Source organism: Pseudochaenichthys georgianus, chromosome 7 (assembly GCF_902827115.2).
Source record: "Pseudochaenichthys georgianus chromosome 7, fPseGeo1.2, whole genome shotgun sequence".
Lineage (NCBI taxonomy): Eukaryota > Metazoa > Chordata > Actinopteri > Perciformes > Channichthyidae > Pseudochaenichthys > Pseudochaenichthys georgianus.
In genome coordinates this window covers 43,482,403-43,626,581 of record NC_047509.1, presented here as the reverse complement: position 1 = coordinate 43,626,581, position 144,179 = coordinate 43,482,403, and the positions used below count along the sequence as shown (strand labels likewise).

At 42.9% G+C, this 144,179-nt stretch overlaps 3 protein-coding genes and 1 long non-coding RNA gene across 6 annotated transcripts in view; all 4 read right to left on the bottom strand.

Annotated features, from left to right (window-relative positions):
* The window catches only part of LOC117448944 (ovochymase-2-like), a 4,158-nt gene extending 1,577 nt beyond the window's left edge, over positions 1 to 2,581 (bottom strand). Inside the window, exons 1-2 of the mRNA XM_034086235.1 lie at positions 2,483 to 2,581; positions 2,276 to 2,373 (exon numbers count right to left, since the gene is read on the bottom strand). Coding sequence (XP_033942126.1) covers positions 2,276 to 2,373; positions 2,483 to 2,561 — 177 coding nt within the window. The 5' untranslated portion in view covers positions 2,562 to 2,581. The remainder of the gene's footprint in view (positions 1 to 2,275; positions 2,374 to 2,482) is intronic.
* Positions 2,582 to 12,828: 10,247 nt separating this feature from the next.
* On the bottom strand, positions 12,829 to 14,732 carry LOC139434142 (uncharacterized). Its single transcript, XR_011643575.1, has 3 exons — positions 14,459 to 14,732; positions 13,676 to 13,755; positions 12,829 to 13,106 (listed from the first exon to the last, which is right to left on the bottom strand). It is a non-coding gene; the product is annotated as an uncharacterized lncRNA (long non-coding RNA).
* An 11,851-nt stretch (positions 14,733 to 26,583) lies between these two features.
* LOC117449127 (fatty acyl-CoA reductase 1-like) lies at positions 26,584 to 84,538 on the bottom strand. 2 transcript variants are annotated; one of them, XM_034086537.2, is made up of 13 exons: positions 84,412 to 84,538; positions 49,077 to 49,191; positions 47,784 to 47,900; positions 45,650 to 45,825; positions 44,096 to 44,275; positions 40,682 to 40,859; positions 38,209 to 38,253; positions 35,300 to 35,427; positions 35,121 to 35,188; positions 32,823 to 32,994; positions 30,211 to 30,340; positions 29,021 to 29,148; positions 26,584 to 28,699 (listed from the first exon to the last, which is right to left on the bottom strand). In XM_034086537.2, exons 1-13 carry the CDS (start codon positions 84,516 to 84,518, stop codon positions 28,540 to 28,542), a joined length of 1,704 nt encoding a protein of 567 aa, XP_033942428.1. In that variant the 5' UTR covers positions 84,519 to 84,538; the 3' UTR covers positions 26,584 to 28,539. The 2 variants fall into 2 exon arrangements, with proteins under 2 accessions (XP_033942428.1, XP_033942429.1); XM_034086538.2 differs by lacking the exon at positions 84,412 to 84,538 and adding an exon at positions 68,858 to 68,982.
* Positions 84,539 to 99,892: 15,354 nt separating this feature from the next.
* dkk3b (dickkopf WNT signaling pathway inhibitor 3b) lies at positions 99,893 to 126,913 on the bottom strand. Of its 2 annotated transcripts, XM_034086234.2 has the most exons (7): positions 126,715 to 126,913; positions 123,257 to 123,382; positions 122,970 to 123,050; positions 120,974 to 121,066; positions 120,319 to 120,463; positions 100,268 to 100,418; positions 99,893 to 100,063 (listed from the first exon to the last, which is right to left on the bottom strand). In XM_034086234.2, exons 1-7 carry the CDS (start codon positions 126,892 to 126,894, stop codon positions 100,039 to 100,041), a joined length of 801 nt encoding a protein of 266 aa, XP_033942125.2. In that variant the 5' UTR covers positions 126,895 to 126,913; the 3' UTR covers positions 99,893 to 100,038. The 2 variants fall into 2 exon arrangements, with proteins under 2 accessions (XP_033942125.2, XP_071059749.1); XM_071203648.1 differs by lacking the exon at positions 122,970 to 123,050.
* Between the last annotated feature and the right edge of the window lie 17,266 nt (positions 126,914 to 144,179).

Here is a 144,179-nt window from a genome sequence, read left to right as displayed (position 1 = left end):
TTAGCTTTGATATGCAGAGTTTCTGATGTCCTGATGGCGATGGGGAGCTCTACCTGGGTCCCACTCACAGAGATGTAGTAGCAGCTGATTGGCTGACGCCAGGTGTAGTGCACGTGCTGGAGTGTATGGTTTAACCCAGGCCTGGATGAGGAAGGGGCTGGTCCCTGATACACACATCTTAACGCCTGATGCAAGAACAGTATCTGTTTGGAAGCAGTTCATTCTTCAGCAGCAGAGTACGATGTATGAAGACCTCTTCAGCTTCTTGTTCTCCTCACACTAAATATAACACCATACACACACATTCTGAGGCCCTGAGACGCATGGCAGACCTTTGGGGGGTTTCTATCTGTAACAGAGGTTTCACTGAGTGGTTGCTGTGGTAATACTCATTCTCCACTAACTAACATTAACTCACCTGTTCCTACACCCTCAAGACAGGAGTAACAACTTCTAAAATGATCAACCAGAATTATTTGTTCTAAATCTCAGGGCTCTCTCTCTCTCTCTCTCTCTCTCTCTCTCTCTCTCTCTCTCTCTCTCTCTCTCTCTCTCTCTCTCTCTCTCTCTCTCTCTCTCTCTCTGATGTAAATAATTACAGAACTGTCTTTGTACCTTTTTTCCCTTTAAATGCTTGAGCATGCTTTCTTCAGTCTACTCTCTACATGCCCCCCCTCTACCTACTTGACTTGGCCCAATCAGAGCCATTAATGAAGCCACAGGCCAGAGGAGATGTTGGCTGACATTACTCTTTTGCTTCATTTGGTCTCAAAAACCTTGACAAGACTGAACTGCTTTTCCTTCCGGGAAAAGATTGTCCCACTCTTGACCTGACTATCAACATCGGCACCTCTGTTGTTTCCCCGACCCTGACTGCAAGGAATCTGGGTGTGATCCTGGATAACAACCTGTCCTTCACTGCAAACATCGCTGCTACAACCCGCTGCTGCAGATACACGCTTTACAACATCAGGAGGATGCATCCCCAGCTGACCCAGAAAGCCACGCAGGTTCTGGTCCAGGCTCTCGTCACCTCACGCCTAGACTACTGCAACTCCCTCCTGGCTGGTCTACCTGCATGTGCCATCCGACCTCTGCAGCTCATCCAGAATGCAGCGGCTCGTCTGGTCTTCAACCTTCCTGAATGTTCCCACACCACGCCGCTCCTCCGCTCCCTCCACTGGCTTCCGGTAACTGCTAGAATCCACTTCAAGACACTGGTGCTTGCGTACCATGCTGCGAATGGATCTGGCCCTTCCTACATCCAGGACATGGTTAAACCGTACACCCCAGCGCGTGCTCTACGCTCTGCATCAGCCAAACGACTCGCTGCACCCTCGCTGCGAGGGGGACCCAAGTTCCCATCAGCAAAAACACGTGGGTTTGCTATCCTGGCTCCAAAATGGTGGAATGAGCTCCCATTGACATCAGGACGGCAGAAAGCTCACACACCTTCCAGACTGAAAACTCATCTCTTTCGACTCCACCTCGAGCGATAGAATTACTAACAAAGAACTGCTAACAGAGCACTTATATGCTAATAAAGGACTGGCTTATCTAAAGCCAGTTGAGTAGCACTTGAAATGCTTGGCTCTATGAAACCTGATGTACTTTATGATTCTGTTTTCTTCAAGTTGTGTCTTCCTGGTCGAATGTACTTATTGTAAGTCGCTTTGGATAAAAGCGTCAGCTAAATGCAATGTAATGTAATGTAATGTAATGTAAAAAATATACAAAGATCTGTAGATATGATTGCAAAAACTCATCATTAGAATCATGAACAAACACGTCATTGTGTCCGGAGCGTTGAAAGCATGTCTCATGTAAAGGTGAGGGGACAATAAAACATAAAAATAAAAATATTTGCTTACAATGTGAAAATATTGGTTTCATGGCGTTTTACATCATATTATCCGTGCAGCCTGACTGTCTGAGGGAAGCAACTATGTAATACACATTTTAAATGTTAAAAGTACAGAACTTCATATTACAGTAGAAAAAGGAATGATAATACAGTTAGGAGGTGAACCACAAACTCTGTTCTTTAGGAAGTAGCAGATACTAGCGGTCAGTATGCATGAGTAATGCCATCCGGGCAGAGCAGACTGAGAAACCAAAACCTCAACAGCAGAAAATGCAAAGAAAAAAACATTATTTAACATTATTTTTAAAATAATTTAAAAACATTATTTAACATGAACAACACACCATAGCCAATAATTGCACAGCAAAAGAGAAACTAAAAAAGTGCAAAGAAGAAGAAGCGGATACTGACCAGCCATGGATGTGATCCGTATGTAGCCTGGGCCCCTCCAACCACCCTGAGGGAGGGCCCCACCCGGCTCCCAGGAGCAGGAACCCCACACTGTGAACCTGACACACAGGAGGAAATCTGTTCAGGCCTCATACGGTCAGTCCAGAGTCCTGGGGCAGGAAGGATCCTTAAAGATCTGCTCCCCTGTTCAGTATCTGTGCCACTCACCAGCCGCATTGATGCCAGTGTTTAGCCAGAGCCAGAGAGAAAGCAGAGAGGCCGGGCTCCTCATCTCCAACAGACACATCTGAGAGCCCCACTGCAGACACCCTGCTTGTGTGTGATACTGATTAACAAGCCGTAAACTCCTGCAGTGGGCGTGGTGTTCGAACGTCACAACAAAATGACCTGCAGTAATACTCAGTCAAAGTGTTGACACTCTCAAGGTCGACTGTGGGGGGGCGGCTGCCTGCTACTGTTGCATACGTGAACACATGCTGACGGAGAAGAAAAGCATGAGGAATAACAGTGATGGCTAAAATGTCAGCTTAACGAGGAAACACTTTTTTTGATTTCCATTTGAGAGAATAGACCATTGTTTAGCTTTGTGTGTGAGCTTTACAGAGGTCACTGGCTCTGAGTGTGAAAGGCAGCTTTACAGGAAACAGAGCCTTCACCACATTCACTTTATGGGCTGTGTCAGATTTTAGAAAATGTGACATTGTGCTAAAAATAAAATGTAGGGAATAATAACAAGGAGGCATGTGGCGCAATTGGTTGTGTGTTGGTGTTGGGATCAGGGGGTCACAGGTTCAAACCCCACTGCAGTCAGCGTGTCGTTGTGTCCCTGAGACACCCCAAAGTGCTCCTGTGGGGATCGTCCACAGTATTGAGTATGTGAGTCGCTTTGGATAAAAGCGTCTAACAGGTGACATGTCATGTAATGTAACTGATTGCTCTGGACACTTGATGGTACAAAAAGCTACAACACCGACGTGTGTTCACCATTGGAAGTTGTGACAAACTTCTTCAAAACATGTGCTTGTTTCCAGAGAGAGAGAATGTACTCAGATCCAGTGTTTCCCACCGTATCAAAGCGCTTGATTGGTCAGATGTCGATTCACTGCAACGGTGTCGGGTTATAGACGTGCTCCCCTTGTCACCTCTCACTGGGGGGGCAGCCAGATGCTGCAGAGGAACACTGAGAGATTCATGTCAGCATCAGGTGACCCTCATACTGAAAATAAACATGGAGAGGCATCCAATCAGAAGTCACTGCATTGGTTAGTCTGTGTAAAGCTGCAGAAGAAGAACAAGGATCTGTTGGGAACTCACGCCATGGGACTCCATCTCCCAGGGCCTTATGGATGTCCTCACCCTCCATCACTTCCTGCAACCTGGTGTCACCAAGAGGAACAGTTTGTAGATGTCATTTATAGAATGTTAAACTCAAATTAAACAGTTTTGTGTTTTCCACAAAGAGTATTTTTGTACGTCTTCAAAACTGTCTAAACAATAAGTACATCTTTATTTATACTGCATTCATTTATTTTTATTTTGTTTCTACTGAACTTGTTTTATCAACTTTTTTTGATGAATGTTCTGTTTTTATAGAGCTTTCTTGTATTCAATAGATCCAATGATAGACGGCAGAATATGAAACGAGCTGTGTTCTGCAGCTGCGCTGAGAATAGGCTGCTGAAGCAACCAGAGGCAAGCGATCGAGCACAGAGGCATCATGTGAACCTGTATCATGGACGCCATTTTGATAACAAACTACATCAAACATGAATATGAAAATGTGCCCCTAAGAAGAGGGACAGCTGTGCCGTGCAGAACAAGAAGGGGCATTACATCTTAATGCTGATCCACCAGTCCTTCACTCAGTGTGTGAAGTGAGGGCATATGGCATGCTGCACAGACCTCAGGTCAGCTGCAGACTCGGCTGCATCCTGCCCTCATTACGCTGGAGTATACAACTCAAAAGTTTAGAATCAGGTGGATTAAAACACAGTTTATGACTTATGTTTGGTTTACAAACAAAAGAGCACCTATTGATTCAACTGTATTTTTTTGTTTCACATTACACGACTGGCAAAAACATCTGAGAGTGGACAGCGACCAGCAGCTCAGAGCTGTTACAATGAACACATGTAAGAAAGAAAGTAGACACAGCGCAGTCTGAATGCAGTTGCATGTTCAGAAAGCACAGCTGGAGCATCTGTACACAATGCTGTGTAGACACCCCTTCAAAATATAACCCCTATAGATTTCCTTACAGGAAGTGCTGGAAGAGGGATGTTTTTTTCAAAAATAAAAGCCCTAGAATATCACTGTATCCCAACAAGATGCACAGGATAAGGATTTCCGCCCCAAATAAAAGCATTGAAGTGGGCGGAGCTGGAAGGTGATGTCATATTGTGAACATTTCAAACAGAGATCTGATACTTGATGCCAGGGTCAATTACATGTGACTCGGCACACATGCCGGATGCTGCAGGTTTCTGTTCATCTCAGAGATCATCACTATGGGATGTCTTCTTCACAACTTAAGGAGCAGTTTCACCTTAGTGTAATACACTCACTCTTTCCTGCCAAAAGTTAGAAGAGAAAAACCAATACCTTTCATTTCTGTACAATAAATGTGTCGCTGCAGAAAATAAACACTTTGGCTCTGTCCAAATACATAAAAATACGACTCGTCAGCACATCCGTATAACGCTTACTAACTGACATGTTGCATCTCCTTGTGAACAGGACGTTGCAGTGGGGGATCTGAGCAGGTTTAGCGTTGCTGATAGGAACATCTGATTCATTATGATAGAGCCAGGCTAGCAGTTAAAGCTCACCAATTATGCTCTATTTTAACAATATATTATAGGGCCATATCTATACAAAACATGTCTATAAAGCGTTTTGCTCAAAACACAAAACAGATCACCCATTGTAGCATGCCTGATACCCCTCTATTTCAGCCCTGTTACTAAAGTGCTGATTCTGGGTCAGAAGCTACGGGGCCACACCCCTTTGGAGCACACATGCAGAGAGAAGCAGATTCTCAGCTAAACGCTGGCGTGATTAAACGCCATATTATGTTCCAAAGCACATAGAGCATTATTTCTTTAACAGTATGGAGCTCAAACGCTTTCTCTATCGCGGGTTTACCACAAGGTCAGTCGGCCTACCTTTTATATCCTGCTTCTTTACACATGCTCTCTCCAATACAGCGTTAGCGATGCGAAACACGCCACACATTGTTTCTGATACAGAAACGTTTCTGATAGGGCCGTGGGCATAAAGCCAGCCCTTATTTTAGTAATGTCGTCATGACGCAGCAGATCTGGATCAGCTCCGTTGTTCCCCCGTTTTTACACATGGTGATGTAGAGAAGACATCACTCTGTGAGTCTCCTGACACACCGGGGACACATGGTGCAGCATCTGATATTTAAGAAGTGTGTTACATTTGAAATGGCAGGAAGTCTTGTTGCAATTTCCAGATATTAAAAGAGGTCCCTTGAGTTCCTCTGGTAATTATCAAATAGTAGCAGTTAAGTGAATACTGTTCAAACAATACCTGTGTTTGTGTTTTATATTGATTTATCTGTTTTATCCTTTCATAAATGTGAGGACTAAGGAAATATTTGTATGTATTCATGCAAACTATGAAGAAGCTTAAAAGGGGAAAATGATTTGTGTAGAAAACTGTGAGCTGGTTTTGGGCCTGTTAACATGTGGTTTTTTGAGGACAAAGGAAGAAGGGGGAAGGTGAGGAGTTAACATACAGTCAACTCAGATCTAGGAGATAATGAAGCTGAGCTACTGGGATTGGGGAAACTTAAGATGTGAGGTGTTGATGATATTTGGGCAGCCAATCACGGAAGTCTGGAAGGGAGGCGCAGATAACTCCTCCTCTTGTAAGCCGGGTATTTAGACAGGAACCAGGCTGTGTGCTCTCTCTCTTTCCTCTGGCTGGCTCACGTGAGTATCAGGTAAATGTGGGATCCCACAGATCTGTATTTATTTTGTACTATATTTGATTGTATTGCATTGTCATATTACCATTAAAGTGGATTATTGTTAAACGGTTAATTGTATGCTCTGGATTCCTTCCTGTAAGAATAACCAGCTTGTTTAGGGACGCGCGGAGATTTGAAAAAGCGGACCAGTTGTCCATTCAAATTCCTAACAATGGTGATGTAGAGAAGACATCACTATGTGAGTCTCCTGACACACCGGGGACACATGGTGATGTAGAGAAGACATCACTATGTGAGTCTCCTGACACACCGGGGACACATGGTGATGTAGAGAAGACATCACTATGTGAGTCTCCTGACACACCGGGGACACATGGTGATGTCGAGAAGACATCACTATGTGAGTCTCCTGACACCCCGGGGACACATGGTGATGTCGAGAAGACATCACTATGTGAGTCTCCTGACACACCGAGGAGGAGGACACATATTTATGTATAAAATACATCAGACAATGCATTTTGCATGATAGGGGACCTTTAACTCAGTTTTCACGTCTTACGCTAAGCTCCACAGCTGCTGATGCCAACTCTCAGCAAAAAGACAAAACGTGCATTTTCCAAAACATGAAATTATTCATTTAACTTTGATTATTGCACATTCAGACTTGAATATTTCATGTTTTACATATTTAACATTCTTTCTGGAGGTTTCAATAAGTTCAATATTGGAGCATTGTGAAGAGTTGCGTGGATTGATCAGAGCATAGGGCTCTGATTGAGCAACAGAACACTGCTAGGATCTCCTAACATTGAAAGGTGGAACAGCAAGAGGCCCTGGGCGTCACTCTCAGTCCTCCATAAGATGAAGCTTGAATAAAAAACAAAAGCCCCCCCCCCCCTCCCCCAACAACTCTAAACAAGCATAGTAGCCATTCAGCATCACAGTAACAAGAACATGGAGGAACAGAGAAAATGTATCACATGACCCTCGAAGAAGAGACACTCAATATTCAGAATACAGTGTTTGTGGTTCAGGAGCATAGACTGTATGGACGTAGGGTCCGTGACGTCACCCATAGGATTCTGCAGAGTTGCCGTGAAGCCCTTAGTAGGCGGAGTCGGCCACTAACGGCTCGACAGTGACGTCAGAGTTCAACTCCCGCCTGTTCCAGCCTGCTCCAAATAGAGAGGCGAAGTCCCTCCCCTTCCGGGAGCCTCCATGGGACCCCGGAAGCATACAATTATACATTGAAGTCAATGGAGAGAGAAAGCTTATCTTTTGATCCCGTTTGAATTGTGCCACGAATGACACATATGATGTTTGTCAATTTTAAAGAATATTTTGCAAGTCAAAAAACTGTGAAGTTACACATTTTTTTGTGTGAAACCGCTGAGTGAACTACAGGTCTCTGGTCTCGCACAATACGCGTCACCATCACAAAGACGGCCGTCACGTTAGCAAATTTCACCTGTTTCTTTCAGATTGAGAATAAAAGTATAAAACGAGGTGAACATCACTACAAGTCTGGACACGTTGAGAGCTGTACATACACGAAAGGGGAGTTAGTCGGTTCTGTAAGAGCAGCGGGACCGGCTTTACAAGGTTTCGGTGAGTAATATGAGTGCAATGTGTAACGTTAATGTCAGCTAGCTAACATTAGCTAACAAGGTACACTAACGTGTTTTGTTTCAGTAACTAGTTTTCTCCTTAAGAACTTCGTGGTCTCTGCGTATGCTGTGGATAACATTAGTGTTCACAAGAACAAGGTAAACTCCCGTGTTTTGTTTTAGTTGCTCTTCAGATTGAAGCGGCCAGTTTTATATCGACTATACAGTATGTGTGATCTCCTTTTACATCTCGTTGTGTCATTTGAGTTTATTTGCTGTGTGTAGATTCAAGGGTTTTGGTTATCTTGTCAATTTGTTTGGTTATCTAGGCACAGCTGTGTGTGACTCCCTCGGGTACACTGGTATGTGTTTTCCTAATGTAGAGAGTATTGATTAATTAATAAACTACACACTGAGTCTAGATCCTGACCAAGTCCTTTTTTATTGTTGATCAAATGTTTTTCAAAAATATATTCATACACATTTAGACAATGCTTGCCTCAATGCGACTGAGCAGAGACCAGCAAGCTGCCATCCAGACAGCCACCGGAGGACAGCGGACAAATCCTCAGTGGCAGTTACACAGGCGGGGCAGGTTGACAGCCAGCAAGTTTGGTGCTGTGCTGCGGTCGGGACTTTCATCCACTCCATGCGCGTCCCTCATGAAGAGGGTGCTTGGGGGGTACAACTTGGATGGAGTCATGGCTGTCAACTGGGGGGTTGTAAACGAGGCCGAAGGGGTGAAGGCTTTTGTGCAGGCCTATCAGGTGACAGTGTTCGAGTCTGGTCTCTTTGTGAGTGAGTCGGTGTTTTGGGAGCATCCCCCGATGGACTTGTGCAGCCATCTGCCCTGCTGGAGGTGAAGTGTCCACCATCATTATACATGATGGTGTATATAGGATATATATATATATTTGTATACATATCTGTAAATTGTATAATTGTATTTGATTTAAAAGTATTTTTGATCTCTCTGTCTATAAACACAAACTGAGTAAGATTGACAATAAAGAATATATATATTCTTTATGAAAATAGTTGACTGTTGGAGAAATGAATCCAAATGAAACGTTGGACTGAACTACAACTATGCCTTTAAATCTCTACGGACTGTTTTTCAGTGGGATGGCAAGTTCCTATCTTTCTACATTTATTAGTTTTTTCTCAGAACAGATTTGATTTTCTGAAGTTAATTTAACTTTGGCGACCATGTAAGGTCATTATTAAAAAGGTACAATCAATTTGTTTCGGGTTGACTCAAATAATGATAAACATTTCATTTGGATAATTTACTGACAGAATAAGAAACTCAATAATGCTCTACTCACCTGTTCCTTTTTATAAAGTGAAACAGTTGAAACGATAGATTTTAGTAAACTTAAAAACAACCTTCTCCAAAAGCTATCAAGGAATATACCGAATACTTATTTTAGAACTTTATTACATATTATTTGTATATAGTTTGAATGATCCATAATTGACAGAAGCTTGTGTTTACACTGACCTGTTACTCATATATTAATGTCTTTGTAACTTCTGTAAACCACTACCTCACTCATTTCTTTCATTCATCACGGTTCAGTAAACTAAGTGACACATGAACCAGTTTAATCATTATAATAACGTAGGATTGCAACTCTTTGAAACTGTAGGTGGCTCTTAAAAGAGCCGTCGTGTTTGGGTGTGCTGGTCTCAGGTCAGTCTAAGCCCTCTCTCCGCGGATGCGGCGGGCCAGCTGGATGTCCTTGGGCATGATGGTAACCCTCTTTGCTTGGTTCATCTTACTGGGGGGCAGCTACATGGATGTCGGTGCAGTCCACAGTCATTGCGCAGTTGAAGGCAGAATGAATTTATTATTGACTCCGAATGAAGCACAACTTCATGTCATACAATACATTGACTTTATTTGTAATTGTGTACAAAAATAAAGCATTGATTAGCAAGCAGGACCTGCAGGAACAGAGCATGGTGATGGATGGTGCTGGGAAGAGAGAAGAATAAAGAAAACAGATCAACTTTATTATCGGATATTAAAAATTCTATTTCAAAACAAGTTGCCGCTCCTACAGTTTTCTAGTGTGTAAAGATAATTTCACTTGACCTATGCAAAATATCACACTCAATACATGTGTGTCTCTGGGGGGTGCATTGTGCCTTTGATGTATATAAATAATATACCATAACCAAATACTATTACGTACAGTGGAAATCAGGTTGCCAGGGCAGGTCAGTGTGCATGTTCCTCAGGGTCTCAGCAGTTACAGGTGAGGGAAAGGAAATAAAAGAGAAAAAGGTCAGTAACAACACTTTAAAGTAACAACACTTTGAATAATTATCTCTTCTAATAATTTTCTCTCAGTAATCACTCAACTACCGTCTTTCCAACAAACAGATTGACTCACCCTTACTGTCATCACAATGAAACACGTCCAGAAGAATGTCATGCAAAGCTCCCTGCCTGCCTTCGACTCCCTGACTGCTTCCTTAGCACCCGGTGGATGGCGCAGTAGGCTACTCTTCAAATGTTTCACGAAATACTTACCATCATGACTACTCTTACTGTTTAAAATGTTGGTTTTTGTAGGAGCAGACACAGTTGTGGTGGCTTAAAGCCCAGCTCTGCTCCGCGCCGTCCATTAGATGAGCCTGGTCAGATTAATAAGAGAAGGAGTTCAAAACACCGGCATAAAAGTTATAACAATAATCTGATTTTAATGGTAAAAAGACACAATACGAAAATACAGAGTGCCCTGTAACAGAGCACTCCGGGCTCCCCGCTCCACTGCCGTGCGATACAGGTATCGGGACCAGCCAGTCAGCAACAGGGGGCCCCGTGCATGAATAAACAACAGTATATATGGACATTTTTGGGGCGGAGAGTGTCTGCTTATCTTCCACTGGATTCTACTCCTTTAATTTCCCAGGGAAGGTTTCACACAAACTATTCTTTCTCAAACAATCAAACATTGTACACAGATATATTAGTATCAAACATTGTACACAGATATATCAGTACTTGAGATTATATTGGCCCCAAAAAGAACCTTGAAAAGGACATGTGTGTGTGTTTGGTAAGGTGAAGTGTATGTGTGTGTGTGTGTGTGTGTGTTGATATCTTGGTCAGGGAGTGTATTGTGTGTGTGTGTCAGGGTGTCTGGGAAAGTGTATGTAAGAAGGTTTATATATATAGGATTACTTTAAAACAGTCCCAAATAATACATGTTCACTTCAATACAGTTCAAGATAATACCTGTTTACTTTAATACAGTTTAGAACAATATCTGTTTGCTTTAGTTTACTTCATGTAATAAAATAATAACTTCATGGTAAGGCTACTAAAAGTGACAAGGCTAAGTAATGTAATGCTATTTAATGTAACGTGCTCGCTACTCATCGCTACTAGCTAGGTAGCTAACTTGACTGTGTTCCATGCACAACATGTATATTACCTGATATGTCTGATTAAGCGACTCCTGGTCCTTTCATCAGACGGGAATCGATAAAACGAGCAAGTGGTATGATCACTTATGTGATTACAACCTGGTACAAAGCACACAGGCATCTTGTAAAAGTGAATTTATTTTTAGCAATCTCTTATTTATTGGAGGGAATAAATCAGTTATGAGATCTTCTTCTTCGCTTTAATTACGAGTTGCAACCACTTGGAGCATTATCGCCTGTGACATCACTTACGCGAGCCAGAATGGGATTTGGGATTTGTAGTCTTTGTAGTCGCGTCTTTTTCATAGTCTTATATTTCAACAGTTTTACGACAAAATATGACTTTTTTGACATGGAACTTATTGTTTAAGATTGACAAACATCATATGTGTAGTTCGTGGCACAATTCAAACGGGATCAAAAGATACGTTTTCTCTCTCCATTGAATTCAATGTAAATGTTTCGCTTCCGGGGTCCCATGGGCCGGAAGTAGATGGGCGTGACTTCGCCTCTCTATAAGGGCAAAGAGGCGGAGCCGAGGCGGGACCTGCTGCCACCGAGCTGGAAGTTCCAGAGCTAGCTGAAGCTACCAAGCTAAGCTAACATGCTCCCCATCTGCACACTGCCGTCGCATTTTACGTTTCTAAGGTAAGCGGAAATGAAACTATTCAGCAAAACTATAAATAATAATCTAAGTTATTGAGTTTTTAGCATAATACTTCAGAATCTTAAAACCCCGTAATGTTTGTATGCAATTGTGCTAAATTAAACATTGGAATCAAGCAAATATTAATATGTTTGCATGACATTAGTTATTTGTATTTTGATATCACTTAACTACACGTTTAATACATTTAAGTCAAGCTAAGGTACATGTGATGGTAGCTAGTTAGTGCTCTTACCTGTGAGGCCTCCTCCAAACAGCAGAATAACCAGACTGTATCATTAAAACTAAGTACCAGTTCTAGATCCTTTACTTTAGACAAACAATTCAAAAGACAAAATGTATTTAAAGACCAATCTTTATTTGAATGTGCCTCTTAACCTGATATATTAGTTATACAGTAATCGTATTGACAATCTAAAAAAACTGAGCAACTCAACAGTCAACTTTATATTTCTTATTGTCTAAAGCATTTATTATTTTCATTTTCCCCCTCTCATATTCAGTGTGGACGGATTGAGACAGCGTGGTGTCCAGAGAGCTGCAGAAACTTCAGGGAGAAACCTCCGTGTGATGGACGTCCTGTCTGTTGGTTTGGAGAGGACTGAGGGTCTTTCCTCAGCGAGGAGGACCAGGCCTGATGGTGGAGCCCATGCTGGGCAAAGCTGATACCAACTGCACAGGCCTAGTCTGTCACTTTATTTGACTAAATGTGTTTACTTATACATTTAATAGGTTTACACCTTCTGTCCATATGTGCTTTTTATTTAAAAACATTTGATTAACTTTTGGTTCACATTTCAATAAATTGTATTTGTATTTGCACTCCTTTCGTCCATTATTCTTACTGAAAATGTTAGATTACACATTCACATCTGACTGAAGATTGGTCCCATTTATTTGTGATGTTGCAAACTCTGCGGTACAAGGCACAAGCAATGTGAAGCTCATAAAGTGAGGCAAATAGAAATAATCAGCTGATGGAGTGTAGATGTGGAAATAGGTGCATTCGATCAGCTGACTGTTTTTACAATAAAAGTAGTTTCTTAGTGTACTGGTCTTAAAATCTCATAACATCAGCTTTTAATGTTCCTCTTGGATGTTCTTCTTGACCCTCAGAGAAGGAGAAAATGTCGTGTCTTTCAGGCATGTCCTTTCCTAACAAAAATGACAGGAAATATAAAACATATTATTGCAGAACAAGTGTGTTATTTATGAAAGCAGTGTGTTTGTGTGTTTAGGGGCTGTAGATATCATTATTTTGTAATTGTAATGTTTTTGTTTTATTTCAACAGTGAGCTACAAAGACAATCAGAGAATGAACAGTATGAAGTTCATCAACATTGAAATATATGTTATTATCAAAATAATATGTAACTGTTATCAAAACGTAGTGCAACTGTAGAAGCTTGCTCTGTTGTCTCAATGAAAGAATCACTTTTACCACGTTTTTTCAGACAATATTGAGAGATAAATAGTAGCAGTTCTCACTGTGTGTTAAATATATTTGCCTTCAATGCATTAAATTAGAAAGCGCTTGTGCTTGTTAACATCTAAATGTAACTTTTTGCATGGAAAAAACCCTCAACTTAACTGATGTGTCGGTGATCTAGTATTTAGTATTGTTTAATGGAACGTATATCAGTGTATTAAAGTCAATACTTCATTCCTTTAAACCAATATCTTTCTTGATTCTTTGTACAGTATGAACAAAAGAGTCTTTGTACCTGTGCTGAAGTTCACTGCTGTGAGGAGTCCAGTTTTGTCTCTCACTCTCTGGTCCAGCCTGTCTGCATCACCTGGACACCTTAAACAAAAAGATATATGTATATATGTAAAGTACCATGTGTACAAACAATATAACTGATTATCTGCTGTTGAACATGTTGTATTGTCCGAGTCAGGGTCCTTTTTATTTTACTGTAACTTTGGAAGTTGTGTTACCAATGCTTACTGTTTATTTGATAATCATTTGGTAATGCAATTAATAAAAACAACAAGGTTTGGGTTCGTTCTTCAGATGACTGTGACGTTAACGTGTAAGCTCGATAATGAACTCCAGCTCAACCAACCATATTGTAATATCTAAGTAATCATCTTGAAATATGACATTAATAATTGTAATATACACATCTTATTGTGAGGTTGATTTCACATACACTAGTTCGACGTTAGCTTGTCTACATACTTGAGCATAGCCAATTTAAATTAACCTTAGATGCATACAGTTCCTACCTACATAGGCTAATAATATATCTCTACGTTACAAGGATGACCTTATTTTATCAACCTCAAACAGAAGCCTTTTGTTCAACAGTATTATCCCACTTAACGTCTATTTAGTTTTAACCTTTATATATACAGTCTATTAATTTAACTTGGAGGCTACGATTAGCATGGTTACCACCGATGTAGCTACCACTCGCTACACGCTAACCCAAGCCTTAACATTCAGTACGTAGCTGATTAAAATCATTAACACATAAATAAAGCACTCGAATTTCACTTACCGAAAAAACCACATTAATGCACCGTCTGTTTTAACCGCAGAGCGAGTGACAATAGTCCGATATATAAGCATGAAGAGCAAACAACCACGGCCGGTGTTCCGGTTTAACTGGTTCCCCGATCAACTGGTTGACAGATGTGGAGGCGTGGCCTTCGACTGAAATACACATTTCGATCGCTTCTTCTGTCGTTTACATAAATCTTTTGGTATATTTGGCTGGATAGGAACACTTTGATGCACATTCAGTACCAGTGTGTGAGGTTGTGGTTACGATGGCGATATCCGGACGCGAACAGCGAGGACTACAAAAAGACTGGGGATGTCTGTTCAAAACATTGCGAGCTCCAATAAATCATTTAAACCAGCTATTGTTGGCAGAATTATTACTGAATATCGTTCTTAATGTGATACCAAGTCCATCTGAGACCTGAGTGTGTACTACACCTTCAGACAGCCTCCAAGTGAAGCACACGTTCTTTACTCACAGTTTGAAAGCAGCGTGGAGAAGTTTTCAGCTGTGTTAAACTGTGATCCTCTCGGGTAAACTGTGATTCTATGGGGGTTATTCCCTATCTTTATTCAAGAGCGTGGTATTTAAATTTGAGAGCATACTTTATGTATTTATTTCCCTCAAACTCTGTCCTCGCACTCAAATAGTGCCTGCTTGCACTTAGATTTGCTCTGCTTGTGCTCAAACTGTACGCTTGCACTCAGATATATTGCTGCTCAGAATTATTCTGTGCGCGCTCGAAACATTTTCTGCTCTCAGAATTGCGCGCTCGAAACTTTTGTGCAACAATCCTGTCAAAATCCCTCAACCAATAGGAGGCCAGGTGTCCTTGCGGGTGCGTTCACTTTACTTATTACAGCGTCCCGTAAGGGCGGTTACTCTTTGGTTTATAAACTCCAGCCCTCCACGGCTTTATAACATGTACTTCACTTGTTTGATTTACAACTTCTTTCTGGGGGGTGGGGGAGGAAGCACAGTTAGTATATATATATATATATATATATATATATACCAGCACCTTACATAATAGCTACGTTCAGTGGCGTACTGGGACTAAAAATCAGCCCGGGAATCTCGACCGGCCCTCGTTATCGCTAGTAAATTGTCAACGGGAGGAGGGGGCAGCGCCATATAGAGAGCTCTGGGAGGGGGGATTGCTAGTGAATTTTCCGACCGGCCCACTTCTTCCTCCAGACTGTTGTTCTGCTCCAGCACTGTTGTGCTACGGCGTGGTTCGGCCCGACGCGAAGCGGAGTGTCGACAACCATATTGTATAGATATTCGTATATCACAGCCTGAAGTGAGCTATTGCATTTATAAAACGGTGACCACGTGTGGCTGGCAATGTGAAAGAAAAATACACACTCCAATTTAAATAGTTTGTATTATTAAATAATGATGTTCAAAATAAAATAGTCCCTCCGTTGCCTTCTGCACAAAACATAGTGCGAGGTGGTTGCTATGCAACAACAATAACAGCTAGAGAACATAATAGACAGACAGCATTGTCGTCGTTTAGGTGCTTTTTTTTTTCTGGAGATAGGCACTTCTCAATCCACTCCTCCATAGTAAGGCCACCCCGGAGGTCGAAGTTAACCTTAAATGTTTCCATTTTAAGCTTTGTTAGTTAGTTAGTTAGTTTCGTGACGAACGTAATGTAACAGTTGTAACCATATGGTTGTAACGGTTCTCAGACGCGGAGGGATACTGACTTGTGAAAAGTAACTACAATTATACCGGGATATACACTCATTATTTCACGACTAAGAAACATCAGATTGCTTGATTTGAATTGTCCGTTTTATAAACATGTACTAACTGTGCTTACACCCCCCCCCCCCCCCAAAAAAAGTTGTACAGCGAAATGATGTACATGTTATGTTATAAAGCCGTGGAGGGCGGGAGTTGATAAACCAAAGAGTAACCGCCCTTACGGGACGCTGTAATAAGTCAAGCGAACGCACCCGCAAGGACACCTGGCCTCCTATTGGTTGAGGGATTTTGACAGGATTGTTGCACAAAAGTTTCGAGCGCGCACAGAATAATTCTGAGCAGCAATATATCTGAGTGCAAGCGTACAGTTTGAGCAGAAGCAGAACAAATCTAAGTGCAAGCAGGCACTATTTGAGTGCGAGGACAGGGTTTGAGGGAAATAAATACATAAAGTATGCTCTCAAATTTAAATACCACGCTCTTGAATAAAGATAGGGAATAACTATGGAGTCAGATTTGGGTCAATATTCTAGCGCGTAAAACAAGCTACTCACGAGCGGAAAATGTGCTTTTACACGCACATAAAATGACCCTCGTGCGCAGATTAAACCCCCGCGAGCGGCTCTGCGCTCGCTCGCGAGAGAGATAGCCCTCTTGCTTGCTCGCGGGAGTGTCAGCCTCGCGGAGTCTGTCTACGCGCGCGTGAAAAGTTTCTTGCACTTTGGGGCGGAGCCACTAGACTTTGATTGACAGCTGCAAGGAAACCCGGAGTTGCCAGGTTTGATAAATGCCTGAACTACCAAGAGCCGAGGAGTGACGGCAGCAAAATCAGTTGGACAAGATCGAATAGTACAGTTGTCCATATGTGTATAATTGTTGCATTTAAGTGATATATTTGTTGTAAAAATTGTTTTTTTAATTGCTTGATACAAAAGGACATTCTTTATAACCAATTGCTTTACTATCACGCATTTGTAATATTTGTATGCAAGAACTTTTTGTATTCTTTTTGAAAAATAAAAAATAAATAGCTCACTTGTCATTCATTTTAATCCTTAATTATCCATCCAACACTGAACAGGTGGTCCTTGTGAAGAGTCTCATCACTATATTCCCTCAGCTGAAAGTCATTTACAACAATAGTTTGCTGAAGATGAAGTTTGTTTTAACCAAGGTATAAGGTTTTTTTAGGTGTGATTTTATGAATTATCTATTCTGTCAACATTTGATGAATTAGACAAATATTAATGTTTTTAAATGTTAACAATTATTTTGTGCTAATAAAATCCTTGTAAATAAATGTCCAATGAATGTATTCTTGCATTCGATTTTTTGAATAAAAACCATATCCACCACCTGGTACTTCCAGTAATCGTCATTGACACACAATGTGCAGATATAACACAATCAAATGTTAATTCTGGTTAAAGAAATATAACACAAAATGTGCAGAAATAACAAATGAGTGTGTTCATCTTGGTTACACATTTATGACACACAATGTGTAAAATGTGCACATTGTGTGTTAGGGGCATGTAACACATTTTGTGTGTAAAAATAATTTACACATAAGTAAACACAACACGTGTTGTCCCTGAGCACACTCTGGAGGTGTGTTGAAATTCAACCCGTGTTGTGTCATATTTGACACATCCCTTCTAAGAGTGTACAGCAGACAGTAGCTAGCAATTTTCGACAGATACAGCCCACTCAAAAATATATTGTTTTATATAAAATAAAATTATATATGCAATTTTCGACAGATACAGCCCACTCAAAAATACATTGTTTTATATAAAATAATTTTATATATATATATATATTAGCTGTACACTTTACGAATATAATAGTTTTTTATGGACAATTTTACCATTCAATCTCGTCCAATTGATTTTTCTGCCGTCATTCCTCGGCTCTTGGTAGTGCAGGCATTTATCAAACCTGGCAACTCCGGGTTTCCTTGCAGCTGTCAATCAAAATCCAGTGGCTCCGCTCCAAAATCCCAGAAACTTTTCACGCGCGCGTAGCCAGTCTCCGCGAGGCTAACACTCCCGCGAGCGAGCAAGAAGGCTGTGGGGGTATAATCTGCGCGCGAGGGTCATTTTATGCGCGTGTAAAAGCACATTTTCCGCTCGTGAGTAGCTTGTTTTACGCGCTAGAATATTGACCCAAATCTGACTCCATAATAACCCCCATATGATTCGCCCATGGGAAAATGGGATCCGCCCAGATTAAACTGTTTTACATCTTCTGTGGCTATCTTCCAGCGATCATGTTGAATATGAAAGACACACACATACATCCCTTATAAAAACGGCATTCTGCAGCACTCATCCAGATAACATGTGACTGTTAACTCGTTTTGCAAAGACAGCAGCAGAAATGTCATTGCTGCATGTGCAGGGATATTTAGACTTTAAAATACTGATGGGTCATTAATCTTGGTCTCGGCAAACAATATTAGGAATCCTCTATTCAAACTACATAATATTCAGTGTCCATCGACATGAAAATAACAAAAAAGTTCATGCTGGACTCAAACCCGAGTTCCTCCTAACAGCAAAAGTCACTCCAGCCCTGCACGTTATGAGTGCGCCACGGATCAACACGACATATTGAACGACCACACTACAATATTTCAGATTAACCTTGTTAAAAAGTGCTGCATGTAATCAGCAACTGACTGCCAATCAAATAAAGAAAGTACAATTCATAAACAACAATATGTATTGTCAATTAACAATACTTAAATACTGTGGATATGTGTAATGTTCCTCTCGGGCTGTCGGGAGACAATAAATGAAATAGCTTTTGAAAATATGTGCATCTCAAAAGTGCTTAATTTTAGATAAATAAAATAAAGTGTCGCAGCAGCTTGAGTTTCCATTTTTCTTTGTTAACCGTTTCACATCATGACTTAGCAGTTTCAGCCGATTATAGAACAATATCAGTCTTTACACATCATAACAATTGAACAGTTTTAAAGTTTCTCTTTCTTTCCCTCTTATATTGCAGTCCCTCACTCACTTTTTTTAAATTCAGTGTGAGAATTGAGCTCGAGCTTGTCCTGCCAGGAGTTTGTAAATCTGGGCTGACATGGAGTCAGGGCCATTCTCACACACATGCAGGTGCTCATTGGTTACAGTGATGAAACACAGGTATGGTGAAAAAAGAGAGATCTATTCGAAGCAGAAAAAAACCAGCGTAATATACCATCTGACAAAGTCCTGTGCTATAATGCTCCAATTAACTGGCTATTCTTTATAATATACTCAGATCAATAGGAGACAGAGATGTTAAGTTAAAAATCAAGGGTTTTTATTATTATTTACAGCAGGGGTGAGGAACCTTTTTCCTTTCAATTTTTACAACATCCTCCGAGGGTCGTACAAATTATTGAACTCAACCTCTGCTTAAAAAAAGTAAAATCACAGCCCATTAATTTGGCCTTTCTTTCATGCTGTGCAAAGAAAAAGCAACCAATCCAGATATCTCACCATGACTCACGCATGCATGCATGTGCACGGTGTGGCATGACCACCAAAACAGAAAGATATGGACACAAGATGTGTGCAAATGTATTTAGTATCCTATCCATGTGAACATGATTTAAGTGGGAGGGGGGACTTAACCTCCTCTAGGGGGGTCCGGGGCATGCTCCCCCGGGAAGATTTTTTTTTTTTTTTTTTTACATATTAAAGTTAAATGCATCAATCTGGTACACTTTGAGAGCAACATTAAGAGATCTATGGATACATCTCTCAACACCCATATGAAACAGAACTGTAAGCAGATTTTTCTTTTTGGATATTTTACAAATCACATCCCTTTTAAACTATATTCTTGTTATTTTTAACAACTTTTTTGTTACTGTCATATAGTATTTTATACCTGTTTTTCATTTAGTCTCATTAATAACTATAATGATCATATCAAGGTGTGCCTTAACCTCACTGAGCTGAGGTTATTTGAGCCTCAGGAGAGAGCTCTCTTCCACCTGGTTGTAGAAAAGCTCTTTAAATGTGTTAGCATAGCTAGCTAACCAGATGCTAATAACAACAGATCGCCACTGTGCTTACAACTAAAGACACAGCCACGCAAACACTGCGGCATGTGTACGGCTCCTTATGGGTATTGCAATATTTGAAGAGCTGGAGCGGCGTTCCGGTGCTCTCTGTCAGCACTCCTTTCAGACGAGACATATACCACATGAAGACACGTTACGCTCGTGTTGTGTTCAAGGAACCTGTACTTGGCCAGGAAAAACAGGTACTCGCTTGTTTAATTTTTTTTTGCGGTCTAGATTTCTTCTTCTTTTTTGAAGTGAGAAGTTGTCCGTCAGTCGGACTGACGGACGGACTCCCCCCACCCCAAAACGAAAACTCTTCGATTCTCCACGAATTACACAAGTCACCCATATCAGCATTAAAAAAGCGGGAGGCTTCGAAAAATCCCCTATTAATGTTTTGATTATAGCGCCGGGTCCGTATAGGTCGGCGTCTGGGTCCGGATCCGGACCGCGGTCCGCCTGTTGCCGACCCCTGGTCTACAGTGTGTGCCTATTGAGCTGCTTAGAGCCATGTGGGACAAAACCTGATCCTGCCCCTCCCTCTGACTGTCTAAGTGAACGGTGACTGCAAAAACTACACTGCGCATGCTCAGAGTATTTTCCTATTTAATGTGTGTGGCAAAAAATAATGACCATAGGGGCAAAGTGCTGCCATCCCCACCATACGTCATCTCACATAATTCAGAGCTGATTGGCTGTAAGTACGTGTGCCGTGAAAAGTGTGGTGTGTGAAGAGGAGGAGAGAGAGCTGCAGTGAGGCGTCCTAAAACCCGGAAGTAAGCTGCGCATGGCTTCCCTCCACAAAAAAGCAACGAGATTTCTCCATAGGATTTTAGAAAATAGCTCAAAATAAGATCTGTGGGAAACGTAGCTGTTAGATAAATGCACGTTTTGTTCAGCCGGATAATATCCACATGTCTACCCTACTTTTATCATTTTCGAATCAAACATCTATTGATTAGATTAGATTTATGATAGACTTTTGAAACTACAAGAAGATAAGGAGGACTTTTACAAAAAAGTAAGATATTTTTATCCAGAAGGATAGGCAAATGGACTTAATCTTCAAGTCAAGCTAAGACTGCAATTTTATTGAAAATGGGATCTTACTAAGAGAGAACAATTCAATATTTAAATGATAAAATTACATTTTTTTGGGTATCCTTCTGTTGAACTGTCTGTTTAAAAGTAATTGAAGCATCAGACAAAAAAAGCTTTTGAAAATAATATTATATTTTGATTTAATATATTTATAAACCTGAAGAGTCAGTGCCAGTGCCTCACCAGCCATGAACCTCTCTGCAGAAGCTTATATATAGACATCTGAGTTTTTTGTGCCCCACCACTTTTGTACATATAGAAACGCCACTGGATATATGATACACAGAGACGTGCACACATATGCGGCTTTCACACCAGCGCTTTTCAGTTTCTAGCTCCGAGCGGGAGCTTTTCTGGTTCAGCTCCGGTTTCCCTTTTCAGCTCCCGCTCTGTGCACACCGCCCACTGGCGCTCCAGAGCTGCCCTTGCTGCGTCATGACGTCAACGTTTACATCGCTGATTTGCCCCCCAACGGCACTCACAACAACAACAACAACAGCGTCGGGTCGATGATCGTGTTGCTTTTAATCACACAAAGCCAGAATAAATTGAATAACGACTTCTCCAACCTTATACTTTTCTCCAGAGTGCCGTGGTTCATTGTTTATTAATGTGTTTCTGCAGCATTTACCGACCGCTGCAGTGCTGCTCTTCCACGGGACTTTATTCTCCCGTTAGCTCCCGGTTAGCTCACACTGCAGCGGCCGCTCTAAAGTATTCACTGTCCGACTCACACAAGCAGCTGATGCATATCCCCAGTTCCCCTTAGCCTAAGTGAATGTGTGTCAGTCTGAATTGACACTGTTTGGTATCACAACGCTGTTATGAAAGTTTCTCTGGTATAAAACGGGTGATGTTGGCATAGCAACCGAAGCTAAACTGACTACTTGCATCCGATAGCTGCAATAATACAAAACAACACGTCTGCCTCTCTCCACAATGATCGATAACAGTGAACGGATGGTCAAAGTAAGGCACAAATAAACAGAACCACACGCAGCCTGGTTAGTGTTGCCTGACTTTATAAAGTGTGTTTATAGGCACTACTGCTTGTAGGCAGGCTGACAGTCGACCCATGGGAGGTGGGTTTAGTTTCCTGCACGCCTCGACGTAAGAGAGACGTAAGCGACGTCACCTCTTAGCTCCAAAGCTCTTGCCTCTGGACCGACAATTTTTTGGAGCTGGAAATGAAGCGGATTCCGGAGCTAAGAGCCGGCGCAGCTCCGGTGTGAACTGGAAAACCCGGCGCTTTTCAGGCTCTAGCTCCGAGCCGGAGCTGAAAAGGCGCTGGTGTGAAAGGGCAGATAGACTCTAGTTAGTGCTTGAGCACCTGCCCGTTTTGCCCTCTGGACAGCAATGTGCCCTTTTGAAAGTTCGTTTTTTACAGTTTTTTATTTTATTTTTTTACAGTGTACTGTATGTGGCTCATGGTAACATCGATCAATTCTGGATTAAAAGCTTCTAATATATACAGCAATGCCCCAAATGCGCGTTGTAATTGTGTCAGACATCCCCACACGTGCCCCGCGGCACTCCCGTACGTGCCCTGGCTGCAGCCCCTCCCTTCCCTGCTCTCAACGTGAACGCGCAGCGCGCAGAGTCAGTCAGTCAGACAGGCCACGGCGGGTGTGTGGTGCAGCAGCACGCAGCAGCACGATTACAAGTGCCCTAGTGACAACCAAGTAAGTAACCACCAGGTAACAAATACAACGAGTGTATTGTTTAGTCCCCTAAATCAGATGCCAAACTAAACTATAACTTCACTTCTTTTCTTGCATCCATCCGATCCATTTAGTCTCGTTGTGCACTTTTGAAAATAGCAGATCTACGCTCACAATGCGTCATTATGCTAGGGCTGAAGTGATTACATGTGTGTTTTGTAATAATCTTAATCAAAATCTACATAGTAACTAACTAAAGTTTTCAAATAATTGTAGTGGAGTAAAAGTAGAATATTTGCATCTGAGATGTAGTGGAGTAGTACATGTATTGACAATGGGAAATACTCAAGTAAAGTAAAAATGCCTCAAAAAGTACAATATAAGTAGTAGCCTAGTAACCTTATAGGTTGACATTAATGCTGCTGTTAAATGTTTCTAGGAGATTAACCCTTAATTATCATGCACAGCAGAGCAGTACATTGATTTAGCTCATTTGCATTTACCACTTGTAGAATAATGCCAAGAAGAGACAGGATAAGAAAAGAAAAACAAAGAGAGCTCCAGCAAGCAGCCGGGGGAAGCAGCTCTCTGCTCTCCTGGGTAAAGCAGCCTGAGCCTACCAGCAAGGAAGATGAGGATGCAGATGTGCCTGATGAACCCTTACCCATCATCAATGATGAAGATGAAGAAGAAAGGCCAGAGTCATGTTAAGGGACAAACTGTTTGTCTAGAGCCCTTTCCCTTTCATGCTCAGATTTGAACTGTGATAATAATAGTAGTAATAATAATAATAATAAATAATAATATACTTTTATTGAGAGGCCCACAATTTATTGTAACCACACTAAGTGCCTTGGTGATACTACATCAGACATGAAGCTACTTGCCAAATGACAAAAAAACAACAACTAGTGGTAGGGTGTTGAATTTTGGCCATGACAGTTAAAGTCTGGTGAGTCTTAATGTTGTCATGCATTGCATTGCCTTACCCAAATAATTGAAATAAACATCATATTCTATATTGTTTGTATTCTAGGCAGCTACAGCAGGCTCAGGGAAGCAGCCCCCTGCTGTCCTGCAATAGTCCATCTAAGATGAGGGAGACAAATCCATAGAAAATATCTCTGAGTCAGACACAGATGAAGCAGAAATGTCAGAGTCCAGAGCAGCACCATGTTCAGAAACAGTGCTCTCTGACGATGACCAAAACGAGGGAGAGATGGAAGGAGTAACCAAAAACCGAAAATAAACTAACAAAATCCGCCATTATCCGGCAAATTTTGGCGCACAATTTTGGCGCACGCACGCTTCGCACGCGGGCGACCGCCAGACCGCCACGACGACTCAGAAGGTGCCCTTTTCTTTTCTCTTGAGCACCTGCCCCTATAAATGTCTGTGCACGCCACTGATGATACAAATGTAAGACTGACAACAAGAATAGTTTGTAAAGGATTTATTGACGTTAGAATTATTAACAAAGCACTTATATACTAATAAAGGAATGGCTTATCTATAGCCAGTTGAGTAGCACTTGAAATGTTTTGGCTCTATGAAACCTGATGTACTTTATGATTCTGTTTTCTTCAAGTTTGTATCTTCTTGGTCTTATGCACTTATTGTAAGTCACTTTAGATAAACGTGTCAGGTAATGTAATTGACGTGAGTGTTTTGAATACTGTTATTTTATTTTTGATTCTCTGGGAGGTATCGTGTTGATCCGTGGCACACTCATAAAGTGCAGGGCTTGAGTGACTTTTGCTGTTGGGAGGGACTCGGGTTTGAGTCCAGCATGAACTATTTTCATGTCGATGGACACCAGGGCCGGACTGGGACAATAAGTCAGGCCGGGTATTATACACCCAGCCAGGCCACTACCAGTTTTTTGTGCCATTTTGCTGGATTTATTTGTCAATTTTTACAGCGTCGCTGCCCATAATGATAGCGCTCTAAATCTACTACCCCAAAATAAATATGGACATGGGTTACTATTTAAAAAAAAATGCAAATCTATTTAGGAACCTATGTGAACATATTTTAAGCGGGGGTGGACCTCAAATCCTATAGGGGAGTCCGGGGGCATCCCCCGGTAAGATTTTTTTTTTAATGTTGGACTTAAATGCATCAATCTGGTGCATTTTGAGGGGGAAATAAAGAGACTACACCCATATGAAACATAACTGTATACATTTAAATAATCATAAAATCATAATAACAACTGCTCTCATCGCAACGCGATGTTTACAGTGAGAACAGCTGTGAGGTCCTGCAGAAAGCAGAGCAGTGTGTAAAATGTATCACTCATAACAGGCCTACATTATTCTCTTTATTTGCTTTTGTTTAGTAGATATATACAAACAGAGTCGATATTTTTCGAAAACCATTTAGTGCTTCACATAATAAAATACACAACGGCTGTAGCCTGATTATGCTTTAGGAGCTGTAGGTGTGTGTGGTACAGTGTGTAGGTGTGTGTGTGGTACAGTGTGTAGGTGTGTGTGTGGTACAGTATGTAGGTGTGTGTGTGGTACAGTGTGTAGGTGTGTCCAGTGTGTAGGTGTGTGTGTGTGGTACAGTGTGTGCGCAGATGCGGCGGACAGACAGGTCTTAGTTGGTTTGGTGTCCTCTGCTTACTTTTAATACTTGCAAATACAACTTTTGGCCCGTAATTTCAATTCCCCATTTCAGAGACCAGAGAGGGGGGGGGGGGGGATATATCCAGTCTCTGATTGTGTTACGTTATTATGAGAGTGCTCTCATACTTTAAATTGCATATAGTTATGTGTGTGTCCCCGCATCTGTAGCCTGTTATTGTCTCATTATACCGCACTCTCAATGAATTCAAGGTAAATATGTGGGGGAACAATGTTCAGCTGATCTAACAGATTATAAAATATGACAAAACACTGGACAGCTGATGCTGCTGTTGCCACGTAATAATGAACGGACGTCGCTTTAATATGACCGCTCAGAGGAGAGGAGTTCTCATTTCTTTAAACGTCTGCTGCTTCCCCTCCTCTCTCCTCGGTCCTCCGCTCGCATCTCCTGTGGGCGGGACTAAGTCTCGAGGAGGGGAGTCGAGGAGGGGAAATGTGAGTATTGAGAAGCCTCTCCAGTCCCTGTAGCTAGCTTCACGGAGCAGCTAGCAGAGACAAGAAGCTAACAGCGGCAGGCACTTGACAGAGCCGTCACTCAATGTGACCACGCCCTAATTTAGGCAAAAACGTTAAGACCTAATATAAATAAAAGGGTCGCGTTAGAAAACAATTCACTCAGAGATCCATAATCATGAAGGTGGAATCTAACTATATCGATAATAAAAATGTATGGAGCCAGGGAGAGAAACATGTTTTTTTCTGCTGTAAAGTTGGGCATTTTAACATGGGGGTCTATGGAAATTGCTCCTTTCTGCAGCCATCGCTTATCGGCCAATATATGAACTGCAGTGTGTGACACTTCCGTATTGGCTTCCCGGCTCTTCCCCAGAGTTTGCTTGTTCAGGAGTCAGTGTGTGCAAACAGGTCAGGCTGTTATTCTGTTACATTCAGAGACAATGAGAGTACATGAACATACAGCACAGTTACAAGCAACCTTTAATATTTCAATTCAGCTCTACACATACTGCACTCATATTTACATCAGCTAAAGTTGGATCCATAAGCTTCTCGTCAGTAAAATATCCACGCATGTCATCAGCATAAAAATACATCTGTAATTTGAAGTCTACCTAAATAGAGCTGTACATCAAATAATTAGAAAACGGATCTAATTTCACATTGTTAGAATATTTAAAAAAGTTCAGGCACAATTCACACATCTTTCCAAAAGGGTGCATCCTTCCACCAGGTCACATGATCCTTTGTCAAATGGTTCATGCTGTGAAGGTGAGAAATACCACATGTAGGCGTTTGGAGCTACTATGGCGAAGACATTTTGAGACACATGCAAACAACCAGAGAGGAGGGCACGGCCCCCCCTGCTGTTCAGACCCCCCTGCCTGCTCCAGACCCCGGAGACAGTGTACACCTCAGGTGGGTCAGAGACTCTATGGCAATGATGATGTATTCATAGAAAACCCAGAGAAACAAGACAATCATTCATCTGAACAAAAACAAGCTAATTTCTTAGGCAACAAGACGGGATGAAGAAGGCAACAGAACGGTCCCGGAGTATAACAGCAGGTTATAAATAGCATAAGCAAATCCTGCATACTTACAGTTACAGAACTAATATAGAAAATTAACTAGTAACATGACGAATGATGACCCAGACAAAGGACTTAGACACAGAGTGTGAGCTACCTGAAAGGTAGTGTAAAGCAATGCATAACAGTCACCCCCCCACTGTGTATCCATGATCAAAATGGCTACCAGAACTAAATGAAAGAAGCCTTAAATGAACGTATGTCTCCTCTCGACTACACCCCCCCCATCCTATGAGCTGGTAGAGGTACTTTGGCAAAAAGAGCTTTAAGATGAATGACAAAGGAAACCTGTAGAAGAAGAAGCTTCTTTAAAGTACAATCAGTGTGTAGGCACAGGGGAAAGCCGCCATGTACAATCCATAGTGTACGGATTATGGAACTAGCCAGAGATATACAGGGGGGGGGGGTTGTTGTCAGCGTGTTTGCCAAGCAGGAAGATTAAAGATAACTCTGAGTGCTGCACAGCCCCCCCCCCCACCCTACTAAAGCCCCTGCAATGGAAACATTGTCTTCACAGAGCTGCCAACACTCCACTGGAATCGGGCTTCTGAGGTGGAGCAGTATCAGCAATCCCTCTCCCTAAACAAGCCTTCGCTGAGTCAGTACAGACTCTTCCTTTAGCTGCCTCAAACCCCCAGAAGCTGACCGCTACCTATTCTTCTTCACAAACAGTCCTGTTTGTAGACATTTCAATAGGCCTAACTAGGAACAAGAAATGACAAAAAACAATCACAAATACCACGGTAGAAAATAAATTGAGATGTTTTCAGGTGACAGAGAAATATAACTTACACTGCAGCTTGACTGCTTATCTTGCAATCAAAGGTTACATAGGAAGGACAAGGAGAGGGGGAAGAGGAAGACTGGAAGGACTGAAACAGACGGAGGGGTTCTGCAGCGAAGCTTCATCCAATGCATAGCTTAGTTTCAGGCGAGCAGGCAGACCAGGTGGAGTGAGTTGGATGCGTTGGAGCTCAAAGACTGCAGCAGTGCAGCCGGCACCGGGGAGGGGGGCGGGGCTAACGGAAACCAACCGGAACAGGGCTTGTGCTCCTGCTTCTCTAACTCGTCCAACAGTTGTTAATCTGAGCGTTGTACAAGTGAGATAGATCCGTGCCCTCTGTTTTATGAAATGCTAGAGATCAACATTCAGACGGCTGTGGCCTCCGGTGGTTCTGTCTGTGTCCTGGGTCCATCTGATCCTCCAGGCAAAGCGGGCCAGAGACAGACAGCGAGGGCCTTGAGCTCAGGAACCGGTCGTCATCCACAGCCAGTGTCTCTTCATTGATGCGTCCCCCCACCCACCACCCACCCGTCGCCTGGATCCTTATCTCATGCTGGAGGATGCTCTGAAGTAGGAGAGGAACTTGAAGCAGAGGCTCACCACAAAGTACCAGATGTTCCTGGCCATCTGGGACCGGGCGATGAAGACGCGCCAGAAGAGCACAACCAGGACGGTGTTGAAGGTGTAGCGGATGTTCCTCAGCCTGGGGAGGAAACACAATTCAGACGATGTATGGACTTCAAACAGGAGGACTCCTATTTGAGGCTTGCTATGGTACAGATAGGACGTGTCTAAAGTCGCTCAGACAAGAATCATATCCACAGTTCATGTACACAGATATTTAGCTTCTTTTAATTCATTGCCAGTCTGCATGCTGAACTATCCACTCTGCACTCCAAAGGATCCCCTGAACAACTGTCTGACTGAGGAGACATCAGCTGTTATGGAAAGATGCAGGAGAATGTAAATAATGGAGTGCACTGTGAGCTAGACGAGCGCTCAGTGGGTCTCGTGTCCGTCTTACTTGTTGAGGTGTTTGCGTGCAGCAGGCAGGCCCGACAGCTCTTCGTTGAGGACGTACTTCTTGGTGCCCATGCAGTAGCTCTCCATGTACTCTGCCCAGTGCAGCTGACGCACATCAAAATTGAAAACCTACAAAAATCAAAACGCAAGAAACATTCAGTTAAAATCAAAACGTTGCAGTGACTGACAAAAGATGCAGTCTCCAACCATAAGCACATCATCCGCAGATGGAGTTCATCACCACATATTCTTGATTGTGTATTTTGGCTGGTACTTTAAATATTTGACGTTTTTTACAGTGTAGAAAACAAAAACGAGAGACACTCAGGGATCGGAGCCTCTGCAGAGCATTTCCATGTCCACAAACCTATAGCACACACTACGGGAAAGGAAACGACCCACAAGCTAATCAGGGCCTCTTTAAATATACACCACAGATGTACCGAGATGACTCGGCTCTGTGGAGCTACACTTAGGAATAGCATTGATTAGCATTAGTGCTAATGTTAGCGTTCCAACAGTCTCACAGTGACAGCTCCATCACGCTGACGCTTAGCACGTATCATCATGTTTACTGACAGCATGACCCATTCTACCTTTCCACCTGTAACAATGGTTCAGAACACATTTGAAGACACTACTGGTCCTATTCTATTCAACTTATACCGACATTTAAGGTAACAAACGTACATATCAAAAGAGGGAAAGGGAAGAGTTGCATATGTTAGTGTTGACGGCTGCAGCACTGAACTCCAGCCGTCTAACCCAACCCCCCGTGGTCTCCCCACGCAGCCACACGGAATCAGTAGCTCAGAGGAGAGCAGCGCATCGACACTGTCAACACTATTGTGGAATTACTAATGAAATAAACTATTTTATAGTATTTTTTCATCAGATATGCTTCCGTCACGATAATTACTGTGAGTGTGTCTTCGTGCAGGAACAATACGTCTAATGTGTGAAAGTGGCAGCACATCAACATCCCCTCCACACACACATTCCTGCAGACAGCCCTCTAAAGCCCCTCTGTTCCCCGCACTGACGTCAGCACTGGATGAATGCCTCTCTTGCAGCCGGCCCACTGTCAGACTGTGGCACACCGAGGGGTGAATCTCCCCAGTGTTCCAGCCCTGTGTGGCGCAGCGCACATGGCAACAGATACACACAAGCCCATCCTCTGTGTCCTCCCACCTTCTTATCCTCTTGGCTCATTTGGCCAATCAGCATGGTGACGTTCTCGTTGCTCCACACCCAGGAGTGACTGGTGAAATACTCCAGGACCATCATGGCTTTGTGGAGGCGCGTGATTGTCTTCATCATCCTATGATAGACCAGCGGGGAAAGCAAGACAGACAAAAAGGAAAGAAGCAATAATATGGAGGAAGGTGAAACAGATATGAAGGGATAAAGGTGGTTGTAGTGCACAGAGAAGCAGCAAGGAGAGGGAAAGGATATAAAGAGAGGTGGTGGGGTGAGGGAGCATGGGAGGAGGGGAGGAGTCAGGAATGGAGAGCCGGATGGGGGCCATGGTGTTGGAGGAGAGAGCAGAGGCAGCAGGTTAGCAAAACGACAACGATGAACACCAGGTGGAGTGATACAAAAGTACATTTGTGGCAAAGTTATTTTACACAAAACAAGTTTGAATTCAGTCTGAAGTGGATTATTTGACACCCTGAGACGTGCACAGATGTTTCACAAGGCGTGAACAAATGACACACATCTAGTAACCTGTAATATATCCAGGTGGTATATGAGCTGTACCGTGCCAAGTGTCTGTGCCCCTCTTCACCTTAATGATTTAACTTAGCTACACAACTATGTAGTGCAACAGTTTGTTTTACAGTTATGGTTTAGAAATGTTCAAAACACATCATGATTCTCTTTACACATTGTCAACACGGTCAAGAGGGGTACACACATTGTGAGTGAGAGCCTGATCACTAACTGGATTCACTCTGCAGGTCACGAGGACACGGGACACCGTTACATGGGCCAATCAACATGTTTCAGGTCAGATGGATTCAATATGGATGAAATGGGATTTGGTCCCGAGGGGCAGACGGAGCCCTGCTCTGAATCCAGTTAACGTCTCAGTTCATGTTAGTTGGATGTTAGTGATGATTATTCAAACTAGTAAACAGCTTTCTAGTAACCAGGGTGACATGTGAAACCGCAGTGCCCATTAGGGTTAGGGTTAGAGGAGGGGCTCTGGGTCTCAAACTGCGCAGCTTTTGTAATGAATTCAAACGTAAAAGTTCTCCAAGTCTACATTTGACCAGAAAGTAAATTGCATGGTTGCAACTATTTAAATGTATCATGAATAAAAAGGCCCTTATCCAATAGGCCCGTCATTCTGAACGAACATGCACGGTAACGCAGGCGGGTTGAGACTCAGATCCCTCCTGTCCTCACTCTGAGGACGAACATGCACGGCTGGTCAGCACACAGAGGCAGAGGCAACACTGACAGAACAGCTGTTGGCATTCCCAATCACATCGCAGCCGAGTAATGTGAGTTAGCTACGAAGCCAGATGAGTTTCAGACAGCCGGACACTAGGTGAGAGCTGATCCACGCGCTCACTGCAGTGACTGCTTGGCTCGCATCGACTGTCTGAAATACCTGTGGCTTGTAGTGAAGAAAGAACACACATGTGGACATCGATCGGTTAACATGCATCGGGGTTGTGTTCCGCGGGACATGATGTGTCCCATGATGCCTCAGGATTTCCATGATTGGGTAAGACGTGGGGGATGGTAATAATGGATGTCATGTTCCCAGCATGGCGTGTTTACAACAAGTCTTACAAAATAATTCCCAACAACAGAGCAAAGCTGAAAACATGCTCTGATAGAAGCCACATCTTGTTGTCATGACAACCCGTCTTCACATACAAGTGCAGCTGATGCCAGGGGGTCACTTAAAGACAGAGCCAAAGTGTGTCCCTGCTGCTTGGACCCTTCCCCGTTCCCTCCATCCCACAGAACCAGTCAGTAAAGAAAACAGACAAACAGTAAGGGAGGGGGGGGTGCTGACTGGCAGGTGGGAATGTGCAGGGTGGGGGTGCCGTTGCAACCTTACCGGGGCTTGCGGCCGGTCAGCCTGAGACAGCAGTCATAGAGCAGGGCGGGCAGCGTGTGGCTGAGCGCCGTCCAGCACTGATTAGTAAAGGGGTTGGAGCGCAGATTGACATTGGGCCTTCTGAAGGCCTGCTCTAAGGGATTGGTCTTGAAGTTCATGTTTATACAGTACTCTGTAGAGAGAGACATAGGACAGGACAGAGAGCACGAGATGAAGGTAAGGCTTGTGTCCTCCTCTTCTGATAAAGGCACAAAGCAGCCTGCAGTGAGGGCTTGACCCCTGCTGTCATTGGAACAGAATGATGTCTGAATGGCTCCAGACATTTACATATCTGGATGTTAACATTATTTTGAAAATGGCAACTTGGGTTGGGTTCCCAAAAGCATGGTCATTCTGAAGTCCAACATAGTCCATGATGAGCTGGACTAAGACGCCCTCAGTGCTGACCGTTTGGGAACCCACCTGAGGATATCCACATTGTAAACAGCACGCTGTGAGAGTGCAGAACCCAGCAGTGACTCTGGTGAGAGCAGCTGGGGTATACACTCTTCAACTGCCAACACAACTGCACACAAGCACCATGTAACACGTTGGCATTGCAGTTAGGCTACTACACTACAGGAAAGTGACAGACTAAAGCAGCAGAGGTGTGTGGGCGTGTGAGGGGCGTTTGGCGTTAAACAGCAGAGGCGAGACACGTCCAAGTCGGCGATGATGAGGTTACCTGGGCTCTCGTCCAATCAGCCTGAGGTACAGATCATAGAGGAAGGCCGGAGCCTTGTGGCTCACGGCGATCCAGTACTGATTGATAAGGTGATTGGATGTTAGATTAACATTGGGCCGACGGAAGGCCTGCTCAAGGGGGTTCCTCTTGAATGTGGATATTACATGGTACTCTAAGAAACACAGGGTGGTTCAACACATCATCAAATCAGCAGTTACACACATGGTTATATGCCTGACTGGAAGCTTCAGCACTGCTTCCCCAGTCATTACATAGCTCACATCTGATACGCTTAAGTTCGACTCTACAGATAACCCACATGCTAGCTATCATGACCGTCATTGTGTGGTTCACAGGACGTCAACTAAATAAACAGTAATCCAATATAACACCACCAGATTTAACAAACTATTAAATGCATCTAATACTCCTCTGACGCTGCGCACATATAGTACTTGAGGTTCACAAAGGTATTCATCATTGGCAAAACAATTCCACCGACTGATGACATGTGTTCAGCAGACGGGGTCCAGGGTCATGTAGTGCAGCTTAGTCAGCTACTGTACCCGTGGTGCTCAGGCAGACCTGCTGTGGGATGTGAGGGTAACCTCCTGAGCAGCTACTCAGATTGACCTTGTGGTCAACTATCGTTTATTCCATTTCTTCCAACCACTGAAGTTAACAGTGTATATAAAAAGCGATGTGCCCATCTGTAGGCTGAAGCAACACATCTGTAGGCTGAAGCAACACATCTGTAGGCTGAAGGAACACATCTGTAGGCTGAAGGAACACATCTGTAGGCTGAAGGAACACAGCAGACTGTGTCGGCAGTAGTGCTGGAGCGACGCGTCGACTTCAAAATATCGTCGACGACATATTTCCGCGTCGACGCGTCGCTACACACACGTGGGTGTGTAAACAAAGCAACAAGCAGTTCGCAATCGCACTTCAAACACAATGGAGACTGAAACGGCTACCACCTCCTCACAGGATTGCGCACGAAGCCCTCAAACGAAAACATCTCGCCCTAGGTCTTCAAAAGCATGGGAATATTTTAAAGTTAGTCCAAAACGCAAAGATATTGTCATTTGCAGTCTTTGCCAAATGGAGTTGGCATATCACACAAGCACAACGGCTCTGTTGGAACATTTAAAGCGCCAGCTAGCTGTGGTGGCTACCATTAGCAGCTAGCATTTGCTCTCCGATTTTTACATTAAAATGGAATTATGGATTATAAATTCAATAATTTTTTTATACATAGACGTTAAAAACCTATGGATTAACCGATTCAGCCGCGTTTTTTCTCATTTTAATGCCATTGAACACGTCTTTTGATCAGATTGACAGCTACGGTGGTGAGACGATCTCCCTAAACTCTGTAAAGGTACGTGTTGTGATGACTGTATTTGCTTCCCCTGTCGCGAGTCCGGATCACTCAGTGATGATACTATATACCTACATAATCTGTGGAGTCTCAGCTTTAATCGGATATCTTGTATGTGCTGCTACGATGAGTAATAAGGGTACTTTTATCTTGAGTTCTGTGCCAATGTCCGTTAGCATTTTTCGCTCATGGGTCATTTAGATGCTTCTTATGAGACTTGTGTTTTGGTAAACATGGTTTGTATCGTCAGTTAGCTGAGATTATTTCCGTTAATCTGGTATAACACATTAATAGTTTGTTAAATATTAAGATCCCCTGAGACACAGTATTGTGAACATTTTTTTTTTTACATTACGTTTTTTATGAATTGAACAACAGAAAAATAATCGTTAGATTAGTCGACTAATCGATCAAATAATCGCCCGATTAATCGTTTTCGAAATAATCGTTTCCCCCCAGCACTAGTCGGCAGTAGTTATGCACTTCTCAGACAGAACGTGTTCTCATCCTGAACCAACATATCTCTCAGACTTTAACTCTTCCTGTAGCCACTCCGAAGGATGCACCCATTCATGCGTATCCTAAGTGAGGTAAACACAACATCACCGTGTACACGGCTGAACGAGAGAAGTTATGGCTGCAGTTTATAGCAAACCCTAAAACTAAAAGATAAATAAACTCAGTTCAGGTGTGATTATCAAATCTATGAATGTAGAATGACCAAAGGGCATTGTGAACATCACCTACGATGTGTTTCTTCTGTGGCAGCTATAAAGCAGGACCCGTAGGGTGCGACTGAACCAAAGCTCTCCTCTGGGTGTGCCAGACAGTGGGTCGTATTACAACCAGAGTATGTCGTTACCAGTAAGGCCTTTACAGATGCTGTGTTGAGCAGAGAGAAAGAGAACTCATACCAACTTCCCCCCAGCGGAACGGGTTGATGCCTCCGGTGGTGCAGTTGTACACCATGATGCTTTTAGACCTGTGATATGGAGGTAATAGTTCAGGGAATAGTTGCATTTTACCGTTAAAAGCACATTAACATTTCATTCCAACTTATCCAGAAGATGTGTGAGACACGTGTCTCTCCAACCTTTTGAGTGTCTGAGATCCAGAGTACCAGGCAGCAGCCAGCGTGGCGTTGATGACCACGTCCACCGGCACCAGGTCCGCCACCGCATCGTTGGACGCTCTCATGGTACGCAGGATCCCCTTACCAGCCTGCAGTCATGGAACAGACATCTAGCATCATGATCGCAGGGCTCTCCAAACCTACCCTACCCAGTTGAATTATGTGAGCCAGCAAACAGCAGCATTAAACAGGCCCACTAGACCTCTGTCACTGTTAAAACAGGTGTGTCTGTTAATAGGCGCGTTCACACCGGAGTACTTTTACCCGTACTTTTCTCGTTTAGTTCCGTTAGTGCCTGGAATTTTGCGTTCACACCAAAAAGAGTACTTGGTTCAGAGAACTTTTACCCCCATTTTCAGTCCCGGCTAGAGAGGTGGTACTATGCTGGGGAAAAAAAGTACCAATTTCTATTGGCTGGGCGAATTGCAAACCACGCCCCGTAAAACTCTGAAAAGTGTTGTGAAGCAGCCATTGTATTTGCTGGCATTAGCATTAGCATTAGCCCCGCGCACCAACGGAGAGAGAATAACTTATGGCAACACAAAAGAAAACATGGGAGCGGTGGAGTGATTTACTCTGAAGGCTTCAAGCTGCTGGGAGTCCCAGCAGCTTCTACTGAAGCCAGTCCCCAACTCCGGGGACTTTGGGCGGCAGTATACGCCGTGAAGTTGTTTGCGGCCTGCCAGTAAACCCAAAGCAGAAGAAGACGAAGTGACGTCAGCGGCTTCATTTGCCTAATCTTCCCTCAGGGAATTTATTCCGGTGTGAACGCGATCTGTACTTAGTGCCATGGGGGAACTAAGTGCTGGCACTAATGGCGCATTTCCACTACAGGGGGTGTTTCTCAATGTCGAGTACGCTTGCTTGGTAGCACATGTCTTCCGAGTCACTTGCTTCAGAAGCGAGGCAAGAATACTTCCTGGCATTCGGAAAATGAAGAGTGGAACAGGCGGGCAAGTGTGCAGGTATGCGTCATATGAGAGGCACCATCTTACATTTTCCGCCACAGATTTGGGGAAATTGGTCCGTGCGCAAAGCATTGTGGGGATTTTAAGACCGCGGAGTCTACACATGTGCAGCCTCGAAACGAAGTACGCCGGGCTCGGTAGAATTCAAAGTATGCTGGACATTGGAACAGTCCTTCTGCGGCACTTGATGACGTAGTATGCTTGAAATAGTGGCTCTGGAGCAGCTTTACTCGACATTGAGAAACACCCAGGGCCTCGCTCGGTATGGCTAGGCCTCATTAGGCCTTGTTAGGACTGGCTCACTTCATGCTGCGTTTCCATTACAGTTTAGGAACTGGGGCAGTAACTATAGTAACGCAGTGTAGGCGGAGCCGTGACGTCATCTTCAATGAGAACCCCAGAAAAACAACATCAGCCGTTAGCTCTTAGCACTCAGAGCTCACAGCTCCTCATATCTGTTCAGAAACTAGACAGAAGTTAAACAAGTACAAACCACAGACTGCCTGTGTCATGGAGAATACAGTCGCTGCTTTATTTATGTCTGGAGGCCGTTGTTGTGAGTGTGGACGGTCGGAGCATATACTGCGTTAGCTTAGCCAAGCTCCATTTAGACAACACGCATTTTAAAAGGTTCTTCCGCCTGCCGTCTGTCTGCAGACTTGTCAAAGCATTAATTCTACTTTTACTAACCAGTATCAGTATGTCGTTACTTCGGCATTGTTTTGAAACGTGTATTACAATTAAATCACGGTCAAATATGTTCATTTTGTTGGAGTTGTAGCTCCCTTGCCAGCGATTCTCTCTCTAGTTTAGCATACTCAGCCCGACTCAGCCTGGTTGTTGGCCCGGAAAGAACCTCGATTGTATGGGGCCAGAAAAACTGTGAAAAAGTACCCGCTAGCCGGTACTATGCCTAGTGGAAACGCAACCAAAAACGGGCTGGGCAAGGCACGCTTAAAGCGAGCTCCGCGCTGTTGTGGAAATGCACCATAAGTGCTGGGCACTAAGTACGGCAAAATACTCATAGCCGCGGGAAGTCATTTTGCTCAGGGGGTACTGCCAAAAGTGGGGAGGAGGCCGCTTAAAAAAAAAAAAAGGCGGTGCCCGGCTGTCAGCGATACGAGCCGCATAAATTGTTTGTTAAAGGCGAGACACGGCAGGCAAAAACATCGTTTTTCAAGTACTGGTCAATTTTGAGATGTTGTGCTATTTTGATTCTATAACATGTTTCTTTCAGGCTTTTGGAAGGAAAACGTACAAAATGTAAGTGTTTATTTTACTATAGTTTGTCTATTTGCGTCTGTAGATTTCTCCTAAATTGCTGCAGCACCCCCAGCACCCCTACTTCGCGCGGCTATGAAAATACTTGGTGTGAAAGCGGCTAATACCGTCAAGAAATTCTGACAGTGGAACATCTGAAGCACGTTAATCAGTCATTAAGACAGGTTCAGGCTGCAGTAGATATTTTAGGATTTAATCCTAAGTAGGTAAGGCAGCTGCATTTGTACATCATCTTTCCTGGTGCAACTTTGTGTCATAAACAACCTTTGACCTAATACTTATATATAGTTGTGATTCTCAGGAGGACAAACATCTGACCTGACAGACTGCTTCAAAGTTATACACACTAACATATGTAACTCTCTTGATTGATGTTCCATTTCAAATCAGTAACAACTGTCATCAGGGCAACTTAAAAGACAGCGACCCCACCCCCCCCCCCATCAAACTGCACGTTTTCACATCCATGTGGTTCCTTTCAGTGAGTTGATGCAAGGAATTATGTGTCTGTTTATCATTATTTCTTTCTTTTCAGTGGAGCTAGGCTACCATGCTTTACTGAAACAATTCATCTTTCTATAAATCGATAAAAACAATGATACGGTTTCTGTCAATACTTACGGCAATGAAGATTCCACTAGGTCCGTTGAAGTTATCAATCCAACCCTGAGAGAGCAGTCAGAGCAGAGGAGCTTCACATTAGAACTGAAACCATCAGCTGTTTAATCAACAGGAATTCATCTGGACATTTTTTGTTTTTTTAGTTACCAAATTACTTACTAATACTAGGGATGTAACGATATACCGAATATCGCGGTAAATAAACGTCCCAATACCGTCGTGAGATTGACAAAATGAACCGCGATTTTTTTATTAATTCTTTTTTAAACACTTTTTTTTGTTTTAAACCTTTATTTAACCAGGTGGTCCCATTGAGATCATCGATCTCTTTTTCAAGAGTGACCTGTCCAACATGGCAGCAAGTAGGTTACAACATGAACATAAAACAACAGAACACAAAAGGACATGGTATTTACAGGGCTACATGTACACAGTACACACCTAGAGACATTGACAAGTACCAACAGTATATTTATATCTCTGTCAATAAGCCTCACCTTCTTGGCGAACACGGTATTGTTTTTGAAGTGGTGGAGAGATAATGCACAGTTTGACCCACTGCTGTCCCCCATGGCCAAAGCATATCTCTCCGTCCCACTGAGGTGGAGTTCGACTTTTTCGCTGTCCGTCATTTTGACAGACAGGATCGTAAAATATCCGTCATAATCCCTTATTACCCGTCGGGTCTGAACAGAGAGAGAGAGCACGCTCGTGAACTGTCAGCGGGGGGGGGGGGGCGGTGTTATGTCGTGTGTGCATGCACCTCGTGGGAGCGCGCACAGCGTAAAGCAAAACCTCCCAGACATGTGTTGATCTATACGGCAAAGTACGGTTTGGAAACTATATCATTTCCTTTTGGAGGGCATAACACGGCAGAACACCAGAGCCTCGCTGCGGGGACACGTTGGCGCTGTTCCGAGTTTGTTCTAATCTGTCAAAATGACAGACTGCTTTCAGATTTTTCCGTCATTGTTAAATAAAATATTTGGTTAACGCGACCACTGCTGTCCCAGCAACATCAGTACCAAGCGAGAGAGTTGTTTCCAGAGCAGGGGGTATTGTAAACGCCCAAACATCCCAGCTTCTAAATACCTGCAAATGTGGACATTCTCATATTCCTAAAAACCTGTCTGATGATGCCGAGTGAGTGACTCGTGAGTTTGAGTTGAGTTACTTGAAAAACTAAAGTGAAACTTGATTTATTTTATTGCAGGGTCTGATTATTAAATGTCCTTGTTTATTTGTGAGATGCAGTGGCACAAAGAAAATGCCTACTTTGTTTGGCACAAAAACACTGGTTTTCTTGTTCCAGTCTTTTACTGTCACTTTGTTTTTGACACTTTAAAATACTGCTATCCTACTAACATGCTGTACAAATCAGATGTATTATGTAATAAAGAAAACATTTGAGTAAAAAATGTTTTTATTGAAAAAAAATAAAAATAATTGTTCTCCTTTATTATTCAATATCGCGATAAATACCGTACCGTGGACTTGTTATCGCGATATTATCGTACCGTGAGTTTTTGGTATCGTTACATCCCTAACTAATACTACTAAAAAAAATTGCAATTTGACATATTTTGCTGCATTTGCTGGCTAAACCGTCTTATATGCAAGGAATTGCTTGATTTATTTACGGTATGTTTTCTCAAACTCTCCTAAACCAGAAATGCAACAGGCCCTCCACAGTGATTAGTCAGGAGCTAAAGGTGTACAGAGCTTCTTGTCTGCACATGCCTCACTCCTTTCTGTGTTTGCAGCATTAAAGAGGGAGTGCTTTAAGAGAAGAGAAACAGCTGGAAATGGACATACAAAAATGGACAATGTTATGTTGTGTGTTCAATACACACAATAAAACAGGGCCACTTTTGTGCTACCTCTGTTAAAGTAATTGTATTTTCTTCACCATTGTGAAGTGGATAAATCATTGTTTCAAACTACCTATACCATGTGACGCTGAGCCCTGTCAACATGACCTTGTGCTAAGCTAATATTACATTACATTAAGCTGACGCTTTTATCCAAAGCGACTTACAATAAGTGCGCTCGACCAACAAGATACAAACTTGAATAAAACAGAATCATAAAGTACATCAGGTTTCACAGAGCTAAAACATTTCAAGTGCTACTCAACTGGCTTTAGATAAGCCAGCCCTTTATTAGTATATAAGTGCTTTGTTAGTAATTCTATCGCTCGAAGTGGAGTCGAAAAAATACAAAACCTTAACACCTTTAAATGAACACAATCCTACTGCAATATTCAGGAGATTTTGAAAACACAGAAAATGGCCAGAGCCCTAAAGTTGGTAGAAGTATTATGGTTTTCCCTTCCTTAGTACATTTGAATATCAGAACCTGAAGTTAATCTGTGGTGTAGTGGAACATTTCATTCAACAGTAACTCTCTCCCTGACTCCAGGTGAATCACATCCTGACACAGCAACACAACACCAGCAGGCTGGGTGACTCACAGGGAAGGGCTCCTTCCAGCTGGCCCCCACGATGGAGGGTCTGACGATGGCCACGTTCAGGTCTCCGGCCTCCTGCTGCACCATGTATTCAGCCAAGGCTTTGGTGAAGGTGTAGGTGTTGGGACGCTCCCCGATGAGTTTGGGAGTCAGAGCAGACACCAGCTCATCATCCATCCAGCTGGACAAAGTGAACAATAAATAAAGTTATTTATTAAACCAAATACAGTTTTAATATGGAGCAATACAAATGTGTCTTTAATCGCCGGAAAGAAATGAAAAAATAATATGGTGATTGTACTGCCAAGCTTAAAGGTGGGGTATGTCATTTTGGAGAAAGCAGCTCGAATGCGCCAACATTTGAAAATACACAACCGGAAAAAATCTGCCTCTTCCTTCAGACTTCCTCACAGAGCCCCTCCTCCAACACACACGAACGTGCACATGACCAATGAGGGCACGAGATAAGTGTGTGCACAGATGGAAGGCTGACAGGCAGGTAGGCCACCCAGTTACTTTAGCCGGGCCGGCTCAGATGATTGGTCGTGCTTTTTACAGTACGGCTTCCACAGATGACATTTTTTTATGGATTTATTGTCAAAGCACTTAAGATATTCATTGCTATCGGGATGTTCAGAGCATTCCATGGAATATAACAAAAAGTGTTTCTGAAATAAATTACACACCCCACCTTTAAAGGCACTCCGAGGAAGAGATAACAATTTATCTGGATTTCAGGCACAATCTATACAAAACTCAAAACCTCAAATGTCTAACTAAGTAGAAGCCATTATCGTTGAACCATGAACACTAGTACAAAATGTGGTCCAAAAATGTCACAGTGATAATTCAGGGGATTATCAAGGCCATTGCCAACTTGCATGCAATGACTAAATAATAATGATCACGCCACCAAATGCAAATTAAAACTAAAGTAACGAATCTGTTTTGAAAATGTAAGTAGAAGAAAGTAAAGGTATTTGTGTTAAAAATGTAAATAGTAAAAGTAAAGTCGTCAGAAAAATAAATAGTGGAGTAAAGTACTGATACCAGAAAAATGTACTTAAAGGTGGGGTAGGTAAGTTTGAGAAACTGGCTCGAGATACACTTTTTGTTATATTCCATGGAATGCTCTTAACATCCAGATAGCAATGAATATCTGAAGTGCTTTGACAAAATATCCATTAAAAAAATGTCACCTGTGGAAGCCGTAATACTGTAAAAAGCACGACCAATCATCTGAGCCGGCCCGGCTAAAATAACTGGATGGCCTACCTGCCTGTCAGCCTTCCATCCTCCGGACGGATGCCGCTGAAAGATGTTGAGTCCATAAAGGTTAACGTTACCTTTCTTAAAGTTCTTATTTGTGTTTTTAAAAATAGTTCAGGAGAAATCATTGAAGTTTCTGAAAGAGATATAACACCCACCCACACAGGACCGGCCCTCAGCATAGGCAGTATAGGCGAATGCTAAGGGCGCATCAACCCATAGGGGGCGCCGAAAATTGGGGGGGAAAAAGAAGACAAAAAAGTTAGAAATAATAAAAAAAACAACACAATTTCCCGATTTTGGATCAACAAAGTACATCTTATTATCTTATACTAACAGAACTACGACTATATTGCGTACAGCGCCCATAAACTATGGCACACACCCCCCCCAAAATCAAGTTGAACTGCCCCAGCCCCAGTAAAAACCAGAGGTTTATGTGAAATTGTTCTTTTTTTTTTTAATAATGGTAGTGTGCAATTATAGGTTTTAATGTTGTATTTGTGTTAATTTAAAATAAATCAAACTCCCAAAAAACGTACACAGCTTCTGTGTGCTTTTATTAACATTTTAATTTACTGTGTAAGCGGCCGCGGGGGGAGAGCTTTAGAGAGCTCTCTCCTGAAAGACTGCGAGGCTCTGATAACCTCAGCTCAGTGAGGTAAAGGCACACCTTTATATGATCATTATAGTTATAAAAATAAGAGAAAAACAGGTATAAAATACTATATGACAGTACAAAAAAGTTGTTATTAATAAACAAGAATACAGTTTGAAAGGGGAGTGATTTGTAAAATATCCATAAAAAAAAAGAAAATCTGTTTACAGTTCTGTTTCATTTGGGTGTTGAGAGATGTATCCATAGATCTCCTAATGTTGCTCTCAAAGTGCACCAGATTGATGCTTTTAACTTCAATATTAAAAAAAAAAGTCTTCCCTGGGGTGCATGCCCCCGGACCCCCCTATAGGAGGTGAGGTCCCCCACCCACACTTAAAATCATGTTCAAATGGATAGGAAACTAAATGCAGTTGCACACATCTTGTGTCCATATCTTTCTGTTTTGGTGGTCACGCCACAACACGCACGAGTCATAGTAAGTGTAAGTGTCTGCATTTGGGGGGGGGGGCAGCAAATTGGTCAGGGCCACACACACACACACACACACACACACACACACACACACACACACACACACACACACACACACACACACACACACACACACACACACACACACACACACACACACACACACACACACACACACACACACACACACACACACACACACACACACACACACACACACACACACACACACACACACACACACACACACACACACACACACACACACACACACACACACACACACACACACACACACACACACACACACACACACACACCTCCTGTAATCACTCTGACTGACCCTTGGATCACAATGTCTAAAAGTGACATGTTATTGAACAGGTAACAGAGCAAACAGTGTGTGTTTACATTCAGTGTGTGCCAGTTTGCTAAGATGTCTCTTTAACGTCATCAACACGAGATGTAAGGTCTTTAATAAATCGTTTAATGGCATATCAGATATTTAACCACGGAGTTGGCAAATGTTTAATGAGCTGAATTAATGTTAAAATGGATTACTAATTAAAACATTAGTGAAAACCTTTTCCACTCCACGCAAAGAAAGGCATCACATTCCAGTCTATGAGTATGAGGTCTTACTTAAAAGCACTCTGCATCAGACGGGAATACATCTCACTGCTAAAGGTCCATTTTGTTTAATTCATTCCACAGTAAAACTCAGTATGTTTGCACATATATATCCAGGCTACCTTTCTATACATACATCGCTCAGAAACCTCGCACTAATCTGCAGGCTTCTAATGCTTTACTAATGCCTGGCAGCCTGAACAACATCAGTGCTACTAAAGCAGCCTTTACTCTCCAGCCCTGCTACGCTGGCATGATCAGTGTATCAGCGACACTAATCTTTATGGTGCATTCTTACTGGCTTTGTATGCATCCAAAGAGGAAATGTAGACCATAAACCCAATCTACTGTGAACTGAGGACACAACAGAGCACGAACACATCTGTGTGGAGAAACAAGCATCACCACAGCTGATCAGACCAACTTACTCCAGAGAATCGATGAGTCTGCGGTAGTCTACGGGGGGGGTGTACACGACCTCCTCAATGAGCTCTCGGTCACAGTTGGCGTAGGCTGTGGAGACATGAAGGAAGACCTCCAGTTGCTTCATCCTGTGGGCCAGGGCCAGCATCTTCTGAGTGGCCAGCACATTCAGCTGCATCGCATCTCTGAGAGAGGGGGGGGGGGGGACGGGGGGACAGTTACGTTTAATCTAACTGACCCAACAGTACGTCTGGGGGGTTAAAGACAAACATTTTGGAGTCTGTTCAATCTCATTTCTCTAGCTAGGATGTTGTTAGCCTAGCTTAGCATCAACAAGTGAAACATCTACCAGAAGCTCTAGAGCGTACTAGCTACCACATTATATCTAATTTGTTATACAACAATTAAAAAACAGCAATAATGTCAAAGTCACAAAGTGGATCCATTTCATGAACAATAGTCAGAGTCCCAAAGTCTTGTCGCAGTGAGATTGCCAGCTTTGTTCATGCCTTTCCAGAGATCAGCCCAACACTGAGTGAATGAGCGCTGGAGCTACAGACGCTGCACAAAGGGACTGTTGCTTGTTACGCAATAGTTCCAGCATTTACTCTAACCCCACCTTAAACCACGCTCTCTTAATGTGTGTACAGTTTAAACAAACGAGATAAAACATGTAAAAACTCCTTCCAAAGTAATTGAGTTGCTTTCCAAACACAATCATACATGTCTCAAAGGTTAACACTGTGAGTGTTTGGTTCACAGTAATAAAGAACATTTCTGTGTAATTCTAACTTAAAGGTCACATGTCATGCTTTTCCGGTTATTACCGTACGCTTGTGTTATGAAGGTTTTTATGCATGTAAACGGTGTGCAGAGTCAAAACCCTCAAAGTACACCCTGTAGCGAGTAACACTCTAACACAGAGAAGAACTCCCCAAAACGCCTCGTTGGTGAAACGTCATCATCCATTTGATTCTTCCGGGGACATCAGGACGTCATGTTGTAACCGGAACGACATGGACCAATCCGTGGAGCCGTTACGTTAAGCCCCCGCTGATTGGTCCAAATTGACCAATCCACGGACTTCCTCACACACACACGCAGCTCAGCTGATGTCTCCTCCGGGCTGCTGCTGATAACAGACAGTTGGGATCGCGGCGAAATTCTTAGTGGAGAGAGTGAATACACGTAGTTTACAGAGATGCTGTATGCCAAACAATGTGAGTTTGGAAAATTGCACAGTATTTTTCTATTGTTATATCCCTCAACAATGGTGTTATGATCAGTAGAAAGGACCATGACATGTGACCTTTAAGAGAGAACGATCTCTTGAAACCATGTTGTTGTCTCACTGCTAAGTCAAGCAAACACTCATCAGTTCTTCATTTGACTGCAAAAACACAACAGATAATGAACTATGAACAACTGTACCAAATGTATAAGTGGAGAAAGAAACACATTGATAAAGACCTGCTTAACCATCTGGGAGAAATAGCCATATCCAAAGATATGTATTGAAAGATAGGTACAGGAAAGTGAGCAACATGAATAGGGCTCACTTGAGCGGCTCGTTGAAGCGGATGGTGGCGGCGCAGTGGAACACGATGTTGACGCGGTCGGCCAGGACGCTCTGGTCCTCTTCGCTCAGGTCCATCCCGGGCCGGATCAGGTCGCTGCTCACGGCTGTGATCTTCTCTGAGAAGCCTGGCTGCTCGTCCTGCAGTCTTTCAAACAACTGAATGGGGAAATGATGAAATCAAAAACACTGCTTATATATGTACAGTTATAAATTGTAAAGTATAAATTGGCATTTGAATAATGTGGCATTTGTGGTATTCAGCAGTTATTTAGAGTGCAGTGCAACGTTTTCAAAGTTCAATTTGTCTGCCAACTATTTGTAGTCTCAGTGTTGAACAGCTGATTGCAGAATGCACTACTGTTCACTAAACTGATCTCAGATCTGTACGTATATTTCTCCTGTTCTCTAGAAACTGACAATGTTAGCAAACCTACAGCACACTGTAACCAATGTGAATAAACCAACATACATTACACATGGTTTTTCCTCACATATTATTCAACATTCATTTAAATGTCCGCTGTTGTGCTTGATATTTTTCAGTAAGGCTAGAATGGAAAAAGGAAAACTTAGATTTTGGGGAAAGGTTTATGCAGGACACCCAAACTGTGAAACACAGGGCATTTTACATTACATTACATAGCATTTAGCTGACGCTTTTATCCAAAGCGACTTACAATAAGTGCGTTCGACCAACAAAATACAAACTTGAAGAAAACAGAATCATATAAGTACATCAGGCTTCATAGAGCAAAAACATTTCAAGTGCTACTCAACTGGCTTTAGATAAGCCAGCCCTTTATTAGTATACAAGTGCTTTGTTAATAGTTCTATCGCTCGAAGTGGAGTCGAAAGAGATGAGTTTTCAGTCTGGAAGGTGTGTAAGCTTTCTGCTGTCCTGATGTCAATGGGGAGCTCATTCCACCATCTTGGAGCCAGGATAGCAAACCCACGTGTTTTTGCTGATGGGAACTTGGGTCCCCCTCGCAGTGAGGGTGCAGCGAGCCGTTTTGTCGATGGAGAGCGGAGTGCACGTGCTGGAGTGTACGGTTTAACCATGTCCTGGATGTCGGAAGGGCCAGATCCATTCGCAGCATGGTACGCAAGTACCATTGTCTTGAAGTGGATTCTAGCAGTTACCGGAAGCCAGTGGAGGGAGCGGAGGAGCGGCGTGGTGTGGGAATATTTAGGAAGGTTGAAGACCAGACGAGCCGCTGCATTCTGGATGAGCTGCAGAGGTCGGATGGCACATGCAGGTAGACCAGCCAGGAGGGAGTTGCAGTAGTCTAGGCGTGAGGTGACGAGAGCCTGGACCAGAACCTGCGTGGCTTTCTGGGTCAGCTGGGGACGCATCCTCCTGATGTTGTAAAGCGTGTATCTGCAGTAACGGGTTGTAGCAACGATGTTTGCAGTGAAGGACAGGTTGTTATCTAGGGTCACACCCAGATTCCTTGCAGTCTGAGTCGGGGAAACAACAGAGGTGCCGATGTTGATTGTCAGGTCAAGAGTGGGACAATCTTTTCCCGGAAGGAAAAGCACTTCAGTCTTGTCAAGGTTGAGCTTGAGGTGGTGAGCAGACATCCACTGAGAGATGTCAGCTAGACAAGCAGAGATGCGTGCGACGACCTGGGTCTCTGAGCGGGGAAAGGACAGAATTAATTGGGTGTCATCAGCGTAGCAGTGGTATGAAAAACCATGCAGGCTAATGACTGATCCGAGCGAGTTTGTGTACAAGGAGAAGAGGAGGGGACCAAGAACAGAGCCCTGAGGGACCCCTGTAGTTAATTGACAAGGGTCGGACTCCGACCCTCTCCAAGTAACCCTGTAGGTGCGGTCTTTGAGGTATGAGGTGATGAGGGAAAGTGCAGAGCCTGAAACTCCAATTTCTCATCTTAAGCACATGCTTCATACACACAGGAACACTGATTGAATGGAAGTAACTGTGCAGCACAACACTGAGGGTCAGTGTGGATGTAGATCAAATGTTGAAGATCATTTCCTTCCACCACAGGCAACCACACATCTGCTGAGGGGAGTGGTACGTTTGAAGTGGCGTCTGAACAATGTTGCAGATGCCACTTCAAGGCCCCCCCCCTCCCCCTCTCACCACTCACCTTGCAGTTGATCATGTCAGCGATGCGGGCCTGGGGACTCTGACCAGCTTTGGACCGGACCAACACAAACACACTTTTGACTTCAGGGCAGGACCGCAGCAGCTTCTCCAGCAGAACCTGAACCAAGAAGTGAGAACTCCATCAGGAACTCTTAGCTCCTCCTTCAGAATCAACTTTATTGCCAGGAATTTGCTTTAGTGTATGATGGTGCAAATATTTAAAACCTCTAAGCCAGATTTCAATTGCATTAACATTGTGTAAAATAACGTTTCCACAATAACTTAGTACCCTCAGTGCCTCAGAAAAGGTCACACTGAATATTTAACCGGAATTTCTCTCGTTCTTTTGTGACACTGAAATATTCCGGGACACACTGCCCAGCATACATTTTTTCCTGAAGGACACCCTGACACAATAGGCGCATTCACACTGCGGTACTTTTCCCACAAAGGTTCATGCGAACTTAGTTCATGATCACGTTCACACCAAAAAGAGCCGGTAATAAAAGTAGTTCATGCGAACCTTTTTACCCCCTCGAAAGTCCCTGCTAGAGAGCAGGGACTTTCGAGCGGCTCTTTTGTGAGAAAAGAGCTATATTTCTGATTGGCTGGGCGGATTGCAAACCACGCCCCGTAAAACTCCCAAAAAGTTTTGTGAAGCCGCCATTTTATTATCCTCGCATTAGCATTATTAGCATTAGCATTAGCCCAGCGCAGAAACGCAGAGAGACTAACTTATGGCAACACCAAATAAAACATGGGAGCGGTGGAGATGAGGAGGTGTTGGCGTTCTGGCGATTTACTCGGAAGGCTTCAGTAGAAGCTGCTGGGACTCCCAGCAGCTTCTACTGAAGCCAGTCCCCAACTCCGGGGACTTCCGGCCGGGGACTTTGGGCGGCAGTATACGCCGTGAAGTGGTTTGCGGCCTGCCAGTAAACCCAAAGCAGAAGAAGAAGAAGTGACGTCAGCGGCTTCATTTGCCAAATCCACCCCAGGGACTTTTTCCGGTGTGAACGTGATCTGTACTTAGTTCATGTGAACTAAAGGGTTTGCATGAACTAAGTTCGCATGAACCTTTGTGGGAAAAGTACCGCAGTGTGAATGCGCCTAATGGCTGCTGTGTTTGGTGTGTTTGAGTTGGGCAGTAAAAGGACATTTGAATGATATGCAAAATGTATCAGTTAGCAACAAGAAGATAACTGATGTTAACTGTACATGTCTTCACACAGCTTCCTCTCATCTCCCTCAGCAGGTCATGTTGTTGGCTTTGGTCCTTTCTGATTGGCTACTGTACCTTGCCCATGAAGCCTGTTGCTCCAGATATCAGCACCGTCTTCCCTGCAAAGTATTCTGGGATGTTCACCATGATGTCTGTTGGTCTGTACAGTGAGCCCCTCGCACCACAGCACCTGCAGACAGGACAGAAACAAAGAGAGGATACAAAGTGAGCAACGTGCAGCATGAGGAGGTGGATCCAACATGAACTTCAGTGACATTACCAATGTAAGAGGATGTTCCCATAGTAGTAGGGGAAAAAAGGCAGACAGGTTAAGGGGGTGGGGGGGGGGAAGTAGCGGAAAAAATAAACCTATTAAACTAACTATACAGTGGGGAAAGCCTTGGTAAAAAGGTGCGTTTTGAGGGCTTTTTTGAAAATGTCCAGGGTTGGGGCGCTGCGGATTTCGGTGGGGAGAGAGTTCCAGAGGGTGGGGGATGCCACACTGAAGGCTCTGTCACCAAAAGTCCGCAAATAACTCTGTTACCTCTAATCATTATGTTTGTATAATGTAGTTAGCTCCGTGTGTTGCTGCTAGCATACATAACACCTGACGTGGAAACGTTACTCGTGGATGGGGCTACAGAGCTACTAGAAAGACAGTCGAACCCGGTGCATTCCTCCGTCTGGATGTGGAGCACTTTTGCTAAATGTTTAGACAAATAGCTCGTGTTACCGCCCTTACATGCTAAACTCTTATTCCACTTTTGGTAACGAGCATTGTCCACATCGAGACGGGTAAAGTTTAACCACCTCGGAGCGCGTTCTCTCCGCCATCTCCCACGTGTGTGTGTTGCTGCATGTTGCAGCTGCCCGTGTGTAAACTGCCCCGCCCCCTCGCAAGCAGGCGGGGGAGAGAAAGATCGAAAATACATCAGACGCATTTGTTTGTCTTTTTGCATATTAGAAACGAGTTGGCGACACTAAGACTGCAATATAATGTCTTTGTAGCAATAATACATAACATATATTTTTTAAATGTCTCCAGTACCGATACAAAGACCAATAAAGTTAGAGCTTAACGGGGCGTAAAACACACGTGATGACGTCACCAACGAATCGACGACTGAATTAGTTGGCAACTAATTTGGTAATCGATTTTAATCGATTAAGTCGATTAGTTGTTGCACCCCTAGTTGGGAGGGTTACTTTGTAAATGTAATCAGTTACTGATTACTGATTACATGGCTCTAAAAGTAATCCGAATACAGTTACGTGTCTTAAAAAAGACACGTAATCAGATTAGTTTTAGATTACTTTCTTTTTCCATCACAGATGTATGTTTTGGTGAACAGGAGACACAAAAAGCAAAAGAAAACTGAACGTGTTTTACTGTTCTAATGGTTTATCAAGAGCACAACTGAAACATCACATCTAACGATGTACCAACATAATACACGTTTTGGGGATGCAGCTTGGGATGTGAGAAGTGAGGGACACGGCTTAGAACGGGCGTGTCGCCTTCTGTCCTGCCAGTGTTGGCAGGACATGAATTAAAATGTCGAACTCGGACTTCATTTTAAGGACATGTCGGCCAGGGATTTAGAGCTATATTTGTTTAAGCACCGGATTGGCAAAACAGGAGAGTGTGTGCACCAGTCTGCCTTGATCTATGAATTCATGTCCGTGACACTCACAGTATCTGCTGCCCACAGCTGTTTTATAGAAGGAACACCTCCTTCACTTCATGACCTCTCTGCAGCGCCAGGAGGCAGCGGGAGGGTTAACTCAGCCTCTGAGAAGACGAGCGCGCCGCGCAGTGCCTTTCACGCACCGCCTTTCACGCACCGCCTTTCACGCACCGCCTTTCACGCACCGCCTTTCACGCACCGCCTTTCACGCACCGCCTTTCACGCACCGCCTTTCACGCACCGCCTTTCACGCACCGCCTTCACTGTGTTTACCTTCAGAAATAATCATTAGTAAGGCTAAAGAGCGACCGCAGGCTGATGTGTTTTAACCACACACACACACACACACACACACACACGTGATTTAAACGCAGACTTTTGTTCCTCCATGTTTTGTTGTTATTGTTTCACTGAGCGAGCGGATTTTCTTTCAAACGCTTTTTTGGCCCATCTGCGGCGGTAATAGGTTTTGTGCGCTGTGATGATTCGGCTGTACCTTTAGTAATGAATATTAAATGTTGAGAGGAAATCTTTCCACCAATAATTCCAATAAGTAATCCAAAATGTATTCACTTCAGGTTTACGAAAGTAACTGTAATCAGATTACTCGTTTTTCAAATGTAACGCGAGCTGAATACAGTTACTTGATTTTTGTATTCTGATTACGTAACGCCGTTACATGTATTCCGTTACAACCCAACCCTGTATATATATTTATATTATTCTAAACATCACTCTGCACTTTGTTATTTTTCACTTCTAGTTATAACTGAATGTTGGTGTCCTACTCTGTGCAAAGACAATAAAGTTGAATCGAATCTAATCTGACCGTTTGCTTTAAAAAAAAAAAGGGAAACATTTATTTTCTGTTGATGAACTAACCATTATTCTAAATATCTGTAGTCCCCGAGTGAGGCATGCATTTCAGCAGACCACGAGATGTGTTGCTGTTTGCACTAGCAGCTCTGTATCAGCCGTATCAGTTCAAGGATGCAGGTTTAGAAGTACGACACTTTGAGCTGATAACAGGCCATTCAGGAGATAACTCATCAGATCATTCCCTGAAGGACTTTCTTTCATCATATGATCATTTTCAAAATGACAACATTACTAAGACATATTTGCAACGGTTTTAAATACAACACACATGTCTAGATTTTGTGAGCATGTGCAGATGTCTTCTTCACTTTGCGTTGGAAATAATGATCAGGAAACTCTTGCCCCATTTCTCTGCACGACAGGAATACTGGTGTGGTCAGGTAGGGTTGAATTACAGTTGACATGATTTGTGAATAAAACAATGATGGGCTGGACGAAAAGCTAAAACAGGTTTGGCATTTCTTTTGAAACCTTGAGGATAAAAGAGCAGCATACTGCCTGCAGACTGTGCAGCATACTGCCTGCAGACTGTACAGCATACTGCCTGCAGACTGTGCAGCATACTGCCTGCAGACTGTGCAGCATACTGCCTGCAGACTGTGCAGCATACTGCCTGCAGACTGTGCAGCATACTGCCTGCAGACTGTGCAGCATACTGCCTGCAGACTGTGCAGCATACTGCCTGCAGACTGTGCAGCATACTGCCTGCAGACTGTGCAGCATACTGCCTGCAGACTGTGCAGCATACTGACTGCAGACTGTGCATCATGCCTGCAGACTGTGCAGCATACTGCCTGCAGACTGTGCAGCATACTGCCTGCAGACTGTGCAGCATACTGACTGCAGACTGTGCAGCATACTGCCTGCAGACTGTGCAGCATACTGACTGCAGACTGTGCAGCATACTGACTGCAGACTGTGCAGCATACTGCCTGCAGACTGTGCAGCATACTGCCTGCAGACTGTGCAGCATACTGCCTGCAGACTGTGCAGCATACTGCCTGCAGACTGTGCAGCATACTGCCTGCAGACTGTGCAGCATACTGCCTGCAGACTGTGCAGCATACTGCCTGCAGACTGTGCAGCATACTCCCTGCAGACTGTACAGCATACTACCTGCAGACTGTACAGCATACTGACTGCAGACTGTGCAGCAGACTGCCTGCAGACTGTACAGCAGACTGCCTGCAGACTGTACAGCATACTGCCTGCAGACTGTGCAGCATACTGCCTGCAGACTGTACAGCAGACTGCCTGCAGACTGTACAGCAGACTGCCTGCAGACTGTACAGCATACTGCCTGCAGACTGTGCAGCATACTGCCTGCAGACTGTGCAGCATACTGCCTGCAGACTGTACAGCATACTGCCTGCAGACTGTGCAGCATACTGCTTACAGACTGAACAGCATACTGCCTGCAGACTGTGCAGCATACTGCCTGCAGACTGTGCAGCATACTGACTGCAGACTGTACAGCACTCCCTAAAGTTAAATTAATAATCTTCTGTTATTCTTTGCCCGAGCAGTGGCAGAAACAAAGCTCATGCACATCACAGTTAAACCTGTTATTCAGCTCTCACACCGACATACTGCATGTGTAAAGCTCCTCAGCACACACTCCAGGTTCAGTCAGTGGGTGTTTCTCAATGTCGAGTACGCTTGCTTGGTAGCACATGTCTTCCGAGTCACTTGCTTCAGAAGCGAGGCAAGAATACTTCCTGGCATTCGGAAAACGAAGAGTGGAACAGGCTAGCAGGTGTGCGTCATATGAGAGGCCCCGCCTTACATTTTCCGCCACAGATTTGGGGAAATTGGTCCGTGCGCAAAGCATTGTGGGGATTGTAAGACCGCGGAGTCTACACATGTGCAGCCTCAAAATGTCTCGCTACGAAGTACGCCGGGCTCGGTAGAATTTCAAGTATGCTGGACATTGGAACAGTCCTTCTGCGGCACTCGATGACGTAGCATGCTTGAAATAGTGGCTCTGGAGCAGCTTTACTCGAGATTGACTAAGCCAGTGGCTAAGGAGATACAGTGGGGAAAAAAAGTATTTAGTCAGCCACCAATTGTGCAAGTTCTCCCACTTAAAAAGATGAGAGGCCTGTCATTTTCATCCTAGGTATACCTCAACTATGAGAGACAAAATGAGGGAAAACAAATCCAGAACATCACATTGTCTGATTTTTAAAGAATTGATTTGCAAATTATGGTGGAAAATAAGTATTTGGTCAATAACAAAAGTTCATCTCAATACTTAAGCAATAGCTCACGACAGGCCGTGGTATATGCTCATTATATCACAGCTAAGGGGCGTCCCTTAGCTGTGATATAATGAGCATATATCATTAGTTTTTATTAGTAAATAATGATGTTCAAAATAAAATAGTCCCTCCGTTGCCTTCTGCGCGAAACATAGTGCGAGGTGGTTGCAATGCAACAACACTAACAGCTAGCAAACATATTAGACAGAGAGCGTTGATCCATTATTTGGCTATTTATTTACATTCATTTGTATGTTGCCGTTTATTGTGCAGCCATTGAAAACCTGTCCAGCATCAGTAGCATGGCTTACGTGGTTACTTGTATAGGCTGAGGTTGTTCTAGGCTGTTGCTTGGCGTGGTGAGAATATTGCTCCACTTTCTCCGGTCCCCGAGATTGGGCTTACAGTAGCTCTAGAGAGAGCTTTCGCACCTGTGGCCACTAACGGTCATCATGTCTCCGCTTTGTTTCAAGACCCGCATCAAAAAGCTTTTGAATGGTGGTACTTTTCCCGTTGGTCTACGTGCTCTTCACGTAGCTCTGCATGTCGTCGTTTAGGTGCTTTTTTTTCTGGAGATAGGCACTGCTCAATCCACTCCTCCATAGTAAGACCCCCCGGAGGTCGAAGTTAATCTTAAATGTTTCCATCTTATGCTTTGTAAGTTTGTTCCGTAACGGAAGAAATGTAAACATATTTATAAAACTGACAAGTCAAATCAAGCAATCTGATTGGCCGATAGTATTTTTGCGGACCTCTTTGATTACAGATTTGAAAACATTGTTGCTTGCTTTAAAAGTAGCACAATTCATTATGTCAAACCTTGGAAAGTATCTAGGGCAGGCAGTTTGCTTTTCAGCCCAACGGTATACTGTTTTTCTCAGACGCGGAGGGATACTGACTTGTTACTTAGAATTCTACCCGTGGTATACGCTCAGTATATCACGGCTAAGAACCAATCAGATTGCTTGATTTGACTTGTCCGTTTTATAATTTATTATATACCCTTTGTTGGCAATGACAGAGGTCAAACGTTTTCTGTAAGTCTTCACAAGGTTTTCACATTCCTCCATGCAGATCTCCTCTAGAGCAGTGATGTTTTGGGGCTGTCGCTGGGCAACACGGACTTTCAACTCCCTCCAAAGATTTTCTATGGGGTTGAGATCTGGAGACTGGCTAGGCCACTCCAGGACCTTGAAATGCTTCTTACGAAGCCACTCCTTTGTTGCCCGGGCGGTGTGTTTGGGATCATTGTCATGCTGAAAGACCCAGCCACGTTTCATCTTCAATGCCCTTGCTGATGGAAGGAGGTTGTCACTCAAAATCTCACGATACATGGCCCCATTCATTCTTTCCTTTACACGGATCAGTCGTCCTGGTCCCTTTGCAGAAAACCAGCCCCAAAGCATGATGTTTCCACCCCCATGTTTCACAGTAGGTATGGTGTTCTTTGGATGCAACTCAGCATTCTTTCTCCTCCAAACACGTCTAGTTGAGTTTTTACCAAAAAGTTCTATTTTGGTTTCATCTGACATTCTCCCAATCCTCTTCTGGATCATCTAAATGCTCTCTAGCAAACTTCAGACGGGCCTGGACATGTACTGGCTTAAGCAGGGGACACGTCTGGCACTGCAGGATTTGAGTCCCTGGCGGCGTAGTGTGTTACTGATGGTAGCCTTTGTTACTTTGGTCGCAGCTCTCTGCAGGTCATGGACTAGGTCCCCCCGTGTGGTTCTGGGATCTTTGCTCACCGTTCTTGTGATCACTTTGACCCCACGGGGTGAGATCTTGCGTGGAGCCCCAGATCGAGGGAGATTATCAGTGGTCTTGAATGTCTTCCATTTTCTAATAATTGCTCCCACAGTTGATTTCTTCACACCAAGCTGCTCACCTATTGCAGATTCAGTCTTCCCAGCCTGGTGCAGGTCTACCATTTTGTTTCTGGTGTCCTTTGACAGCTCTTTGGTCTTGGCCATAGTGGAGTTTGGAGTGTGACTGTTTGAGGTTGTGGACAGGTGTCTTTTATACTGATAACGAGTTCAAACAGGTGCCATTAATACAGTTAACGAGTGGAGGACAGAGGAGGCTCTTAAAGAAGAAGTTACAGGTCTGTGAGAGCCAGACATCTTGTTTGTTTGTCGGTGACCAAATACTTATTTTCCGAGGAATTTACCAATTAATTCATTAAAAATCCTACAATGTGATTTCCTGGATTGTTTCCCCCCATGCTGTCTCTCATAGTTGAAGTGTACCTAGGATGAAAATTACAGGCCTCTCTCATCTTTTTAAGTGGGAGAACTTGCACAATTGGTGGATGACTAAATGCTTTTTTGCCCCACTGTATGTCTGAGAAAGGAACAATAATAATTCATAATTAAGCCCCGTGTTTTGTTATGAAGCTGGCATTCAGGAAGATGGATGATCTTGTTTACAGTAACTGCAGATTGATCAACAAAGTAACCTTTAGTTAACTAAACCAGATTCCTACTGACGGGTAGTTTGACTTCTTCCAGTGTGATGTTATTAAAGTAGCTTCCCCAACACTGTATGATAAACATGTCCTTTTCTGAATATAATAACTTGATATGTTTATGTTACATTTGAATTACAAACTGTACATGGTGGAACAGTTCAATGACAACCAGGCTACATGACACAACATTTTCACATGATTACATTCAAAACCGTACCCTGTGCTCCATGGGGGCTCCTGGTACATTTCTCCATATGTTCTGGGAATGCCCGCCTGTTGCTCGCTTTTGGAACGGGGTCTCCTCTAAGTTGCACGACATATTTTCTTTGACTGTACCTGTATCTGTGTCTCTTTTAAATGACTTATCTCAGCTGCCGGCTACTGGGTACCAGAAAAGACCTCTCTATGCTGGCCTTACGGCTGCCAAGAAATTGGTTGCTATGAGGTGGAAACAACCCGACAAGCTCTCAGTGACCTGCTGGTTACTGACGTTTCTTGACGTAGTCTACATGGAACTGTCCACTGCACGCGTGATTGGAGTTAAGGAGTCCAATATCGGTTTATGGGTGTCGACAGCTGAAAAATGTAAGGAGCGGATCCAGCTATCTTCACTGATATAGTTGTTTGACGTCATTGGTCGTGAGAGGTCCTGGGATTGGGGGTGGGAGGGTTTTCTTTCCTTAGTTTTGTCCTCTTGTCTGATTGTTGTTATTGTTTGTTTTTTCTGTATTTTGTGTAATTTGTGTTGTGATTGTACATTGCATTTTACTAAATTTGTGTGAATAAAAACATTTGATCAACAACAAAAAAATGATTACATTCAAAACCGTTTCCAATCTGTATAAATAATAAAGAAGAACTTTAGCCTTCCTTTATCAAAACTGCTTTTAATATTTAGCATGTTTTTACATAGGATTAGGGGTGTAACGGTATCCGTATTCGTCCCGTACCGTCACGGTTCGGACGTCACGGTTCGGCACATGCAGTCACACGGCGAATACGCCTTTTTTTTAACGAGTGAGAAAAAAGTCTGTCCTTCAGGGCAGTATCCACTACACTATTTATAATCCAGGGGGCGGTATTGTGCCTAAAAGCTGTTTGCCAGCCGCCCTTAAACAACAAATGAAGAACAAGAAGAAACACAACAACAAAACGAACTAAATACAAGAAGAAGACAAGTTAGAATGGTGAGTTCAGATAACACACAGGAGCTAGAACCCACCTGCTTCTTTTAAATCAGCTGTGTGGGAACATTTCGGGTTCCCTGTGGACTACAATAACGATGAAGTGTGCGAGTGGTGGATCCGACGAGAACGGTGTGTCGGCGTTGTTCGATAGCGGTGCGGTATGCTAATGGGACACACGCCAAACATGCTAAATCATATCAGAAGGGATCACCCAGATTTGCCAATCACCGGAGCCCGGCAAAAGACAACAGCAGTTCAACAGCTGATCCCCGCTGTTTTTAAGAAGCCAATAGACGTGAGAGCTGTGAAACCAAAATAAATAACGGAAGATTTTGGCATATGTTTTTCAACGACTTTGCACTCTTGAAACACTTTCTTATTATTTATGATGTAAGACATTCTTTTTAGTTTTACAGCTTGATGAAACCTTTTTGTTTGACATCAGCCATTATAGATAATATGGCCATCTGAGTGTGTGTGGTACTCTTTATGGTTTGTTTTTAACTGTTTAATACAGTTAATTATTCAAAATGTCAGAGTTCCTTATTTTGAGACTGAAACTTGCACTACTGTTCAAAAATAAATAACAACAAACCTGGAATTATGCATTTGGGACTTTTTTTTGCTTTTTCTTGTTGTACAGAACCGTGACCTCCAAACCGAGGTACGAACCGAACCGTGACTTCTGTGAACCGTTACACCCCTACATGGGATACATCACATAAAGTGATATATTTCAATCAAGCTTAGCTCGCCGGCTGAGAGCACACCAATATTAAACAGTAGTGTAGAATGAGATTGATTAGCAAGAATCCATTGCAAAACCTAGATTAGAGTGGTACAAGAATGAGTCCATAACCCAGAAATGAGTCAGCTTGAACATGTGTTTGGTTAGAAGCCTGACATAAGGTCTGTGTTTAAGTAGACTAAAGGCTGAAGACATTTTAACATTTGGTCCTACGACATAAAATACGCCAAAAAATTCCCCACACAAATGTCTGAAGCCTCGATGTGTCAGGTGAATCATGGAACTTCACTACAATTGACTTCATTTCTGGTATTGTGACTTTCGCTGCACAGTGCACTGTGAGTGGACACCTGCTCAGGCTGCTGCATATATCTGAGCCAAGGGGCCGCCCAGCTGTACACCATCACTCCCCCACCCAGGCTGTACACCATCACACCCCCACCCAGGCTGTACACCATCACTCCCCCACCCAGGCTGTACACCATCACACCCCCACCCAGGCTGTACACCATCACTCCCCCACCCAGGCTGTACACCATCACTCCCCCACCCAGGCTGTACACCATCACACCCCCACCCAGGCTGTACACCATCACTCCCCCACCCAGGCTGTACACCATCACTCCCCCACCCAGGCTGTACACCATCACTCCCCCACCCAGGCTGTACACCATCACTCCCCCACCCAGGCTGTACACCATCACACCCCCACCCAGGCTGTACACCATCACTCCCCCACCCAGGCTGTACACCATCACTCCCCCACCCAGGCTGTACACCATCACTCCCCCACCCAGGCTGTACACCATCACTCCCCCACCCAGGCTGTACACCATCACTCCCCCACCCAGGCTGTACACCATCACTCCCCCACCCAGGCTGTACACCATCACTCCCCCACCCAGGCTGTACACCATCACTCCCCCACCCAGGCTGTACCCATCACTCCCCCACCCAGGCTGTACACCATCACTCCCCCACCCAGGCTATACACCATCACTCCCCCACCCAGGCTGTACACCATCACACCCCCACCCAGGCTGTACACCATCACTCCCTCACCCAGGCTGTACACCATCACACCCCCACCCAGGCTGTACACTATCACTCCCCCACCCAGGCTGTACACCATCGCTATCTGTCACCATCGCTACATCGCTGCATGACTGCAGGCAGCTTTGAATGCACTCACAAGGTGGGGGAAATAATAAGTCACAGATAAATCTAGCCCAGTGAGGGAAGCTTTTGGACAATATGTCTGCAGACCCTTAATAGTCCTGATGTATATATAATGGTGAATTAAAGGCTTGTTGTGTGCATTTATCTGGTCATTTATCTAATTGTATACAATGCTGTGATGAGCTGAACATATGCTGCACACTGTGCGTTGTGATTGGAAGCCATTGGTATAGAAGTTTGTAGTGATGTGTCGGTCGCGAACGAGCCGGTGCAAAGAGCCGGCTCTTTTAAGTGAACGACGGTAATACAAGTAATACAAGACAGAATGATATGATGATCTCCGCGCTACGGGTGCTCCGTGCATGCATGTAATATCCAAGGATTAGAGACTGTTGGATGCTGCTGTTTGGAGCATTGCAATATATTTATTTTCACTATGTTATTTATGATTATCTTTAGGCTCAGCTGTTGCTGTCTTTTTTTCTTTAGTTAATACTGAAATAGAGCCCTGCTGTTTTGTTAAGGTTTTTTTCTTTAAATATCATTTTAAAATGTCGATAGAGTAGCTGTCCTTTTTCTAAATGTCTATGCTTAAGTTTTTATAGGTGTTGCCATCTGCTTTGTGTGGCGTGGTTCTACAAGCAAGTCAGTGCATGCACTGGGTGGTCTCAGAGGGTCTGTAAATGCAATGAAAACATTTGGCCACAGCAAATCATTTATATTAAACATGTCATTTTTACTTTTGAATACTTCAGTACAAAGGATGTCTTGAATAATGTAAGTGATATATGTGTACACATATAAATCATTAGTCAAAACAGGGCTACATTTGATTGAATTAAAAAGGTATAATATGTGGTAAACTGAAGAGCCGTTTGGGAGCCGAAAGAGCCGGCTCTTCTTGGTGAGCCGAGCCAAATGATCCGGCTCGTTTGGCGAAGGACCGGAAACCCAGAGTTTTCCCTGAAGTTAGCTCGCTAAGTGAAAATCCGGCTTTGTAGTACAGGCCTCTGGTGTCTCATGTTATTGTGTTCTTCAATGCAAGCAGCAGCCAGATAAAGCTGAAGTCAGGGCGTGTGTTGTCCTGCACAACCTGATATTGACACACCGTCAGTACAAACATGTGACCACAGTCCTCGACATGTGCTGCTCAATTACTGGGTTTTACAGAGATGCAACAAATACCTCGGACAGGATGAGACCAACCCAAATGAAACTAATCAGGATTATTTCAACTTCTTTTTGTTGGCCGTCATCTCTGTAAGCACAGCACTCACAATGATAATGAGAGCATCAAGTAGACAACGTTTGTATGTCAGAAATGTATACTGTACATTAGGGGTGTAACGGTATCCGTATTCGTCCCGTACCGTCACGGTTCGGACGTCGCGGTTCGGCACATGCAGTCACACGGCGAATACGCCTTTTTTTACAAGTGGGAAAAAAGTCTGTAACTCAGGGCAGTATTACACTATATATAATCCAGGGGGCGGTATTGCACCTAAAAGCCAGCCGCCCGTAAATAACAAATGAAGAACAAGAACAAAACACAACAAAACGAACACAATACATGAAGAAGAAAAGTTAGTAGCTACGGCGAGTTCACACAACACTCAGGAGCTAGAAGACCCACCTGCTTCTTTTAAATCAGCTGTGTGGGAACATTTCGGGTTCCCTGTGGACTACAACAATGATGGGGTGCGAGTTGTGGATCGGACGAGGATGGTGTGTCGGCGTTGTTCGACAGCGGTGCGGTATGCTCGTGGTAACACGTCAAACATGCTCAATCACATCCGAGTCAGTCTCAGTCCCCAGCGAGAGGGTTTTCTCGACGGCAGGTGACATAGTTACCGCCAACAGATCTGCCCTCACTGCTGACAACGTAGACTAACTCATCTTTCTGAAGAACAACTTGAAAATAGAGTAAAGCTTGAGTACCTTTATTTATGCATAATGGCCTCACACACTCACAAGTTAATTGCACATGTTAGACATTGCTCCTAAAGGTAAAGATTTTATTTTGTTTTATATTTATCATTGTATTTATTTTATATTTTGACATCAGGAGATGTTATACAGTTCTGTATTGCCTTTTATTGATTGTGATTGAAACACTTTATTATTATTTATTTTAATATTATAATATTATATATTTAATATTATATTAATATTTTCTTTTTAGTTGTACAGCTTATTTAACCTTTTGGTTTGACATCAGCCATTATACATAATATGGCCATCTGTGTGTTACTGTTTGTGGTTTGTTTTTAACTGTGTAATACAGTTAATGATTCCAAATGTTAGAGTTCCTTATTTCCATACCAAAACTTGCACGACTGTTACAAATAAATAACAGCAAAAGAATATTATGCATTTGGGACTTTTTTTTGCTTTTCCTTGTTGTACCGAACCCGTACCGAACCGTGACCCCCAAACCGAGGTCTGAACCGAACCGTGACTTCTGTGAACCGTTACACCCCTACTGTACATGTTAATAAACTTAACATGTATTCATTTGGATTAAGAATAAGTGCCAGTTGTTAAGGTAATGTCACATTAAGTGGCAGGACTACACCAGGGCTCAGATTTCCTCCTGCTGCCTTGTCTACGAACTCAGTGTCCATGTTTGAGAAAACAAACTCAATTTGGTCATGAACTAACTGAAGAGGGAATCTTTTGGATTTGGTTTTAATTGTGTAAGTAATTCTTACAAAATGTTGTAAATAAATCTTAAATAAGATAAATTATGTAATGATCATACATCTTGATACACAAAGCTGGGGTCCTGTGTATGTCACTGCAGTTGTGTTTATGTGAACCAATGCAGAACTGGGACAGGTCAAATCTGTTTCTGAACGTCTCTGACAGATGACATTAACCCTCTGGAGTCGGTGGACGCGCCGGCGCGTCCAGGTGCGCATCATTTTACGTAATTAATCATATATTTTCGATTATAAGGAGTAGAAACATGATTCAGATATCCGCGGAATCGCTGGAAGGGTAGCTTTCCAGCGGTATCTCCTGTGAGACTGTAACCAGGGCACAGCAGCCAATATGGCCGCTCAAAGCAGCTTGACTTTACACTGTGTGGTAGGGCTGTGCAATTTAATCGATCTTGCGATATATATCGATATTTAGTTTTCCGAGAAAGTATCGATATTTCAGCCGCGGGTATCGATACATTAAGTCTGATAACTGTGTTCGTTATACTCGCGTCCAGGAGAGAAGCTTTAACAAGGAGACTGATTGAGTCTCTGAGAATGTTCAAATGTATACTTTAATTAATAAAAAGTGCAGTAATGTTACAAGCAGAAGATGGTTCAGTCAGAAAAACAGCTGTGTTCTGGCTCTCGTGAGCGAAGGGAAGAGAGCGAGCTCCACCTTTCCAGCTGTTAAATATCCTCTGCTGAATCCTCCCTGTGGGCCGGTTGGCGCTGCTGGGGATCGGCCCTCCACGTCTCCAATGTTCGTTGTTGCGCATTACAGAGGATTCAGACATTGCACATTAAATATATAACTAAACACGCCTTTTCTCCTCCTTATCTCTTTCATGACTTTTCATTTAAAACGCTGTAATCAATACTCCAAAAATACCTCACGGCTGGTATCATTTCCGGTAGTTCCGAATGTTGTCTCATGCTACCCACGTCTGTAAACAAACTTATTCAAATAAACTGTACCTTCATTTAATATTCAGCAATAATAATATCTCGACGTCTATACAGTAGTTGTAGTGTTGAAATCAGTAGGTTTCGGTGTGCAACACTCCGTGTCATATCGCTACTAAATTCACCTCTATAGGAAATTGTATATTAGCCACATGCTAAATGCTAACCGGAGATGAAGGATTTTCAGAATAAAAGCTCAACAACTGGTTGTGCACAACAACTTCTGGTTTTTCAGTATAAAACATCATTTAAACTGACGGTATGTTTAAGGTACTTTATGCCATCAAAACATTGATTTTAATTTCTAACAAGTCCCATTCAAATCCCCCGTGTTCCGCCACCTGCTGCACCTTTTCATTCTCCATTGTCCATTGTGATACTGCACTTTACAGCTAGAGTTTGCACTGTTTCAATAAATGAAATTAATTTTCTCACCACATCTTTTGATTCATTTTGTCCAGCATTTGCAAGCTGGAGACTCTCTGTCAGAGCCATATATTGTATAATTGATGCTTTCAGTTTTCAGTTGAATTAATTCAATCCAAGTCAATGGAACACTCACAAGATGTCACCAAAATCCCACTGTCCCTTTAAAATCTTTCAGAAAATGATATAAGTGTATCGAATTATATCGAATCGTATCGAATCGTATCGTTGGCTGAATATCGTGATATATATCGTATCGTTGGCTGAATATCGTGTATCGTATCGTATCGTGAGATTAGTGTATCGCCACAGCCCTACTGTGTGGGATTGGTGGATTCGTGTGTCCGTCAAGGAAATCTCAGCCGGCAGCCATCATGGTCTGAAATGACCAATGGACATCGAGAAATCACTAAGGGCCTACCCACCAAGTAAACAAAACATAAACCACGTGTCTCCCATCAGTTTACGTCTGTGAGGAAAGAGAGAGAGAGAGACAGAGAAAATGGCTAAAAAAAACTTTACAGTTGCCGACTTCGCTAGAGATTGTTTTCGCTAGCAGCAGTGAAGATAGAGCCTCAGATGTTCAGAACCTGAAGTCTTCGACTCTTCTGAAGAAGAAGAACACAAAGACAACAACAAGGATCCATTTGGACATGGGTAAGTGTAAATATTACAGTAATAGTGTACTGGCAATGTGTGGGGAATACCGCGAAAATGAACAATAGGTTTATTGATATATATTTTTTATCGATAGTCATGAACTTTTTCTTGGGACAAAATAGACTCCATTAGCAAACGTTTAGTCTGTGTTAACGTTATTTTGGTGTGTAAAAGTGAGATTACATGTGTAGATGATTAAATTAATCATTTATTCGTCCCACAACGGAGACATTTACAGTGACATGTTTTTGTCATCGATTGTTTTATCATACTGTTCTGTACAGATGAGACTGTCATAGATTTATTTATGTGTGCCTGTTATTATTTTACCGTCCTGTACAGATGAGACTTTGTAATCAGATGTAGCCTATGTATATGTGTGTCTGTGATTTTATACTGAATGTAAAGTAACTGGAAATACCTGTGTGTGTGTGTGTGTGTGTGTGTGTGTGTGTGTGTGTGTGTGTGTGTGTGTGTGTGTGTGTGTGTGTGAGAGAGAGATCGAGAAAGACTCCTTCTGCAACCTCCCAAACTTTCTTTTTATGTGTGCATTGTTATTTGTGCTTGAGCAACATTTTACTTGAACTTTATTTCAATGAAATTAGTTGTAATTGTTGTCCTACATTTGTATTTGTTTTACAGAGATGTTTCACAACTGTCTGGGCCTAGTGGCCCAGAGGCGGCGTTTATCCAGCAGCCACAACATCCATCTGTGCCGGCCCCCAGGTCAAGATCTACTGTGGCTCAAGGGCCTTCACCAGAGCCATCACCACCAAGGACCAGCAGACCAGCATCACTACAGCAGCCTCCACCTCCATCTGCGGCTGCCACCAGGTCAAGATGCACCTCAGCACAAAGGCTCCACCACAGCCATCACCTTCAACCCAGCCAGCAAGGAGGTCTTGTGGAGGTCTCGTATAGCACTTGTACACCCCACCTACACAGCAGCCCATGCACCATCACCCCCACCTACATAGCAGCCAGACCCACTGTCTTGGAAGACAGACAAAGACCTTGACACTGTCTTGACATTTATAATGAATAGTTGGTTGAAAGTTCTGATGTTCAATATTGTAAATAGTTAGATTTTCCAGTTTCTTATATTTATATAAATAGTTGGTTGGAAAAAAAAGGTTGAATGCTCAATTTGTATTTGTACACATCACATGAACCTTGGTATGTAATATGAAGTCATTATTCAGTCCTGATGTATCTCAGTCCCTGCTGTGGTGAAAGTAGAGTGATAAACACCTGTTTTACTCAAAATTCGAATTACTTTTTTTTCATTTTAGACATGAATTACACATTTATATACAGTGTAATTCAAATAGTTCACTGCTTTTGTGATCCTAAGACTTTGGTAACCAAATCTAAAACACCAAAACATTTCGATCACATGAGTAAATGTGTGTTTTCACAAGAGTTTTGAAGATTTTCCGAAAATCGGATTTCACATTTTAAGCTTTTGAGCTACTTATCTCATCAAACAGTGCTCTAAGGTGAGTAATTTGCATATATAGCAAGACCAGACATTGTCCTGAACATTTTGATATTTATCACATGGGGTGCCATGTTAGAAGAAATACATTTAAAAGGGGATTTAAGAAAACGTCAAAAATTCGAGAAAATACCCTTAGACTCCAGAGGGTTAAAGCATATCAGCAAGGACTAAGAGGTACGTTCTCATTTGGTTTCCATGGTATCAAACTGGAGGATCTGTAATCTTAAGCCTGAGCCGGGACCTGCCTTGGCCTTCATCCACTGTATCCTCCATTAGCTGTCTCTGAAGAGCTACTGCATCTCTCAGGCAGTCAGGACAGGCAGCACTTGATCCCTGATGCAACATATTCACTTTAAATAATTAATCTGACGGATTAGAATGCTTAAATTGAGCACATGTGGCTGAGATTAAACGGCCTGCAGAAAGAGTCTCACAAGAGCAATCCTTTCCGAAGAGCGTGAATACCCAACGACAAGCAAAGGGCAAGAAATGTGACATTTCCTTAAATCTCTACATCAAAACTAAATGTAGAGCAGGGAGATGCAAACCATTTGAATAAGTATCCATTTGCGATGTCATCTAACACAGAAAAAAAGATGTACTAGCAGAAAACATTAGAAATTCAAATTTCAAAATTCACAATGTCAGACCATGGCGATGGATGTATTCTCCAGGAACACCGAGAACACGATTCCAGTAAGAAATGCCAGCTGCCTGCTTATAGTGAAGTCACAATGCACCATCTCTGGTATGGGCATGTCTTCCAGGTCAAACCACACACACAAGTCAAACAGTACAAGAGGAATGTCATGGGACACCAACAGTAGCAACAACTGGAGTCTGAGTACTGAGACCTCAGAGAAGAGACTCAATCTGTTTTGTGTGTGGATCTGACAGTGGAGAAATTAACCCCTGAGGGGTTAACAATTATTTGTAGGCAGGAAAAAGCTTCTTAAATCTCTTACACTTTACAATAAATCAGAAATATATGTGTAACATGTTAATAGAATACATATATATATATATATATATATATCCTATTTAACTATTAATTTAGCACCTAAACCGGATGATGGCACCATTTCCCCCCCAGAACTGCCGTGTATTGCTGCAACATACATCACGCACTCATCTGCTCACCTGATGGAGTTGTTACATTAAGTATGAGACCCCCCCCCCCCCCCAACACTGTAACAGATTACTGTGAAGCTCGGCAGCACATCCAAAGAAAGACCGTCAGCAGCCTCGTCCTGAATGATCAGATAATGCTTACTCATAGGCGGCGCGTGAGGCTCAGGTTTGGCTAAATAACTTTCTATTACCTGACGCTGCCCGCCTCCGGCGTCTATAGAAAAGAGATCAACTCAGTGAAAGCACCGCCTGCTGACCAATCAGAGCTCAGTGTGCGGAGTTTAAATCTATCAAGTCATATTACAGGATAAAGGAAATACAGTTTAAACTGCCGTTGCAGAGAAGACACCGACGTGTCGCACTTATCATTCATATCACACTGATGTCACATCATCAATCAGATCATCGATCATATAATATCACAATATTTCCTTATCTGAGTCAGCTGAGCCGTATCTGGCCGTGCAACACTTACAGTGCCACATACTGTATGCAGAAGTATTATTTTAAGCAACACATTAAGTTGACGAAACACTCAACTCAAATGTAATTAAAGTCAGGTCCACTCGTGTCTTATGGGGCAGTATCATAAGACTGTTACGCTTTCAAACACTCGGTGGTTTATTTATTTTTTAACCAGTTGTTCTGTATTCACCTTGCAGGTGCAACTCTGTGGCTTGTATCCTGGATTATATGTGTAAATCATGGATGTTTAAAGTTCATATTTGTCTAATATTAGTTTACTTTTCATTAATGAAGTATGACTCTGCACTTGTCCCTGTTTGTGATTGGTCAAATGTTGCTAACCCCGCCCCTTTCACATGAACGCGCTCTCAGCTGGAGAGAGAACCCTGGCTAGATTTACCGAGTTGATAACCAGTGTCGTAGGAGCCGCTCGTTTGTTAGGGTTAGTTAAGATAACTCAAACATATCCAGGGTCTGTTGAACTGGCTCTCGTAGTACAGTTTACTGGTGGCTGCATAGCAGCGCTAATGTCAAAGACACAAACATTATATTATTATGTTACCAGGATGCAGTGACACACATATTTGGGAAGGCTTACGGCGGGTCCACACACATGGACATGAAAAAAATGTTGATACTGGGCGTGTCTGAAGCTTGGCGATTTTTTGCGAGCAACGCGACCAACAACCAATCACATGAATCTCCCACCACCGACATACAAAGCAATAGCAATGTTAAAACGAAGTAAACTGGATATAAACTCCCCAAACAGGCGAAACACCTACCAGTATCACCCACTGTCTCTGCCACCTCCCTCCGGTTTGTATCCCGGTAAATAGTTCTGGTCGTAAAGAACCGGGTGATTTGCTACCGTAATTTCTCGTTTGGAATATGAGGAAATGAACTGCGGTCTGGCTCTCCCAGCTTGCACGCGGTTTGATTGGCTAGCGCTTGTACTGGCGGGATTTGCATAAACGGGATTTGATTGGCTGATGCCAGCTTCGAAAGCATCGGGAGCATCAAAAGTTGAACATTGCTCAACTTGTGATGCTCACGATGCTTCCAAAGCCATGCTCCGCTCCCCACAATGCAGTTCGGCGAAGAATCAAAATCTTCTACGTCACCCCATTCAAGTGAATGGGCATAGCTTTGAAAGATTGTTTTCATGCCTGTGTGTGGACGGGGCGTTAGCCTTCCCTAGCCTACAGTACCCGCCGCCCCTGTGCTTACTGTGTTGCCACAGACGTCCTCCCTTCATTTAGAGCTTAAACTAACTACAGAGGAAACGACAGGGTGGAAAAAGGAGAACCATAGAACATTAAGATTGTTGTTTAACATTTGAGCCCCATGTAGGCTGGGGGGTCACGACTGACTTTATTAGTGACAGTGAAATGTGAGTAAACGGTATTACCCACAAAGAGTAACTTTTTCCTTCTATCTGCGTATATCTGCGACCAACACCCCTCCCTCCCTCCCTCCTCCGCATCTCTTCATACACCCGTCACACACTGGAGCCTAGCGGCAGTTAGCTTTAGCTGGGGCGGCTGCTCAGTGACTGCGGATTCGTGAACATTGATTGAGGGGGGTACGTACCCAAAATGTGATGTTTCCCGGTTCTGGAAGTTGTGAGTTTCTGTGGGCGGCGGAGCGGCGTGAGAAGAGACAGAGGAGCTGAGCAGGAAGAGAGCCAGGGCGGAACCATCAGCCTGCCGACGTGACGTCAGCAGGACGGCGGCCCCCGGCACAGATAGGGTGAAAAAGAGGCACCACTCCTCCGTATTCTATGGAAGCCCATATCAGCCAAAGAAATAAAAGAAATTATCCTGTAATCATAATTATGATTTACTATCTTTTTATTATGACATACTATCTCATTATGACTTTCTATCTAAAACGAATGAGAAATGTTAAAGTTAATTTCATTCCAATAATGAGATAGTAAATTATAATCTTGAATTACAGGATTTTTTTATTTTCTGTGGCAGAAATTGGCTGCCATAGTATTTCACTTCTTCACTTCTTAATAAAAATGATTCAGGTTGACTAAAACTCACTGTGTCCAACAGAACAGGTGGGCAATGTTCAGGGGGACTGTTCACTATTGCTAATGAACCCAAATTGTCCTTGAGGGCAATTGGGCAGTAGTATCAGTGACGTGCACAGACATTTATAGGGGCAGGTGCTCAAGAGAAAAAAAAAAGGGCACCTTCTGAGTCGTCGTGGCGGTCTGGCGGTCGCCCCGCGTGCGAAGCGTGCGTGTGCCAAAATTGTGTGCGAAAATTGTGCCAGGATAATGTCGGATTTTGTTAGTTTATTTTCGGTTTTTGGTTACTCCTTCCATCTCTCCCTCGTTTGGTCAGAAAGCACTGTTTCTGAACATGGTGCTGCTCTGGACTCTGACATTTCTGCTTCATCTGTGTCTGACTCAGAGATATTTTCTATGGATTTGTCTCCCTCATCTTAGGATGGACTATTGCAGGACAGCAGGGGACTGCTTCCCTGAGGCCTGCTGTAGCTGCCTAGAATACAAACAATATAGAATATGATGTTTATTTCAATTATTTGGGTAAGGCAATGCAATGCATGACAACATTAAGACTCACCAGACTTTAACTGTCATGGCCAAAATTCAACACCCTACCACTAGTTGTTGTTTTTTTGTCATTTGGCAAGTAGCTTCATGTCTGATGTAGTATCACCAAAGCACTTAGTGTGGTTACCAATAAATGGTGGGGCCTCTCAATAAAATTATAGTATTATTTATTATTATTACTACTATTATTATCACAGTTCAAATCTGAGCATGAAAGGGAAAGGGCTCTAGAACAAACAGTTTGTCCCTTAACATGACTCTGGCCTTTCTTTCTTCATCTTCATCATTGATGATGGGTAAGGGTTTCATCAGGCACATCTGCATCCTCATCTTCCTTGCTGGTAGGCTCAGGCTGCTTTACCCAGGGAGAGCAGAGAGCTGCTTCCCCGGGCTGCTTGCTGGAGCTCTCTTTGTTTTTCTTTTCTTATCCTGTCTCTTCTTGGCATTATTCTACAAGTGGTAAATGCAAATGAGCTAAATCAATGTACTGCTCTGCTGTGCATGATTAAGGGTTAATCTCCTAGAAACATTTAACAGCAGCATTAATGTAAACCTATAAGGTTACTAGGCTACTACTTATATTGTACTTTTTGAGGCATTTTTACTTTACTTGAGTATTTCCCATTTTCAATACATTTACTACTCCACTACATCTCAGATGCAAATATTCTACTTTTACTCCACTACAATTATTTGAAAACTTTAGTTAGTTACTATGTAGATTTTGATTAAGATTATTACAAAACATACATTTAATCACTTCAGCCCTAGCATAATGACGCATTGTGAGCGTAGATCTGCTATTTTCAAAAGTGCACAACGAGACTAAATGGATGGATGCAAGAAAAGAAGTGAAGTTATAGTTTAGTTTGGCATCTGATTTAGGGGACTAAACAATACACTCGTTGTATTTGTTACCTGGTGGTTACTTACTTGGTCGTCACTAGGCAACCTGATCTCACCAGAATGCGTGACTCCACCACGACTCCTTAACACCACAATGCGTGGTGGAGTCACGAACTTTGTTACATTTGCGTGTCGGCACCACGCAAACAACCCCAATGTAAAGTGAATGAGGCCTTTCGTGGTGCACACACGCATTTCTACAACGTGCATTGTGTGTAATGCAACTGTTAATTTTATTAAATTAGTTAGTCTTTAAGGAAGGCCAGAGCTTCAGCTGTGTCAAATAGATTATTCCCTTTAGTTAACGTTATTTAAAAGATAATGATCATGTCTTGTATTACGAGCGTCCATTCCCATTGGATAACGGAGAATTTTACACCCGGAAGTAAGTAGCCTATTCTCCTTACTGTCGATTGATTTTACAGTGATATCTGCACTACTCATCGACTAAAAAACACCAAATTGTCCTTGTTAATTACACAACATTGATTGGTTTGAATTGTGTGCAATGCTTTTGTATTTTCCCCCTTCGATTCGGAGAAACAAATATTTTTTCGGAGTTTTTGGACGGCAGAAGACACTACACTACCCAGAATCCTCAGCTATCGTTTGGGACTACACCATGAACCCTGTGATCAGCCCTCAAGCTCTTTGATTGGTTGACCTCCAACTGCATTCCATATGAAAAAAAACGTTTCGTAAAAGAGAAACATACTTTATTCAGCAGTGCTTGCTTTACTCTTTGATAGTCATCACATGAATGCATTGTAATAAATGGTTTGGCTGCATTAAATATTACACATCTGTCTTAGTTCTTTATTTATCTACAGAGATCGGGCATCAGAATACACCGGAAACTATTCTTTTACCGTTCTGTTTTAATTTCACAATAAAGTTAGTAGTATATTTTATTTTGTTATTGTTTTTTATTAACTACTAGACGACTGGGTCATGTTAAGACCATCTTTTTTTGGTTGCTATGGGTTTTTTCCATCGCTTTTGTGTTACAAATATCAAAACAATAACAAAATAATATTCGTCGTAAACTAAACCGGAAACAGCAGTATATTTTATTTTGTTAACACTGTAAACTTGACAGCCTTTTAACCTATGCTTTTAACCAAGCGGCAAACTCTGGGGAAGAGGGCAAGCCAATACGGAAGTGCCACACACTGCAGTTCATATATTGGCCGATAGGCGATGGCTGCAGAAAGGAGCAATTTCCATAGACCCCCATGTTAAAATGCCCAACTTTACAGCGGAAAAAAACATGTTTCTCTCCCTGGCTCCATACATTTTATTATCGATATAGTTAGATTCCACCTTCATGATTATGGATCTGTGAGTGAATTGTTTTCTAACGCGACCCTTTTATTTATATTAGGTCTTAAAGTTTGTGCATACATTAGGGCGTGGTCACTTTGATTGACAGATACGTGCCTCACTGTCAGCTAACAGCAACTTGTCCACTCTGCTAGGCTACAACCATAGAGGCTACAACGTTAGTTAGTCATAGTACTTGACCCTTTAGCTTTAGCCGTGTTCGTGGTGATATACCAGACAATTAAGATGTCGTGCTGTGCGCTTGAATGTACTAACAGAACTTCCAAGAAGTCTACTCACAGCTTTTTTCGGTGAGTAAAATGATAATATTATACATGTTAACCACGTTAGCAGGTGTTTGTGTGCTTGTTAGCTTAGCTTGTTATGTAGCTAGCTAAGGATGTAACCCTTTATGCATGTGTATATATATATATATATACAGTTTAGTTTATGATTCAGCCTTGGGTAAGACTTTTATAGTCTATGGCTATGACGCCCATAATGCTAAATGGGAGCAAATGTTAAAAGGGGACCCAATTATCCCAGTGGTGGCCGCCGGAGTCCGCCGCCGAAGCTAACCGGAGCCAGCGGCGGAGCCCGGCGTTATAACTGGAGATCAAGGAATGCAGCGAAACGCGGACTTGGTTCGCCTGCAGCCCGCTATAGTATTAGCTAAAGAAATGATGTTGAACAAGGCTTATTAAGCTGAACATCGCCACAATTGTTCTGCTATGTATCGGTACTTATTTTTATTTTATTAACGTGTGAATGACAAGCATTAAGAATAACAACAAATAGCTATTTATCTTGCATATTGTCTCGTTTGATTATGAATGTAACGTTTATATAGTGGAACTACACTGTTTTATCAAAACCAAAGTGCCACGCAGTAACTTGGTAGGCCCATGCATGTATTTCAGCAGGAAATGTGCAACCTAGATTACATTTACCAACACAGACTATATAGAAATATTTGTAAAAGTTGGTCATGCGTTACTAAGTGAATATGGCATTAACCCTCCTGTTGTCTTTGGGTCGGTTTTCATGTATTTTTGAATAAAGGTTTCCTTTCGGTGATCCAGACAGGCTGGACCAGTGGGTGCTGAACATCCGGAGGAATACATGGACCCCCAACGTTTCTTCTCGCCTGTGCAGTGCACACTTTGAGTGTCATCCCTTCAGCACGGACTCATGGGTACAGATCCTTTTTTTAAAACAAAATAACTTGGTTCCATTTGTGAGTGTAAATTGTTGTTACTAATTAAATACATGTTATACATTATACAATGCTAAATAATTGTTATGGCACAGCTTGCACATCAGTGATGAGTAATGTTCTTTTTATTAAAGGCCAAATTAAGATTTTGCCAGTTAAGTAAAGAAAAATAGTCTTTTATGCAAAGACTCTTTATCATAGATAGAGAATTGCCATTTCCCCCACATACTCTATGTTAAAAACAGATGATTATATTACCTTTTTTTTACATTATTTTAATAGCAACATTCATTCATCTGTTGTCATCTTATAACTTATTTATCTTAACAGCTATCACTGTAAAAAAAAATGATTTAATTTAATTTTACTATACAATATTTATCTTTACATTCTGTTCTTGCATATGTCTTATTATATTTACGTGTATATAGATTTCTGCCTGCACTAATTTATTATTCTTAATTTAATTTTGAATTTCTTTTATTGTTTTATGTCTTATATAACTGTTGCATTGTTGGAGGAGCTCGGGACAGATGATTTTCATTGCCATTCCCACACTGTAGCCTAAGTGCTATGACATAAATCCTTTGAATCTGAATCTTGGAAACACGTAATTGTTGAATGGATTAACTGCATAGTTAACACGTTGGCCCTCTATTGTCTTTTATAATGCACTCTTACATTTAAACAACATTATTCAAAAGAAAGTTGAATATCTACAGACCTCAAAAAGTTATTTTATGTGTTTTTTGTTATTATTTTTATTAGGGAAGGAGATGCCTGAAAAACACTGCAGTGCCCACCATTTTCTATTTCACCAATGGCAAAGAACAACAGCCTGGAAGGAGAAGCAGGGTGAGTAGCAATGACGAGGTAAGTGACACTCCTAGTTCGACTGTTAATAGCAATGAGGAGGTTGCAGATGTCGACCATGGTAGTGGTGAAAACAGTCTTGCTGCTGATCAGAGCAATATCATTATGATACAAGGCATGCCTGAAGAAGCCTTTGTTGTTCCACATGTGGAGCATAATGACATTCCAACAGTCAATGCTTGTGAGGAGGGTGTTGGTTTGGGCAGCAGCAGCCAACAAACAAAACAAATTGGAAAACAGGCAGACTCCGCCTCTGTTCACTCCCCACCCAGGCTGTACACCATCACACCCAGACACCACCCCCACCCAGGCTGTACACCACACACCCCCACCCAGGCTGTACCCATCACTCCCCCACCCAGCTGTACACCATCACTCCCCACCCAGGCTGTACACCATCACTCCCCCACCCAGCTGTACACCATCACTCCCCCACCCAGGCTGTACACCATCACTCCCCACCCAGGCTGTACACCATCACTCCCCCACCCAGGCTGTACACCATCACTCCCCCACCCAGGCTGTACACCATCACTCCCCCACCCAGGCTGTACACCATCACTCCCCCACCCAGGCTGTACACCATCACTCCCCCACCCAGCTATACACCATCACTCCCCCACCCAGGCTGTACACCATCACACCCCCACCCAGGCTGTACACCATCACTCCCTCACCCGGCTGTACACCATCACTCCCCCACCCAGGCTGTACACCATCACTCCCCCACCCAGGCTGTACACCATCGCTATCTGTCACCATCGCTACATCGCTGCATGACTGCAGGCAGCTTTGAATGCACTCACAAGGTGGGGGAAATAATAGTCACAGATAAATCTAGCCCAGTGAGGGAAGCTTTTGGACAATATGTCTGCAGACCCTTAATAGTCCTGATGTTATATAATGGTGAATTAAAGGCTTGTTGTGTGCATTTATCTGGTCATTTATCTAATTGTATACAATGCTGTGATGAGCTGAACATATGCTGCACACTGTGCGTTGTGATTGGAAGCCATTGGTATAGAAGTTTGTAGTGATGTGTCGGTCGCGAACGAGCCGGTGCAAAGAGCCGGCTCTTTTAAGTGAACGACGGTAATACAAGTAATACAAGACAGAATGATATGATGATCTCCGCGCTACGGGTGCTCCGTGCATGCATGTAATATCCAAGGATTAGAGACTGTTGGATGCTGCTGTTTGGAGCATTGCAATATATTTATTTTCACTATGTTATTTATGATTATCTTTAGGCTCAGCTGTTGCTGTCTTTTTTTCTTTAGTTAATACTGAATAGAGCCCTGCTGTTTTGTTAAGGTTTTTTTCTTTAAATATCATTTTAAAATGTCGATAGAGTAGCTGTCCTTTTTCTAAATGTCTATGCTTAAGTTTTTATAGGTGTTGCCATCTGCTTTGTGTGGCGTGGTTCTACAAGCAAGTCAGTGCATGCACTGGGTGGTCTCAGAGGGTCTGTAAATGCAATGAAAACATTTGGCCACAGCAAATCATTTATATTAAACATGTCATTTTTACTTTTGAATACTTCAGTACAAAGGATGTCTTGAATGTAAGTGATATATGTGTACACATATAAATCATTAGTCAAAACAGGGCTACATTTGATTGAATTAAAAAGGTATAATATGTGGTAACTGAAGAGCCGTTTGGGAGCCGAAAGAGCCGGCTCTTCTTGGTGAGCCGAGCCAAATGATCCGGCTCGTTTGGCGAAGGACCGGAAACCCAGAGTTTTCCCTGAAGTTAGCTCGCTAAGTGAAAATCCGGCTTTGTAGTACAGGCCTCTGGTGTCTCATGTTATTGTGTTCTTCAATGCAAGCAGCAGCCAGATAAAGCTGAAGTCAGGGCGTGTGTTGTCCTGCACAACCTGATATTGACACACCGTCAGTACAAACATGTGACCACAGTCCTCGACATGTGCTGCTCAATTACTGGGTTTTACAGAGATGCAACAAATACCTCGGACAGGATGAGACCAACCCAAATGAAACTAATCAGGATTATTTCAACTTCTTTTTGTGGCCGTCATCTCTGTAAGCACAGCACTCACAATGATAATGAGAGCATCAAGTAGACAACGTTTGTATGTCAGAAATGTATACTGTACATTAGGGGTGTAACGGTATCCGTCTTCGTCCCGTACCGTCACGGTTCGGACGTCACAGTTCGGCACATGCAGTCACACGGCGAATACGCCTTTTTTTTACGAGTGGGAAAAAAGTCTGTAACTCAGGGCAGTATTCACTATATATAATCCAGGGGGCGGTATTGCACCTAAAAGCCAGCCGCCCGTAAATAACAAATGAAGAACAAGAACAAAACACAACAAAACGAACACAATACATGAAGAAGAAAAGTTAGTAGCTACGGCGAGTTCACACAACACTCAGGAGCTAGAAGACCCACCTGCTTCTTTTAAACCAGCTGTGTGGGAACATGTCGGGTTCCCTGTGGACTACAACAATGATGGGGTGCGAATTGTGGATCGGACGAGGACGGTGTGTCGGCGTTGTTCGACAGCGGTGCGGTATGCTCGTGGTAACACGTCAAACATGCTCAATCACATCCGAGTCAGTCTCAGTCCCCAGCGAGAGGGTTTTCTCGACGGCAGGTGACATAGTTACCGCCAACAGATCTGCCCTCACTGCTGACAACGTAGACTAACTCGTCTTTCTGAAGAACAACTTGAAAATAGAGTAAAGCTTGAGTACCTTTATTTATGCATAATGGCCTCACACACTCACAAGTTAATTGCACATGTTAGACATTGCTCCTAAAGGTAAAGATTTTATTTGTTTTATATTTATCATTGTATTTATTTTTATTTTGACATCAGGAGATGTTATACAGTTCTGTATGCCTTTTATTGATTGTGATTGAAACACTTTATTATTATTTATTTTAATATTATAATATTATATATTTAATATTATATTAATATTTCTTTTTAGTTGTACAGCTTATTTAACCTTTTGGTTTGACATCAGCCATTATACATAATATGGCCATCTGTGTGTTACTGTTTGTGGTTTGTTTTTAACTGTGTAATACAGTTAATGATTCCAAATGTTAGAGTTCCTTATTTCCATACCAAAACTTGCACGACTGTTACAAATAAATAACAGCAAAAGAATATTATGCATTTGGGACTTTTTTTTGCTTTTCCTTGTTGTACCGAACCCGTACCGAACCGTGACCCCCAAACCGAGGTCTGAACCGAACCGTGACTTCTGTGAACCGTTACACCCTACTGTACATGTTAATAAACTTAACATGTATTCATTTGGATTAAGAATAAGTGCCAGTTGTTAAGGTAATGTCACATTAAGTGGCAGGACTACACCAGGGCTCAGATTTCCTCCTGCTGCCTTGTCTACGAACTCAGTGTCCATGTTTGAGAAAACAAACTCAATTTGGTCATGAACTAACTGAAGAGGGAATCTTTTGGATTTGGTTTTAATTGTGTAAGTAATTCTTACAAAATGTTGTAAATAAATCTTAAATAAGATAAATTATGTAATGATCATACATCTTGATACACAAAGCTGGGGTCCTGTGTATGTCACTGCAGTTGTGTTTATGTGAACCAATGCAGAACTGGGACAGGTCAAATCTGTTTCTGAACGTCTCTGACAGATGACATTAACCCTCTGGAGTCGGTGGACGCGCCGGCCCGTCCAGGTGCGCATCATTTTACGTAATTAATCATATATTTTCGATTATAAGGAGTAGAAACATGATTCAGATATCCGCGGAATCGCTGGAAGGGTAGCTTTCCAGCGGTATCTCCTGTGAGACTGTAACCAGGGCACAGCAGCCAATATGGCCGCTCAAAGCAGCTTGACTTTACACTGTGTGGTAGGGCTGTGCAATTTAATCGATCTTGCGATATATATCGATATTTAGTTTTCCGAGAAAGTATCGATATTTCAGCCGCGGGTATCGATACATTAAGTCTGATAACTGTGTTCGTTATACTCGCGTCAGGAGAGAAGCTTTAACAAGGAGACTGATTGAGTCTCTGAGAATGTTCAAATGTATACTTTAATTAATAAAAAGTGCAGTAATGTTACAAGCAGAAGATGGTTCAGTCAGAAAAACAGCTGTGTTCTGGCTCTCGTGAGCGAAGGGAAGAGAGCGAGCTCCACCTTTCCAGCTGTTAAATATCCTCTGCTGAATCCTCCCTGTGGGCCGGTTGGCGCTGCTGGGGATCGGCCCTCCACGTCTCCAATGTTCGTTGTTGCGCATTACAGAGGATTCAGACATTGCACATTAAATATATAACTAAACACGCCTTTTCTCCTCCTTATCTCTTTCATGACTTTTCATTTAAAACGCTGTAATCAATACTCCAAAAATACCTCACGGCTGTGTATCATTTCCGGTAGTTCCGAATGTTGTCTCATGCTACCCACGTCTGTAAACAACTTATTCAAATAAACTGTACCTTCATTTAATATTCAGCAATAATAATATCTCGAACGTTATACAGTAGTTGTAGTGTTGAAATCAGTAGGTTTCGGTGTGCAACACTCCGTGTCATATCGCTACTAAATTCACCTCTATAGGAAATTGTATATTAGCCACATGCTAAATGCTAACCGGAGATGAAGGATTTTCAGAATTAAAAGCTCAACAACTGGTTGTGCACAACAACTTCTGGTTTTTCAGTATAAAACATCATTTAAACTGACGGTATGTTTAAGGTACTTTATGCCATCAAAACATTGATTTTAATTTCTAACAAGTCCCATTCAAATCCCCCCGTGTTCCGCCACCTGCTGCACCTTTTCATTCTCCATTGTCCATTGTGATACTGCACTTTACAGCTAGAGTTTGCACTGTTTCAATAAATGAAATTAATTTTCTCACCACATCTTTTGATTCATTTTGTCCAGCATTTGCAAGCTGGAGACTCTCTGTCAGAGCCATATATTGTATAATTGATGCTTTCAGTTTTCAGTTGAATTAATTCAATCCAAGTCAATGGAACACTCACAAGATGTCACCAAAATCCCACTGTCCCTTTAAAATCTTTCAGAAAATGATATAAGTGTATCGAATTATATCGAATCGTATCGAATCGTATCGTTGGCTGAATATCGTGATATATATCGTATCGTTGGCTGAATATCGTGTATCGTATCGTATCGTGAGATTAGTGTATCGCCACAGCCCTACTGTGTGGGATTGGTGGATTCGTGTGTCCGTCAAGGAAATCTCAGCCGGCAGCCATCATGGTCTGAAATGACCAATGGACATCGAGAAATCACTAAGGGCCTACCCACCAAGTAAACAAAACATAAACCACGTGTCTCCCATCAGTTTACGTCTGTGAGGAAAGAGAGAGAGAGAGACAGAGAAAATGGCTAAAAAAACTTTACAGTTGCCGACTTCGCTAGAGATTGTTTTCGCTAGCAGCAGTGAAGATAGAGCCTCAGATGTTCAGAACCTGAAGTCTTCGACTCTTCTGAAGAAGAAGAACACAAAGACAACAACAAGGATCCATTTGGACATGGGTAAGTGTAAATATTACAGTAATAGTGTACTGGCAATGTGTGGGGAATACCGCGAAAATGAACAATAGGTTTATTGATATATATTTTTTATCGATAGTCATGAACTTTTTCTTGGGACAAAATAGACTCCATTAGCAAACGTTTAGTCTGTGTTAACGTTATTTTGGTGTGTAAAAGTGAGATTACATGTGTAGATGATTAAATTAATCATTTTATTCGTCCCACAACGGAGACATTTACAGTGACATGTTTTTTGTCATCGATTGTTTTATCATACTGTTCTGTACAGATGAGACTGTCATAGATTTATTTATGTGTGCTGTTATTATTTTACCGTCCTGTACAGATGAGACTTTGTAATCAGATGTAGCCTATGTATATGTGTGTCTGTGATTTTATACTGAATGTAAAGTAACTGAAATACCTGTGTGTGTGTGTGGTGTGTGTGTGTGTGTGTGTGTGTGTGTGTGTGTGTGTGTGTGTGTGTGTGTGTGTGTGTGTGTGAGAGAGAGATCGAGAAAGACTCCTTCTGCAACCTCCCAAACTTTCTTTTTATGTGTGCATTGTTATTTGTGCTTGAGCAACATTTTACTTGAACTTTATTTCAATGAAATTAGTTGTAATTGTTGTCCTACATTTGTATTTGTTTTACAGAGATGTTCACAACTGTCTGGGCTAGTGGCCCAGAGGCGGCGTTATCCAGCAGCCACAACATCCATCTGTGCCGGCCCCCAGGTCAAGATCTACTGTGGCTCAAGGGCCTTCACCAGAGCCATCACCACCAAGGACCAGCAGACCAGCATCACTACAGCAGCCTCCACCTCCATCTGCGGCTGCCACCAGGTCAAGATGCACCTCAGCACAAAGGCTCCACCACAGCCATCACCTTCAACCCAGCCAGCAAGGAGGTCTTGTGGAGGTCTCGTATAGCACTTGTACACCCCACCTACACAGCAGCCCATGCACCATCACCCCCACCTACATAGCAGCCAGACCCACTGTCTTGGAAGACAGACAAAGACCTTGACACTGTCTTGACATTTATAATGAATAGTTGGTTGAAAGTTCTGATGTTCAATATTGTAAATAGTTAGATTTTCCAGTTTCTTATATTTATATAAATAGTTGGTTGGAAAAAAAAGGTTGAATGCTCAATTTGTATTTGTACACATCACATGAACCTTGGTATGTAATATGAAGTCATTATTCAGTCCTGATGTATCTCAGTCCCTGCTGTGGTGAAAGTAGAGTGATAAACACCTGTTTTACTCAAAATTCGAATTACTTTTTTTTCATTTTAGACATGAATTACACATTTATATACAGTGTAATTCAAATAGTTCACTGCTTTTGTGATCCTAAGACTTTGGTAACCAAATCTAAAACACCAAAACATTTCGATCACATGAGTAAATGTGTGTTTTCACAAGAGTTTTGAAGATTTTCCGAAAATCGGATTTCACATTTTAAGCTTTTGAGCTACTTATCTCATCAAACAGTGCTCTAAGGTGAGTAATTTGCATATATAGCAAGACCAGACATTGTCCTGAACATTTTGATATTTATCACATGGGGTGCCATGTTAGAAGAAATACATTTAAAAGGGGATTTAAGAAAACGTCAAAAATTCGAGAAAATACCCTTAGACTCCAGAGGGTTAAAGCATATCAGCAAGGACTAAGAGGTACGTTCTCATTTGGTTTCCATGGTATCAAACTGGAGGATCTGTAATCTTAAGCCTGAGCCGGGACCTGCCTTGGCCTTCATCCACTGTATCCTCCATTAGCTGTCTCTGAAGAGCTACTGCATCTCTCAGGCAGTCAGACAGGCAGCACTTGATCCCTGATGCAACATATTCACTTTAAATAATTAATCTGACGGATTAGAATGCTTAAATTGAGCACATGTGGCTGAGATTAAACGGCCTGCAGAAAGAGTCTCACAAGAGCAATCCTTTCCGAAGAGCGTGAATACCCAACGACAAGCAAAGGGCAAGAAATGTGACATTTCCTTAAATCTCTACATCAAAACTAAATGTAGAGCAGGGAGATGCAAACCATTTGAATAAGTATCCATTTGCGATGTCATCTAACACAGAAAAAAAGATGTACTAGCAGAAAACATTAGAAATTCAAATTTCAAAATTCACAATGTCAGACCATGGCGATGGATGTATTCTCCAGGAACACCGAGAACACGATTCCAGTAAGAAATGCCAGCTGCCTGCTTATAGTGAAGTCACAATGCACCATCTCTGGTATGGGCATGTCTTCCAGGTCAAACCACACACACAAGTCAAACAGTACAAGAGGAATGTCATGGGACACCAACAGTAGCAACAACTGGAGTCTGAGTACTGAGACCTCAGAGAAGAGACTCAAATCTGTTTTGTGTGTGGATCTGACAGTGGAGAAATTAACCCCTGAGGGTTTAACAATTATTTGTAGGCAGGAAAAAGCTTCTTAAATCTCTTACACTTTACAATAAATCAGAAATATATGTGTAACATGTTAAATAGAATACATATATATATATATATATATATATATTCCTATTTAACTATTAATTTAGCACCTAAACCGGATGATGGCACCATTTCCCCCCCAGAACTGGCCGTGTATTGCTGCAACATACATCACGCACTCATCTGCTCACCTGATGGAGTTGTTACATTAAGTATGAGACCCCCCCCCCCCCCCAACACTGTAACAGATTACTGTGAAGCTCGGCAGCACATCCAAAGAAAGACCGTCAGCAGCCTCGTCCTGAATGATCAGATAATGCTTACTCATAGGCGGCGCGTGAGGCTCAGGTTTGGCTAAATAACTTTCTATTACCTGACGCTGCCCGCCTCCGGCGTCTATAGAAAAGAGATCAACTCAGTGAAAGCACCGCCTGCTGACCAATCAGAGCTCAGTGTGCGGAGTTTAAATCTATCAAGTCATATTACAGGATAAAGGAAATACAGTTTAAACTGCCGTTGCAGAGAAGACACCGACGTGTCGCACTTATCATTCATATCACACTGATGTCACATCATCAATCAGATCATCGATCATATAATATCACAATATTTCCTTATCTGAGTCAGCTTCTCGAGCCGTATCTGGCCGTGCAACACTTACAGTGCCACATACTGTATGCAGAAGTATTATTTTAAGCAACACATTAAGTTGACGAAACACTCAACTCAAATGTAATTAAAGTCAGGTCCACTCGTGTCTTATGGGGCAGTATCATAAGACTGTTACGCTTTCAAACACTCGGTGGTTTATTTATTTTTTAACCAGTTGTTCTGTATTCACCTTGCAGGTGCAACTCTGTGGCTTGTATCCTGGATTATATGTGTAAATCATGGATGTTTAAAGTTCATATTTGTCTAATATTAGTTTACTTTTCATTAATGAAGTATGACTCTGCACTTGTCCCTGTTTGTGATTGGTCAAATGTTGCTAACCCCGCCCCTTTCACATGAACGCGCTCTCAGCTGGAGAGAGAAACCCTGGCTAGATTTACCGAGTTGATAACCAGTGTCGTAGGACCGCTCGTTTGTTAGGGTTAGTTAAGATAACTCAAACATATCCAGGGTCTGTTGAACTGGCTTCGTAGTACAGTTTACTGGTGGCTGCATAGCAGCGCTAATGTCAAAGACACAAACATTATATTATTATGTTACCAGGATGCAGTGACACACATATTTGGGAAGGCTTACGGCGGGTCCACACACATGGACATGAAAAAAATGTTGATACTGGGCGTGTCTGAAGCTTGGCGATTTTTTGCGAGCAACGCGACCAACAACCAATCACATGAATCTCCCACCACCGACATACAAAGCAATAGCAATGTTAAAACGAAGTAAACTGGATATAAACTCCCCAAACAGGCGAACACCTACCAGTATCACCCACTGTCTCTGCCACCTCCCTCCGGTTTGTATCCCGGTAAATAGTTCTGGTCGTAAAGAACCGGGTGATTTGCTACCGTAATTTCTCGTTTGGAATATGAGGAAATGAACTGCGGTCTGGCTCTCCCAGCTTGCACGCGGTTTGATTGGCTAGCGCTTGTACTGGCGGGATTTGCATAAACGGGATTTGATTGGCTGATGCCAGCTTCGAAAGCATCGGGAGCATCAAAAGTTGAACATTGCTCAACTTGTGATGCTCACGATGCTTCCAAAGCCATGCTCCGCTCCCCACAATGCAGTTCGGCGAAGAATCAAAATCTTCTACGTCACCCCATTCAAGTGAATGGGCATAGCTTTGAAAGATTGTTTTCATGCCTGTGTGTGGACGGGGCGTTAGCCTTCCCTAGCCTACAGTACCCGCCGCCCCTGTGCTTACTGTGTTGCCACAGACGTCCTCCCTTCATTTAGAGCTTAAACTAACTACAGAGGAAACGACAGGGTGGAAAAAGGAGAACCATAGAACATTAAGATTGTTGTTTAACATTTGAGCCCCATGTAGGCTGGGGGGTCACGACTGACTTTATTAGTGACAGTGAAATGTGAGTAAACGGTATTACCCACAAAGAGTAACTTTTTCCTTCTATCTGCGTATATCTGCGACCAACACCCCTCCCTCCCTCCCTCCTCCGCATCTCTTCATACACCCGTCACACACTGGAGCCTAGCGGCAGTTAGCTTTAGCTGGGGCGGCTGCTCAGTGACTGCGGATCGTGAACATTGATTGAGGGGGGTACGTACCCAAAATGTGATGTTTCCCGGTTCTGGAAGTTGTGAGTTTCTGTGCGGCGGAGCGGCGTGAGAAGAGACAGAGGAGCTGAGCAGGAAGAGAGCCAGGGCGGAACCATCAGCCTGCCGACGTGACGTCAGCAGGACGGCGGCCCCCGGCACAGATAGGGTGAAAAAGAGGCACCACTCCTCCGTATTCTATGGAAGCCCATATCAGCCAAAGAAAATAAAGAAATTATCCTGTAAATCATAATTATGATTTACTATCTTTTTATTATGACATACTATCTCATTATGACTTTCTATCTAAAACGAATGAGAAATGTTAAAGTTAATTTCATTCCAAATAATGAGATAGTAAATTATAATCTTGAATTACAGGATTTTTTTATTTTCTGTGGCAGAAATTGGCTGCCATAGTATTTCACTTCTTCACTTCTTAATAAAAATGATTCAGGTTGACTAAAACTCACTGTGTCCACAGAACAGGTGGGCAATGTTCAGGGACTGTTCACTATTGCTAATGAACCCAAATTGTCCTTGAGGGCAATTGGGCAGTAGTATCAGTGACGTGCACAGACATTTATAGGGGCAGGTGCTCAAGAGAAAAAAAAAGGGCACCTTCTGAGTCGTCGTGGCGGTCTGGCGGTCGCCCGCGTGCGAAGCGTGCGTGTGCCAAAATTGTGTGCGAAAATTTGCCGGATAATGTCGGATTTTGTTAGTTTATTTTCGGTTTTTGGTTACTCCTTCCATCTCTCCCTCGTTTTGGTCAGAAAGCACTGTTTCTGAACATGGTGCTGCTCTGGACTCTGACATTTCTGCTTCATCTGTGTCTGACTCAGAGATATTTTCTATGGATTTGTCTCCCTCATCTTAGATGGACTATTGCAGGACAGCAGGGGACTGCTTCCCTGAGCCTGCTGTAGCTGCCTAGAATACAAACAATATAGAATATGATGTTTATTTCAATTATTTGGGTAAGGCAATGCAATGCATGACAACATTAAGACTCACCAGACTTTAACTGTCATGGCCAAAATTCAACACCCTACCACTAGTTGTTGTTTTTTTGTCATTTGGCAAGTAGCTTCATGTCTGATGTAGTATCACCAAAGCACTTAGTGTGGTTACAATAAATGGTGGGCCTCTCAATAAAATTATAGTATTATTTATTATTATTACTACTATTATTATCACAGTTCAAATCTGAGCATGAAAGGGAAAGGGCTCTAGACAAACAGTTTGTCCCTTAACATGACTCTGGCCTTTCTTCTTCATCTTCATCATTGATGATGGGTAAGGGTTCATCAGGCACATCTGCATCCTCATCTTCCTTGCTGGTAGGCTCAGGCTGCTTTACCCAGGAGAGCAGAGAGCTGCTTCCCCCGGCTGCTTGCTGGAGCTCTCTTTGTTTTTCTTTTCTTATCCTGTCTCTTCTTGGCATTATTCTACAAGTGGTAAATGCAAATGAGCTAAATCAATGTACTGCTCTGCTGTGCATGATAATTAAGGGTTAATCTCCTAGAAACATTTAACAGCAGCATTAATGTAAACCTATAAGGTTACTAGGCTACTACTTATATTGTACTTTTTGAGGCATTTTTACTTTACTTGAGTATTTCCCATTTTCAATACATTTACTACTCCACTACATCTCAGATGCAAATATTCTACTTTTACTCCACTACAATTATTTGAAAACTTTAGTTAGTTACTATGTAGATTTTGATTAAGATTATTACAAAACATACATTTAATCACTTCAGCCCTAGCATAATGACGCATTGTGAGCGTAGATCTGCTATTTTCAAAAGTGCACAACGAGACTAAATGGATGGATGCAAGAAAAGAAGTGAAGTTATAGTTTAGTTTGGCATCTGATTTAGGGGACTAAACAATACACTCGTTGTATTTGTTACCTGGTGGTTACTTACTTGGTCGTCACTAGGCAACCTGATCTCACCAGAATGCGTGACTCCACCACGACTCCTTAACACCACAATGCGTGGTGGAGTCACGAACTTTGTTACATTTGCGTGTCGGCACCACGCAAACAACCCCAATGTAAAGTGAATGAGGCTCCTTTGTCGTGGTGCACACACGCATTTCTACAACGTGCATTGTGTGTAATGCAACTGTTAATTTTATTAAATTAGTTAGTCTTTAAGGAAGGCCAGAGCTTCAGCTGTGTCAAATAGATTATTCCCTTTAGTTAACGTTATTTAAAAGATAATGATCATGTCTTGTATTACGAGCGTCCATTCCCATTGGATAACGGAGAATTTTACACCCGGAAGTAAGTAGCCTATTCTCCTTACTGTCGATTGATTTTACAGTGATATCTGCACTACTCATCGACTAAAAAACACCAAATTGTCCTTGTTAATTACACAACATTGATTGGTTTGAATTGTGTGCAATGCTTTTGTATTTTCCCCCTTCGATTCGGAGAAACAAATATTTTTTCGGAGTTTTTGGACGGCAGAAGACACTACACTACCCAGAATCCTCAGCTATCGTTTGGGACTACACCATGAACCCTGTGATCAGCCCTCAAGCTCTTTGATTGGTTGACCTCCAACTGCATTCCATATGAAAAAAAACGTTTCGTAAAAGAGAAAATCATACTTTATTCAGCAGTGCTTGCTTTACTCTTTGATAGTCATCACATGAATGCATTGTAATAAATGGTTTGGCTGCATTAAATATTACACATCTGTCTTAGTTCTTTATTTATCTACAGAGATCGGGCATCAGAATACACCGGAAACTATTCTTTTACCGTTCTGTTTTAATTTCACAATAAAGTTAGTAGTAATATTTTGTTTTGATATTATTGTTTTTTATTAACTACTAGACGACTGGGTCATGTTAAGACCATCTTTTTTTGGTTGCTATGGGTTTTTTCCATCGCTTTTGTGTTACAAATATCAAAACAATAACAAAATAATATTCGTCGTAAACTAAACCGGAAACAGCAGTATATTTTATTTTGTTAACACTGTAAACTTGACAGCCTTTTAACCTATGCTTTTAACCAAGCGGCAAACTCTGGGGAAGAGCCGGCAAGCCAATACGGAAGTGCCACACACTGCAGTTCATATATTGGCCGATAGGCGATGGCTGCAGAAAGGAGCAATTTCCATAGACCCCCATGTTAAAATGCCCAACTTTACAGCGGAAAAAAACATGTTTCTCTCCCTGGCTCCATACATTTTATTATCGATATAGTTAGATTCCACCTTCATGATTATGGATCTGTGAGTGAATTGTTTTCTAACGCGACCCTTTTATTTATATTAGGTCTTAAAGTTTGTGCATACATTAGGGCGTGGTCACTTTGATTGACAGATACGTGCCTCACTGTCAGCTAACAGCAACTTGTCCACTCTGCTAGGCTACAACCATAGAGGCTACAACGTTAGTTAGTCATAGTACTTGACCCTTTAGCTTTAGCCGTGTTCGTGGTGATATACCAGACAATTAAGATGTCGTGCTGTGCGCTTGAATGTACTAACAGAACTTCCAAGAAGTCTACTCACAGCTTTTTTCGGTGAGTAAAATGATAATATTATACATGTTAACCACGTTAGCAGGTGTTTGTGTGCTTGTTAGCTTAGCTTGTTATGTAGCTAGCTAAGGATGTAACCCTTTATGCATGTGTATATATATATATATATATACAGTTTAGTTTATGATTCAGCCTTGGGTAAGACTTTTATAGTCTATGGCTATGACGCCCATAATGCTAAATGGGAGCAAATGTTAAAAGGGGACCCAATTATCCCAGTGGTGGCCGCCGGAGTCCGCCGCCGAAGCTAACCGGAGCCAGCGGCGGAGCCCGGCGTTATAACTGGAGATCAAGGAATGCAGCGAAACGCGGACTTGGTTCGCCTGCAGCCCGCTATAGTATTAGCTAAAGAAATGATGTTGAACAAGGCTTATTAAGCTGAACATCGCCACAATTGTTCTGCTATGTATCGGTACTTATTTTTATTTTATTAACGTGTGAATGACAAGCATTAAGAATAACAACAAATAGCTATTTATCTTGCATATTGTCTCGTTTGATTATGAATGTAACGTTTATATAGTGGAACTACACTGTTTTATCAAAACCAAAGTGCCACGCAGTAACTTGGTAGGCCCATGCATGTATTTCAGCAGGAAATGTGCAACCTAGATTACATTTACCAACACAGACTATATAGAAATATTTGTAAAAGTTGGTCATGCGTTACTAAGTGAATATGGCATTAACCCTCCTGTTGTCTTTGGGTCGGTTTTCATGTATTTTTGAATAAAGGTTTCCTTTCGGTGATCCAGACAGGCTGGACCAGTGGGTGCTGAACATCCGGAGGAATACATGGACCCCCAACGTTTCTTCTCGCCTGTGCAGTGCACACTTTGAGTGTCATCCCTTCAGCACGGACTCATGGGTACAGATCCTTTTTTTAAAACAAAATAACTTGGTTCCATTTGTGAGTGTAAATTGTTGTTACTAATTAAATACATGTTATACATTATACAATGCTAAATAATTGTTATGGCACAGCTTGCACATCAGTGATGAGTAATGTTCTTTTTATTAAAGGCCAAATTAAGATTTTGCCAGTTAAGTAAAGAAAAATAGTCTTTTATGCAAAGACTCTTTATCATAGATAGAGAATTGCCATTTCCCCCACATACTCTATGTTAAAAACAGATGATTATATTACCTTTTTTTTACATTATTTTAATAGCAACATTCATTCATCTGTTGTCATCTTATAACTTATTTATCTTAACAGCTATCACTGTAAAAAAAAAATGATTTAATTTAATTTTACTATACAATATTTATCTTTACATTCTGTTCTTGCATATGTCTTATTATATTTACGTGTATATAGATTTCTGCCTGCACTAATTTATTATTCTTAATTTAATTTTGAATTTCTTTTATTGTTTTATGTCTTATATAACTGTTGCATTGTTGGAGGAGCTCGGGACAGATGATTTTCATTGCCATTCCCACACTGTAGCCTAAGTGCTATGACATAAATCCTTTGAATCTGAATCTTGGAAACACGTAATTGTTGAATGGATTAACTGCATAGTTAACACGTTGGCCCTCTATTGTCTTTTATAATGCACTCTTACATTTAAAACAACATTATTCAAAAGAAAGTTGAATATCTACAGACCTCAAAAAGTTATTTTATGTGTTTTTGTTTATTATTTTTATTAGGGAAGGAGATGCCTGAAAAACACTGCAGTGCCCACCATTTTCTATTTCACCAATGGCAAAGAACAACAGCCTGGAAGGAGAAGCAGGGTGAGTAGCAATGACGAGGTAAGTGACACTCCTAGTTCGACTGTTAATAGCAATGAGGAGGTTGCAGATGTCGACCATGGTAGTGGTGAAAACAGTCTTGCTGCTGATCAGAGCAATATCATTATGATACAAGGCATGCCTGAAGAAGCCTTTGTTGTTCCACATGTGGAGCATAATGACATTCCAACAGTCAATGCTTGTGAGGAGGGTGTTGGTTTGGGCAGCAGCAGCCAACAAACAAAACAAATTGGAAAACAGGCAGACTCCGCCTCTGTTCACTCTTACACTTGGGCTTTAAACTAAGACGGGTCATACTGAATAGTTTGTGCACACATTTCTAACATGTGATCTTTCTTTCATGTAGGACGCTTGAGGGAAGTTGCAACGCCTCGGCCAATGGGATGTCTTCTCCACGTGAAAGAGATTGAAGGCATCATTTATAACTTGAGACAATTTTCCAAAAGGTATGACTTGTATTGGCTTAGATAGTAATGGATTACATCGAACACGAATCAAGATCGTATAGAAAAAAATGAAAGTGTAATCCTTAGTTACATAGGAAGAGATGTAATCGGATTAGTTTTACTTTTTTTAATAATAGGGAAACTCAGGATTACAATCTTATTCAAAACCTAAAAAGAGCAGATAGTGGTTGTTGTAAAATGATCAAATGGTACCTCTTCTCTGGAAGCCGTACTGTTCTGGAGGATAATACTTTAATTGTGAATCCGACACCTACTGCCTGAATCTGCTTTATGGTATTATATTATACATTTTAAGTAAAAAAATCATATTCATATTTCTTCTCTCCTGTGTTTATTTGCATTACATTTGATATTGAAGTAATCCAAAACAAAAATAAAGTTATCAGGTTACATTACTTTTATATCTTGATACTCACATGAAGTTACTGGTTGTGTTTTTGGCAAGTAGCCCTCCCAAGCCTGTGCATAAGTTATATCATTTTAATTACTGATACAGTTGTTGCACATCTTTAATTTATTTTGTAGTGTACTTAAAGGGATAGTGGAAATTGAACCCCAAATAGTTTCGTTTTAACTTATATACAAGCATAATTACGTACCAAAACAATCACACCTGATTAAAAAAATATAATAATTGCCTTACGCATGTTAGAAGCACTTTATTGCAGCTTCCCCGAACTTTTTTAGAAACGAAATGATCGAGTCAGCCAAACCGGAAGTGAGGAAAACTCAGGAAGACGAAACAATAACAAACCATGGCGTCTATGCAGAATGAACGTGGAAGGGCAAATATACCAGACAAAGAAGAAGGATTGTACGAGGTATCCAGTGATGATAGCGAGTCAGAAACATCCTCTCGGCTTTCCTGCGAAAATGTAGTTTTAGGAACTGAATCTGAATCCGGTTCAGTAAGCGACGATGGTGAGAATATTGAGCCAGACGATGGACCATTACGTCCTTATTTGTTCGAGCCCGAGGTGATGGAGTTAGTTCACGGCATGGGCAATGGCGAGGATGAGCAGCCATGTTAACAGTGTTATGGCTACAGATGTTATATCTAACTCAACATTAGCCATGACAGTCTGGGCTTAGCAAGGGCCTTAGAATACATACTATAAAGGCCAAATCCAAAAACAGTGATACTGACATTTTAGCAGTTCACAGTCTTTGGAGGTGGTCTTTCAGGCAATTGGCTAGTGACTTTACAAAAAATATCATTTCCCCAAGGGGTGAAATGAACTCCATCTCGCAAAAACAGCCCAGGACTGTCATGTCTAATGTTGGAGTGGTCAACAATGGCACCATTTAGGCTATGAACAAAAGTAGCCATAACACTGTTAACAAACTTCCGGGCCTTGTCCATTTTGACAGGATTTGCACCAGCCCTCCACCGGCGCCTCTGGTTCATCTGGGAGAGCATGATCTTCATGCCAGGGTGCCGATGGTGAAGCTGGTGCAGGTCCTCCTTCATCTGGTTCAGCAACTGAACACTGGGCACATCTCCCAAGTCATTGCCGCCACAGTGGATGAGGAGGACATCCGGGATTGCTCTTCCTCGCAGGGAGTAGGAAAAGAAAGGGAGGACACCTCTCCAGCGCAGTTCACCCCAACCGAACCAGCACACCCTCAGGTCGAGGCCAAGGTTGCTGCCGATGGTCTCTGTAGCTCTCTGGGCTCCATGCCGGACATAGCTGTCTCCGATTATCCATACAGTCACTATGGGAGGAAAATAAATGAGAGCAACAAATGCTTCAGATCATGAGGAATATCAAATCAATTATAAAGGGTTTCTCATTTTGTTCCTTTGACAATAACATGCAAAATAACTATGAAATCACACCTGTATGGTTAAAAGTAACAAGAGAGCAAAACCTCAAAAAACAGATTAACAGCACACAGTTTATATATATATATTTATATACTGTGTGCTGTTTATCTACAATTGTGCACACATGTATATGTATAGTATGTTTGTGTGTAATGTCAACCATCTGAAGTCATGTAAAGTAAGCCAGGACCATCAACTTACAGGTTGTGCAGTTTGGCGTGGAGGAGGTTGCCATCTTCATTTTTCTTAATGCTGAAAGAAATAAAAATGGTTTAATCAATATAAAAGCACCTTTCTTTTTCTACAGTCATATTTCATTAATCACATTTAATTCATGCAACACTGGCCATATCTCTGCTAGTTTACAAAGTTTAGTTACAAATGACATTTATATTTGAAAAACGGTGAAGCACTTAAAAAACAATTGTATAGTGTAGGTTCAAGAACATTTGATTTTTTTTTTTGATTTTGATATACTTTATTAATCCCCATGGGGAAATTGTTTCTCTGCATTTGACCCATCCTAGTGTTAGGAGCAGTGGGCAGCCATTTTTGAACAGCGCCCGGGGAGCAGTGTCGGGAACGGTGCCTTGCTCAGGGACACCTCGGTAGCACTTGGTCTTGCCGGGACTTGAACTGGTGACCTTCCAATTGCCAAGCCAAGTCCCTATCGACTTCGCCACCAGCGCCCCATTTAAATCAAAAGAACAAGTTTTGTAAAGTTACAGGGTATCTTACCTTCAGAATATGCCGGGAACGAGGAGCAGTGACCTCAAGCTGGGTTGTTAGCATAGGTTGTTAGCTTAATACTGAATAGAGCATGTTAGCTTAGCTTCTTAGCCTGAGCTAGGTCTGGAACGTCACGCTCGGTGGCAGCAGTTCCGCCCTGTCCAACCTCGGCTCCGCCTCAGCACCGCCTCTTTGCCCTTATTTGGAGCAGGCGGGAGAAGGCGGGAGTTAGACTCTGACGTCGCTGTCGAGCCGTTAGTGGCCGACTCCGCCTACTAAGGGCTTCACGGCAACTCTGCAGAATCCTATGGGTGACGTCACGGACCCTACGTCCATTTATATATACAGTCTATGGTCGTAATCTAAGGTGCTTAAACAATCAACCTATTTGGTCGTTTTTTGTAGGAGGACAGGCTGCAAAATATATTTTAAACACTGGAGAGCTTGGCAAAACACACAAGACAAAAGGGGACGTAGGAAGGGGGGGGGTGCTGAGGGGGCTGCAGCACCCCCATCTGTTGGCGGAGAGTTGTAACTGCAAAGCCAAAAAGTTCAGTAAACAAATCAATAAAAAAGTTTTATTTTCAGTTAGCATTTTAGTGTAAGCATTCTATAAAACATGGTTGTTTTTTTAAATGGTTGATGTATAGAAAATATCATTAATAAGTAAAAGACTACTATTACTGTTGGTCAATTCAACCTCCTCAACCGTGATTTTTCGTGCCCAACGTTTTTATTATGATATTTTCTGTCTACAGAAAACGACGTTGCCCCCCGTCCAGCAGCTAACAACAACTCAGTTGCCCTTGGTGAAGAGCCTTGCCAGCCCAAGGACTTTACATTCCCTGCCAGGTGGTTTGGAAAGGAAACATTCACCCAATCCTTCAATTCAGGCTGGTTTAAACAGTGGACATGGCTTCACTATATAAAATAAAATGATAATGCGGTGTGCTTCTTCTGTTGCTCTAAAATAGAAAATAAGCTCGTCAGTGCAGACAAGATCAGGGGCCTCATTTATAACGCCGTGCGTAGGATTCACGTGGGAAGGTTGCTTACGTAGTAGAAATAAAAAAAATAGGTACAGGAATTTTACGACATTTTCCGATTTACAAAACATTGCGTACCGGCGAGGAAAGTGCTCCAAAGGGGCCTTCGTGTGGCGGTGCACCTTGGCACGCTGACAAGCCACGTACTCACCGGCCCAAGTCCTCACGTCCTTCTTCAGCCCATGCCAGACGAACTTCGCGGCCACCAAGCGCACCGAAGGCTTAACGCCGGGGTGTGACAGTCCGTGCACAGCCTCGAACACAGAGCGCCTCCAGCTGGTGGGAACGACTGGCCGCGATAGGCCTGTGGAGACGTCACACAGGAGGGTAACGCCCGCGTCACCGAACACCACGTCCTCCAAGCGCAGCCCCGCGCCCTCCACCTTCAGAGCCTGGACGCCGGGATCTGTGACCTGGTCCGCCGCCATGCGAGTATAGTCCAGGCCCAACTGGACGGCACCAATGACGACTCTGGAGAGGCAATCAGCAACCAGGTTCGACTTGCCAGCCACGTGCTTAATGTCCGTAGTGAACGGACACTACCGCTGCTGATGTGCCGACCAAGCTCTGCCACTTTTGACATGGTGAAGGTGAGCGGCTTGTGGTCAACAAACACCATAAATTCACGGCCTTCCAGCATATTATATCACTGTTAGGTCAGACCAGGCAGATAATAAGACCTGCGATGCCAATCCTAATGCTCAGCTCAGGTGCCTCATTTATAAAGCCTTGCGTAGAATTTACGTGGGAATCAATCAATCAATCAATCAATCAATCAATCAATCAATCAATCAATCAATGTTTATTTATATAGCCCAATATCACAAATGTTACATTTGTCTCAGTGGTCTTCACAGTGTGAACTAAGCCTATATCAGCAAAACTAGGGGCTGAATCTAATCAGCCCTAACTATAAGCTTTATCAAAAAGGAAGGTCTTAAGCGCACTCTTAAAAACGGATAGGGTGTCTGCCGCCCGAACACAAACTGGAAGCTGATTCCACAAATGTGGAGCTTGATAAGAAAAGGCTCTGGCTCCCATTGTACTTTTAAAGATTCTAGGAACAACCAACAACCCTGCATTCTTGGAACGCAATGCCCTAGTAGGACAGTAGGGTATAATGAGTTCTTTAAGGTAAGATGGCGCCTGCCCATTAAGGGCTTTGTAGGCGAGAAGAAGAATTTTAAATTCTATCCTGTGTTCTATAGGGAAGGTTGCTTACGTAGGACAAAGCAAATAAATACGCAGAGACATTTTCCGATTCATAAAAGACTGCGTACCGGTGTAGGTAACATATGTGTTCGGGGTCCGTTCAAGCCCCCAGGAAGTGCGCCGGACTCAGATGAAAATATTCGTGGTGGCCAAACGGCGGTACTACACTTTTTTCCATTGACTTACATGGGGAAAGAGTGGTCTGTAAATCGTTGGATAATTTTTTTTAAACTAAATAAACTACCCAGTATGAACACTTGGATAGCCCTTGTTAAAAACATTCGTTCCTCAAGTTGTAAAAATGTTCTAATAACGTTATTCTGAGAGTTATTTCCCTCTGCATTATGAACGTGCATCTAACCCACGGGACCGCGCCTCCCGGCACTTTCATGTTACGTGTTCAGTACTACATGCGTTTATCTTTACCCATGGATGCACAATAAGAACGGACCCATATCGTCTTACTGCCATCCCACAGAGCTGTAATAATGGATATATTGCACTTGTTTGCTGTAATTCATCATTTGTAAAATATTATACTACATGGGCTGTATGATTACATCTTGTACCGTAAATGTTGTATTAAATAAAGTTAATATTACCGACGTTAGATTAAGGTCCCTGTAGGTTCTTATTGCACTAAGAAGCTTATTGCACTGTATATATATATATTAGGGCTGTCAAGTTAACGCGTTAATAACGCATTAACGCAAAAAATAATTAACGCCACTAATTATTTTAACGCGATTAACGCATGTGTATTTTTTTTCCTCGGCCGCCCCGTAGTTTCAGAGCGCATCGAGTTTAAAATACCATCTACAAGCTGATGCTGACAGCCCCGCTCCTGCTGCCCGCTTGTGGCAGACCACACTTCCACGCTCACCGGCAGGCACCGACTGGCTATTGGGAGGACCGGGAGGGTGTGTGTATGTGTGGCCCGAGCGAGTGAGAGAGAGACCTTACGTGCATTGTTGTTGTTAGCATCTGGTGTTAGCTAGCTGCGCTAATGGATATAAGGAGCTGTTTAAATGAAAACAGAGGAGCGACATTTCGCCACAACTGCGCCGAGCACTTGACATTATGCAGGAAGCATACAGCGGGACATTGTACGAAAAGTCAGCACACTCAGCACGGATAGTGCATGCAACATGATTGCAGCGTCCAGGCAGCTCCCGTTCGAGCATATGCCTTGAGTTGCACATAGCTCCAACGATCCATCACTCACACACACACACACACACACACACACACACACACACGCACGCACGCACGCACGCACGCGCGCACACACACACACACACACACACACACACACACACCATTTGTATTGTATGAGAGAGGTTCCAGGTTGAATTGAGGCGAATATTTGTAATGTTCAGAGGTTGTTATGTTTAATATTCATGAGAATATTTGTCATTGTTCAAATGATAATAAACATTAGCATAAAGCATATTTGTCCACTCATATGTTGATAAGAGTATTACAAACTTGAAAAATATTCCTCTAAAGTACATTTAGAACAGATACAAAATGTGCGATTAATCGCGATTAACTATGGACAATCATGCGATTAATCGCGATTAAATATTTTAATCGACTGACAGCCCTAATATATATATATATATATATATATACACAGTGCAATAATTATTTCATGCTAAATGAAGCTCTGTTGCTTGGATATCACTAGATCCTGTTATAGAAGTACATAACGATTGATGTGTACATTAGCATAATTACTAGCTAGCCGCTAGCTGCTAACTGCCGCCTCGTTAATATCAAATCCATCATAATAACCAACCATTACCATGCTGTCATGAACGCGCGGTGCTGTTACGTGTACGCAAATTGACATGCTTGATGTGAACGAGCATTTTGGTTAAAGTTGCGCATGCGCTATGAGCGCACATACGGGGACTTCTCAGGCATGCCGGGTAATCTGTGACGTTTCACTCTCTCAAAAGTTGGGCCATTTTATCATCATGCGCCAATGAGCAACTCTCATAGGAATGAATGAGGCCCCGCCTCCCACGCTGTATCCAGTTCTTATTATACATCCATGGGTCCATTACGCCTACCAATGACGTCACGCATTGACTGTACGGCAACCCAAGAGGACATTTTACACGGCCAAATTCCGAATGTATTGAAACTCCAGACTCAACGTAATCGCTTGAGCCTCTTCGGGGGGTGCTAACATTTAAACATACACTTCATTCTTTACTTTGTCTGAATATTCTGCCCGCGCGGGGGCACACTGCTTCAACACATGTATTTCGGTGTATTCACGGCATTCATTTTGTTATTCTACAGTATTGTTGTTTTATAGTTATTTGTTAATGTAACCCAATTTGTGTTCTTTGAAATTGAAAAGGATATCGCATTGTGTGTGTTACTTTCGTTGCAGTTGTATATGTCTTAAGTGTAATTTGGCTTGTCTTCCTATTTATGGACATGCTTTTATTTTTGAAGGAGAGGTAGCGCTGTTGACAGGAAGTTGTTGTTGCTATGGAAACAACGTGACGGAGATTAACGGAGAAAAGTAATATCTACATATAAAGACGGAGAAAGTAAACAATAACGTTTATGGTTAAGTGTTAGCACCCACCGAAGAGGCACAAGCTCTTACGTTGATATTGGAGATTTCAATAAATTCAATTTGAAAACATTGCTGTCGTTTCCTGAATGATAACAGGTCGCTTAAGGTTGTGACCCGTTATCCCCGGTATACCCTAGTCAGCGCCCCTAGTTACACCAATCAGCGTGTGATTACCGTACAGCCAATCACAATGCGTGACGTCATTGGTAAGCGACGGACCCCGAACACATATGGTAGTGCGAACACATATGGTACTGACACCGGCACATGACTTGCGTACGGCAATTCCTACGCCTGTTTCCCTTTATAAATCACAATCGACTCGAAATGCGGTGCAGCTTTTGCGGGCTTCACGTAACGCCCATATTTGCCTATAAATAGTCAAAGAAACGCCCATTCATTCATTAATTTTGACTGACAGCATGAAGAAGATCGCAGGAAATGACGACAGAGCAGCTAAAAAAGACATCTCACACCGTGTCAGATTTTGGTTATTTTGGGGAGGTCGAGATAAATCATATTGTTTGGTGGATGCAGTTTGAACCAGAGTAGCAGCATGGAGGTCGGATCGTCACCAAAATAAATGAATAAGTGGTCCGAAAAAGGTTAATGACAACAAAAAATACACATAGCCTTCCTCAGGCAGTGTGTTTGTACCGGGGACAGGAGACCCCCCCTTGATGATAAACTGTAAGAAATGATCGGGGAATCCCTCCGGAGTGGAGTCATGACGACTGGATCTGAATTATTTGTTTGTATTTGGTGGTTTGTGTCCCAGCTGTCGATCAGCAACTATATATCCATAATCCACTAGTTAAAGGAAATACAACTAATGTGTTGTGTTATATTAGCTGTTCAATTTACCACATGGGTGTTCTTAGTTTCCATACCTCCTGTGTTTTAGGAGCGACTTATCAAGGCGGCGAACGGCATAAAACACGATTAAACCCCGGGCGCTGTTCAAATGGCAGCCCACTGCTAGGATGGGTCAAATGCAGAGAAACAATTTCCCCACGGGGATTAATAAAGTATATCAAATCAAAAATCAAATCAAACATGATAGGCTATATAAAACCATGCTCGTATCTACAACCTAGAAATGCAAAATGGCATCAGTTTAAAGTAATTCTGTCCTCCTGCTTACCGCATCATTTAGAATACATTTCTTAAAGGCCCTGTCACACTGTCCCGAAATTGACACCCGATGGACACACGAATATGGAATTGTGAATTTCGCACGAAGATGGCCCCGAGGCCATCTTCGTGTGTGGTTCGGACCACACACGAAGGCAACATTTACATTACATTTAAGACATACAACTGCAATGAAAGTACCAAAAACAATTATGTTACAGTACTATGATACTGTACTGATATATTCAGACTTTGTTCTTTACTTTATATGTAGAAAATATTACGTTTTCTCCGTAATGTTGTTTCCATAACAACAACAATTTCCTGTCAACTGTCCTTCAAAATAATATATGATATCCTTTTTAGTTTCACAGAACACAAATTGGGTTATTTACATAATATATTTACATGATTTTGTTGTGCAATAAAACAACCAGATGGACACACGATAAAGGAAATGTTCAAATTCGGCTGTGATCGTAGCAACATCGGGCCGTTCGTGAGGGCATCTTAAGCCTTCGTATAACCGCCGGCGGAGTTTCTCAGGCTCCGGCAGCAACTTCGTGAGCGGAGGCAAAATCTTTGGCATGCCAAAAAATTGCCGAAGGACCTTGCGAAGGTTCATTTTCGTGTTGAATTCGTGTGTCAATTTTGCCCTTCGTAAGGCCATCGTGAGGGCATCTTGTTATCCTCGGTGCCATCGGGCATTCGCCCCGATCAGAGTGAATGTGAATGCACCGATGATAACACGAAGATGACACGATTTGACAAGATGCCCTCACGAGTGCCTTACGAAGTTGCCGCTCACGAAGTTGCTGCCGGAGCCTGAGAAACTCCACCGGCGATCAAACGATGGCTAAGATGCCCTCACGAATGGCCCGATGTTGCTACGATCACAGCCGAATTTGAACATTTCGTGTGTCCATCAGGTGTCAATTTTGGGACAGTGTGACAGGGCCTTAACAAGAGAACATAATTGAGGGGTGATCAATAACATTTCTGTATTTATTTATTTCTCCAAGTTACGTTTTTGTGTGCACTGAGGAGTCTCAAACAGGCGTTTGTTTAATCATTTTAAGATTGGCTTTAATGAATTTGTGAACATTAATTCTTCATATATGATAAATGAGAGGTAACATTTTATTTATGGTATTATGTCCACATATTTCTCTCCATTCTTCCTTCTGCCAACGGTGTCGCAGTTTCTCGTCTCTCCCGTTTTTGTGCCTTTCTTTGGTGAGTGCCTTTCTTTAATATTTATCTTCTTCATGTTCTCTCCATCTCCAGTACTACTCTCCACAAACAGATCCACGTCTATGACAGAAAAAAAAGAGTTTAGATTAACATTTTCAGTAATGCTTTTGCTTATTCTATTCCCCCATATATAACTTAGCTCTGTTGTCTTAAGTTTCATGATGTTACAAATTCACAAAAATACAATGTTACTTCAATCTAACACACTCTCATCATCAAACTCGGTCCTCCATCAGTGGCATGTTGACTATGTCTGCCTCTCACCCCTGGGGTTGGCATTGGAGGCTGTCGGCACAGGGGCAGTGGTCCCGGGGTCCCTCCTGGTCCCAGGCCAGCATGTCCATCAGCAGGTTGGGGCGGCTCACACAGGACTCCCCCCTCTCTGGCCTGGGATTACACACTGGAAACAGCAGCTCTGCAGGAAGCAGCACAGAGGAGACAATGGGAGTTTACTCTGGTCAGCAACAGTGGCCATTGAAGATTATATCACCTGATATATAAGAAGTGTGTTAAATTTGAATGGCAGAAAGTCTTGTTGCAGTTTCCAGATATCAAGAGGGGCCCAGGGGAACTCCAAGAGAGATTTTCCTCAGATATAATGCAGTTAAAGTCTTGTTAGTTAATGATTCATTTCCTGCAAGGCTCATGAGGAGGCCTGGGTTGCGTTCCAATCAACACTCTCTCACTCCCTAAGCGTCCAGGAGCGACGTTTGGTCAGTGTCCGTGGCGTCCAGTTGTGACGCTCCTAGGCTCCTTCAGCTTCATAAAGGGACGCAAATAGCTTTCAACTGATTGCAATGTATTCCCATCTGCGGCGGGATTTGACGCTCATGGAAGCACGGCATTCGTTTGTGTCGGCTGCCCTTAAAGGCAATGTGAGCGTCCATTCCCATTGGATAACGGAGAATTGTACACCCGGAAGTAAGTATTCCTCTTACTGTCGATTGATTTTACAGTGATATCTGCACTACTCATCGACTAAAAAACACACCAGATTATCCTTGTTAATTACACAACATTGATTGGTTTAAATTGTGTGCAAACAAATCGTTTGGACTACACCATGTGCTCTGTTTGACAAACCTTGTGATAGTCCTCAAGCTCTGTGATTGGAGAGTGTGCTCCGAGGGTTACGCCGATTCTCGAACAGCACTTGAAATGGGATGGAACCACGGCAGACTGTCCAAAACTGGATTTGAACGGGTCCACCGTTGGAACATTTGCGTTACATCAGCATGTGTAACAGTTGTAAATTATGCAGTTGTGTTTATTTGTAAATCATTTAGTATAATCACACAAATTCTGTGTTTTATATTTAACAATTCTGTGTTCTTTATTTATTGATTGTTCAATACCTGACAAGGCCGGAGATGAAATATCTACATACATCTTATGAGAGTATAATACATTATGTATAATATCAGTTAAAATAAGTGCTTCAACATAGTTAACATTGCTGGAGGTATGCACACATATTGATAGATGTCTTGTAATGCACTATTGAGGAACCTGCGACCCAAGTTTTTCATTCAATGCAGAACTACACCATAGTTGTGTAGGCCTATATTTTATGTCAATAAACCTTCGAAAATATTGAAATCTTGAAAGGGATATGCAAAATAGTCATTATATACAGTCTTTAATTAACTATTAGTAGAGAATAACGAGTAATGAATATACTTTATAGGGATCCTATTCATATCTAATAATAAAAATAATGAAATTCAATAACATGCTTTAACAACTAGGTGTCCCTTTATATCAGCTGTGCACCTTAATGGTGTAAATACAGCCTATCTACCAATTGGATCAAATATAAAAGTCAGCCGAATTAGTGTTGATACTGCAAGGAGACGTATTGTGTGAAAAGAAATGTAAGATGTTGTTTAATGGCTGATATATTTATGATCCACGTCACGTTTTCAGTTCCTCATGTTTGTCTAGAAGTCTTCTCATCAGGGCTCTATAAATACAGAACTATGGCAGATATGTAATATTTAATGCAGCCGAACCGTGTATTACAATGCGATGACATTGTATTGTAATGTGATGACTTTCAAAAAGAAAAGCAAGCACACTCGTGCGAAATGTTTTCGGTCTGTTTCCGGTATTTGTTAATGACGATGTGCTGTGAGATGTGAGACTGGAATTGCACAGGGGGAAAATAACATAGGCTATCTTTAGATGCGGATTTTGTTAAACTAATATGTTTGCGCTGTGGACCAACACTATACATTGACAGGGAAGGGGGTAGCAATACAGATAACACCATTAAACAGTTACACAACATAACAGAAATAATATCGATAGCAGCGTCCCTAGCAACCACCTTGGTAACAATGAAAACGTCGCGATTTCCTGAAGTAATCTTCGTAATAACTAGCCAACTAAAGATCATGTACATCCACTGCACACATAATCTGAAATAACAACTCATAGTTCTCACATCAAATGACATCAAAACGCATTTTAATGGCCAAACTAACTTTAAAATAGGCATTTTCCACCGAGAATAAAACGAAGTTCGGCCATGTTTTCTTTTTCTGCAGGGAGAAATTTGAAGATCACGTGACATAGACGCCAGTAATTGGAATGAATGGTGAAAAAAAACGGGGTTTGTCAAACAGAGCACATGGTGTAGTCCAAACGATAGCTGGGGATTCTGGGTAGTGTAGTGTCTTCTGCCATCCTTTACTCCGAAAAAATATTGGGGGAAAATACAAAAGCATTGCACACAATTTAAACCAATCAATGTTGTGTAATTGACAAGGATAATCTGGTGTTTTTTAGTCGATGAGTAGTGCAGATATCACTGTAAAATCAATCGACAGTAAGAGGAATACTTACTTCCGGGTGTACAATTCTCCGTTATCCAATGGGAATGGACGCTCACATTGCCTTTAAGGGCAGCCGACACAAACGAATGCCGTGCTTCCATGAGCGTCAAATCCCGCCACAGATGGGAATACATTGCAATCAGTTGAAAGCTATTTGCGTCCCTTTATGACGCTGAAGGAGCCTAGGAGCGTCACAACTGGACGCCATGGACACTGACCAAACGTCGCTCCTGGACGCTTAGGGAGTGAGAGTGTGTTGTTCCAATAGTCCATTTAGCTTAGGAACCTTCCTAACCAAGTGAAATGACCCGGAAGTCCCTCAGTGGCAGCCATGATAAGTGCCGCTCCAATTCTCCAAATGGAAAGAAAGGAGGTTTCAAACTTCCTTTATAACCTCCTAGGAACCACTGGACCTCCCTAACCGAAAGGAGAGGAGAACATGCTGCCCCACAATGCATTGCAGCCGCAGCATTTGCAGTCACTCAACAGTGGGCCACGGAAACAACCGATTATGACCGAGAAATGATATCATGAAAGTTACGGTGCTTATTAAGCTTTTTAAAACGTATGTGGTAAGTTGCCAAAGTGCTTTGTTTTGAACGTTCATCAGTATTATAATCAAAAAGAGAAATATGAACGTTAGTTTTTACTGAAATGATCAAATAAAGTCAACATCTCACAGTCTTTACTGAGCTGTGTGGGGTTTGTTCAACTTTTAAAAGATGTTTGAATGGTGATATACACAGTGATAGATGTTAAGGACTAACGTTTATAATAAATACATTTGTATTAATTTTAAGATCTTTAGTTCATACAATCATACGTATTGGGATCATTTGTATTAATGTGGACCGGAGGGAGAGGGTGACGAGCATACATTTCACTTTCCTTTTTTATTTCAATTCCAATGAAGAATATGTCATGAAGAATATGATTCTCTGTTGTCCACGTTCATAAAGCATAAAGCAGCAGTATCAGAGCACGGTGCAGAGTCTCTAGTAGTCTGCAGTAGTCCGTCGTTCTTATTGAACATCCATGTTGTAGTCCGCTGTATAGAAAACTGTAGTTTCCATATTTTCCCCACAGCAGCAGACGCACATTCATGACGTCCGCTGGCGCATCATAAACACGTCGGATAGTGAAAGTGCATTCGGATTCTCTAAAGTACCGCAGTCTCTTCTCCTAAGTCCTTTTGAATTCTCCTATCCACTATCCGTTAACCCCGTGATGTTTCACTCAGAGGTCAAGGGATAGACGATAGGGTTAGAAGTTAGGAGCTGATTTTTGGATTATCGGAACGCAACCATAGCGATAATAGTCGGCCTGGATTATCAATAAATGTATTCATTCCAAGTAAGCTGACTTTGTGGTGGAATAAAGTTCAGAGGAAGGCCTTAGAGTATGGGAACAGTTAACCTTTGTTAAATAATTCACATAGCTTTCAGAGGGGGAAAACATGTGACATTTGTGAGGGGCTGCATGATGAAATGAGTGTGCGTGACACAGGCTGAGGGAAATTAGTGTGTGCTACTATTTCACTGCTTGAGAGCAGAGGTAATGTTTTCCTCGTTATTATTGATATTAAAGTAATTTACATAGATTGCTTGTATTAGGGTGCGTTCACACCTGCCTTGTATAGTCCGGTTGAATCGAACCCTGGTGCGTTTAGCCGCTTGGTGCGGTTCATTTGGGTCGGTGTGAACGCAGTCCGAGACCTCTTAAGTGAACTAAACAACCGGACTCTGGTCCGCTAAAATAGGTGGTCTCGGAGCGCTTGCTTGCGAACTCTGGAGCGGTTCATTGCTGGTGTGAACGCAGTCCGCACCAAAACATAGGAAGCGCAGTATTTACGTGTCACAAGAACGCGGATATCTTCAAAAATCTTTAGCGAAAGACTCTTTCAAGACATCCGCGGTTGTTTAGTAAAGCAGAATTAAGTGTTGAACAGTGTCGTGTAAAGTAAAAATTCTCCGTCAGCTACATAAAAGTAAGAACACCTGTCGTTGGTGAAACGCCCCTCCTCTGCAGAACGTCTCTCATGGATAATGCTGCACATTATCCCGCTTATTACACGGCCACATTCTCAACAAAGTAACGACATGACTCCCAATATTAATCGAAATGCTTTTGTGGATTTAGAAAATGATTTTATTGATTTAAAAAATAGTTGTATGTATTTAAATTGACATGCATCCGCTAAGAAAAATAGTCCGTTGTTACTGTTTGAACTAACGTAGCAATGGCAGGAACTGCTTCGATAGAGTTTTTGAGGAGCTTTTTGATTACAGATTTGAAAAAATCGTTGCTTGCTTTAAAAGTAGCACAATTCATTATGTCAAACCTTGGGAAGTATCTAGATATCCCTGCCGTAATGCCAAAGTAACTGGCAACTGAATATGTGTCGCCGTCTGACCTATGTCTGGACCGCTGCGTAAAAAGGAGGGTTTCTGCCCGTTACTTCTCCGCTGTTTTCTTGTCGCTCTTGTCTTGTCAGTTAGTTTCAGCCAAACTGTATACAGTTAAATCGAACGGACTTCTTTGTGCAGATGTGAGCGTCCTTAACAACGGTCAATAAATTCTTGACAGCGGTCTGTCTGTTCTGGATTAAAAATGTGTCACGTGTTTTGAATTGACCAATCAGAATCGAGTATTCAAAAAAAGCCATGGAGTAATGTTTTTTAACGGACGTTGTTTGATTATATAATCATATGCGCGGGCCGCTAGTGTCTGTTGATCTCCAGATCAACAGCAGCATGAGAATAACCTGCCGAAAGTGCCGATGCTCCGCTAGAAATTGCCGGGATTTGCGTTTGTACCCCCTTAATGTCTGACCAATGGTTGAACAGCATTTCCGAGCACATGACTTGTATCTTTATACTTGTGTATAAAGTTTATAGTCCGTTTGAGTTTTGCCCGTGTGAACGCAAACCGAACCTTCTGAAAAATGAAACAATGTAACAAACTGTCGTCTGGTGCGCACCAGAGAGCGGACTATTAGGTGTGAACGCACCCTTAGTCAACCATAAACAAACTAGATCTTAGACTTATCTTAAAAATGCCAAGGGTGTGTGGAGCTGGGTGAACTGATGGGGGAAGGGGCCGGAGAGAGGGAAGTCTCTGAAGAATGTGTGTGTGTGAAAGCTGCAGTAATACGAGACAGCGAACACCAGATGTGTTTGTTTTGCGTCAAACTAAGAGATTGTTTCCGGATCATCTTGGCTGGCTCGCACTGCATCTCCCAATGAGATGACCTGAAAGGAGGAGCATCTGACACAGCTCCTCCTGTTTTGTTTTTGTATGTAAGCCTGTTCTGTCTTTGGTTCGTTCTCTCTTCCTCCTGCTGACAAGACAAGTAAGTTAGATCTCCCAGCGGGAGGAACCAAAGCCGGGGTAATCCGGATTACTTTGTGATGTTGTGTTATTGTATCTTTTGCCATTAAATCAGCATATTTGTTATAACCTTACCCTGGTTGCTTTGAATTCTTCCTCTGTTAATCTGACCCATTCACAAACGGAGTGTGACTCCTGTGGCTTGCTCCTGCCCCAACACCATGTGTAACCACTAATATGAGTTTGCTGTTATATCTCTCACAGGCTCCGCCCTCTACTGGACTCTATGGGTACTACCTTATCATGCAAGCATTCACCTACTGAGATTTCTATAGACGTATAGCTGGCCCCGGGGCGGGCCTACCTGAATGCGTGCGCATCTCACTTCTGCATTAAAGGAGGCCCCGCCTCCTGACCATCATCCTTTACTCGTCAGTGAGCGGAGGTGATAACCTAGCACTGAGTCCGAGACGTATTCTTTGAGAGAAAGGAAGAAAGAGAAAGAAAGATAGCGAGCGCCGATCCCCACCACCTCTGCTTCGAGTGTTTGGGGGACCAGGATATGGCCGAGGCGGTGCCATTTCACGTTCGCCATTCCTTCCGAGTCCGGCGTCCATGGAAGTCCACCGCCCAGGGCTGTACTCTCCCTGGCTGATGATCATGGCGGCGGGTGTGTGGGCTACTCGCTCATTGCTAGAGATGCCCCCGCCTCACCAGGTCAGAGCGATTATTGGGCCGCAAGGCCGAATAAGTAGCTTGGTCCACGAGCCTTGCCCCAGGCCCGGTTCCCCCGGCTTCACATGATATAGGGTCGACCCTACTTCATCACAGGCCGCCGCCGCTGCCCGCCGTGTGATGTCCCTGGGATATCACGTCGCATGGCATTTTTCCAAAGAGGACCGTGTTGATCTCCTGGGAACCCCCGTGTTTACGGAAGGGCTCTATGGATCGATCTCCTTGCTCACGGCATAAGGAGTAATCGCAGCGTGGCTGATTCTTGCCCATCCCCAGCGGAAGAAACACTGTCCTACACTCCCCGCCCCCGCTGTAAACCCCAGTATAGGGAGCCAGCAGGTGGGCGTGTGCACGTGAGTGGAATAAACCATGTGCTGTCAAAGCACTGTGCGGGTTCAAGAGACGCTATTGCCGGCGTGCTGTTGTCAGAAAACACACCTTGCCTGGTATAATGGCTCCGATTAATGCATTTCACAGTTGAATGGGAAATACAGCGTTAATACGTGGGTGCGCAGCCTTCGTGAGAGTGGCCGCGGTGCGTTCAGGGACCTCGGCAGGGGAACGGTGGTTTACGTTTGTAAACTCTAGTTCTAGAGTGATGTGTGTGTGTGGGAAAAATGCATTCAGTGAGAACGAGTGCATTTATCCCAGAGTAAGAGTAATCTCTCCCCATTCTACTTTTTCCCTTAATGTCCGTTTCGAAGAGACGGCATTGTGACGGCGCGCGCGGCCCCCTCCCCTGACCCCTAGTTTCCACTGGGTCCGTCTGCGGCGCATTACTGCGAACCGGCATGCACGACGCTCCGCTTCCTTCTGAAACGCTCGTGAAACGCCGGAGGAGGACCAAAACCGTGGCGCAGCCGTAACGTGCCGCAGACAGACCCAGTGGAAACTAGGGGTAAGGGCAGGCCGCGATGCGTCAAAGACCTCAGTAGAGAGAAGAGTCACTGCAGCGCGCGCTCCTCCACAGGCTTTTCTGCAGACGAGGGAACGCGGTGAGACGAAGGGAGAGGTGCCGGCACGGAGATCTCGTGCCGCGGCGCCCTCCACCTCTTCGGCCCACCCGTGGAAACGGCGTGCCGGCACTCACGGGGACGGGCTGCCCGTCTTCACGGATCTGACTGGCCTGGCGGGGGGAGAAAATCTCTCCGCCCGGGACGAGAGGGCGAATTCCGCCTCCTCCCTGTATAATGCACAGATCACTACGTTTTCTAATAAGAATGAGGTTGATCTGTATCCAAATCTAAGTGTATTTTGTTTCCACAAATGCTACACTTACACACAATGTTAACCGTACAAATTCCCCATTCGCTGCCCCAGCTGTAGCTCCTATAAAGGAGGTGGCTAGTGGGCATGCACAGATGAGAGGGATGAACCGCAGGGAGTGCTATCTAAAGGAAAGTGCTATGCGGGTGCAGGGACATTATGGCCGGCGTATTGCTGTCAGAGAACACACTACGCCTAGAGCAAAGACTCCAATTAATGCAGTTTTCCATAGTGGTAAAAGCTGCATTATGGCGGAGTCCGCACTCACACAAGAGCGCGTGGCGGTGCGTTCAGGGACCTCAGTAGAACACACTACGCCTATTTAGACTCCGAGTGGCGAAGTCCCTCCCCTTCCGGTGGACCTCCATGGGACCTTATTTCATAAAAATTATGTATTGAAGTCAATGGAGAGAGAAAGATTATCTTTCGATCCCGTTAGAATTGTGACACAAAGTACACGATGTTTGTCAATTTAAAAGATAATTTTGGAAGTAAAAAAAAAAAGGTGTCGTAAAACACATTTGTTTGGGCTTCCGGTTTGGTGAGTGACACGATGGCTGCTTAAAGATCGTGCTCCCGACATTCGGTGTTAAAAGCTACCAACTACAACCGGAATACATAAAACATTTATTTTACAGTTTGGCTTAAGAGTGTTGGTCTTGATAATGTCTAAAAAAAAGAGTAAAAAACTAATGCAGACGGCGTTATTTGACGGAGACGGAGCTAGCCTAGCTTCCTCTGCTAGCAGCGTGGTGGGGGACGACGACACTCCAACGCACCTCGAGGAAGACCAAACTGGGAGAGCGGACACGAGTCTCATACTGAAAGAATTGAGAGAGTTCAGGAAAGACAACGGCCAGCAGCTGAAAGAGATTCGTAAAGAAATAAACAAGACTAACACTAGAATTGCCGAGGCAGAAGGGCGGATTGAGGGGACTGAAACACGGCTACAGGTGGCGGAGGAGGCGGTGACGGAGCTGCTACAACTACAGGTGCATCTGGATGCTAAGCTAACGGACATGGAGGGTCGGTCCAGACGGGAAAATATCCGAATCCACGGCGTTTAAAGAGGGGGGCGGAGGATAATTCCCCGTCGATGGGAACTTTTGTGGAGGATTTGCTGAGGGAGGATTTGGACCTCCCGGCTAGATTTGAACTATGGGTTGAGAGAGCGCACCGCGCCCTGATTCCGAAGCCGCCTGGGGAAGTCTCGCCGAGGTCTATCGTAGTCAAACTGTCAAGCTATAGGACGAAAGAAGAATTGCTGAGACTGGCCTGGCAAAAGCGAGGATTTCAACATCTCGAAAGGAGGGTAAATCTGGATCATGACTACGCGCCTGATGTGTTAAGAAAGCGAAAGGCGTATGCAGAAGCGAAAACGGTCCTGAGGCTGAGGAAGATAAGATTTCAAACTCCGTTCCCGGCCAGGTTTAGAGTCTTCTATGAGGAGGGAATTATCGTATATGGTTCGGCGGAGGAAGCGACTGAGGATATGGCAAAGAGGGGGCTCCCGGTTTCGGTCATTAAGCACCCAGATTCACTTTTGGAACGGATCCAGCGAATTACCTGGCGCACCAGCAAGAGACCGGGGATCCGGGACAGAGCTGGCGGGAATGTTAACTACAAGGAGAAGCTAGAGGCCTTTAGGCACAAGGACTCAGCGTGAATGGAAGTGAACTGAAAGCTGCTGTTTGCCGATAAACGGGTGAGTCTTTATTTTCAGTAGAGGAAGCCGAAGAGCTGGCTCCCACAAGAGAGAGACTTAAGACTATAGTAACGTTTTGCACACTAAAGAAGCATTGTACAGGCTATAACTAAGAATATTCTGTAAGGGTCGGGGATATTAATCTTCAGCCATGCAACCGACAGATGGACAATAATATGGAAGTAGGATATGAAGGCCCTCTCACACCTGCCAGGTGGGGAGGCTTTACCTCAGAGCCCTATCACCATCAGGGCTTAATCCGGGTCAATATGATGACCCCACAGTTGGAAGTCTTATTATTTTTTTTTTCTTATTATGTTCCTGTTTTTTTGTTTTGTTTTTTTGCTGCTGTTCTTTGCAGTCTATGGAGTGTTACTTATGATACATATTGCGTTACCTGTAACAACTTGGGTTGGTATTTTTCATTGATGTTGTCCTTATCAGACTCTGAATGCAAGCTGTTAAAGTAGCCACATACAATGTGAATGGTCTTGTAAACCCTATCAAGAGAAGTAAGATATTAACCAAACTAAAAAGAGATAAAGTTGAGGTGGCCTTCTTGCAGGAAACGTATCTATCGGATACAGAGCATGCTAAATTAAGAAGACTAGGCTTTAAACATCAGTATTCATCATCATATGCGGCTGGCCACAGGAGGGGGGTGGCAATATTAATTTCCAAAAATATTAGTTTTGAACCCACGTTTGAAAAGAAGGACACAGAGGGGAGATATATATTCGTGAGAGGAAATCTAGGTGGTTCATTGATTTCTCTACTAAATGTTTATGCTCCTCCTAATTCAGATTGGACATTTTTTAAACAGATATTTGATTTAATTATAGCAGAAACTCAGGGGGTCCTAATCTGTGGGGGGGATCTAAACATAAGATTGAATCCTAAACTGGATTCTTCAAATGTGCATATTGGGCAGCCCAAGCTGATAAACAAGAAAATTAATTTGGCAATGGAGGATATTGGGTTGGTAGATATCTGGAGAGAAATAAATCCTTCAAAGAGGGACTATACTTTTTTTTCTAATCCACATTTGGTTTATTCAAGGATTGATTATTTTCTAACCTTTGGTAAAGATCTACACAGGGTGGGGGGCTGCGACATGGGGATCATGGATCTTTCAGATCATTGCCCTATTTATTTAAAATGTAATCTGGAGCAGGATCAAAGAAACACGTTATGGAGATTAAATACATATTTACTGAATAATATGAAGGACCAAATGAAGAAGGATATCACTGAGTACTTGGAACAAAATGATAATGGTGAAGTTTCCCCTCCAGTACTATGGGATGCATGTAAAGCTGTGCTTCGAGGGAAGATAATTGGATACAGTGCTCGCTTAAAAAGAGCCAACCAAAAAGAGTTAGACAAGTTACAAGGAGAATTAAAACAATTGGAACAAAATCATAAAGACTCAAATGATCAGATAATAAGAGGACTGCTCAAAAAGAAAAAGAATGAAATAAATGAGATGTACACTAAAGATATACAAAAAAGCAAATTTTCACCAAACAGAAATACCTATGAAGGAGAGGAAAAGCCAGTAAATTATAGCCTATAGGCTGAAAAACAACAAGCAGAGAATTCAATTAATAAATAAAAAATCCTATTACTAATTCCATTACAGTTATAAACCAAAGAAATACACATTGTTTTGAAGGATATTATCGAAAGCTATACTCCAACCTCAAATTGATGGGGAGAAATGGAGGATTTCTTTAAGGGGATACATCTGCCTAAACTGACTGGTGAGCAGGGAAGTCAGATGTAGTTAGTTGAAATAACAGAGAAAGAATTAGCTCAGCTATAAGCCACATCTTAAATCAAATAAGGCCCCAGGCCCGGATGGGTTTCCTTCGGAATGGTACAAGGTGATGGTGGAAGGTTCATTAGTTACCTATGTTGCAGTCTACCTTTAACTGGGTTCTTAAGGAGAACATTATTACCCCCCCTCCTGGAAGGAGGCAGTCATTTCAACTTATTCCAAAAGAGGGAAAGGATTAAAACTGAATGCAGTAATTTTAGACCAATTAGCGTGTTAAACCAGGACTATAAAATCTTTACCCAAATACTAGCCAAACGAATAGAGGGATTATTACCACAAATTATTAGGCCTTGATCAGACGGGATTTGTACGAGAAAGGACAAACCCAGGACAATATCAGAAGGACACTACATATAATTAACCATATAACTGAAAGTAATTTGGAAGCAGTATTAGTTGGGCTAGATGCAGAAAAAGCATTCGATTGTGTAAATTGGACTTTCCTGTTTAGAGTTTTAAATACATTTGGATTTCACAGTACCTTTATAAAAAACTATACAGGCTCTGTATGATGGACCCAGGGCGAGAATCAAAATTAATGGAGACGTTTCAAATTCCTTTCCATTGGGAGCGGGGGAACGAGACAGGGCTGCCCAATTAGCCCGCTCTTGTTTGCGATCTTTATCGAACCTCTGAGCCAGTGGATTATTCAGAATAACAGTATCAAGGGAATAGTAATGAAGGGGGAGGAACAAAAGATCTCCTTATTTGCTGATGACATATTGGTATATCTATCCAGCCCAGAACAATCTCTGGTGCAGTTATTTTCAATTTTAGAACAATATGGATCCTTCTCTGGATATAAACTGAATGTTTTGAAGACACACATTTTGAGTTTTAAGTACTGCCCCTCAGTAAATATGAAGAAAAACTATACATTGAGGTGGGATGCTGAATCCATGAAGTACTTGGGAGTAAAATATTCCAATAGATTTGACAAAACTGTTTTCACTTAACTACCTACCTTTGAACCAAAAGATTAGGGAAGACATAAGGAGATGGGACCTGGTTCCTGTTCTCAGTTTTAGTTCACGCATTGAATCGGTCAAAATGGTTATTTTGCCGAGACTGCTGTATCTCTTCCAGTCCCTTACACTAGAACTATCTGACCAACAATTTCAGGAATGGGATAAACATATCTCAAGGTACATTTGGCAGGGACGAAGGCCAAGATTTAAATATCAGAGTTTACAATTGGCTAAGAACAAGGGTGGTGTCGCACTCCCATGTTTAAAGGATTACTATATTGCGGCTCAATTGAGACCATTAATATGCTGGTGCAATCCAAAGTACTCTGCTAGATGGAAGGAGATTGAGAGTGCTATATCACAAGAATTTCCAATTCAAGCTGCAATTGGGGATAAGGTCTTGATGAATAAACTAAATGAACTGAGAAACCCATGGATCTGTCTGTCGCTTAAGGTGTGGAACAGACTGGTAACTCAAAATCACTTGAGGGGGGCTGTAAAGTGTTTAAGATGGTGTGTGTATGATCTAGAATTTCTGCCTGGAAGATGGGACGCAAGATTTAAGTGTTGGTCTTCAAAAGGCCTGACAGCCTACTGCACATTTCTCACAAGGGGTCCATGAACAGCTTTTCAGAATCTGAAGGGGCAGTTTGACTTGAAACGTGCACTGGGATAACACCTTGTTAAAAGTTTTTAAAGATGCCTATCTTGAGGGCTTCAACAAGAAAGTTGTCTCAAAAATCTATAGGAGTTTACAACAAACAAAAGGTAACTCACTGTATGTAAAACAAAAATGGGAAAGGGAAGGAAATGTAGTTCTGAAGGAAGAAGATTGGGAGCACTTATGTGAGATACAATGGAAAACGTCAAGTTCAACCTCATGGCGAGAGTTTTGTTGGAAAAACCTCATACGGTTTTTCATTACTCCAGCCCAGAAGAGACATTACACTAATTCCTCTGCATGCTGGCGACAGTGTGGATGCCTTATGGCAAACCATTTTCATATATTCTGGTCTTGCACATCATTGAATCCTTTCTGGCAGCAGGTTCATGGAGTTTTACAAAAAGTTTTTCAGGTAGACATTCCATTTAAATTTGAATCGTTATATTTGGGTGCTTTACCACAGAAGTGTTTTTCCTCTGAAGATAGATATCTGGTTCGAATCCTGAGTGCTGCTTGCAAGAAGGCCATCACCAGAATGTGGTTAAAACCAGGAAAACCTACTTTGGATGAGTGGATTGACATTGTGTATGATATTTTTAAGATGGAAAGGATAACCCTTGCTTTGAGACTGCAACAGGGAATGTTTTTGTCAAGATGGGAAAAAATGGATAATATATGTTACACCAATACGACCATCATTTGTCTAGAAGGGACTTTTATATATTCTGTTTTTAGTAATTTTTATTTCGATGGCCCCCCTTGTTTGAATAAGTTGCAGGTACACCCCATAACCCTGTTCGTGTTTATGTTCTTTCTATATGTTATAGCATGTTTGACGGTCAGTGAGGTCTGCATCTGTATTATCCCCCAAATATGCACGTTTGATTGTGATTTTACTGTTAAATACAGAAGGCTTACAGAGAATATTGTATTATCTATGACTGTAAACATGTGAAAAGCTGAATAAAAAGAGAATTAAAAAAAAAAACACATTTGTTTGTGTGAAACGCTCAATGTACTACAACTCTGGTCTCGCAGAACAACACACGTCACCAAGATAGATGGCAACGTCCAGAAGAATGTCATGCAAAGCTGCCTGCCTGCCTTCCTTTGATTCTCTCTGAACTGCCTGGTCTTTTTAATGTTTAATGTCAACCATTTGTGCAGATAGCATGAAGTAGAAAAGATCGGCGATCGCCGATGATAGGAGATGGGTCTGTCTGCAGACCGCAGCAAGGAGGCGTTTCCTATAGGGGCGTTTCCTAACTTTTTTTATCCAGCTGCTTTTATAAATCCTCGCAGAAGAAGTCATTGTTCTAGTGATGGGAATTCCGGCTCTTCTTGCTGAGCCGGATCATTTGGCTCACCAAGAAGAGCCGGCTCTTTCGGCTCCCAAAGGGCTCTTCAGTTTACCACATATTATACCTTTTAATTAAATCAAATGTAGCGCTGTTTTGACTAATGATTTATATGTGTACACATATCACTTAAATTATTCAAGACATCCTTTGTACTAAAGTATTCAAAAGTAAAAATTACATGTTTAATATAAATTATTTGCTGTGGCCAATTGTTTTCATTGCATTTACAGACCCGTGTAACTCTCTGATACCACCCAATGAATGCATTGACTTGCTTGTAGAACCACGCTACACAAAACAGATGGCAACACCTATAAAAACTATTTAAAAAAAGGGGCTACTGTATCAACCTATATAAAGTATATAAATATAGTTTTTCTCCCTGTAGGAGAGGGGAGCGTGCTTTGAGATCAACTGCTAGGCTGCAGCGGGGAGAAGAGGGGGACAAAAAGTAGGAAGAGAAGTAATGGGTCAGAAACCCTCCTTTTTACGCAGCGGTCCAGACATAGACATCATAGCTACGGCGACATATATTCAGTTGCCAGTTACTTTTGGCATTAGGGCAGGGATATCTTTCAAGGTTTGACATAATGAATTGTGCTACTTTTAAAGCAAGCAACGATGTTTTCAAATCTGTAATCAAAAAGCTCCTCAAAAACACTATAGAAGCAGTTCCTGCCATTGTTACGTTAGTTCAAACGGTAACAACGGACTACTTTTCTTAGCGGATGCATGTCAATTTAAATCAATACAAAAAACTATTTTTTAAATCAATAAAATCTTTTTCTAAATCCATAAAAGCATTTCAATTATTATTGGGAGTCATGTCGTTACTTTGTTGAGAATGTGGCCATGTGTAATAAGCGGGATAATGTCCACATTGCACATTGCATAATGTGCCTTCATGCCGATCTAGATCCCTCCGCAAAAACAAAACAAAAAACGTCTCGTTCGCGGGCGAGAGCCGACTCCCGTCGTTCACTATAGGAAACGCCCCTATAGGAAACGCCCCTATAGGAAACGCCCCTATAGGAAACGCCCCTATAGGAACCGCCTCCTTGCTGCGGTCTGCAGACAGACTCTATTGGATGATAGCGTTAGCATTTCTCCCCCGGGCTTAAATTGTGTATTATAGAATGATCACACCGGTGACAGTATTCTTCAAAGGGTTCACGAAATATGACTACTACTCTTACTGTTTAACATTTTGGGTTACTTAATGTTACTTCATATTAAGGCTAATACAAATGACAAGGCTGTAATGCTAACTAACGTGCTAGCTAGGTAGCTAACTTGATCCAGCCACTCCTGGTCCCTTCATCAGACGGGAAGCAAAAGAACGAGTAAGACCCATTGCTGGTATGATAACAACCTGGTACTAAGCACACAGGCATCTTGTTAAAGTTATCTTATCTTAGCCAGCGCCATATAGATAGATTATATCTATATCGCGCTGATCTTAGCTATCTCTTAGTGGAGGAAAACGATTGTGACATCACTTACGCGACTCTGGGATTTGTAGTCTTTCTAGTTGAGTATTTTTCATAGTCTTATATTTCAACAGTTTTACGACAAACTGTGACTTTTTTGACATTATTTTTTAAGATTGACAATCGTATGTGTAATTCATGGCACAATTCAAACGGGATCAAAAGATAAGTTCTCTCTCCATTGACTTCAATACATTATTTTTCCAAAATAAGGTCCCATGGACCGGAAGTAGATGGGCGTGACTTCGCCACTCTATTATGGTGGAGCGTGCGCTCACACAAGAGCGCACGGCGGTGCGTTCAGTAAATAATCGGCCCTTTCTGTGTCGACCCTCCATGGGCAAATCTTCGCTTCACAGGGAGTTTTGCGGCGGAACGGGTCACCAGAGAACAGAGGCGCGGGAAGGTATTTTGAGTGGGGGTGCTGAGGTGCTGGACTCCAGTGAACACTATTACGGGCACTATAGAGCATGCACAAAAGCACTCCCCACACGCAAACACGCAGTACACCCGCGACTGTTTGTTAGGGCTCAGGCACTTAGGAGGTAGGACCCAATTGCACGACCCGGGAGACAGAGGTAAAGTTGATCAAAAAATGGTCAATAACTAATCTCAGGATGAGATGACAAAAATTGAGAACAAAATGATAATCGCTCACATGGTGAGGAACAACACTTTTCTAGAGCACAAAAGAGCGTAGACCTGACCAAGGCAAAAGACATGGCCCTGAGCGACGACCCGCCTTTAGTGGTGGACGCGTTTGCACACGAGCCATGGCCAAGGAAGCTGCTATACGCCTTTCCACCGCTGCGTCTCATTCTCCCTCTCCTGGGGAGAGTGAGGCGAGAACGTCTGTCAGTCATCCTAGTGGCGTCGGGGCTCCGTGTTACTCAGAGATGACACAGATGAAGGTGGGCCAGCCCTGGGCGATTCCCCAGTTCTGGGGGGCGATGTTTCAAGAGGCAGGTGCAATCGGGGCGTTACCCACTCTGGGCCGTCCTCTCTAGGCTCCTAAGAGGGACAGGCTGAGACAGGGTGGATTGTCTGACAGTGTTATTCAGTCTATCCAGGCAGCTAGAGCTGGATCCCCCACAGCCTGTTACAGGCCGAAGTGGCTGGGATTCCAGCGATGGTGTGAGGAGCGGAAAATAGAGCCCCTATATTGTGAGTTGGGCTCTATTTTGTCCTTTTTACAGTTACTGGTGGACAGAGGACTTGCTCATTCTACTGTAAAGTGTATGCAGCAGCCATCTCGTCCTGTCATGAGGGATTCAACGGCAGGTCAGCCTTTTCTCATCCACTGATGTTGCGGTTTTTACAGGGGGTCAGGAGGCTGCGCCTAGTAGTGCGCACCTCCACCCCGCAGTGGGAATTGCCGCTGGTGCTCGAGGCTCTGGTCACAGAACTATTTGAGCCTCTAGAGCTCTCCTCCCTGAAAGCACTGTCGTGGAAGACAGCGTTGCTACTTGCCTTAACGTCAGCCAAAAGAGTGTCCGAGTTAACCGCTCTGTCGGTGCACCCGAGCTGTTTACTGATTCGGGGTGACCGGGGCGGGGCGACACTCAGACCGAACCCCTCCTTTGTGCCCAAGAGCCTAAGGAGTGCGTTCAGGTCGAGGGCTATTCAGTTGGGGGGATTTAGTCTTCCACCCCATAGTGGGGCCCGGGAAGCTAAATTGCACCTCCTCTGCCCGGTGCGCGCGTTAGCATGTTATGTAGAGTGCACAGCTACCCTGAGATGCACTGAACAGCTGTTTGTGTGCTTCGGGGGCGGGGTGACTGGAAAAGCTCTGTCCAAGAAACGCCTGGCAGGCTGGCTTTGCGGAGGCATTGTACACGCCTACGAGCAGGCAGTGAGAGCCTGTCCCACGGGGGTCGGTGCGCACTCCACACGAGCAGTGGCTGTGTCGACAGCTTTATTCAACGGTGTGAGTGTGGAGGATATATGCATAGGGGCGTCTTGGTCAACGCCAGGCCCCTTCATAACGTTTGATCTCTTGGATATGTCTGGCTCTTTCTCAGCGTCTGTGCTTGCTGGGGCAACACAGGACTGGTGAGGAAGGGGGGTCTGTGGGTCAGTGGGCATCTGTACCCCTCCCCGGGCGTAAATGCCCTTACATTTCGCCGGACTCCTGGAGGGTCGCGGGGTGACGTAATGCGCTTTGGGCCCTCCCCCTCGTCTGCCTGGGGGCAGGAGGGGGAGAGCCCTCCATACTATAGTCCGTACACACTTTGCACGGGGTCAGTGCCTGAGTGTGGGGACATAGGGGGCACTTGCGCTCTCCCCGTTCTCTTTAGGGACTCAGGAGAGACCGAACCCATACAGGGCTGCAGACTTTCCCTGTCTGTCTATAAGCGGACACGGGGGAGCCCTCAGCACTGTTTTCGAGCACACTTTTTTGCGAGGCAAACACGTCAGGGTGTGCTCTGTCGGCCGCAGCCTGGACTTCTCCACGGTTACAACCGAGGGAGAGGTGAGTGAGGCGCAGCGGCTGCTAAAGCCGGTCAGGGACAGTGAGGTGGAACGGTGTGCTGGACGACAGTGCGTGCATACATCGGGGCTCCGCCCACTGTACCCATAGAGTCCAGTAGAGGGCGGAGCCTGTGAGAGATATAACGCCGGGTTACATATTGTAACCCTTGTCATATTAGCACAGGCGGAGCCCTCTACCCTGGGGCACTGTCTGTCCTATACCGTTCGCTGAAGAGTGGTGAAGGATGATGGTCAGGAGGCGGGGCCTCCTTTTATACGGAAGTGAGATGCGCACGCATTCAGGTAGGCCCGCCCCAGGGCTGGCTACGTCTATATAAATCTCAGTAGGTGAATGCTTGCATGGTAAGGTAGTACCCATAGAGTCCAGTAGAGGGCTCCGCCTGTGCTAATATGACAAGTGTTACAATACGTAACCCGGCATTACACACAAACCAATAAAGCCGTTATAAGATAGTCATTAAGGCTAGTCACAGACAGGAGGCTATTTCTATATCTTTATTCACTTTTGTTTTAGCCTGCTTGAGTGCTAAAGTGTGACAGATAGCATCAGCTAACAGACAATTTGATTGTGTGCACATCTTTTAAATGACTATAATGGTCATTTTTGTATAGACAATGGAAATATATAGATTTAGTTTGTTTTATTGGGTGTAGGTGGATTCCTCCCCAATAGTTAAATGCAAATGTTGTTTGTAAAGGGTCTAACAGTATACTAATGCAAATATTAGCCATATTTTGTTTGGAAATCATTTGAGTAATCATAACTCTTCCGGCTTTATAAGTATGGACCGGAAATGAAAGAGTCATTTAGGCATATTATTTATTGTAATTATTTATGTTTTGGTGAGCTAATTGCAGATTCTTCTAATTTAACTTTAATGAACTGAATAACTATGAAATATTATTATAGCGTTTTTGTGTAGTTTTGTTTTGTCTATGGATTGCTCTAGGTTTATGTGTGGTATTGTTTATAGAAAGCAGACTATAAATGAGGCTCCCAGCGTCACACAGCAGGAAGTCTCGGGAAGGTCGGAAAACGTTTTTGTTTGTGTTCATTTATTTAAATGCCGTGCAAAAGTTGTAATGCGGTAGTGGGCTATACCAACTGATCAAATGAACTATTGAATAAAGCTCTTTGAATGGAACGATGGAAGGTATTTAGATTTCTTAAGTTCACCCGAGTCAGCACTCAAATTCGTCTTGTAGGATAAGTGGCCTTTGAACATTGTGTTATGCATAATCGAAAAAAAGGGCGTACAATATTAAAGCCAAGACACATAAAGACATGTATTTCACATTATAATTCAAAATACCCCACAGCATGTATTTTGTATTCATGTTGAATATAAACGTTGACAGGGACTGTGATGATGTATTTGCTCACATGTACTTGGTAAACTGTAATTATAACCCCTGACTCAGACAACAGGTCAGGTGAAGCAATATTTGAGTGGTTTCAGGGAATGTACTGTAACAAAACAGTGAAGAAATAACTTATATGAAAACTACAATTTGATAGACAGCTATCAAATTATAGTTTTATTCTGAACAATAAAAAACCACCACCAGAGGTTGAAGAAGGGCTCCTGAGGACCAGGACTCTGTGGTGCCTCTGAAAGGACTCACCTCTCTGGAAGGCGCAGCAGAGGGGGGGGCTGCAGTCGCTCTGACCCTGACAGATGGTCCCCTCTGCTCCGGAGGTGGCGTTCACTGTACACTGGCCCCACACACACGTCTGATCTGAGCAACACTCCTCATCCGTAGTGCAGGGCTGAGTTGGCACACATAGATATGCAGATTGTAACACAAATACACGGTAAAAGTATTTCTGTACCATCATACATCTTCACTGATCCTTTTGAATATTTCCAGCAAAAGGCACCATGTGTAGCTTTTAAACATTGATGTGTTAGATTAGATGTTGTATTTCTGCTGTCTTGACCATGTTATAAGGATCTAACCCTTGAACACACACACAGAGAGCCACATGCACTAACATGCATGTGAGGCTGGACTGGCTACATTAACACTCAGATTATAACACACTGCTCAGGTAGTCATTACACTGAAGAAAGTGAAACGTTGACTTTAATTAAGTGTATTATGTTAACAGAGTTATAGGAAATCTGTTGACATAATACACTTAATTGAAATCAACGGTTCACTTTTTTCAGTGTTTTACATCTTTACATGACAAATATTTGTTTGCTGCTATGTAAATAAAATACGTGTTGTATAGAACCGTTAGCTCAACAAATAAACAACACGTTTGAGTGCTCACCATATCTGTGGGGATGCAGGGGAGGCACTTGGAGCTCTGGATCCCATACAGGCAGTATCTCAGGGCCCCACAGTCCTCATCCACCATGCACTCCTGAGACAGAGAACAGGAGTAAACCAGGTCGTCTATAACAGAGCACAGAATTAAAGTGGATCAACTGAAGGTATTAACGTTGTCGTCCTTAAACTCTTAACCTATAAGAAAAGTCCATTTAATTACTGTTATATTACACACTACAAAGGAATGCGTAATCAAATACATTTTAAGTGTACATGTACATTTGTCGGTATAACAGTAGCAGTTGTCCGAGGAGGATGTGGTTGCCAGCTGTCCATCACCATGGAAACTGTCTAATGGACATATCTATATTATTATCTGAATCTTTCACATTGCTTTCTTCTCTACACTTGATATCTTTGTGCACAGAACATTTGTTTTTAACATGTTAATGTTTATGTCAAAGACACACACACACACACACACACACACACACACACACACACACACACACACACACACACACACACACACACACACACACACACACACACACACACACACACACACACACACACACACACACACACACACACACACACACACACACACACACACACACACACACACACACACACACACACACACACACACACACTTGAAGCTGGAGATATTGACCACACAACACCCTGTAATTGTCTTAATGAAAGGCAGATGACTACAGCTGTTGTGTGTCATAGGCTTTCAATACAAATATTTTCAACAAACGACTTTGCAGAAAAGAAGACGCACAGTAACATTGTGTACAATAAACCCTGTTTACGACTCTCTAGTTACATTACAGCCGACCAAGCTAAGCCCCCAGTGGGCTGTACAATCACTTATAAAGATTATAAAGTTGTAGTTATGAGTTATTTGTTTTTTGGATGCAATTGTGCCTTTGGTTTGCTTAAATAGGGCGGACCACTTCATCAACAATTTCATAAATCAGACAAAAAGAAGTAAAAAGATAACAGTTGCGTAAAATCAAGAGGTAACAAGAACTGTAATGATTCAATGCTGTGTCAGGATTATGAGACAAGTCATATCTAACTGGAAATTAATTCACTTATGTAAAAACTAAACACATTGCCATATATTTCCATTTTCAGGGACTTTTAAAACTTGTATGGACGTCTGTTTAAAGCTGTCACAGCTTAAGTGATACAGTAGTCACGCTGATAACGGACAATACTAACTACACACAGCCATCTCAACACATGCACAGTTCAGCTCTCTTCATCCTAAATATACAGACAACAGGGTGTTTTCTGTAAAGTTCTGAATAAGCCAATGCTACTGTGGCTCTCCCTTGAGTAACATAAGATACTCCATATTGAGGATGGAATGTCTTCACAGTTAGTCATTCAGAAGTGCAGACCTTCTCCTTCCTGGCTTCCCTGACTTGTTTTCCTGCAGCAGGGTCTATTAACATAACCACGTTCTGTACCGCTGCCAGGAAAGCAACAGATCAAAACCACCGTGGTAAAGGAAAATGGCAAACCAGGCTGAACGCAGTAATAATGACCTGTGGAAGTACATGCTGCATGAGCTCATTCTACATAACACAAGCTGAGACAGAACAGCCACAGTCCGTCTCTTCTTACACACATTATGCATACTTACCAAACTGACGGGATACATTTACATAAGTCCTTGAAGTTAATGTTCAGCTAGAATGAATGCTGTTAAAATACAATAAAGACTCACATGTCTCTGCATTTACTATTGCCGCTATAAGAAACTGCTTTGATCTGAAAGTGGCGCGGCTGGATGTTTGTTTCTGCCTATTCCAAACACACTGGGGAAGCAGACGCAACACTTTGAGCTCAAGAAACCAACTCACAGCTGTTCTAAGTATTCTATAGTTATACATTATATCAGCTTTACAAGGAATTAACCCAGAATGCATCAGGCCAACAGTTGTCTAGTTCCTCACACAGACCAGACTCAGACTCACGTGATCCCCTGAGTTCCAAGGGCCAGACATCTCCATGTGGATTTGTGAAAGATGAATGTCTCCTGTTTCATTATTAGCCTCCTATACAGCACAATGTGACAAGTGTATCAGAGCTCAAACACAATAGCAGTTATATCTTTCAGTTGTATTCATGCAAAAGAAGGGGAAAGTATTTATGTTTCAGCACATTCCTAAACCCATACATGTGGTTGTGACTCTGTGAACAAGGCTTGCTTTTCCATCATCTGATAATAACACATGTTATCATGTTACAGGGGGGAGCATACGTTGTCAGCTCGATCCAGGACCTGAAGCAGTCGGTCTTCATCCTTTGTCATCTTCCTCGTCTCATCGTGGGGGTTAGTATGCAGATCCAGGAAGGTTGAAGATGATTTAGCACTCTCAGTAGTTATCTGTCGGGTGGAATGTTCAAACATCTCTTAAAAAATAAACCCAGAGCATCTCCATGAGGATCAGACTTCAATAGGGAGAGGGGAATAAGAATCCTGCAGCTGGCTGTAACTGTGTGTAGTATTCAGACATACTGTATGTATGTCCTGGACACTATGGTGTAATGTAGTGAAGTACATTTACTCAAGTATACTTAAGTGCGATTTGGGGCTACTTGTACTTTCCTTTAGTAATGCAATGCTATACTACTTTATACTTCTACTACAATTTTGACTTCCAAAAAGTACAATTTTGGAAGCCAACATTGTACTTTTTGCTCCACTACATTTATCTGACAGAATAAGTTACTTTACATATTCAGATTATAGGCTAATAAAAGATATAGATAAACTAATACATAAACTATGCAGTAGCAGTTTGTAAAGTAATACAAATGAGCTGTACCGTTAACAGTAGTGATGAACACATGCATAATAATAATAATCCAGTCATTTTATATGATTTTAAAATGGGAGCACATTTTGATGCATATGTTAGTATGCATAAAAAAAGGTCCCCTATTATACAGTTTCTCATCAGTATATCACAGGACTCAGATATATACAGAGCCTGTCTCTGATTGGCTGAAACACCAAACAGATCATTGCAGCATTACCCATAATCCCCTCTGTTTCAGCCCTGTTTCCAAAGTGCTGATTCTCTGTCTGTTACTTCATATGAAAATAAGAAGCCCCTCCCCACGCCCCTCTGAGAGAGGTTTGGTTACAAAGAACTCAATGGAGCTCTAGAGGAGATTCAGGCCCCACGAGGACGCATACGGCTAAACGCATAGGATTAAGACAAACGCAATCGCAAAAAAGCTTTCGTCCACACGCAATATTCACCGGATAGTAGCATGGATAGTAGGCTTGTTTGAGACAAGCAAGACCTGCGCAGACCTGCGCAGACCTGCGCAGTTGCGATCAACGTCTTGCTAGTGCGTTGCATGATGGTTAGTCATTTTGTCCGACTTGCTCTGGAGGCTCGCCCACATGAGACTTTGAAATCTCGCGGGACAAAGACGCCCGCAGCCTTGAGAGCGAGGCGCGGCGAGGCGGCGCAGTTGCTCTCCACGAGCTGCGGAAGCGAAATGCTTGATGGGAAACGGCTCGCTGGTATCTCGAGCTGAGCGCTCATTGGTGGTTTTTACCACGTGCTGCTGATGAAACTCTCCAATTGGCTGGCAAAAGTTTGTTGTTGTTTTGTCTCAGTTTTACGTCGCCACATCCATTCCCATTTTTCATCATTGTTCCACAATGTTTATCATCATGAAATTAATATCTATATATTTTATACTATACTGCTTACCGTTGTCATACTTTATATATCTTAGCATATTCATACACACTGTTCATACTGCTCACAGGCTGATATCTAGTGTATTCATACCCCACTGTTTATTCATCATTGAATTCATTCTATATGTTATTCTGTAGATTGTGAACATTACTTTCCACTTCACTGCTTGTTGCACCTGGTTAGAAGCTAAACTGCATTTCGTTGTCTCAGTACCTGTAATATGTGCAATAACAATAAAGTTGAATCTAATCTTGAGCAGGAACAAATGTATTTACTTAGTACATATCTGACATTAACGATTAAACACATTTGTGCATTCTTTATAAATGCAAACCGAGTCAAGCCGACTCCGAAGTTGTTTGCAATCCGCCAAAAAACCGAGAGAAGACGAAGAAGAAGACGAAGCTGACTCCGAGCTGTCCGACTTCAGGCGAGCTTTTTGAGACCTCCCACGGCTGCGATCGGCTACTCTCGTCTACTTTCGAGGCGAGCCGCAACGTGTCTCAAACAAGCCTAGTGTCTGTCTCATGCAGCAGCTGATCCAGTAATGAGTGACCCGGCCGACACTAAAAATAAACATATTTATAACTAGCTTAGGGAGTTTGAGAGGTCATTGAAATAGCTAAGGGCGATGATCTGACTTGAAGTGTGTGTGTTGCTGCAGCGGGAGGAGCTGCAGGTGAGCAGAGCTGCGTGTCTCCGTCCTGTCAGATTAGACTTCACTCGCGTTTAGGTCCATATCGAGAGAAAGCTAAATAATCTGAATTCAGTGTGCAGTTTACTTTGACGCGGGGGTGCGTATGCCGTTCTATCCACCTTGGGACCCGTTATCGTTACTGCAGTCGTTTAGTGCCGTATCCTGTCGTCCTAGTGTGGCCGAATGGTCTATATGACACAAAACGGTAACGGAAACGACCGTTATCGTCCTCGTGTGGCCGGGGCCTCAGGTGATAAGGGGGGGTTACCTTGGTTGCTGATTGGCTAATGGTTACACAAGACAAAACATCGTTATGACATCATCAAGTGGCCAAAATCTGATCAGCTCGTTTTCAGACAGGTTTTTATAGAAATGGATAAAAAAGAGAGATAATCTTTGTTCCTGAAACTTTCAGAGTCTCTTTCCACAGAGGGGGGGGACACATGTATAAAAGACATGAACAAGTGGATTTTGCATAATAAGTTTGAGAAACCGGCTCGAGATCGCTAGAATTTGAAAATACACAACCGGAGAAAATCTGCCACTTCCTTATAGAGCCCCTCCTCCAACACACACGAATGCGCACATGACCAATGAGGGCACGAGATAAATGTGTGCCCCGATGGAAGGCTGACAGGCAGGTAGGCCATCCAATGGATGTACTTTTTACAGTATTACGGCTTCCACAGATGAAACTTTTTCATGGATTTTTTGTCAAAGCACTTCAGATATTCATTGCTATCGGGATGTTAAGAGCATTCCATGGAATATAACAAAAAGTGTATCTCGAGCCGGTTTCTGAAACTTACCTACCCCACCTTTAAGTGTGATTTTGTATGTAGGATTTGACTTGTAACAGAGTATTTTTATACTGTAGCATTTCTACTTTTACTTAAAGAGTGCTTATTTCCCCTCTGTCAGACAATACTTTAATAGCAACACACTTCTTAGATTGTTGAAATCTAAATCCTGGGAAGAAGACAAACCTCACTGTATCTAAGTGTCAGCTGAACAAAAACAAAGTGAGTATTTGTTGTCTATTAACTTTATTTTGACCGGACAAAATACATTGTGAATAACATGAGGGCTATTATAGGCCATTCAGATACGGTGTGGGTCAGACATAGAGCATGCACGGAAACTATGTGTAGTGTCTGCTGGTCTAATCAACATTAAGAGGAACACTACGAGATGTCCCCGACAGAGATCATCTCCACTGCTATTCATTATAAATATGTACTGTATAAGCAAGTTATAAGAACTCTGCCTTTGTATGAATGTATAAAACATGCCGCAGACCTGATCCACAGCCTCCTCCAGGATGTGCTGTGTGTCCTCCATCAGCTCCTCCACCTCCCGGAACATGTCGTTCAGGCTGGCCGGGCCACGCTGCAGGGCTCCCGGCAGGATCTCAGCCCCGCTCCGGACCCACAGGCTCAGGGACAGAGAGACCAGCAGCAGCAGCCTGATCCCGGACATCTCTCCTGTCTGTGTGCCGGTCCACCGAGCAAAGAGCAGTGACGCACTGAGGGCGCACAGCTGCGGACGTTTTATTTGGAAACTCTGAGGCGTGATGGTGGGCTTGTAAACTTGGAAGAATCCGGTTTAATGGCATGGAAAAGTTTCAAATTGCAGTACATATACCAACGCATGTCAAATCAAACGGCTTTTGCTTTCAGACTAGTGCACTGGAAACAAATGTTAAAAAGATCAAAGCTGGCAGGGGTTAAACCAGATGTGAGATCTGTGTGTGGAACATCACACCAGATTCAACAGGAAGAGACACGAGTAAACAACCTCTTCCCTGTATTGCATCACACACATAGGCCTACAATGTATTACAATTATACTTTTGAGGTGAAGTACATCAAGGTTGTGATTCTCTATGTTAAATTGACATTACAAATCGGGGGTTGTCATGTTAGTCTAAGTTTAATATATGTATTTAATGCATAACACGGCTATTAAGACATATTTTCTAGATGTATTTCAGTTTTTCATCTATTTCGCTATGTCCAATGCAACAATTCAATTTCAATGTAAGCAAAGGTAGTAAAATCATTAAAAAAAATTGTTTTGTTTTCATATAATGAGTTTTAATAAGTTACGTTTTACTCATCTTCTGTGAATTGATCATGTCATGTTCAAAATAATTTCTTATTTATAAAATAATAGGAGTTTGTGTCAGTTTCCCTGTCCGGGTCTCCGCCCCTCCTGTGACATCACAGACGCTGTTCTCTTCCTGTCTCCAGTGGCGGGAAAGTGAGGCGAGTTTGCCTACTTGTTCTATAAGCTTAACATGTCACAGGCATAGAATATTCTGGAAGCGATTAGAAAAGGATCTTTTTTAAAACCTGTAAGTTTGCCTACTAAATTGTCTTCAACAACCAGACCAGCCAGCTAGTCACAATTTGTTACGACTGGGGCACACACAAAAATGATAGGACCCAAATGCACGACTCCAGACAAAAGATGATTACAAAAAAGGATTTGCTTGTGGTGATAAACAAGGTAACACAAACTCTCCAAATGACTTCACAAAAAACTTAACTTAGATTTACTGTAGCACAGAACACAACTGGCTGATACTGATACTCTACAGGTGCAAACAATAAGGGCGGGGCAGGTAATCAGGTCAGTGAACACACTGACAGGGTAGGAGTCGAACTACCTGAAATGAGAGAAGAGATTAACAAAGTAAAACAGGAAATGACAGACAATAAAAAAAGGGTTAGCAGACGCGGACTTGACAATATTAACTAAACAGAGAAATAATACTAACAAATCTGACAAGACACAACACAATTTCTCTAATATGCTTACTGAAGGTCAACATGTCCGCCCTATCGGCCACTTAGGGTGGCATATACCGTTCATTTGTCGATAACAACTATTATTGCAATTTATAGAATTAAAATATTTGAATTTATAAAAACATCCGCTATTCTGCCTAAAGTAATGCATTCTTTGCCTTAAGAAAAAAGAAAGTGAGGGATGGAGGAAATAGACATTTTTAAATGCTCTTATATGGAAGCAAACAAGAGACAGAAGTATTTTAATTTGATCAGACACCGAATTTATAGCATTGAAAATAATTACTTTGAAAATCATGTATCTGAATGTTGTTGCTCCAAATTTACCTATGTGAAATAAAAATGGAAACATTCAAGCGAAAAAAATTTGAATGTTCAAATTCAGATCCCAAAAATTCAAGTGAAAAAAATTAGACGTCAAAAAATTCGATGTCCAAAATTGCGATGCAGCATCATCCGGGCTACTCAGACAGGATAAACAATCAAGCCCTAATGCAATCAAACCGACTTCTGGCCTATCAGAGCACGGCTTTGTCAGTCATGTGATCACAACAAGCCGGGAGAAAAATGACGGCGAACAGCAGGGCTCGGGTAAGTAGTCAGTTTGTGCTCTTTATTTTACAAGCAGTGAGGGCTCGACAGCATTTGTATCTTACATTAGCTAGCTAAATGAGTGAAGTGAGCTGTTAGCAAGCTCCGTAGTTATTATTTATTGAAGTGAATCACAACATTACCGTATCCTTTTGTGTGTGTGTTTGGGCGGGGGGGGAGGTGACGGTTTGCAAAGTAACGTAACGATCACTTCGGTTAGATAAGTCAAGTAGACCATGCTACACTATAGAAATACTCTTACAAAAGCCCTGCATTTAAACATGTTAATGTTACTTTAGTAAAAGTATGTATGCACAAGTATATGCACTTTCCTAAGTATAATTAGGAAAGTGTTGTTAAAGTATTTAAAGTAGAAACAAGTTATACTATTATATTATATCATTTGTTTTATTGTTATTACCGATGCAAGAGTTGACTAAACTGTTGTAGTTGGAGCTCATTTTGAACTAATGATTACTTTCATAATGTTTTAATGTGCTGACTATTTTCTACATTAATAGATGAAGGTCTGGTTTGTTCAAACTCTCAAAATAGTAGGACATGCTGTCATAATTACCCAGAGTCCGAAGTGACACCTTTACAATGTTAAAGCTGATAAATGTAGAGATGTAAAAACAAAAATATTCAAGATAGTGTAGTGGAAAAGAGATATTGTTTTAAAAACATGTTACTAAAACAAAATCTCTTGTTTTGGACTGACGGTAATGATTCAAGAAATAGTAGATCAATAAATACACACATCAATCTGTTGTGGATGGAACACAACAAATGGTGCTCTTACCTGTGATGCCTCCTCCAAACATTATAACCAGACTGTATCATTCAAACTATAAGTACCAGTTCTAGCTACTTGACTTTAGACAAACAATTCAAAAGACAAAAACAACACAATTTATTGAAAGACCAATCTTTATTTTACAGTGCCTCTCATTTTGTTTGTATTATTAAACCCTGTCAATCTAGAAAACTGAGCAACTCAGTTAACTTTATATTTCTTATTGTTCAAAGCATCTATTACACTATTTGTTCCCCTCTCATATTCACAGGATGGATGATTAGAGACTTTGGGGGAAACCTCAGCTTTATGAACGTCCTGTCTGTTGGTTTGGCCAGAGAGGGCTGAGGGTCTTTCCCTACGAGGAGGACCAGGCCTGGGGGAGGAGGAGCAGGCCTGAGGGAGGAGGACCAGGCCTGATGGAGGAGGACCAGGTCTGAGGGAGGAGGACCTGCACCAGCTACACCTACATAACTTAGCCCATGCTGGGCATAGCTGTTACCACCTGAGGCCTGCACTACGAAGCAGGATTTTCTCTTAGCCGGCTAACTTCAGGGAAAACTCTGGGTTTCCGGTCCTACGACGCTGGTTCTCTTTTTAGCGGGCTAGATCTCCATGGTAACTTATGCTGAGCGGCTAACCTGCCCCGGAGCAGGTTAGGTTGCAGGCTAAGAGCTCAACTCAGTGAAAGCACCGCCTGCTGACCAATCAGAGCTCAGTGTGCGGAGTTTAAAGCGATCAAGTCATATTACAGGAGAAAGGAAATACAGAAAAGCTGCCGTTTCAGGAAAGACGGCCGGCAAAAATCACCGACTGTGTGAACGTGAACATGAATAGAATATCACCTCCATCTTCAGAGCAATCCGACTATTATAACATTAGCGTTAAGAAAGCTTACTTAAATATCTGCCACAACATAAGTAACCGGATCAGAGTACATTACGTACAGTCCGCGGCATATCACTTCATAATGTATCATATATCTCCTGATCTGAGTCAGCTGAGCCGTATCTGGCCGTGCAACACTTACAGTGTCACATACTGTATGCAGAAGTATTATTTTAAGCAACACATTAAGTTGAGGAAACACTCGAGTCAAATGTAATGAAAGTCAGATCATGTCTTAGTGATATCAAAACAGTGATATCAAAAACAGTGATATCAAAAACCTGTTAATGTACGCATTCAAACACTTGTTCTTTTACCAGCTGTATTCACCTTGCATTGATCCTGGATAAAGTGTTTAAGTCATGGATGTTTAAAGTTTAACTTCTTAGTTGACTTTTCATTCAGGAAGTATGACGCTGCACTGTCAGTATGCTTCTCCATGTTTGTGATTGGTGGAATGCTCCAAATACCACCCCTCATGTGAACGCGCACCTAACTAGATAGGACACGGCTGGCTTGAGCGATCCACTTGATAACCAGCGTCGTAGTACCGTTTAGCGAGAGCGCGTATGTTTTGGATTAGGCCAACTCAAACATATCCAGGTTAGGTTGAACCAGCTTCATAGTACAGGCCCCTGCACAGGCCTAGCCTGTCACTTTATTTGACAAAAATGTGTTTACTTAATCAATTAACAGATTAACATTTAGTGTAACTTATATATATTATTTCATTTTTATTTAAAAAAAATTGTGATGGTTCATGCTTGATAACTTTTAGTTCACAATTCAATAAATTGTATTTGCATTTGCACTCCTTTTGTCTGTTATTCTTACTGAAAATGTTAAATTACACATTCACATCTGACTGAAGATTGGCACCATTTATTTGGGTATATCCAATCTCTGATAGTGTTACGTTATTATGAGAGTGCTCCGTTTGATTCTGAAATTGTATATATTTATATAAATATATACATATATCACAATATGTGTGTGTCCGCATCTGTAGCCTATTATGGTCTCATTATACCGCACTGTCAATTAATTAAAAGTAAATATATAAGTGGTCATGAACACATCTGTCCATCAGACAGAGGGCTGCTGTGCCTCCTGTCATCATTAATGGACGTCTCTTTAAAATGACCGCTCAGAGGAGAGGAGTTCTCATTTCTCTAACCGCCTGCTGCTTCCCCTCCTCTCTCCTCGGTTCCCCTCCTCAGTCCTCCGATCGCATCTCCTGTGGGCGGGACTAAGTCTCGAGGATAGGAGTCGAGGATAGGAATCGAGGAAGGGAATTAGTGAAATGAGAAAGGGCCTAAGTGTCTCTTAGTGAATGTCCTGTACTGCTCTTAAATCTCATAACATCAGCTTCTCCTCTCCCTCTTGGATGTTCTTCTGGACCCTCAGAGAAAGAGAAAATGGTGAAGCAGTCCTGTCTCTCATGCATGTCCTTTCCTAACAGAAATATCAAAAAATATATTATTGCAGAGCAAGTGTGTTATTTAAGAAAGAGGTGTGTTTGTTTCTTCAGGGGCTATACATATAATGATTTTTTAAATCCAACAGTGTACTGCAAAGATAATCAGGTTATGAATGAACCGTTCTAAATTCATCAATATTGAAATAAATGTGTTATCAAAACTTAGTGCAACTGTAGAAGCTTGCTATGTTCGGTTGTCTCACTGAAAGACAAAGGGTCGCAGTTCTCACTATGTTCAATAATATTTGCCTTAAATACATTGAAATGTGAAAGTTGAACAAAAAAGTGATGTTGCTTGGTAAAATGTAAATGTAACCGTTTGCTAAGAAAGTACACTCAACATCACTGATGTGTGTAGGTGATCTAGTATTTAGTCATGTTTAATGGCATGTATATCAGTGTATTAGAGTAATTACTTTATTTTTTTAAATCAATAACTTTATGCATTCTTTGTAAATTATGAAAAAGGTGTACTGTGCTGAAGTTACCTGCTGTTAGGAGTCCAGATCTGTCTCTCCTCCTCTGGTCCAGCCTGTCTGGATCACCTCAAGGACACTTTGAACAAACAGCTTTTATTTTACCGTTACTGTGGATGAGTTGTTCATGAGTCAGTCAAATTAATTTGTTTTCATATGCCATATTCATATGTATCACACACGTAAGGGTAAGACACAAACCTATTTAACAAATGCAATGCAATGGATAAGCTTCTGAAGTCACAGATAACGTCATATCTAATATTTAAACAAATACTTTCCTTGTCACTAAAGCATTGACTACGCTATTCGTCGTCCTTAAATGCAGGCATTAAGTTACATGTTCCGTTCTACAGCCACGGTGAAGCTGTTTCTCAAGTGTGAGGATAATACAATTAAAAGAGGCATTGGTAATAATATTAAAAACAACAATGTTTGGGTCGTTCGTCGGATAGGCATTTAGCTGCAATAAATAACTCCAGTTCAACAAACCATATTACAATATCTAAGGAAGCGTTATTTCTGGACCATCTTGAAATGTGACGTTCATATTTTAAAGATACACACATTTTATTGTGAGGTTGAATTAATATACACTAAGCCTCTCTTCAACAATACGTTGACGTTAGCTAGTCTATTTTATGCTATAGTAGAGCATAGCGAATTTAAACAAACCTTAACAATGCATACAGTAACCTAACTAGCAAACTAACTATCTAACGTACAAGGATGACCTTATTTTAGCAACCTCGCACAGAAGCCTTTTGGTATACAGTAGCATCCCACTTAATGTTTTACACTCTTGGATTCTACGCATAGCATCGTTAGCACAGATGGAGCTACCGATTGCTCAAATGCTAACCCAACTCTAAACATTCATTAACGTTAGCTTAATAAAAACACCAGTAACATAACATAATGTACGCAGGGTTGACTTACCGAAGAAACTGCATTCATGGACGGTCTGTTTTAACCGCAGATAAATCCTATATTTGCATGACGAATAGTCCACCAGGAACCAACACAACAAACACGGCCGAGTTCAAGTAGTGTTCTCCTCATGAGCTGAGCTGCTGTAGCATCACGGAGCCAATGGAGCTAACAGAGATAGCAGTGAGACAGAGGAGCTAGGAGCAGCAGTCCCGTTGTAATGAAGGGGGAATCTAACTATATACAGAATATGTTTTTGTGGATCCAGGCTAGAAACATGTTCATTTTCTGATGTTAAGTTGGACATTTTAACATAGGGTTTACGGGAATTGCTCTCATCTGCATCCATCGCCTACAGTTTGCAGCATTGGGCTTCACCGCACTCTGTCCCCCAGAAGTCGGTTTGATTGCATTCGGGCTCGATTGCTTATCCTGTCTGAGTAGCCCGGATGATGCTGCATCCCAATTTTTGACATCGAATTTTATACACCGAATTTTTTAACATCGAATTTTAAACACCGAAATATATTTGACGTCGAATTTTTTTCACTTGAATTTTTGGGATCTGAATTTGAACATTTTTATTTCACATAGGTAAATTTGGAGCAAAAAAAATCAGATACATGATTTTCAAAGTAATTATTTTCAATGCTATAAATTCGGTGTCTGATAAAATTCAAATACTTCTGTCTCTTGTTTGCTTCCATACTCTTACATTAACGCAAAAATCATTACCAAATGTTATTCAACAGCATTTCAAACTGTAAACAATGTATCAGAATGCTGGTAAACATGAAAAACTGCAGTAAATATACAAAGAATAGACACTGAACATGTGTTTTTTGGTATTTTTGAGAGGAAATTATCATTTATTGTTAAATAAATCAAAACCGAGACCAATTTTAAATAACATCATAACATCAACAAGAATACTCGTCGGTGTGTATGTGGATTTGTGTGTTACTGTGTGTCTGCCAGGTGTGGTTCACGTTGGGGGGGAAAACATCCCCTCCCGGACCCTGCATCCCACAGACTTTGTAAAGCCTCAATGTTTGACCGACATACTCCTGCCAGAATCAACTGACCTACAGTATGTAGGCTTGGAGTTCTACATGGACAGGTAAAAGCCCTCCACGTGTCCCCGAAAACACGCCTCCCCTCCAGGTGTCTCATCTCTAGCATAATCTTCTCAATTAACTGAGGTGGAAGCTGGACTTGATGTCATCCACACGTGATTGTTGCATATCGTGTTTGCCCTGCCATCATCCTAACATAATGTTCCACCCTTGCTCTTCCTCCTCTGTCCTGGGAGGAGGAATTCAAGAGCAAGTTGCCATCCTTGGACTGCAATGTCACCTCAGGTGCCTAGTCTTCAGGTGCCTCTTCCTCAGGGGCCTCTTCCTCAAAATCAGGATTGATCTTCTCTTCTATCTCTGAGACATCTTCCTCTATTTCGGATTCCACACCAATCCCCTCTTCATCTGGCTCAAACATTTGGTATAGAACCTCTCTGACAGATAACAGTCTAATCGGTCGCTCATTGTGCTCATGGAGTAAAATGAGAGCAAGGCAAACATGTAATGAGAAATAGGGGTTTTTGTGAGAGGATATGATACATTGTTTAGTCTGCCAGGTGTGTGCACATGAGAGTGGGACATGCATCAAATCAGTGTGTGTGTGCCTGCGTGTGTGTATGTGTGTATCAGGGTTCCGTTAGCCGGTAACATTTATTAAAAACCGGTCAATTCAAAACCTGCCGGTCAAAATGTCTGGTAATAATTAGGGATGTTCCGATCGATCGGCCGCCGGTCATTATCTGCCGATATTCAGTCTTAATAGTTTGATCGGTGCTCTCTATAAAGGCCGATCAGGAGAGCTGGATCTGATCGATATGGACATAAACGTGAGTGAAGTGTAACCGGACGAGAGAGAGAGAGAGATTAGCTGCTGAGTCTGTTGGAGACAAGCAGCTCTGTATGATCACCTGAAGCCCCGCCCACTGTTTAGCGACCTGCATGAGAAACTGACGGGCTTGTCAGGAGAGAGATGAATCTGAATTTTTCGATGTTACGATTATAAACTGAAGCAATATAAAAATGAGCCCCATTAACTGAGTTTTAAACATCAGCATATCCGGTCATAGTCCAGTAATTACCTGCTAACAGAAACTCTTATTGTTATTATTATTATTGAAACATGACCGGTAAGTTTCAAATTTGTCCGGTAAAATAAATTCTGTCCGGACATTTGACCGGCAAGAAAAAATCCTAGCGGAAACCCTGGCGTGCGTGCGTGCGTGCGTGCGTCCCTGCATGCATGCGTGTGTGCCTGTGTGTGCTATTTAATGGATGGTTACTCATTCATTTCTTATGGCGGTCATCAGACCGGGAACATCATAGGTGTTACAAAGTTGACTTAACCACCCAAAATTCAATGATAGTGGTGATCAGCAATTGTATATGTTCACATGTCTACTGTTGAGGATATCATAGCCTTGATGCAATCAAATGAAAGTAGTAAATCGGTCAGTTATATCTCTCACAGCCCTCTACTGGACTCTATGGGTACTACCCTCTATGCAAGCATTCTCCTACTGAGACTTCTATAGACGTAGCCGGCCCCGGGGCAGGCCTACCTGAATGCGTGCGCATCTCACCGTATAAAAGGAGGCCCCGCCTCCTGACTATCGTCCCTTTCTCTTCAGCGAAATGGCAACATCTGAAGCAGAGATAAGACGTTTGAAAGAAGAAGCAAGAGTTATCATACCTCCAGGAGACCAGGGCCTGTCCTTCGTGCCCTGGCTTAAATAGCGGGCGCCGATCCCCACCACCTCTACTTCGAGTGTTTGGGGGACCAGGATATGGCCGAGGCGGTGCCATACACGTTTGCCATTCCTTCCGGATCCGGCGTCCATGGAAGTCCACCGCCCAGGGCTGTACTCTCCCTGGAAGATGATCATGGCGGGTGTGTGGGCTACTCGTGCTAGAGATGCCCCCGCCTCACCAGGTCAGAGCGATTATTGGGCCGCAAGGCCAAATAAGTAGCTTGTTCCCCCGGGGACCGGTGCTCGGTGGCTTCACATGTCGACCCTACTTCATCACAGGCCGCCGCCACTGCCCGCCGTGTGATGTCCATCACGCCGCATGGCACTTTCCAAAGAGGACCGTGTTGATCTCCTGGAAGCCCCCGTCTTTACGGAAGGGCTCTATGGATCGATCTCCTTGCTCACGGGATAAGGAGTAATCGCAGTGTGGCTGCTTCTTGCCCCTCCCCAGAGGAAGAAACACTGTCCTACACTCCCCCTGCTGTAACCCCAGTATAGGGAGCCAGCAGGTGGGCGTGTGCACGTGAGTGGAATAAACCGAGTGCTGTCAAAGCACTGTGCGGGTTGAAGAGACGCCATTGCCGGCGTGCTGTTGTCAGAAAACACACCTTGCCTGGTATAATAGCTCCGATTAATGCATTTCACCGTTGAATGGGAAATACAGAGTTAATACGTGGGCGCGCGGCCCTTGTAAAAGAGTGGCCGCGGTGCATTCAGGGACATCCGCAGGAGAACGGTGATTTACGTTTGTAAACTCTAGGTCTAGAGTGATGTGTGTGTGTGTGAGAAAAATGCATTCAGTAGAAACGATTGCATTTATCCCAGAGTAAGAGTCAACTCTCTCCACAATTCCACTTTTCCCCATAATGTCTGTTTCAAAGAGACGGCATTGTGGCGCGTGGCCCCCCTCCCCCGAGGGCGGGCTGCGGTGCGTTTAAAGACCTCAGTAGAGAGAAGAGTCACCGCAGCGCGCGCTCCTCCACCACAGGCTTTCCTGCAGACAAGGGAGCGCGGGGCGACGGTGAGACGAAGGGAGAGGTGCCGGCACGGAGATCCCGTGCCCGCGGCGCTCTCCACTACTTCGGCCGACCTCGTGGAATCGGCGTGCCGGCACTCACGGGGACGGGCTGCCCGTCTTTACGGATCTGACTATGGATCTCTCCACCCGGGACGAGAGTGCGAATCCCGCCTCCTCCCTGTATAATGCACAGATCACTACGTTTTCTAATAAGAATGAGGTTGATCTGTATCCAAATCTAAGTGTATTTTTTTTCCACAAATGCTACACTTACACACAATGTTAACCGTACAAATTCCCCATTCGCTGCCCCAGCTGTAGCTCCTGTAAAGGAGGTGGCTAGTGGGCATGCGCAGATGAGAGGGATGAACTGCAGGGAGTGCTATCTAAAGGAGAGCGCTATGCGGGTACAGGGGCATTATGGCCGGCGTATTACTGTCAGAGAACACACGCCTCGAGCAAAGACTCCAATTAATGCAGTTTGCCGTAGTGGTTGTCACTACCCGATCTGCAGCTCTGCCTGATCTGCTCACATTGTGGTCCCGCTGGGGTTATTGCATATGCACCGCCTGCAGAGGTGGTTCTCCAGCCTGCGTTTGGATCCCAAGAGGCACACTCGGCGGCTGGTGACCATCCCCCCCTCAGTGGAGGGCAACCTCCGGTTTTGGGGGTCCCCGGATCACCTCCGGAGGGGGTCTCCACTGGGACGGATGACCTCCTACATCACAGTGTTCACAGACGCATTCAAAGGATGGGGAGGGACCTGCCTGAAGAGGGCTATAGGTGGGCGCTGGGCTCTAACAGAGTCTCGACACAGCAACCTCCTAGAGCTACGGGCGGTAGTGTTAGTCCTCCAGCATTTCATGCCCCTAATTCAAGTGAGACATGTAATGGTCAGGAGCGACAACAGCACCACAGTGGCTTATATCAACAGGCAGGACGGAGTCTGCTCCGGTGCCTTGTTGACCACAGCGGAGAGGCTGTGGTTATGGGCTTCAGAGGTGGTGTTATCTCTGAGAGCCCTCCATATCCCGGGACTGGAGAACAGGGGGGTCGACCTCATGTCGAGGGGCGGCCCCCTGCTAGGCGAATGAACGCTTCACCCAGAGGTGGTGAAGCAGATATGGGCCCAGTTCGGGAGAGCGGAAGTGGACCTGTTCGCCAGCCGGCGCAACAACCACTGTGCCCTGTGGTTCTCCATGGCCTTGAGCGACGACCCACCCTTGGGGGTGGATGCGTTTGCACACGAGCCATGGCCAAGGAAGCTGCTATACGCCTTTCCACTGCTGCGTCTCATTCTCCCTCTCCTGGGGAGAGTGAGGCGAGAACATCTGTCAGTCATCGGCTCCGGACCGCGTCGGGGCGCCGTGGTACTCAGAGATGACACAGATGAAGGTGGGCCAGCCCTGGGCGGTTCCCAGTTCTGGGGGGCGATGTCTCAAGAGGCAGGTGCAATCGGGGCGTTACCCACTCTCGGCCAACCTCTCCAGGCTTGGCTCCTGAGAGGGACAGGCTGAGACAGGGTGGATTGTCTGACAGTGTTATTCAGTCTATCCAGGCAGCTAGAGCTGGATCCACCACAGCCTGTTACAGGCCAAAGTGGCTAGGATTCCAGCGATGGTGTGAGGAGCGGAGAATAGAGCCCCTATCTTGTGAGTTAGGCTCTATTTGATCTTTCTTACAGTTACTGGTGGACAGAGGGCTTGCGCATTCAACAGTGAAGGTGTATGCAGCAGCCATCTCGTCCTGCCATGAGGGATTTGGCGGCAGGTCAGCCTTTAGTCAACCACTGAGACGCGGTTTTTACAGGGGGTCAGGAGGCTGCGCCCAGTAGTGCACGCCTCCACCCCGCAGTGGGACCTGCCCCTAGTGCTTGAGGCCCTGGTCTCAGAACCATTTGAGCCTCTGGAGCTTTCCTCCCTAAAAGCACTGTCGTGGAAGACAGCTTTGCTTCTTGCCTTAACGTCAGCCAAAAAAGTGTCCGAGTTAATCGCTCTGTCGGTGCACCTGAGCTGTTTACTAATTGGGGGCAATCGGAGCGGCGCGACACTCAGACCGAACCCCTCCTTTGTGCCCAATAGCCTAAGGAGTGCGTTCAGGTCGAGGGCTATTCAGTTAGGGGTTTTTAGTCTTCCCCCCCATGGTGGGAACAGGGAAGCTACACTGCACCTCCTCTGCCCGGTGCGTGCGCTAGCATGTTATGTGGAGGGCATGGCTGCCCTTAGACGCACCAAACAGCTGTTCGTGTGCTCCGGGGGCGGGGTGATCGGAAAAGCTCTGTCCAAGAAACGCCTGGCAAGCTGGCTCTGCGAGTACATTGCACATGCCTACGGACAGGCAGGGAGAGCCTTCCCCACGGGGATTTGTGCGCATTCCACACGGGCTGTAGCTGTGTCAACAGCCTTATTCAACGGTGTGAGTGTGGAGGATATATGCACAGCGGCGTCTTGGTAAATTCCAGGCCCCTTCATAACGTTTTATCTCTTGGACATATCTGGCTCTTTCTCCGCGTCTGTGCTTGCTGGGGCAACACAGGACTGGTGAGGAGGGGGAGGGCTGTGGGTCAGTAGGCATCTGACCCCCTCCCCGGACATAATGCGCCTTCGCTTTCCCGGGCCCTCTGAGGTCCCGGGATGGGCGAGGTGCGCACTGGCCCATTACGGGACGGAGGGGCTACCCCCCTCCTGTAAGGCAAGGCAAGGGAAGTTTATTTATATAGCACTTTTCAACGCAAGGCAATTCAAAGTGCTTTACAAAAAATGAAAGACATTAAGCATTAAAAAAGAAAAGCTAATAAAATAAACATTAAAAAGGAAAAATACATGGATAAAAGTTACAGTGCAGTCTAAAATATGAATAGTTCAATTAAACATTAAAAGAAAAAGTACATGGATAAAAGTTACAGTGCAGTTTAAGATATGAATAGTTCAATTAAAAGCAGCGACAAAAAGAAAAGTCTTCAGCCTGGATTTAAAAGTAATAAGAGTTGCAGCGGACCTGCAGGTTTCTGGGAGTTTGTTCCAGATATTTGGAGCATAATAACTGAACGCTGCTTTACCATGTTTAGTTCTGACTCTGGGGACAGAAAGCTGACCAGTCCCTGAAGACCTGAGAGATCTGGATGGTTAATAATTTAGCAGGAGGTCAGTAATGTATTTTGGGCCTAAACCATTCAGTGCTTTATAAACCAGCAGCAATATTTTGAAATCTATTCTTTGACACACAGGAAGCCAGTGTAAAGACTTCAGAACTGGAGTGATGTGATCCACTTTCTTAGTCTTAGTGAGGACTCGAGCAGCGGCATTCTGAATCAACTGCAGCTTTCTAATAGATGTTTTAGTGAGACCTGTGAAGACACCATTGCAGTAGTCAAGTCAACTGAAGATAAAGGTATGGACAAGTTTTTCCAAATCCTGCTGTGACATTAGTCTTTTAATCCTAGATATATTCTTTAGGTGATAGTAGGCTGATTTAGTAACTGTCTTGTATGTGACTGTTGAAACTCAGGTCAGAGTCCATGACTACACCTAGATTTCTGGCTTTATCTGTTGGTTTGAACATTGCAGACTGAAGCTCAGCGCTAACTTTTAAACATTCTGCCTTGGCTCCAAAAACCATTACCTCAGTTTTATCTTTGTTTAATTGGAGAAAGTTCTGACACATCCAGTCATTGATTTGTTCATTGCACTTACTCAGTGTTTGAATTGGAGCATAGTCTCCTGGGGAAATTGTTACGTAAATGTGTATGTCATCTGCATAGCTATGGTAACTTATTTTGTTGTTCTTCATTATCTGAGCCAGTGGTAGCATGTAGATGTTAAAGAGAAGAGGCCCCAAGATGGAGCCTTGAGGAACCCCACATGTCATATTTGTCAACTCAGATGTGTATTTACCTATAGAAACAAAGTTGTTTCTATCCTTTAAGTAGGATTCAAACCAATTTAGAACTGTTTCCGAAAGTCCCACCCAGTTTTCCAGTTGGTCTAGTAATATGCTGTGGTCAACAGTGTCAAACGCAGCACTGAGATCTAATAATACTAACACTGAAGTTCTGCCACTGTCTGTGTTTAAGTGGATGTCATTAAAGACCTTTACAAGAGCAGTCTCAGTGCTGTGGTTTGGACGAAAGCCTGACTGGAACACATCGAAACAGTTATGTAAGTGCAAGAAATTACTCAACTGTTGAAAAACAACTTTTTCAATGATTTTACCTAGAAATGGGAGGTTTGATATGGGCCTGTAATTGTTCATTACTGAAGCATCTAGATTATTCTTTTTTAAGAGCGGTTTAATGACTGCAGTTTTCAGGGCCTGTGGAAAAATACCTGAGTGAAGAGATGTGTTTACTATATGAAGTAGTTCTGAGGCCATGCAAGGCAAAACATCTTTGAAAAATCCTGTTGGAATAAAATGAAGGCAGCAGGAGGAGGATTTCAGAAGTTGTATAATGTCCTCTAGGTTTTTATCATTAATCTGATGGAATTGTGTCATGATGTCTGAATTGATGTTAAGTGGACACAGAGACAACACATTTGCTGTTCCTGATGCAGAGGCACTGACTGCTTGTCTGATTTTCTGAATTTTGTCAGTGAAAAAGGAGGCAAAATAATTGCACGCCCTGGTGGATAGAAATTCAGAGGCTACTGACACTGGGGGGTTAGTTAGTCTGTCGACGGTAGCAAACAAGGCACGGGCGTTGTTTTTGGTAATGATGTCAGAGAAGAACGATTGTCGTGCGTTTTTCAATTCCAAATTATAAAGGCCAATTCTCTCTTTATAAATGTCAAAGTGAACCTGGAGATTTGTTTTTCGCCACCTGCGTTCAGCTTTTCGACATTCTCTTTTTTCTGTTTTAACGGTCATGGCCTTTCTCCATGGAGATATTTTCATACTTTACCTTAATTGGAGCAATGGCATCTATAACATTTTTAATTTTTGAATTAAAATGATCTAATAGCTCATTTACTGAGGTGTTAGCAGGGGCAAGTGTGGAAGAAAAATTCTGAGTAAACATTTCCCTAGTATTTTCAGTTAAATATCGCTTTGTGGTTAGCTCTTTTTGAACATTTGTGAAACAGAAATAGAGCTCTCAAAGAAAACACAGGAATGGTCAGAGAGTGCAACATCAGTCACCACAACCTTAGAGATATTCAGACCCTTTGAGATAATTAAGTCCAGAGTGTGCCCCTTATTGTGCGTGGGCTCCGTCACATGCTGAGTCAGTCCATAGCTATCAAGAACACAACACAGTTCTTTAGCCCCTCTGTCCTGGGGGTTGTCAACATGGATGTTAAAATCACCAACAATGACTAGACGGTCAAAGTCAATACACACTATGGACAGCAGTTCAGTAAAGACATCAAAAAAGCTTGCACAGTATTTGGGTGGTCGATAGATATTTAGGAACAGAGCTCGAGAGGAGCATTTCAGCTGAAGGGCCACATATTCAAAAGAATCAAAGTTTCCATACGATGTCTTCCTGCATTGAAGGGAATCATTGAACAGAATAGAAACTCTACCCCCTTTCTTATGCATTCTTTCCTGACTCATAAAACTAAAGTTGGGAGGGGTTGATTCGATAAGAACAGCTGCACTGTTATTTTGTTCAATCCAAGTTTCTGTTAAAAACATAAAATCAAGATTGTGCTCAGTGATAAAATCATTGATTTTCCTGCCAAAGACCTGACATTTAATAAAGCTAGTTTAAGTTTGTTAAACACACTATCAGTCATGTTTTTTGTAACAAGCTGTGGCTGACATGGAATCACTGCTAAATTAGATAAACTCACACAAACGTTTGGGCGCTTCCTGTTTCTAAGATGATTCACCGCTCTTAATCTATTACCTATCAACACAGATATCGGCAAAGCTACTGGCAGGCAGGGCCCCGGCATGTCCTGGAAAGAGTTGAGAGTGCCATACGCCCTTGAGCCTGGACCCCACACATATCAGTGAGAGTTTGTTGTGTTTTGTACACACATCCTTATCAGGCTTCGGAGACTGCAGATGCTTTCTTGAAGGGAGGGGAGGTGGTTGACGTAGGCACGGTGATGGAGACGGGGGAGATGGTGCGGGGGTAGAGGACATGCTGCCAGGGTGAGGAGGTGGTTGACGTAGGCGCGGTGATGAAGACGGAGGAGATGGTGCGAGTCTCCGCGGTGATTTTGGTGGGCGTCGTTGAGGAGCGGGGGTAAAGGACATGGTGCCAGCCCTGCGTATCGCCTTAGTTTTGTCTTTGAACTCCAGGAACGGAGTATCCTCAAAGGCGTTGACAGGGGGGGGGTGACGGGCGGTGGAGACTCCGCCTTGTGTCTTATATGTCTCCCATAATCAGAACATTCCTCAGGCGGGTGTAGTGATAATTCTTCAGGGTTTTCTGAGCGATGTGTTGTGTCTTTCTCCTGTTTTGATTCCTCTTGCCGCTTGTCCTTGGCAGAGGGAACAGATTGATGACGCAGGCAGTTGAATATGTTAGAGATAAACAATTTCACTCCTGACTTGTTCAGGCAAACTCCATTTGCTTTGAAAAGATGTCTGCGGTCCCAGAACAAGTTAAATTTGTCAATAAAATGAACAGAATGGTCAGTACAGACAGTTGAAAGCCAGGTGTTCAGTGCAAACAATCTGCTGAATCTCTCCACTCCTCTTCTGACTGGCGGTAGAGGGCCACTGATGAACAGATCTGCATTTAGAGAACTGACAGTTTCCAACAAACATTTAAAGTATTCTTTCAGCACTTCTGACTGTTGTTTCACAACATCATTTGTTCCAATGTGTAGTACCACATTCTTCACAGTCGGATGTTCAGCCCCAATATGCAGGATCTTCTCAGCCAAGTCAGAGACCATATCCTTGGGAAAACAGAGTACTTTGGTGTTGTTCTTACTACACAGACCTTTTACATCTCTTACAGCAGAGTCACCCACAATCAGAGTTTCAGGCCCAGTC

Coding starts and splice junctions, on each gene's coding strand:
- LOC117449127 (XM_034086537.2), bottom strand. CDS start 84,518: ATGGTTCCGCCCTGGCTCTCTTCCTGCTCAGCTCCTCTGTCTCTTCTC. Junction 38,254..40,681: donor GCTGGAAGGAGCCCTTCCCT/GTGAGTCACCCA, acceptor CTGCTCTCTCAG/GGTTGGATTGATAACTTCAA. Junction 35,189..35,299: donor GGATCTCAGACACTCAAAAG/GTTGGAGAGACA, acceptor TCCATATCACAG/GTCTAAAAGCATCATGGTGT.
- dkk3b (XM_034086234.2), bottom strand. CDS start 126,894: ATGTCCGGGATCAGGCTGCTGCTGCTGGTCTCTCTGTCCCTGAGCCTG. Junction 100,419..120,318: donor CTGCTGCGCCTTCCAGAGAG/GTGAGTCCTTTC, acceptor TGCTTCCTGCAG/AGCTGCTGTTTCCAGTGTGT. Junction 100,064..100,267: donor CTCCAATGCCAACCCCAGGG/GTGAGAGGCAGA, acceptor TTTCTGTCATAG/ACGTGGATCTGTTTGTGGAG.